The sequence below is a fragment of the Enhydra lutris genome, unplaced genomic scaffold (genome assembly GCF_002288905.1).
Source record: "Enhydra lutris kenyoni isolate GAN:26980312 unplaced genomic scaffold, ASM228890v2 scaffoldscaffold69, whole genome shotgun sequence".
NCBI lineage: Eukaryota > Metazoa > Chordata > Mammalia > Carnivora > Mustelidae > Enhydra > Enhydra lutris.
Genome location: NW_019154153.1, coordinates 6436805 through 6580983, shown reverse-complemented (window position 1 = coordinate 6580983; position 144179 = coordinate 6436805). Strand labels below are relative to the sequence as shown.

The 144179-nt window shown below is 46.9% G+C and overlaps 1 protein-coding gene across 1 annotated transcript; it reads right to left on the bottom strand.

Moving 5' to 3' along the window:
- Positions 1 to 27858: 27858 nt before the first annotated feature.
- On the bottom strand, positions 27859 to 95434 carry LOC111159818 (neurotrophin 3). The gene is made up of 2 exons (XM_022522446.1): positions 95183 to 95434; positions 27859 to 28959 (listed from the first exon to the last, which is right to left on the bottom strand). Exons 1-2 carry the CDS (start codon positions 95432 to 95434, stop codon positions 28165 to 28167), a joined length of 1047 nt encoding a protein of 348 aa, XP_022378154.1. The 3' UTR covers positions 27859 to 28164.
- Positions 95435 to 144179: the final 48745 nt, after the last annotated feature.

Sequence of the window (144179 nt, the reverse complement as noted above, 5' to 3'; positions counted from 1 at the left end):
GAAAAGCATGGTGCCAGGGGTGGAGCCTGGTTACTTCCATTTCCTACGGCTGCTGGGACAAATCCCAGCTCAGGCACTTAAGACGACAGAAATGTATTGCCTCCCAGTTCTGGGCCCAGAGTTCCAGAATCAGCTCCACTGGGCCAAAGTCAGTGTGTCTGCTGGGCCTCCTCCCTCTGGAGACTCTGGGGGAGAACCTGTCCTTGTGTCTTCCAGAGCTCCTTGATTTGCAGGAATGTCCCTCCCGTCTTCGGGGTAAGCGTCTTCTCTCTCTCTCCGCTCACCCTCCCATCACCTTCTCCTTGGTGCGGGGTCAAGTCTCCTTCTGCCTCTCTCTTTTCAGGATACATGCATTTGGGGCCCATCCAGAGAATCCAGGGTCATCTTTTCAATTCAAAATCTTTGCTTTGGTCACTCCTGCAAAGACTCCTCTCCCCACCACGTGTCAGATTGGGTTCACAGGTTCCAGATACCAGGACGTAGGTATCTTCTGGGGGAGGAACATTTTTCAGCCTTTGACAAGCTCTAATTCCTCGTGCTGTTGGAGAAGTTGACTTCCTCTCTCTGTGCCTCAGTTTCCCCATTTGTGAAGGGGGAGGCCTGGCTAAGATGGCCTCTGAAGCCCTTCCATTGTTCTGGTGTCATTAACCTCCCTCCACAAGCCGATCCAGCCGGATGACCCCGGAGGCGGTGTTTCCCGGGCGGTGGGTGAGGGGGGACGCACGCACATTCTCCTCCCCACCAAGGCCATTTCCTGAGGAGTTTCAATTGCCCGAGGTGTTGGAGCAAGTGACTGACAGGTGGCCAGAGCAGCCTGTGCTCTCACGGGGCGCCTGTCAGACCTGTGCCAACACCTGCCACCAAGCTCCGGGCCCAGGACAGGGAGACGGAAACAGGGTAAGGTGGGGAGGGCAGAGGTGTAGGACCCTTCCCTCCCACCCCTGCACCTAGTGCACGCCCATCTGCCCATCCAGTTCCTTTGAACAGGAACACCGAATGGCGGCCAGCCCCTGCCCTGCTGCCCCCTCCCCTCCCCTCCACCCCAGCTGCGTGCTCCCGATAGTAAACACATGACCTCACGTCTGGCTGCCTGGCATTCTGGAAGCTGTCCAAGGAGCCTAGGCAGGTGGGTATGGCAAACCCCTCAGCACGGAGCAGCCACAACCCCAGGCTGCCCCATCAGCTCTGTGCTCTTGGATTTTAAAAACCAATCTCTGCTAACCTGGCCACAAGCCCCATGCTCTGCTCCCTCTCTGTTGTGTAGGGCAGCCCCCAAGCCCTCGTGTGTGGTGTGTGTGATGGTCTCCTGCAGCCTGGGGACCTTGCGTCTATTCCCCCGCAGCATTGCCGCTGTGCCTCCTCTACCCCTGGCCCCAGCTACCAGGAATCTCGGCCCATCAGCAATTACCCAGGCAGAACTCTCTTTCCGGGCCCCTGGCACATGCCGAGGACACTGTTAAATGTTCTCCTCGTGCGATCGAACTTAGTCTTCCAAACCACAATCCCTAGAAGTTTGTGTTATTCCTGACTTCTTTACAGGAGAGCCAGTGGAGACCCGGATAAGTCATGGATTGGCGCGCGTGATGGCCTTGCTGGTCAAGTGGTGGCCTGGGGGTTGAACCTCCCTGCCCTAATTCAGCACAGGCCTACCAGCAGCTGGGAGCCCTCCCACACACCACTCTTGCCCCAACATGACATGTCTCCCGTCTGTCTCTTTGCCAGGCATGTCCTTCTCCACCTCTGAGGCCTTGATCACCTCTCAACAATGTTGTCATGATTGCTCCGTTCCAGAAGACTCCTTGTACCTAGGTTCATTCCAGACCATCCTTGTCTTCACTGTAAAATTCCGTCCAGACACTCGGTTAATGTTGACAGAGGCTAGGTGCTGTCCTGGGCAGCTCTCGGGCCTCAGTTTTCCACCCTGCGGACTGGTGGGGTTGGATGAATCTATTGCCCTCTGTCTTCACCCCTGCTCTGACCTCCGTTCACTCACAGACCTGCCCACCAAGGCTGCTAGAGAGAGAAGAGAGAGAGCCAGTGCCAACCCTGCCCCTCACCCACCCTGCTGAGGGTCTGGAAGGCAGTGGGGATCCAGTGAGCAGTCACATGGTCCTTGCTCACCACACTGACTTTTCTTGGGGGACAGTCCATGGACTGGCCCTGCTGGCCTCCTCTTCCCGGCTTCTGATTGGCCACCTGGCAAAGAGCATAGGCTCAGTAATCACACAGACCCTGGTTAAATACCAGCTCTGCCACCCAACAGCCATATCCTTGAAACTCCGAAGGTCTTAGTTTTCTCCACTGTAAAATGGGGATCAAATGACTTCAGAGTGCCCTAAGATCTGAAGGAATATGGCAGAGTGGCTGGCATAAGGTAGGTCTGGCTATGGGTAGCTCCTCTTACTGGCCTCCCCGCTGTCTCATCCTCCCCTATATTCCTGCCCAGATTTGCAGCCTCGTGTCCAGCCCTTGCCCAAGGCTCCTTGCCCAAGGTGGAACTTCTAGGGCTGCAGACCGCCTAGCACTGCCTGTGGTTTGGAGGTTCTGGCTAGAGCCCAGCGAGTGTGTACCTCAGGGATGCCAGCTCAGTGCCTCTGCGGGATGGTCTGTGGCATCCAGCCCCACTCCAGCTTTAGGCCCGTGGTTGGCCTGCCCTGTAGGGCCATATCTTTGCCATACATCCAGACCCACTCCCTGGGCCTCTGCTTTCCCCTGTGGCACTTGTCACTCTGCCCCATCTCCCGTTGGCTCTTCCACTGCCAGCTCTTACTGTGTCCCCATGATCAGCTGACTGCTCGTTGTGTAGAGATGCAGCCTCTGGTGACAGCTGCTTATCTACGAAACAGCCAGTCTGAGGAAGAACCTAGAACTGGACACAGCGTCTTTCAATTTGTTTTCGGGCCACGGAGGAATCGTCAGCAAAGATCGAGGAGGTAATCATAGCATGTGGGGTGCTGCCCTTATTTCAACCTTCTAAGATCAATGAAGGTTGGATTTTACTGGGGTGATACAGGAAATTATGGTATCTGAAGAGTGGAAACAGTCAAGGTAGTGCCGTGATTTCACATGGTGATAGAGATAAAGCCCAGCCAGGACTCAGAATCGGCTAGTGGAGGTCTGGGACTTGCCACCAACCCTAGCTGCCCCTATTCCGCCCCCACGCCAGAGAAGCTGTTTCCCTCTCGGTCCTTCCATGAAATTCTGCTCCAAACCTGATGTTCCTACAGCTTCTACCCACAGACTGGGAGGGCCAGTGGTACCCAAAGGACCAGCTGGACTCATGGTTCCCAAGTTTGGCTGCTCTCCAAAACCACCATCTAAAAAATTACAGATATGGGCTTGTGCTCCAAGTCCACTGACTCAGAATTTCTAGGGGCAAAAGTCCAAGAAAGTGGGATTTAAAAAAAATTCCCAGGTTATTCTTCCAAACACCCAGACTATAGAGCCCCTGGCTAACCCCTGTTCCCTCATCACACAGCTGAGGAATGAGATTGAGGGGGAAGGCAGCTGGTTCAGGGTCAGAGCTAAGCAAAGCAGGACTAAAGAGACCCTTGGAGGGGGTCCTCTGGCTACCGCATGATCCCATCATATTGGCCGGCAGCATGCCCACCCTAAGCTTGCCAGGGATCCTCTGTCCAGGTATGCCCATGGCCATGGTGTTGGGCTCTGAGGTCACAGGCCAACTGTGAATCCCATCTTTCATCTGCAAACTGGGGTAGGCATGCAGTTTCTACTCTCCTCTGATCCTATCCTGGGAGTCTGGGCTGGGCTCTGCCCATGGGATCCAATTATGTGATCTTTCCAACTCATTTTGCCTCCAGGAAAAGAGGCCATTGAAAATAATCTATGCCATTCCAATTTGGGAACAGGTTAGATGTACCTAGATTCTTCTATATTTTTTAACTCTACTATGGATACATACTCCTCTTGGAATAGGTCACTCAGGCTGACAAAACCTTGCATTGTCAAGGTGACTCTCTCCTTCCTCTTCTCCAAAGCATAAAGCACTTAATTGAGCGTCATTGCCCCTGCTTGGCTTGCAGGGACGTTGAGGAACAATGAGGGGATGTGGATTTACAACATCTCAGCAAAATAGGAGAAAGTTGGTTCTAGAATCTTTTCATTCCTTATTTCTGTATGGTAATATTCTGTCAAACAGGGACCACTCACATGGCATCCTCAAGGAAGGAAAATATTTTCTGCATCTGATTTCATAGTAAAAAGACAATATGTTCACATGGCTTTTATGTGGCTTTCTGTTTTGAGGCTCAAACAAGCACCAGCCCTTCCTCCCCAAGTGAGAAATTAACATGTTTCATAGTTTATAAAATGCTTTTACATGCATTATCTCTCCAGACCCTATGAGATAGGTACTGTTCTATTGCCATCAGAATCCGTACAGACAAGTAAACTGAGGCCGGGTGGTTCAAGTTCCTTCCATCTGACTACTCTGTATCTTTGAAGGCAGAGCTGACCCCCTTGGGGCCAGTCCTGCCACAGTGGTCTCATGTGGCCACAGGATCCTGCCCATCCCTCCCTGATCTCTAAGTCCCCTCCCTGATCTCTAAGTCCCCTGCTCTGCTGCTGGCCATGGATGCTTCCATTTCAGCTGTAAAATTTCAGCTCAAGTTTTGGAGCTGTCGAAACTTGGGCAATTTACAGACATTGCCCTATTTTTCCCATATGAAAGCTTTGCATTTAGGAGCAAATACATGGAGACTGAGGGAATGTCCCGTAGATTTTCCATGCGCCCCTCCAAATCTTTTCTTTCCCCGCTCTGTGCTACAGGGCTGACCCACAGGAGCCCACAAGGACCACACCAATGGACTCCCTTGCCCACCGGCATGCAGTTGGGCCCAGCCCATGCACAACACTGGCAGGAGATGGGAGAAGGAGGAGAATGAGCTCCAGATGCTTTCCCAGCTTTTCCTTGCAGAGGTCCCAGTTCCTGCCAGTCGGTCCTCTCCACTCTGTCTGCGGCTTCCAGGAAGCATCTCCTAACCTTGCCCTCCAGGGCGGGGGCTGGGCATGGCCGTGTCCTGCACAGCCGTATTGGAGTCTGAGGCAACAGGAAAACTGAAGGCCTCTACAGAAATGCTTTTATATCATTTTTAATGATCTCTTTTGTTTTCTGAAACATTAACTGAACAAATATTAAAAATTGAAAACAGGTGTATCAAAGCTCACATTATTTTTATATTTTTAAAAATATTTTATTAATACTCCACACTGAATGTATTATAATTTATTTCCCAGACTTGAATGGAAGTGAGCTCATCGTTAATACTTTCAAAATCGATCTCTTGGCTAAGCTTATTTTCAGTGGAGAGTTGTGAGTTACAACAAATAAGGGGAAATAATTTTGAAAATATTTGATGAATGTCAGATTTTATCAACAGATATAATATACTTCCTGAATTTAAGAAGAAACGAGGGGTGCCTGGGTGGCTCAGTCAGTTATGCATCTGACTCTTGATTTTAGTTCAGGTCCATGATCTCGGGGTGGTGAGATCAAGCACCTCATTGGGCTCCACACTAGGCATGGAGCCTGCTTAAGATTCTCTCCTTCTCCCTCTCCCTCCCCGCTGCGACCCGCCACCCCTCACCCTTTGCTTACACTCTCTCTAAAAAATAAATAAATCTTTAAAAAAAAAAACAACCCACCACAACAAGTAGATCCTGAAAACACTATTGCTGAATTTGCTTTCACTTTAAGCCAGGAAAGTAAAATTATGGTACAATCTAGTTTTGATATAAACAAAATAGTTTAGTTTCAAATAATGCTGAGTTACAGCCACTTACTTTTAATTTTCAGTATTTTAAAAACTATATGTTCTGGAGAAAAATTAACCATTAAAAATATACAGAACTATGTATCTGTAGGGATGACCATTTTTTCCTTTTGCCTCAGGCTCCGACGTGGCTCAGTATGGCAAACCTGGAATTTGTTTTTAGGATTTTGATATTTTGTTCTCTATGGGTTTTTTTTAAAATATTTTTTTATAAAATGTTCTTGCTTAAGTGATACCATTTTTTAAAAAAATTTAAAGACTTTATTTATTTATAAGAGAGAGAGCAAGAGCACCGGCAGGGGAGCGGCAGGCAGGGGGAGAGGCAGGCTCCCCGGCTGAGCAGGGAGCCCGATGCGGGGCTCCATCCCAGGATCCCAGGATCATGACCCGAGCTGAAGGCAGACGCTTAACCAACTGAGCCACCCGGATGCCCTGGGTTTTTTATATTGATTTTAATTTGAAAAAAATATTGCTTTAAGATACTCTTTATCTTGACTGCTGAGTTGTTCAGTGGCCCTTCCCTAGCTCTCCCTCGTCTGGCTCTCCCTGGGTCATGGCGACATGCAGTTCCTAGCCCCAGGGGACTGCACTTCCCCCTTGTGCCTGCATTTTTATAAACAACCCATTACTACAAATCTCTTCAAATTATCCAATTTGACTGTACCTCTGCTTCCTGCTGGAGTCCTGACTAAGACAACATCCAGGACCTTGCCCAAGGTGACAGAGCTAGCAGGTAGCAACCCCCAGGTTCAAATTCAATCTGTATGACTCCAGGGTTCTCATCTACTCCCCCGTGCAGGGGGCCTCCCTCGTAGGAACAAGGACTTGGAAAAAGTGAGGCTGTCCCAGAGACAGCTAACTACTGAGGCACCTGTGCTCTCTTTTCCTGTCTGGAAGGGTGGGACTGCACAGGCTCCTTCCTACCCTGCCCAACCCCCCAACTCCTTCCCAGGGCACACTGCCGGGGCGATTGTCCTCCACCTGAGAGTCCCCATGCCTCTGGCAGGCAGGGTTCAGGAGAGGATTCCATGCTAGACTTCTTCTTCTTTTCCAACTCAGCCTCTAATTGCAAATGACCCCATGCAGCTGTCAGCCTGGAGGCCCCGGGTGTCTGCACCCCAGCCTGTGCCAATTGTGGAGATCCTTGTTGTGATGACATCAAGCGCATACGCCCAGGAAGACATTAACAACTGGTTGTTTGCCCCTGACAGGAAGGCACTGGGGAGCACAGCCTTGGGGCTCCTGAAGCCTGGCAGCGCTCCTAGAAACCGGAGAGCCACACGCGCGGTGCCTGTTCGCAGACACAGCGAGTCCCAGCCTGCCCTGCGAGGGGCGGAGGCAGGTGGACAAAGGAGGTGCCGGGTCAGGGGATTGGAGTGGGGAGGCTTTTCCCCATGTTGCTGGTGTTGAGAACACCAAGGGCAGTGTCTCAGAAGGGAGCCACAGAGTGACTTTCTCTGGCACACAGTTTTAGGACAGAATTTGCCTTCTCGAGGTGGACTGTCTTGTTGAGAAAGCAAAGACTAAGGCTGGCTTACCCTCTCTGAGCCTGTTTCCTCCTTGGCAAAATGGAAGTAACTACAGTACATCTTCTGTTGGGAGGGAGGAAAGCATGATTTGAAGAAAGAAAACAAATGCTTCTCTCTCTCTCTCTCCCTTTTAACAGAGAAGCAACGGGATTTAACTCTGAATTCCAAGTATAATGTTTGCTCTGTGCTGTAGACTGCCCCTTCCTTAATGATTATCTTACAAATCAAAACATTTAGAAATATTAGGAGAATTAATGCGAACACATAGGTTTTTTTTTCCATAAACGCTTATCCTGAAGCTGGGGAAGACAAAGTACTGTTCACTGTGGTAGGTATACGATGGGATGCAAGACAGCTGGGACCATGGTGCAAGGTGGCCCACATTCAGCATCCAATCAGTAAAGAAACAAGTACAGAATACAACAGAAGGTGGTGGTAAGGGGATAGAGAGTGAAGGGCGTTGTAGAAGAGGAGTGGGGTATTGGTGATAGTGGGTGTTTTAGCACTGGGGGTTAAGGAAGTTCTCTCTGAAGAGGTAGGGATCGAAATATCATAAAAATTATTCCATGGGGAGATCTGGGTCAGCCAGATCACAGGCAGAGGCAGAGAGCATAGGTAGTGCAAAGGTCCTGAGGCAGGAATGTTTGGCAGATTTAAGGAAAAGCAATACTGCCCTGTGACTAGAGCAAGATTGGCAAGGGGGAGAGTGATGAAATGTGGTAAGAGATGTAGTCGGGGATGGGTCTTCTGTGGTCTGGTAGGTTCTAAGAAGTTTGGATTTTATTGTAAGTGTGGTAGGAAGTCAATGGAGGTTTTTGAGTTGAGAATGAACATAACCACACTTTTGTTTGAATGGGATCTTTTTGCCCACAAGAATATGTAGGGGGGAAGGATGGAAGTGGGAAGACCAGTTAGATTTGTGCAGAAGTCTGGGGGATAAGTGTTGATGGCCTTTGCTGGGTGGTGATAGAGGCAATGGGATGTGGTTGGCTTTTGTGGACATTGTGAAGGGAGGGTTATAGTGTATATAATGGGTAAGCAGCAGTACAAAAGAGAAAGATAATAGAATATTTACATAAATAGATATGGTTTTGCTTTGTTTTTCATGATGTTCCTCTATTTTTGGTCCGAGTTGCTAGTTAAGCAGAGGAATACACTACAGAGGAATTACTTACCCAAACTTGGGCTAACCCTGTGGGAGAGGGGTTTGGGGAGAGGGCTGGAAATCGAGTTTGCCTCTGCGTATTAATAGTATTTGCACAGAGAGATGCAATTTGAGTAAAATTTGAAGAACGATAAACTCATAAGTCATATAAATATCTTGCTAATTGACCTAATTGCTGATCATTCATGAATCTGGCGTTATCGCCAGACTTTGAGAAGAAATAACCAAATCTGAGCCCAGCAGTATATTGGCTTAGGCTCCTGGGGTTTTTCTGATGATGAACTAGTAAGTTCCTTGAGGGCAAGGACCCTGCCTTATTTATTTTTGTCATTTCCAATGTCTCCCTGCTTTAGGATAGACTTCTAACAAATATTCATTGAACCCAGAAGGGAAATGGAATGCTTCTACCCAAACAGGGTCAATCCTTGGCAAACCTATGAGTGCAGGCATGCCTGCGTGCTCTTGGGGTTTCAGCCTGATTACTTCCCCTGACCTCAGGGAGGCCCCTACTGGGACACTCAGCCAAATCTGGGTCCCCCACGGGGGGTCTACCTACCTGTCTCTGATTCCCATTTCTCCTGCTGGCTCATGCCACCGAGACGGTGGTAGGGTGTGTGTTCGTCTACATGATGTGTATCATCTCAACCGTAATTCAAAAGACTGATTTTTCAGACCACAGTTTCAGATGCCACGGCTGGCTCAAGTGGCTAATACTTTATGCCTCTCAGTTTTGAAGAAACCTTCAAAAATAAAATCATATCACATAGACAATTGTCTGTATGTCTTTATACATAAAGCTGGACTTTTGGGTGGGAGACTTATTTTTAAGAAATAAATTAGTGCAGAGGCAGAAAGACCAGACCCTGTGCATGGATGGTCAAGGGAGCAAGACAGGGGATGGCTGGGCTGTCATGGGGGAAGATTCTGGGTGTATCATCTCTAAGCTATTGCTGTACAATGAACCACCTGCAACGGCCACTTATCATCACTCACATCAGTTCTGCTGGTCGGAATCGGGCTTGGCTCATCTCAGCTGATGTTGGCTGGGCTGGGCTGGGCAATTCTTCTGGTGGTGGTTGGGGGTCATATATGTGTCCCACCCTCCAGTAAGCTAGCCTGGCACATGACAGTTCCAGGAGTCCAAGAATGAGAAAGGTATTGTGTAAGACCTCTTGAAACCTGGGCTCCAAATTTACTCAACAATACTTCTAGTTCATTCTTTTGGCCAAGCAGCCACAAAGTCAGCCCAGGTTTAAAGAATGGGGACATAGTCTCCATCTCCAGATGAGAAAAGTGTGAACTCACATTGCAAAGGACTCCATACAGGGTGGGATGGAGAAGTGGGGCCATTTGTACGGGGTGGGGGGGGGGGCGGTTTCTGCTTTTCATTTCTTGTCAAATAGTGTCCTCATGATGTATCGTGTGGCATATTCCAAAGGAAGGACAGCCTCAGGGGTTGGGAGGTGGAGGCCTGGGCACCAGGAAGGAGGTCCTCTGTTTCTTATAATTCCCAGAGATGCTAGGTTGTAAGGCTTTTCATCAGAGGAGCAGTGACCTTTGTGAACGTTATCTTGGGCTGGACATCAGAAGCTCACCCTTTCTGGCTTCTCCTTCCCTTATAGAAAACTGATGCCCAGAGAGGGAAGTGGTTTGATCAAAGTCACACAGCTATTTCTGGTTCCAGGAGAATCCAGATGAATATGGAGAGAAAGTGTTTTTTGTTGTTATTTTTTATTTATTTATTTTTTTATTTTTATAAGGTAAAATGACACCCTATTCCAAAGCAAGGGAGGGAGTTTGTATGAAAGCATTTGGAAGAGTTAAGAAAGAGATTTCAGGGCCTTATAGGATACGGATGTGATGGACAAAGGGAGAGAAAATTGAGGTCTCAGTGTCCGGAGACCATCCAGTGTGTCTGAGCAGCCTGGCAGGAACCAAAAGGGCTTCAGATCTCAAAGAGCAGGTCATCTTTGAAGAAAAATAATCAGCATTACTTTTCTTTCCTGATTGAGGTCCCTCTTCCTGTCTTCTTTGCTCTACCATGCTCTATTTTCTCCATCTCTTCATAAAAAAAAAAATGCACAAGCTAGGTCTTAAACACTTCTTTATTTATTTTTTTTTTTAAGATTTACTTATTTATTTGAGAGAGAGAGCAATAGCACGAGTGGGAGGGGCAGAAGTCACGGGACAGAGGATCTGAAGCAGACCCCGCACTGAGCTGGGAGTCCGACACGGGGCTCGATCCCACAACCCTGAGATCATGATCTAAGCTGAAAGCAGGAGTCGGATGCTTTACCGACTGAGCCACCCAGGTGCCCCTTAAACACACACCTAACATAATAAAATATGTTTACTATTTTACTATATTACTATAGAGTGCCTGCTATCACCGGTGTTGATAATGCCACAGCAGAAAGAAGAGACAGTGTCTGTTCTTGAGGCGCTTGCATTCTCGTGAGCACAAAAACACCAGATGGAGAAGACAATTCCAGGACGGGATCGGCAGGACAGGGACGGAGTGCAGGGAAGGCATCCTTGGGGAAGCGACCGTTAAAGTTTCCACCTGAAAGACAAGGAGGAGATGGCAGGTGGAAACGTGAGGAACGAGCATTCGGGGTGGACAGAGCAGCTAGCGCTAGACTTCCGTGAGCGGAAGGGAGGGTCCTGTCTGCAGCTGAGACTAACCTGCGGCCCCTAACACCGAGCAGGTTTTGCCCTCCCAACAAAGAGTTGTTTTTGTTTTCCCTTTAAGCTTTTTCCTAGTTGAGAACAGGCTGTCAGTGTTGGCTCAGAAACCATTTGTTCGCCCGACGGGGGCATAAACACACGCCCCCCATGCCTTGATCGCCTTCAGTGGAGCCAGCGCCCTGGTGTGTGGGGCAAGAAAGATTTGAGCCCTGGAACCGCATCCAATTTCCCCCAACCCCAGTCACAAGATCTCATGTGCTTGACAAGCAGGCCCTCTCCCCACTTCCCGCACCATCCCTGCCCCCTGGAATTCCTGGGCAGAACAGCTGTGCCAGGGGCTCAGTTTTCAATGAAACCATAAAATACTCCTGCGTGTCCCAAAGAGGATGGCATTTATGACTGGGGTGGGCCAGATTCCCTGCACAGACACCCCCTCCCCGATTCCCAGGCTCGCCAGCCCAGACGGCCACATGTCCCACAGCCTGTCCTTAAGCCTCTGGGAACTGCTGTAGCATGGGTGCCCCAGAAGGTCCTGGCCCAGAGCACACTGGCGGAGGAGAAAGACACGCAGAGCCAGTAAACAGAAGGACCTTTGCCAAGAAGGACCAAGCACACATTTGCAGCCTGGGCCGTCCAGCAGGGCACCCTCTTTGGCACCACACCCTCGCCCAGAACCCTACCACCCCGCCCCACGCACACAGCTGTCTCGGGGAGACTGTCTGCTCTCTGGTTCAAGGACAGGAAAGCCCTCCCTGGCTGGGAGAGGGGAGAGGAGAGTGGGTGTGGCCCACATTCCGCCCGCATCGCACACCCCTCCCCCACTCCCCGCCTCTGTCCTGCGCTCTTCTCTACGGAGCAAGAGGTCCTTGACGTTCGTAAATTTCTCTTGTGCTCGGCAGGCTCATTTGGGTCCTGCCTGTGAGTGCCAGATTGGAACTTCCACGCGGAGGGGCCAAACCTTGCAAGCTTCCACGTGGGGGCGCAGCCTGCCAGCCCACCGCTCCCTGCCCGCCAGCACCCTCTGCCTCAGGCTCCGAGTTTGTGCTGTTCTGTTACATTAATTTAATTTTGTCCTTCCTGCTTTATAAAAACAGAGCCATGGAGAGCAGAGGTAGGGGGTTAGGTCTCATAACCAGAGTATAAATGAGACGAAGATAGGCATCATTAGGAATGCTCCAGGAAGAGCAAAGGAGCCACAAGCAGGTGCTCACTAGAATGAAGCTGATGGACTTGGGTTCCAGTGGGTGCCCGACGCCAGCCCGCTGTAGGCCCTCTATCCAGATGTTCTTCCCCTGGGTTTGCACAGTGCTCTCACTCACCAACCTTCCAAGTCCTTGCTCAGAGCTCAGTATTTCAGTGAAGCTTCCTGACTCTCCTGTCTACCCTCCCCTGCCTTCTGGGACCTCTTTACTCTGTTCTGTTTTCTATTCCCCCTTCCCCGCCCCCCACCCCCGCTCCCCCTGGCACTTAATCACCATCTCACAGACTGACTTATTTATTAAGTGTCCTTTTTATTGTCTGTCTCCTTGGCTTGGCTGGGGTCTGGTCCCTAAGACATTTGACATTTCATTCATATTGACATTTCATTATGAATGTTGGATTGTAAAGGAAATAAATTAGCGAACGCGTTCAAACGATGGGGCCTATTGCAAAAAATGCTCAAAACAAGGTGAGGTGTACTCACAACGTTACAATTTCTTTTAGATCCTGGGAAAACACATACCTCGGCCGTGTAAGGCTATGACTCTGCTTTCGGATATTTTACTGTAGTGACCAGTTTCAGAAACACTGTATACACCAGTAGGGATGGCTCTTGAACAAGCTGAGCCCAGAGTTAGAGCAGATACAGGTTATGAGCAAACTCCAAGGAAGGAGAGTGAAACCCAGAAAGACTTCCTGGAAGAAGCAGTGGGAACTGCCTTTAGAGTGGTTGATGTTTGGCACGCAGTGGGTCAGGTTTCGCCGTGGGCTCTTGCTAAGCAGGGACAGACTGGAGACTAGAGCCTGGGCTGGTCTGGAATTTTGCCGACTGGGTATACCTCCTTGTGTACTCCGTCCAATAGGAAATGGGGACAGAACAAGTGGCTGTTCCCCAAGGCAGAGGAGCAGAGGGTGCAGCTTCCAAATGAGCCCTGAGGGAAGGGGACAGGTAGATCCTCTGGAGCTAGGACACGGTTGCTCCCCACTCCCCATTTCCTGTGATTCTCCCAATCACACCTTTAATAAAAAACATCAGCTACCCCATGGTGGGCACCTGTGAAGCGCCGGGTCCTGTACTAAGTGCCGTACCCACAGCAATAACTCACGACCTTCTCACTGTGACAACTATCCTGTGTTCTTTGGTTCCCTTCCTTCCATTTTCCAGATGAGGAAAGGCAGGATCCAAGGGGCTCATTTGCCCCTGTTGCACAGTGAGTATAGGATGGAGTTCGGGTCAGAGCTGCAGCTGCCTGGCTTGGGAGCCTGCACTGTTAATCCCCTCAAGGGCCACAGAGAGAGGGGACACGCTGGGGGACTGGTGGGACCCTCTCTCACCCACCTCCCCCAAGTCCCTCACCCGGGGGGAATGCAGAGGTTCTCTGCGGGATGGATAACAAAAACCAAACCCTTTCGTGCTGCTGAAAAAGACAAACAGAAAAACCTTACACAAGAAACCAGAAAAAATCTTATTTGGGTTGACCAGATGAATGGAGTAGACAATGCCCTCCGAGTCACCTTCGTTTTGGGTTCAGGGAACTGTTTCTCTTTCTATACGCAAACACAGAAAATGTGCATCATTTCCTCCTAACTGCACAGAAATTCACCACAGCCTGGGACTGCAGGTCTGAACATGGGTGTCGCTGGGGCAAGGGGTGGTGACTGGCGGGGGGGTGGGGCGGTGGGGGGCATGTATGTGTTGGTTCAGTTCTTCCGAGCCCCAGCCTTCAACCTTGGCCAGGGCTGGTTTACCAGGAAATTATGAAATTTCGGTTTCCTCATTGGCTCCAGCCCCTTCCAAAGGCTGGGAGGTGCCCTTACAATGTCTTCATGTGTGATATGATTTTTAAAATCTTGTGGTACTAAGATTAAGATTATTCTGACATCAAGAAACAAATTGTAACAAGAAAAATCTCAGATCACACCAACGTCTTAATTCATTGAGGGAAAGACTCACGTTTCAATAGAAATGATACATTTCCAATAGAAGTAATGAGTAGGTCTTGGCTTGTTACATAATCCAGTTAAAGGAAAGAAATGAATTATATGTTCACATGGAAAAAAGACTTCTTTTCTTTTGCTGATGCAACAAAAACTGCTATCATTGACAAATATATAACATAACCCCACAGTGGGAGCGATGATGAATGTTGCCAATTCAGAGAGCAGGTGAGATCAATGACTGCATTAAAAAAAAGAAAAAAAAAGGAAATGTCCTGACATTTTTCAGCTGATATGTGAAAGAACTTTAAAAAGAGGCTTTCCTAAATTTAGTGACCATTCTGAAAATGCACATGATATTACCAAGGATAAGTTGTGAGTCCGGAAGAAACTTTGCCCAAATATCAGTATTGCAAAAAGCACAACATGATCACCCATGTGAAAAGAAAAACTAAAGGTCTCTTCCTCTTCTCTCTATAGAAAAAACACGATGAAACTATTGTCAGGTGTGAAAAATAAGCAGACAAAAAATATGGGAAAGAAAGTATCATAGGCATAAGCCTGGCAATTAATGAAATTAATAGTATTAGTCTTTTCATATTTTCTGATGTTTTAATAGGACCTGTCTCCTTTGACATTTATAATTTGTTGTGGTTTATTTTTCTTCCTTAAGTACCTGTACTGGTTTGTTGGGGCTGCCATAGCAGAGAACTACAGACAGGGGCTTCCACCATGGGAATGGATCGTCTCAAAGTTCGGGAAGTCCAAGATCAAGGTGTCGGTAGGGTTGGTTTCTTCTGAGGGCTGTGAGGGAGGGATCTGTTGGCTGGTAGATGGTGGTCTTGTTCCTGTGTCTTCACATAGTCAGTCTTCCCTGTGTGTGTGCGTGTGTGTGTGTGTGTGTGTGTGTGTGTCCTAACCTCTTCTTCTTCTAAGGACATCTGTCAGATGGGATAAGGGCCCACCCTCATGACTTCCTTTCAACTTCATTACCTCTTTACAGACCCTCCCTCTAAGTACAGTCACATTCTGAGGTACTGGGGATAGGACTTCAACACTTGAATTTGGGGGGTGGGGGAGGCGTGCACAATTACATCTATAATCATACTCAGTCCTTTGTCCCTTGTTTTTGAAGAGGATGTCAGGTTTTTTTTTTTCAAGTTTCCAGCACCAGGAAAGCTGGACCTATGGGTATCTCTTTGTTTCTGAAGTTCATAATCCTTTGCATACAGGAAGTCTTTCCAATTCAGTTATGTTTATTGAGGACCTACTACATGTGGACACCACTCACACTGGGGCTCCAGCGAGGACAGCCATGGGCCCAGCTTGCCCAGTCCCCAGGGGAGGTGAGTGCTGGGAGGAAAGCAAGCACCCAGGATCTGGAGCCCAGAGCAGGAGTAGACAGGCCTCACAGGGGCGCCACCCGGGCAGTCCCCCAGGGCCCTGCCTGTAGAGGGGCTCTGTGTTCGGGGTTCATATTTCCCTGTCACCACTCTGAAGTTATTTATCTGTGTTTGCCTTGAGCATCCAGCCCTGCAGATTCTATCCCCAGTCCCAGGGAGGGAAATTGCAGCAGCTTCTGATGATCCCAGGTTAGTGCTGATGGCTGGCTAGAGTTTTCCCTTCAGAAAAAGTGGAAGATGAGCCCACAAAGGGGGACCAGGGTCTGCAAGACACGTGGGAGCACTGCGTGTGTACTCTGGAACTCTCTCCCTTCTCACGAGTGGGTGGAAATGAGTTTTGTTTGAGGCCTGAGCTCTGGAGACAGAGGATGCAGGATCAAATGCCAGCACTCCCCTTCCCCTACTGCACTTGTGGGCAAGGTACTGACCCTCCTGGCACTCAGGAGCCTCATCTGTCACAGGGCAGAGAGTCCTAAGTTCAAGAGTCAGGACTTCATACCCACAATCCCTCTCCTTTTCTGACATTGCTTTCAAGTTAGAGCAGGCTGGGGGCTGGGACCACTGTGCCTGATGAAGGTTGTGGTTAGAGAAGGATCTGGGGAGGCTGCAAGGGTGGGGTGGCTATGCCAAGGCTGTGTATGCGCATGGCGGGTCTGGGAAATACATCAGCAATCATGGAGGCTGATCTCGGGGTCTGTGTGAAAGAGAGAAATGGACAGAAAAGAGGCTGCACTGCACTGTCAGTGACCCCCGTGCCCAGCCAGGAAGCTTGGACTCTAGCAATCAGAAATCCCCTGGAAGCATTTGGGTGGGGCCTGATGAAAGTGACATTCATGTCTGGGAATAATCTCCTTCAGCTCCTTTACAAGGAGGGAGGAAAGAGAGCACGGCTTCGGGGCTCCTGCAGGAAGGGGGTGAGACCTGCTGCTTCTGATCAGCTGCATAGGACACACCATGCAAAGGACTCTAGGGAGCCGCCAGGAGCCCCATGCTCTGAAGACCACCAGAACTGCGCTCTCTGTCTTCCTACCTCTTAAAGAATTGCAGCCTTGCTGCCCGTTGGGGGAGCAGGGAAGTGTGGGTCGCTAGCCTGGAACGGGGCCTGTGGGTTTCAGAGGCAAAGCGAGGCTCCAAGACGCACGCCAGGGAGGCCGACTCCGCCGGGTGGACTGTCAGGCTGACATGAAGCAGGGTTCATGTCAAAAGTTCAGGAGGAAGCATGACAGGATAAGAGGGAGAGGACGCCAGGTGGACAGTGCGATCATCGCGGGACCGAGACCCAGCATCTGGCCTTCCAGCTGCGGCAGACCAGAAAAGGCCAGAACCAGAGCCTGTCCTTCCACCAGGCCAAGGGGACCAAGGAATGCACAGGGGGATGCCGAGGGAGGGGTCAGAACCAGAAGATGGCATGAGGGATGAAGTGGCTCTTGCTGAGTCCCGCAGCTCCTTTCTCCAAACCCGGTTTCAACCCACCAGGAGGCCTCCCAGTGCTTTCCCTTCCACCTGAAGTTGAGCATGTCCTTCCCCCAGAGAGGATGTAATAGCACAGCCTGAGATGTGCACGGGACCCATCAGACAGCTACCGTGCTGCCACCCAGGCTCCTCCCACTCCAGGCAGGCCTGGGTCTGCTCAGATCCAGCGAAACAGCTGGAGCAGGTGGTCCAGGGGGGTACAGAGCCCCAGGGGATAGAAAGACGAAGCTCAGGGCCCTTCTTGACAGATGAGACTCTTGGACCCATGGTGACCTATCTGCTGAAGGCATTCTTTTGCTTAGCTCCCACAGGATGCAGACTCCCCATTTTCTGCAGGACTCATCCAAGTTCCTTAGCATTAGACAGTCGGCTTCCATGCTGTAGCCCTTGCCATCCTCACTCCCTGCATTCCAACAGCCCAAACTTATTGGTGGGCCTGCGGCAAAAAAACCCTTATCTTTGCCCTAATGATAATCTGTCATGAAACTATTGAAACACTGATGGCATTGCTATCTGTGTCCCTGTCTCCAGGACAACGCGCTGCAGGCTTGGGCCAGATCCTGACACAGAGCTGATGCTGAGAGAAGAGGGCACGGATGTGACCTAGAGATTCTTGCCTCCTCTGCGGTCTTGTGGGGGGACCGGTGCAGTCGGGTTCACATCTGTCGTTCCTAATGCATGCACGAGCTCTCGCCTGTCCGTGTTTCTCCCGCCTCTTGCTAAGCAGAAAGGACCAGGATGGAGCAATGTGGCACCTGGCAGAAGCGGCAGGACCTGAGCCCTGCTGGAGCCACTGTCAGCTATAACACGAAAAGACAGGAGGTAGATGCTGCAAAAGAAATTGGGAGAAATCAGGAATCCTCTGCTCTATGACCACCTTCCCACCCAAATGGTACTGGGCTTTCGGAACCTAAGGGTATTTTCAGGAGGACCTCAGAAAGCTTTCCAGCTGGCCTGGACTACAACATCAGAAGCACTGGAATTGGCTGAGCTAGAGCATGAGGGATCTGGGCAAGGAAAAGAAGTGAGGGTAGCAGTGGGCGGCAAGAGAGTGCACGCCGCTGTGCAGGTCCTCCAAGCAAGTGCCCACTACCGTTCCTCTGGGCTCCAACACTCTGAAAGAGGGGTCAGTGAGGCCCCTGGGACCCTATCCCAGCCTACAGCCCTCCACTGGCCCCCACCGCCTGTTCCAGCTGTAGACACCTTCACTCTCTCCAGAGAGGCAGCTCTTACATCGTCTCCATTTAAAGAGATCAAATGAAATCAGGGAACTTGCCCAAGATCTGTGATTATGAGTGACCAGGACAGGGGTCAAGTGTAGGTCAGCTGGACTTGGGTCCGCACATCACACCACAAACCTGAGGGGCAGTGTCTGGAGGGTCTGAGAGCCACAGATGGAAGATTCCTGGTGGAAAAATCCAGTCTCTGGGAAGTCCCTGGAAACAGTAGACACATTTGCTGGCAGGTCAGATGCTGGGCTGACATCTGCAAGGTCCTTGCGAAAACACTTCTGTGGGTCTAGTAGAAGCATCTAGATGGCTCCTGTCCCCCACCCTGTAGCTCGGTCATGAAGGAGGCATTGTGGAGGGTTTCTGGACAGAAGATCCCGTTCTCATCCTAGCTCTGCCCCGCCTATTAGCTGTGTGACCTTGGCTGGTTTGCCTGAACTCTCTGGAGTCCAGCTGGCTTAGTAGGTTGGGGTGGGAAGTAGTCCTGGTGGCCTTTCTGGAGCTTCTCAGAGGCCACCCTGCCTGCCTCTCCTTTGTGCAGTCTCAAATCTTTTACCCCAGCCACTCATTTTTAAGGTAGGCTGGTAGAACACCCATGATACTTTGTAACTGAAGGAGAAATGTTTTATTTATTTATTTATTTATTTATTTAACAGAGAGAGAGAGAGAGAGAGAGAGAGAAATCACAAGTAGGCAGAGAGGCGGGCAGAGAGAAAGGGGGAAACAGGCTCCCCGCTGAGCAGAGAGCCTGATGCGGGGCTCGATCCCAGGACCCTGGGATCATGACCTGAGCTGAAGGCAGAGGCTTTAATCCACTGAGCCACCCAGGCACCCCAGGACAAATGTTTTTGTACCCATTTTTCAGGAAGGAAAACCGAGGGCTGCAAAATAGAAACCACTCCACTATGGTCTCAAGAGAAGTCACTGTGATAGGGCCACAGGCCTAGTTTTCTTGACATATGACTTAGATGAAAAGAAAGTTCCCTTGGGCACCTGAGCCAGAAACGTAGCCTTGGGGGGGTGCAAACTTCTCCACTGACCCAGTTGGGGAGCTGCTCCCAGGAGCCAGAGAGAGTGGCCCTGCCCACCACCTGTTTCCCTCACCCCAGGGCTTTCAGCATCTGGAGGGGGACCAGAGGGCCCTCCCTAATGGGAGGGAGTGGCTGAGTCCTGTTTCTCTGGAACGGAACAGGTTTGACAGGCTAAAAAGTCCCTCAGAGGGAAGGAAGGCTGGAGAAGACCCTCTGGGAAAGAGCAAACTATGCGGAAGAGAGAGAGGGGGTGCCTGAGGTCTCCGGTAAACAGCTTTGCCCAGAGATGATTCATTCATCGGCCCTGTTTGCACTTCCCACTGCTGAAGCCTGACTTTTGGTAGCAGATCCTGTGCCTCAGTTAGGGTCATTAATGGCTCAGAGTACATGCAGTGCGTTTGGCCTCCCTTAGGGGTACCGCTGTGTCTGCCTTGAACTTCACAGCATTTCAGTCATGAGGATACCTAGCCGGTAACAGCACCACCCCACCCGGCCGCCCCAACCTGCTCCCTGCTCATTCCTATTCTTTGTCTGTTGCAGATTTCTTCTTAGCGGAGACCACTGCCTGCCTGAGGTTTCTTCCTTTATCTTTTTGACGTGTAGCACACTCCAGATGGGAAGTCCCACTAGGGCATGGGCATCATCGCCTTGTCATTACACTAGTCAATGCCCAGGAGGAAAGCCAGCACGTAGCTGTGTCTCTATGGAAGTCTATTGAACGAGGGTGTGCTCACTCGAATGTTTGAATGACCGCTCCACCGGTACATGAAAGGCTTTACTGAAGAGGTGTAAACACAGCCCTGTTTCACGGCCTCATGTTGTGTTTCCTTTAACTTAAGTTTAAAAGTTGTTTCCTTCCGGGGCCCCAGGTGGCTCAGTGGGTTAAAGCCTCTGCCTTCGGCTCCAGTCATGATCTCAGGGTCCTGGGATTAAGCCCCGTATTGGTCTCTCTGCTCAGCAGGGAGCCTGCTCCCCGCCCCCCCCACCCTGTCTGCCTGCCTCTCTGCCAACTTGGGATCTCTGTCAAATAAATAAATAAATAAAATCTTAAAAAAAAAAAAAAGTTTCCTTCCAACTCGTGTTCTTGTCCCCACATTTCCACCAATAGAATAACAAGAGGCTTGAAGCCTAGGACCGAGAAGGACATTAGGATTGTAGACTATTGGATGTTACAGATTTTGGAACTTTTTGCCTCGAAAACATATTCCTCTAACTCTTCATCAACATCTAAATAACTGAAGAAGAGTGGTACAATCTTCCACACTAATCTGTTCTCCTTTAGGTTGAACCCAAATCCTTCCTTTAGTTTAGTAAGGGGCCTCATTCATTTGTTTGTGCTATAAATACCGATTGAAGTCCTCCTGAGAGTGGGGTGCCGAGCATTCGGGATACGGTTCTAAAACCCTTTCTGCTTACAGAGATTACAGCCAAATGGGGCAACATATCCAGCAAAGGATCACACAAACTCCTAGAGGAGTAACTTCGGTTGTGTTCTGTGGCAGGAGATGAAATTCTGGGTGCTGCGGGAACATGTAGGGGAGGGGAAGACTGCGTGATGAACTCAGGAGGAGGTTTCAGGAGAGGTTCCCCCCAGGGAAATGGAAATTATAAGCTGAGATCTGAAGACTGAGCAGGAGTGAGTCTGACCAGGGGAGTGGAGGACAGAGGAAGAATATTCCAGGCAGAGGGGCATGGCTTGTCTGTGCCTCCCGGGTGGAGGGTGTTGGCTCCTTCCGGGATTTTTCTAGTAGAGGAATCTTTCATTTTCCTGATTGACCAAGGGGCTTTCAAGGAGACACGTTAACCTTGGTAAAGGTCCTAGGCCCAAAATAGAACACAGTAAGTCCTTCCTTGCCAGAATCTTTAGATTTTAGCTCCCCAACATTTGACTTTTCCCTTTACAAAGGAGCCTGAATTGTCCTTGATCGGAGTGTCCTCAAGCCAGCTGCCGACTCTGTGCTGGGCCTCAGAATGTTCATCTGCTTCTCCTCGGTCATCTCCAAGCTGTCTGCCTGGCTTTCAAAGTGATACAGAAGGAGGGTGGACGAGACAGGCAGTGGAGGCCGGGCCACAGTCCCCCACAGGGGTCCAGACACCACACCCTGATTTACAGATGAGATCCGACCCGCCCGCTGAGCTCTAACGACACCCATTTGCAAATGGCTTATCTACCCTGGGTTATTCCTAAATAAGTAAAAACTGTTCTTTCATAACCCCGAGCATAAAGCTATCTTAATAACTAACCGTCTGTTGGGTCTGTGTACCTGGATGTCCCACGGCCTCCTTAAACCAATCGTCTATCATTCCTGCCTTCAAACCCACTTGTCTCGCTGTCCTCTTGAATTTGGTTTGGAACCAGCATGCCTCGAGAACGTTGTGGTCATCTTCCTTGACACCTTCCTCTCTCGCCTTCTGCATCCAGTGGTGACCAAGTCTTCCTGACACCATTTCCCAAATGCTTCTCCCAAGCCGATGGGTCTCCCCACCCCCACTGGCTTCTCCTTAACCTGTGCCCTCTCTGGTGTTTTATGTACTGGCGTTCTTCCAGCAATCAGCCTAGCTCCAGTCTGTCTGTCTGTTACACTGTCCCCCAAATTATCTTCTTTAAAAAAAAAAAAAGGCTGAAAAAACTCTATTGACTCCTCATTGCTTAGTAGACCAGTAATTCTAAAAGGGTGCAGCACCGTCACCTGGGAACTTGCTAGAAATGTGAATTCTCAGGCTTGACCCCAGACTTAAGGAATCAGGAACTCAGGACGGGGCCTGGCAATCAATTTTAACAAGGCTTCTCAGTGATTATTCTGATGCTAAGGTTGGGAGTAGCCAAATAATCACATACAAATGTCATAGCCTTTCATACATGGCTTTGCATTAGTTGGTCCCCGATGCTCACTCCAGCTTCCTATAATCATGAAATTCCTGTTACCCTGAACCTTTTACTTTCCTCTATGTATGTCAGACCTTTTCACCCTTAAGCGCTTTTGTAGGCTATTCTTCTGTCTGGGATACCCTTCCTCTCATTCTTCCCTGTCACAAGTTACCTCCTCCATGAAGCCTTCCTTGACTGTCCCAAGCAGCATTTAGTGGCTTATTTTCTAGGTTCCTGTAGCCCGTTTGTTGATAATTTAGTTATAGCTGTTGTATCTGTGGATGTGGCTTCAATATGGGAAATGGATTTCTAGCAGATAATTAGTCATTTTACAACAGAACCAGCTCTCCGGGAAGAGGCGCTTAGAGAGAAGGTGTGGAGATTATGAAGGCCCCTGTAAGCTGCTATCCCCTACGGTCCCAGCCTTTCTCCAGTCTCCTGGGAGAGATGACCTGTCTTGTGCTGAATGTGTATGCTTGGACAAGGTGCACAACATGTTACAGGCATTCCGTAAATTAAAAAGAAAAGGATTGAATGAATAAAAGATTTCTGCTTTGTAAGGGAGGATGAAAGTTTCTATCCAAATTTGAAATTCCTGTCTTCTACCTCCTTGCAAAGGCCCCAGAGAAATAATACAGCAATGCTGGTCCGTACATTTCAGGGACAAGCCACGGGCCCCCTCCCCTTGCACTGTGGTTGCCCTGCTGCTGGGCTGGGGGAGGGAAGGTGCAGCCACTGCACAGTCTGGCAGCCTCCTCAGGTGGAACGATCATTGGGCATTTCTGCTGCACTGACCCTTCAATCTCCCCTGTGTGCCAAGAGCCCGCCATCCTCCTCGCTCCCCTTACTCCATCACGATCCAGCCAGCAGGTCCCCTGAAGCACTTGGCATCTTCTTCATCACTGTGTCACTCACCCAGCTAAGAGCATCGTGCCTCCAAACCACACAGACCTCTGGGGCTCCGATCTGGGCCCTTTCCTTTACCAGCTGCTCAGCCTTGGGCATGGGACGACTTTTTTTTTTTTTTTTTTTTTTTTTAAACCAGTGTTCCCAACTGCAGAAAGAAGTGAAAACCAGGTGCACACAGGGCTTTACATGGAGGGATCAGTCAGGAAATGATCACCATTACTATTATTTACTCTTTGGTCCAGACTTACCTTCTACCCCTTAAGCCCAGCACCAGCTTCCAGTGCTTTCCTACCAAATCAGAAAGCCCATGAATCCAGCTCCTTCTGTTTTGGCTGGTAGAGTCTCCCCCATGTCTTTTGTGTCTGTAAATCCTTAACCCTGATCAGCCTGTTTTCTCATCCCAAGAATGTTCATTTTCCATATGCTTGCCAGCTGGCTACCAGCTCCGTCTCCTAAAGGTTAAACTTCTGTTCTGGAGCATTCTTTTTGAGCATTACCTTTTCTTAAAAAAATGCAATACATCAGTGGTTAGGAAATCAAAGCAGCTACACACACACACACACACACACACACACACGTGCAAACACACGCATGCCCACCCACCTCCAAACATCTCCACATGAAAAACCATCTAATTCTGAAGAGCGTGTCACAATTTTCCAATGAACTTTTATGTCTTCTTGCCACCGAGACTTCTGTAATTGACAGGCGATGCCATTAACTGAGCTCTATAAACTCAGCCAGACTCATCAGTGGTAGGCAGCTTCTAGAAACGGCTTCTAATATTTCTGGGCCATGGCGTTCCACCTCCTTGCTCCTCTGCACGCCCGGCTCTCGCTGCAGGGAAATCTGTGCTTGTTTCCTTGGCCTTCCGTATACTGTAACCAAAGACAGGCCAACCGTGAAGGAAACAAACCCACTGCCTATCAGGGGCCTTCCGACCTGCTCTGTGGTTCCGCTTTGCCCAGCTGGGCCAGCCTCCATCTGGAACCAAACAAGGACCCAGGGGCTCCAGTCAACACAGAGGAGCTTGCGTTGCAGCCTGTGGTGAACACGTGGGCCTTTTGAGGCATCCACTCGCCCAGTGTAAATTGAGAAGGCCTGTGTAAAGAGTATGGCTCTCCTTAGATGCAGGGTTGGGCTGAAGAAGGTTCCAGGGAGAGAATCAGCCTTCCGTGGCGGTGGCTCTTCCTCGGTCTGCGGAAGAAAGCAATTCAAGGACCTTGGGCCAGGGGTGAGGACGGTGGTGGAGCGGGTGGGTGGAGGTGGGGTGTGGTTGGAGTGGGAGGAGGGGCTGCTATAGGCTGTTGGCTATTCTCCCTGCTTCAGAGTGCCCTCAGCTGAGCTCTGGGAGGAAGAGCCACACCTAACCGAGGACCTGACATTGGCTTTGCACACCCAAAGCCATCTGAGCTTGAGGTCTGGGGGATGCGTCTTCCTGGTGAAGCCGAACGAATCTCTAGGTAGCCATAAACTGGCTACACAGATTCATTTCTGAACACATGTTTAAAGGGGGTAAAATGAAAGCAGGAGGCTTCTCCAAGCCTCAGCGGAGGGTTTTCAAGTGGACTGACTAAAGCAAAAAGCACACACGGACACCCATACAGGAAAGGGAACAGCAAAGAAAGCTTCACAAATGCCAACCCAAAGAACCCAAAGAACCAAATGAACCAAAGATCAACCTGGAGAAAGCCTGGTGGGACATAACCGAGATGGAGAGTAGCAAGAACAAGGCTGTGTCATGCATTTGCAAGAAGGAACAAAAGACACACGCACGCATGTCAGAAAATCACAGTAAAGGAGGCTTAGACGTACCTTTCCTGGTGTGTCAACTGAGGAGTCAAGGCCTGTTGATGAGAGGGGCTGGGGGACGGGGCAAATGCTCCCCTGGGGACTGCATCCCATGGGGTTGGTGATGGATACACTTCAGTCAGGAATAATTCACCCGGAAGTTTGGAAGTTTCTACCAGAATTCCAGAATGAGGACCCGTGCAAATCCCCCGATAGCTACTCATCACCACCATCATCGGTAACACTCAACGGAACTTATGAGCCAAGCACAGGATGATTTCATTACATTGCCAAACACTCTGACTGCATGGCACTGCCCTCAGTTTACAGACTAGGAGAGAAAAGCTCAGAGAGGTTAAGTCACATGCGTAAGTCCACACAGCTTGTAGATGGAGGCAGCTGGGAGACTTAAGGGAGGGCAGAGAGAATCCCCGCCGATGGCCCACAGGGCTTCTCACGGCAGCCGTCATGAAGGAAGTGAGGACCACCTAGTCTGGCCACCGGCCCTCTGCGCAGCAGAAACTCATGGTGCGGGAAAGTCCCCATCAGGACAGGTGAGTCATCTGAGGACACGGGGCTGCTGTTGGCAAGAAGCCGGGGCTGCAGCCTGTTTCCTCCTGTCCGGTGAAGGTCTTCACGCCGCAGCACACCTGCCTGTGTCCTGAAGCTCCAGCAGGAAACCAGGCAGAAAGGAAACATGAAGGCAAATGTGGCGTTCTCCCGGAGTCAGACTCCAGCCTGCCAAGTCTCCTCTAGGGCGGAGAAGAGCTTAATCATGGATCTAAAGCAGTGGCAAGTGCACACACTAGACAGAAAGGGGCCCCCTGTGAATCTTGAGGAAGGCTCTGCTCCGGGCCCATAAGCCCGACATGTTGACTTTGGCAACACTTGAATGCCCTTTTCTGCTAATAAAGCTACTCACATGGAACTGGGTAATGCGTTGCTGTTCTGCCACCCAGCACGGGGTGGGGAGGGGAGGGCAGAGCCGTCCCAATGGCCCGAAGGCTGGAATTCCTTTCTGGAAGGTCTTCATCTCATCCCCAGGCTCACTTTGTTGCCCTGTTGTTTAGGGACGGTGCCTTCCCAGGCCAGACCCTCTAGACAACCCCTACACCTGCTTGGAATAGCAAGTCCAGACGAGGAACATTAATTCTAGTCCAAGAAGAGGGCTTGGGCTTGACCATCAGGCAGCTGTCCCTCTATCAGCGGGTACATTGTGTTCTCGCTCTTGAAGCAGGAGCCACAAAAGGTTTCTGTGCAGGTGACTACACTTTCCACGTCCCTCGGACTGTAATGTTCATTCTGCAATGCGAAGTGTCGCACAGAAGGGGGGATGAGGGGGCCTAGTGAAGAAGAAACGAGACTGTGTCCTTTTTCAAGCACGGATGTAACTCTTCGATCTGCCTCCTGCCGCTCAATGAGCACGGGTGAAGGAAGTCCTCAGCCACGTCTCCTCACCTGTAAACTAGAGAGATAATGCCTACCTCAATGGGCTTGTGACAGGGACGGGGGGCCGTGTTTGCAGGTGCCCCGCAGAAGTGGGTGCGAGGCAAATTCCTCCTGTCCTGTCTCCGGAGTTGAGGCGTCCGGAATCGAGCGCTGCATTATGGTGGTCCTAACCCAAGCCACAGCGATCGGCAGAGGCTGCTTCAAGAGGTTCATGCCACATAAAGAACACACATTTTCTTAGGCATGGGTTACATCTCCGGGGCATGGGCTGCTCTAGACAGAGAACACTCGGACCTTGAAGGCAGGGCAATTCAGGGAAGACCCAGGACAGGGATCCCAGGCAGAACACGGGGTACACGTGCCTCCGACAAGACGGGAGATGAGAGTCTACGGGCTCTAGGACCAGGGGGAGAGTCTGCCTCCCAGTGGGGTAGGGCTTGTAGGAGCCACTGTGTCCTGCCTCTGTGGAGGTGTGTCCCTCACCACAGGGATCCCTCTGGGACTCAGGATCACCTTCCTTCCATTTGAACTTCTACCTCTCAGGATGGTGAACCCACCAAAAATGATACAGAGGAATACGATAGCTAAGAAAGAAGAGGAAGGAAGGAAGAAGGATCGATCTCGAACGCCTCCCCTATGCTAGGAAGTCCACAGTGACAATTTAGCTGAGACCTCATGACAGCTCTCTGACTTAGCAAAATCCCCAAGTGACTTTCCAGCCCTAGGAACCCCAGTCTCGGAGAGCCTTCAAAGCCTTGCCCCCAGTCACAAGGAAGGGAGGACCCGGGATTTGAACCCAGGTCTGACTCCGAAGTACGAGCATTTTCCAATTCCTCATGCAGCTCTGGGAGGGGTCCCCAGAGAAGGGAGGAGGCCATGTGCCCAGAGGATCTCAAATGAGGAAGTTCTCTTCTGTCTGTAGATTTTTCATGATCCGTTTCAGCTGGCTTCTGGGTAACCATACAATTATTCTGTTACAAATAGTTAAAACATTTTTTTCCTATATGCCTAAACAGATCAAAACCACTTTTAGAAAGCAAAACAAAAACCATAGCCCCCCCGCCCAATCCAACCCTTAACCCCAAACCCAAAACAACAAATGTGCTGAAAAGAGACTTCCAAAACTTAAAATTGCCAGGTTTGTTGTTACTGTTCCGGAACCATAACCTTGGAGCATCAGGGTTCTAACTGGCAAAAGCAACAGCCAAGAGAGGAGAGCAAGTCCCTGACAGTGAACTTGCTGGCCAGAATAAAGCGTGGAGCTCAAAGCTACTGTGTGTCATTCCAGGGGACGTGCCAACAGGGCATTTAGTGAATTGATCAAACATGAAGTAGACCAGAAAGGGGGTGGGCATCACTGTGTCTACACACAACTCTGACAGCATCTGATTTTAACAAGTTTACTAAAACGACAGTCATGGCCTTGACAAATACTGAATGCAGAATACTGGTGTACATAGATTTTACAGAGCGGCTCCCGAGAGCCGGGTCACAAAATAAGGTTTAACAGATGGGAGAGGCCTGAGGGAAGGCAAGCACACGGATTTTATTGAGAAAAAAGCTTATATACTGTAGGGTTGCTGAAGTTTAATAAATAAAGGTCAACTTATAATATATAAAAACAATATAAACATTTATATGCTACATGCATATCATATAATTTAAAGTAATAATTTATATATGGGGAGAGATGCCAATTTATGTTCTTCCGATTTTTCTCGACAAGGCACACACACAGGAGGTGTCTATCCGTATCCATCGCCAGCCCACAAGTTTATTGTTTTCTGACGTCAGTGCTCGGACGTAGGTCTGGGACGTTTTGCACTGAGAGTTCCAGTGTTTATCGTCAATGCCCCTGCAACCGTTTTTGACAGGCCTGGCTTCTTTACATCGTGTCTCATAAAAATATTGTTTGACAGGAGAGTTGCCGGTTTTGATCTCCCCCAGCACTGTCACCTGGTGTCCCCGAATGTCGATGGCCGATGACTTGTCGGTCACCCATAGACTCTCGCTGTCACATACGGAGTACTCCCCTCGGTGACTCTTGTGCTCCGCGTACCTCTTCCTCCGTGACGTTCTGTTCGCGGCCATGGGGTTGCCCACGTAATCCTCCATGAGATACAAGGGAGGGGGCTGCAGGGGGGTGCTGTCACTCAGCAGGACCCGGGGCGAGCTGTAGCGCCTCTGCTGCCGCAGCAGTTCCGTGTCCGTTGCAATCACGGGCTGGAATTCCGACTTGGCGGGCTCTCGCTGCTCCGGCTTGCGGGGGGCCTCTGCTTTGGGCAGGGTGCTCTGGTAATTCTCCTTAACGTCCACCATCTGCTTGGAGAGCTTGTTCTTCAGAATATCTGCCTGGATCAGCTTAATTATCAGGGAATTTAGCGAGTCTTCGGGCAAACTCCTTTGATCCATGTTGTTACCTTGGATGCCACGGAGATACGCGAGAAATATCACATAAAACAAGATGGACATCACCTTGTTCACCTGTAAGATCTGAAAAGGAAACACAGGGGTTAATGGGAGCCCGTGGCAGCTCAGTCCATGTCATTGTGGGTTGAGTAACCCTGTGAGAGCGACCAGGCTCCTCTCTGATGTCGGGAGACCAGGGTTGTCGATGTCTCTCCTTGGGAAATACTGCCTTTGAATATCTAATAGTACCTTTTCCCCCCTAGAATTTCACCTGCCTCTCCCCCAGTAATCTTTCCTGTAGCGTGGCAGCCGTGTGCTAGGGAAAGAGGGGTGCGTGCGCGCACATGTCATTGTGTGTCTTGTGCCCCTGAGCCGACAGAAGCAAGATCATTTTTTTTTTTTTAAATTAAATAAACCAAAAACATGAGCGGCGAGGTCTTCGGTGTGGAAGAGTTAGGGTTTTCCCCAGGACCTGGGTCCCCAAGAGTCTCCTCTCCAAAGCAGAGGGAGGAGCAGACTCACACTTAGAACTTCCACCTCCTCCCTCTTTCCTAGACAGAAGACCCCCAACGGCATCTGCATTTGAGGTCTGCGCTTATCTGCAGACTTCTGTTGTGTGCAGATGTTGTCTGGCTGCTTCTTTAAATATCATCTGAGCCTGAGAAGACCACAGTCCACTCCAACTTGGCAAATTGTGAAGCTGTACCTGAAAACTATGAAGGCATATTTGCATTCTTTTAGCAACAGGAACAGACTTGCGAATGGTCTTAAGGAACATAGCTCTCCCGCCCTCCCCTACACCTGATGCAGCTTCTGGGTCTCTGGAAGGAATACCCTGAGGCTGGGGACGGGTCACCTGCCTGTGCACTGCAACATCTGCAGGGCTCATCTCTGGCCAGGCCACGTCTGGGGAAGCTGGTCCCCCGCCCTGGTCATGAACACGGGGGCTGCCCTGCACTCTGGGAGAGGGCCCGGCTGAGCTCGCTGAAGGACATGCCTCACCAGGGCACCCAATGGCTTCCCAGAGACCCCTCCCCAGCAGAGCACTACCTGAAGGACTCGGAGGCATAGCAACAGCCAGCTCAGGTTAATGGGCTGGACAGCAAGATTCCTTGTGGATTCATTTTTTTTCCCCCTTTGTACACAATGTTTCCTTTGGGGGTTACATTTTCATTTTGCTATCTCCTTGTTTAAATGGAACCTGAACTCGTCCGCACTCTACTTCTGTTGCTAGAGCAGAACCTCAGCACGGGGTTTCCGTTGGGTCCTTATGGGATTATAGGGCTGATCTCCAGATACCTTTCTGGCTGGTTTCTCCCTCCCTAGAGCAAAGCCCAGCTTTTCCGAAGGTTGGCGCTGGAAGGAGACTCTTCAGGCTGGGAGGGCTGGCAGCAGGAGTGATCTCCACCTGCTCTGATCCACACCACCCCCATGAGGTAGCCAAACCTTAGTTACCATTGCTATCACTTCACCGGCCCCCAGGGCCTCGCGGTTTCCTCTTTAAGGCCCTAAGCGTGGAAAATAAAAGCCCTTCCCTCGGTTCACCTTTGGTATTTGCCGAGACACTTTAGTAAATCCAGGGGGAACGTAGAAGGGAAATAAGAGAGACACAGGAATCAGAGAAGCAACCCTGCTTACCAGGTACCCATGTCTGAGCTTGCCCACGCTAACTTGCTCCCGGGACGCGGCCTCTTTCCCCATCTTGTCTGAAGTACTGCTCTCTTGTCCCCAAAGGCCAGCAATGCTGTGAGCACTTTGCTCCAACTTCCTCCTCCTGGCTCGTGGCCCACCTCTTTGATAAGGGGATCATCTTCCTTCCATGGGAACCACTCTTGCGGACAACAGACTCCTTCAAGGTCAAAGCCAAGAGAAGGATTCTAGATTCACTGCCCACCCCTAGAGACTGTTCTAAGAATCCCATTATCCTAAGAAAGTGGTTCCCACAGGATAACTACTCTCCCTCCCACTCTGCATATAATTGACATTTCCTTCAATGTTGCAGGCCCAACAAAACGAACCTTGAACACAAAGTGTACAGCATGCATGCAACTAGAATTGCATGCCCTTTCTCCCCTGTCCAAACGGAATACAGCTGCAATAAAGCAATTTGGGACGAAGAGTCTATCAGAAAACAATTTATTAAATCCTCCTAAAGCCCAGCCACTGTAAGCAAAGAATACACAGGGTACCTGCTCATAGGGAAAGAGATCAAAGACGGTCAGTGAGGGGAGGTCCCAGAGAGAATGAGAGTCGATGTACTGACTAGCCAGGGAGTGACAAGGTTGGCACGGACAGGAAGATAGACGGATGGGGCCGGTGGACTGGGGACGCAAAGGGGAGAGTCTTTATGGCTGGGGCTTGAACTCGGAACCAAAGGGTTTCAGGCATAGAAGAGCTGTATAAAGAAAGCATTGAATCTAGCTCCTTCATTGCATAGATGATGAAAACCTAACTGTGGTTGAAGAAGGAAGAGAAATGCACAGGGTAGAGGGGTCCTCTGCCCTCCTGGCCTAGTGGCCCTTTCTGTCAGGTTATGGCTGGGTGTGCACACCCGGGCCCCAGCCCATTTGCTCTTCCAAAGCTGCCTAAACAAGCTTTAGGAGCCGTGTGCACGTGCTGTTCCCTTCTGCTGGCATTCTTTCCTCAGCTCTCCTGCTGAAATTACACTAATTCTTCAGTGCTGGGTTGGAAAGTGAACTTTTCTATGAAGCCCCCTAAAAAGCAACAAGCCTCCCAAAGCGGCAACCATCACTTCCTTTGCATTCCTGCAGTATATTTCCGATCGGCTGTGGTGGCAGGTATGACCAGCCTCAGGGGTCTCCCTGCTCTACTCATTAGATTCCCTCTCCTCTAAGGCCAGGAGACCCTTCCTGCCTGTGCCTCCCCCCTGCGTCCACGCCACGGTGAACACATGGTGGAGGTGGAGGTTTGGGTGTAAAGAGGTAGGGACAGAAGAGGGGGGTGCTGAAGGCAGAAGAGTGACCTGATTTGGAGGGCCTCGTGAGGAGAGGCAGGGTGGTGGCAGGAGGGGTGACTGCCTTTGAGCCAACTCTCCAAGCCCCCCACGTACATGCTCCATTGTCCCACCAGACCTCACTTACAAAACACAGATTTGAAGATAAAATTTTTAAAGAATTTCCAAATGACCACCACAGGGCATTAAGCCCTGAGTGTGGGGTCCCCTTCTGGGGTGCAGGGCCTTGGACGATGGGCACTGGTGGCACACCCATGAAGCCAGCCCTGGCTGCAGGAGTTAGAATGTTCCATTTTGGTAGAAATCCATTTTGGGTTGGGAGGGATGGGCAAAACCCAATGAGCGTTTCATGGGAGGGGACACCTTCGGAATTGTGGGCAGAAGCCATAACTTCAGCAGCACTCTGGGGGGTGGGGAGAGCCCACTGGGGATGCACAATTTGAAAAGTCTCTTGTGACTACCTGCTTTCCTCCTCTGGGCAGTGGCAACCAGGAACTATGGGAACCAGGGGCGCCAGGGTATATCAGTCGGTTAAGTGTCTGTCTTTGGCTCAGGTCATGATCCCAGGGTTCTGGGATCGAGCCTGGCATCGGGCTCCCTGCTCAGCGGGGAGCCTGCTTCTCCCTCTGCCCCTCACCCCACTTATGCTTTCTTTCTCTCAAATAAATAAAAAATCTTTTAAAAAAATGGAAATGTGGGAACTAAATGGGGCAGTGGGAGAAGTCAGGATTGTCAGGCAGAAACGTTATGTCATGGAAATGGCCCCAAATTGCCAGAGTATGCTGATCCTAAAAAGCAGAATGATTTGTAGTTGATTTTATTACCGTTTTTAGCTTCTGCCCGGACAACACTCAATGCTGTCCCTGCGTGGACGGCTCCTACTACCCCACCTTACTGTGCCCTGCCTCCGGGAGCCCAAGGCATTGTGTGGATTAGAACCCAGGTCTCCTGACTCTTTTAGACAACTCAGCTCCTCTCGGGTCCCAAGCACAGAAACTCAACACAAAGAAATCAGGTCACCACTGTGGGCGGGGTTGAGACACACACGAAAAATTAATAATGAAGAAAATTTCCAAATGCCTCTTAGCATTGGTTCTACTTATTTCTGGAGCTCTGCTGTTTCTTACCATTGAATCCAAAACCTTACCATGATACTTGAGAATAAGTTAGGGGAATAAATCAAGTGCAGACTGGTAGAGGTTTCTAACCCACTTGTAAGGCTGCATTAAAACCCAGCAGGGGTGCCTATGGCTGTCCCCTTGATCATCTGCTTGTAGCTTTTTCACAGTGAGCAAGTCCAGGAATGCTGCTACTAGACCTCTCCAAAACACAGATGTTTGAAGCTGGAAAGGACCCCATGTAAACCCCTCATTTTTTAAGTAAGAAAACTGAGGTCCAAGGTGGCGATGGAGGGAGTTGTCTGAGATTAGTCTCCTCAGTAATGGCAGAGAATGACAGAGGACACCTGGTTCTAAAGCTCAGTGAATAGACGTGCCTTGTGCAAAAGCAACATTATCATGGGGGATAACGATGAAATCTATGTGAGAGCTCCCAGCACAGTCTCTGGCATGGAGCGGTACCCTGGGAATGTTCGTTGAATGTGAATTTGAGTTCTCTGTGGCTGCAGAGTCACTGTACACCTGTCCTCCACACTCACGTACGGGGTACCAAGCAGCGGGAGTCAGGAATTCCTTTTCCACATACAGCCACAGCAATCTGCTCCGACACAGAGCATTCTCCCAAATGCCACTGCTAGCAAGTGCTTGGATCTCAGAGCAGCTACACGAATTGTGGGAGAAGAAAAGATTATTGCCTATTGGAAGCACAGAGAAAAGGAAAATTGCAAAAGCAAACACGCATGGGAAACTGTGAAGTGGTGTTTCTGAATATGGCCAGGGGCAAGAACCTAGATCTGATCTCTGGGTCCTTCTGGTCACCAAAGCCTGCAACTTCCTCCCCATCTTTTGGGATGGGTTTTCTCCAGAAGGCTAGTTCCCTCGAGTGGGGAGAGAAGAAAGGAAGGCAGTTCTGGCTTGATTGCCGTGACCCAGGCAAGGCACGTCGGTGAATTTTTCAATTTAGAAGGACCTCTATGCTCCTTCTCTTTTGGTCGCTGTCAGTAAGGACTCCATCCAAGCATTCTGTTGTGTTATCATTGGCCTTACATCTTCTTTTGGCTGGGGGGGCGGGGTGCCAAGCCTTCTTCATCCACACGTGCCCTCTGCTTAGCATGGAGCTGGTCCATTGAAGAGTCTCAAGGTCTACTTGGTGAATGAGTGCCTACCACAATCGAGACCTGCCCAAGACATTGCTCACTGGCCTGAGATCCCGTATGGGCTTCTGCCAAGCCTGGTCTGGAAGCCACTCAACCCTGCTTTCTTTTTCCCAAAGAAAATACAAGGCCTGGCTCTGAAGTAGGCCATGGTCCCCAGGCTCTTCTTGGCTATAATTGGAAAAAGACCTGTTAAAGACCTCAGTAAAACCCCCTTCCTACACTCTCCCCAGTGCCCATTTCCCCTGCTCGGAGTTTTCCAAGATCCTGACCAACTAGCAGATGCTATTTTCCTCACTTAGAAATGCTTTCCCACATATGGTGTTTTCTCAGTCCCTGGAGCAACATTCCTACAAGGTTTCACCATCCCTCAAAATACTCAAAAGAGAGCAATTTCTGATTTCTCCTTTCTGGCTCAGTTTACAACACACACACACACACACACACACACACACACACACAGAGGGTTTTTGGGCAAAGCGGCTGAAACGGAAAAGAAAGCTGGGTGGGGAGTGAGGTGGGACGGGACCTGGCCCACAGCCACCCTTGTCTGTCCTGTCACACACGAACACCTGGGGTGTTCTCCTTTGAGTTCTAATTTACCTCTCCACAACTAGCTTCCCAGCACATGTGACTCCTCCTGACCATGGATCTGGAACCCTTGCTTGCTCAACTTGTGGAGTGAAGGTTTAGCCTGGTTGGAGTGGGAACATCAGCCAGGGACCGACATACATTAAATCTCTAATCTCTGTAGGTACTAACATTTCCCATTTCAGATGGGGAGACTGAGGCAGGAGACGGTTACTAACCAGCTAACAAGCAGCAGAGTCAGGATTTGATCACAGTTTGGCTCGGGAATTGATGCCCTTATGGACTATGCTATGAGGTCTGGTCTGTCCCTGCTCTGGAACATTCCAAAGAGAATTATTTCCAGAGAAAGTTCAAGTTCTGAGGCTGGAACCAGGGAGCTCGAGCACCTCCCCCAGGAATCCCCAGCTCTGGGCAGAGCTTCTAGGGTTTGAGGCCACCACTCCTGTTTCTTCCTGCCCGTATTCCCTGTGAGAGTGTTTGCCATGGAAGTAAACAAACTCCTGTCCCCCTTTGGCCCCGTTCCTCTGCAGGTCACCCATCCTTGCAGAGGCCATGTGTTGTAGTGGACAGAGCACCAGATGCCCCATCTCAAGGCCTGGCGTTGGTGCCAGCGCTGTAAATCAGGGTGACTTACAAATAAGGCACAGGGGCTGAGCTCTAGCTGTCCTCAGGGAGGAGGCATGAGATCAAAGAGAAGCACTTTTTAATGTGCCAAGTTTTTAATACGCAAATTCAAGAGATTTCATTATTTCTGGTGCGGCCATATCTGGAGGCAAATGCATTTCTCTGGCTGGGTTAACAAGGACACTGTCCAGCTGTATCCAGAGGGCCTAATTCTTTGGAGAATTCCTGCAGCTATGACATGGTCACTGACTAATGTCAAGGGCTCAAAAGACTACATCCTGCCAGATAACCCTAATATCTTATTCAGGGACGGGAAAGGGGGAGAGGTGGGAAAGCGATAGATTTAAAGTAGAATGACAAAAAGGAAAGGAATGTGGTGGAAATATTAAACTCAGGCTATACAGAAGACTGGCTAAGCGTGTTCCCCATATCTTAATTGCAAAATTAATTCAAATTGGCTTTGTTCTGAACCCAGGTCCTGAGGCCTGAAAATTAGTCAGTGGGGCCATATGAAGATGTTCTGACCCATGACAAGGCTGGTCGCCGGGAGAGAGAGATCCCGGCGGAGCCTCCACTGGGGATTGGTCTGGTTTTGGTTAATCTCTTTATTAATGATCCGGAAGCAGGAGAGAGGAAAAAGTGGCAGATTAATTAAAATGCACAGATGACGCTCAAAGGGAAGGTGCTACAAACACCGGCGAGGACAGACCAATTATTCCCCAGCACCCGTGGGGGTTGGCAGCCTGGAAATAGCACGATGAGATTCAAACTGGAAACATGTAGGTTAACTCACTGGGGGCAAGATGAATCCAAAACCAACAAGGGAGGGAAATGCTTGTAAAGGGATGAAGGGAAAGAGCGACTTGGAAGGGCTACAAGGAGTAAATGAGAAATGAACTCACATGACAAGGGCAGTGTGGGTTTCCACGGCCCCGTCTTCTTCTCCTATAGCCCTACGGTCTTTCCTAAATCCCACTCATTCACTCTGAGCACGCCTTTGGGGTGGAGGCAACTCTTAGGTTCCCTGTCTTATAAAGCAGAAAAGTACGTAAGTTGAGTTTCAGAGACGGCAAGAAACAGAGCCAGGACTGGAGAGCAAGTGGATGGCTATCCCCGGAGGATGCCGACCAGCATGCTCTGCGTTCCCTCGGACCGGAAGTGGGCGGTGATTGGAGGAAGCGCCTCCTCTGCGTGCTTCACTTGGTGACGCTTCATTCGAGAGCCCTGATTCCTGGGCAGAGACCGCTCCTGCACAGTCCAAACCAGCGAGAGCAGAGGCAGGGAGATGGACTGCTCTCCTGTTCCTCTTGTTAAAATACTTAACGAAAAGTTGGGACAGGGACAACACGTGGCCCAAGATCTGGGATAGGACAAGGTCCTCAACTTTCAGGGGCTGCTGGCTTCCCAGGGGCAACGAGGCACACAGTCAACAGGGAAGGCCTATTCTAGAATGAAATGAAACAAATCAGAGCACCTCAGAAGGTTTCCTCACCTCCCTCAGAAAGGAACTTCTGAAACTGGTCCCTCTTGGGAGCCCGAAAATGAGGAAGGCAGATTCCAGAATGGACAAGGAGCCTGTATTCAAAAACCAAGCTCGATGCCCTTAGATGGAAGTTGAAAGCTGTGAGTTTGCTTTGTGCAGCTGTTGGAAGAGGAATTTTTCTTTTTTCCCCCCAGAACTTTTAGGTTTTTTTTTTTTAAATTTTATTTTTTTATAAACATATAATATATTTTTATCCCCAGGGGTACAGGTCTGTGAATCGCCAGGTTTACACACTTCACAGTGGAAGAGGAATTTTACATTGTTCAAAGCTTAGCCTCCACTCTGGCCTCAAGGCAGTGAAAGACGAAAGGTATGGCATACGTCAAAACAGTGTTCCTCAGCAGCTCCAAGAGCAAGGTAGCACAGTTGTTCCCCAGGCCACGGAGGCCTCTGGCGTGGCCCTGTCTTGGCAAAGAGATCTGAAAGGAGCTTCGTATGCCAACACAAGCCCCAGGAAATCCAGATTTACTTTATCCTTTGCATACTAAACTCTCCTTTCATGGCCAGAGGCTGGACAAGGAAGGTTCTGCAGAGAAAATCTGAGTCAATCATCTACTGGCCATAATGTATTGTTACATTTAGTTTTCTTTGTTCTGGGCCCTAACACTCATCCGCCACTGCGCATAAAAGTGCATGCATGGGCTTGTGTGTGTGTACGTGCACACGTGCACACATGGGGGCACCAACGCGTGTGCACACACACGCACACACACACACACACACACACACACACACACACTGTAGCCCCCAAGACATTACAGCCAGGCTATTTCTAAATTATTGCATCATGAAATATCCTAAGACATTCTGATTATGGTTTTGTTTTCTGCAGTGGGGGAGACCCCGTTTTCCAAGTGTGAAAACACACAAGAGAAGGTTGCTTCCATTGTATAGACAGCTGGGGGGTGCAGCTGACATGAAAATCCCAGCATCAGAGAATAGCTGTCCAAGTCAACCTTCTGCTTTATGTTTGTGCCTCGTGTTGGGGTTGGGTTCATGAGTTGGACATCAGCACTACCTGCAGAGTTCTTTACAGCTGTAAGTTAGTATTATTACAAGGTAGGGGCTGCTGAGTAATTGCTCTTTAATAAATATAATAAATACAATTACATATAATTATATATATAAATAAATATATAATATATATTTATAAAATAAATATGTATTATAATAAATATAATAAATGATGATGATAAGTTATTTATTTTGTCCACCCAGCCAAGAATGGGTCTCAAAATGGCAGGAAAAGAAGTTGGTTTCACCTTGAGAGCTGGAAGCCCAGGGAAATCCCGAAGTGCGACTTCCATCCACGCTCTGGATGCCTCTTCCAAACCAAGACCGCAGCTGTCTTGGCAACGCCCAAACCCCTGTGCATCAACCAGAGCAGCAGCAGGGAGAACAGGATCAACCCAAACCATAATGGTTTGGCCCCATGAGGACTTGGCTGTGGTGTGGTCAGATGGCAGCCTTTCTCTTCCAGGCTTGGCGATCAGGCCTGTCAAATACAGCCTCTGTCTTCCCCTCAGGCTTCCCGCTGGCCCCGCAGCCAACCTCCTTTCATGAGGATGAGGGATTGGCAAATGGTCTGGGCTTTCTTTGGTCTGGACCACCTCTCCAGGAAACCGTGAGGTCTGGAGACTCCGAGAACCACGGCTTCCTTCTACTCTTCTGGGCGTCTCTCCCCTCTGCTCACCCTGGCCACCGTCATTCATCTGAACACCCTGACAGACCAGGAAACCGAGGCAGGAGAGATGTCTCTGTGATTCCCTGAGCCTGTTCTCGCCTGCTTGTGAAGTGATGCTGGGATATGCACGCAGGAAGAAAATCAATCTTCCACCCAAACCAGAGTGTGCAGTGGGCATTTCATAAACATTATGACTCTGCTCTCCCAAACAGTTTACGGCTCTCTTTCTGGGCAGCTGGGTGAGACAGAAAACCAACCCAGAGCTTGTCCTCTGAAAGTAATTTTGGCACCAACACTCCGAGCCCAAAGCTGTCTTTAATCACAGACACAGTCATAATAATAGCTTGTAATAAAGGCTAGCTAGCATTTACTGAGCCGTGCCATATGCTTGGGACTTTGTGGGACACTTTACACGGATTATCTCAATTAATCCTCACCGATACCATTATTATCCCCACTTCTCAGTTGAGGAAACTGAGGCTCAGAGGGATTAAGGCATGTTGTCTGAGATCACACATCAATGGAGGGGTAGAGCCAGGGTCTCAACCCGTCTGGACGACCCCGTGGGCCTTACTTCTAGCCAACACTGCCTCACACCTCCAAGTTCATTCCGAAGAATCTAAGTTACCTGCCACTTGCTTGCAGTGAACTAGGCAGTGAGTGCCATGCTGGTGTATTAATGCTTCTTCCCTTTTTAGAGAAAGGGACATGCAGGACAGGGGATCTGAAGTGTCAAGAGTACGTTTCACAGTCTAAGCCTGGTGTCACCAATTTGCCGTGACTGAAAGATAAACTGACACCACTTAGGGCTGTCAGGCTCCTTGATGTACCCCCTGGCTTCCCAAGAGGTAAAATGCTTCTTTCCTCCCTCCTTATTTGATGGTGAAGAAGACCAAAAACCCAGGGGTTCCTTTTAAAAATTGCTGGATATTTTGAAGGTGAGGCAGATTTCTGATTCTTTGGTTTTCTTTGTAGTGTATCTGCAGTTGGCAAGGAGAAATGAAATATTGTGGACTCCTGGCACGTCTCCTGCTCTGATTTATGAATAAAACCCAATTCTGCCACCAATGAGTTTTGTGGCAAAGGGAGAATCATTGCTTGTCTTAGGGTCTCAATTCCCGATATTTCACCACAGGGTGCCGCTGGTCTTCAGGCAGGGTAGTTCTTCACCGCTCGGCCTTGTCCCCCACACACGAAGCTCTGGTCGCCATCTACTGCACGCCAGCCATGTCTCCCCAGTCCCCGTGACCACGGGAAATATGCACTTGAGCCTTCCAAATGCCACCTCACCTGGGCACGCTTTATCCCTCCCAGTTAGGAATCACATTACATAACACTGGTGGAATAAAGCAGGGGTTTTTAACCATTTCTGGATCATTGACCCTATCTAGAATGTGATAGAAGCTAAAGTGTCTTTCCCCTAAGTAGCATACACGTGCGCACAAAAGAAAACTTTTCAGAAAACTTACAAGGCTGTGCAGACTCCCTGAAACCTCACCCAGAGGCCCACAGATCCCAGGTGAAGAATTCTTGAATGAAAGAATATTTAATTCAGGCTTATTTATTCATTTGAGAGAGTGAGGGGGAGCAGGGACAGAGGAAGAGGACCTCAAGCAGACTCCCACTGAGCGCGGAGCCCAACTTGATCTCAAGACCAAGCTTTATCTCAAGACCTGAGCCCAAACCAAGGATTGGATGCTTCAACAGATGGAGCCACCCAGGTGCCCCTCAAACTGAAATGTTTTAAAGACTCCTTCGAGCAGGAATACTCTATTTTTCTATTATCCTCTGTCAACCTTGAGCCACTCCTTCGTCGGACTAAGTGATTCTCATTACGGGTCTCATTTTTTGGTCCTCCCCATTTTGTCTGCATCTCTCTGAAGCTATGGAGTCAGGCACCCACATCCTAATCCACTCGGATTCTCGTAGCCTGGGAAGGTTATGGCAGGAAAGTGACCTGCCCCGAATGAAGCAACGAGTTAGTGGGAGAGCCAGAAATAGAAGCCAGCTCTCCAGAGGACCAGCCCCATGCTGCTCATTTGGAACCAACACAGGACACTATATTTAAGAACACCAGGAGGGAAACCTGTCTACAAGGCTCACTGCCTATAGGGCTTCCCTAAGAGGCAGAAGGGTCCCAAGTGAGCCGGGCCAACATGGCACTTCAACATTACAGGGTGAGAGGGCTGGAGTGCTCAGAGCCTGACCCAGCCAGAGAGGTAGCCTATAGAAGCAGAATCCTTCCCTGCTTCCTTGTGCAAATATCTGTGTCACATCAACACCATCCCTCAGTGATACTCACATTCCTCAAGGGCTTTGGGATTTTGTGCATTTTCCTTTCCATGTCTGATTCTGCCATCATGTTGGATGGCCTCATGTCCACCCTGATGACTTTTTCCTCCCTTTGGTCTCCCTGTGCCTCAACACTCCCAAGACCATCATGTTGGAAAACCTCATTGTTTCTGAAGAGCTTCTCTGAATTCCAACTGTTGTTATGATTCTGGGGATTCCAAGCCTTGAGTGTGGCTGCACATGCTCTCAGAGGAAAGCTGGTCACATGTGGAATGCTAGAAAGTTGGGAGAGCTTTAAGCATATTTAGAGGCTCTCTTGATAAAACATATCAAAAATGGGTCAGTCTACAAGACAGTACAGCCAGAAAATACACTGGGGCCAGATATCACACACAAGCAAGTTGCTAGTTTGAAAACAGCTTCTCATTGCTGCCACTCCTGCCTAGAGGTGCTGTCCATGTGCCCACCCTTTATATGGGGGTAGCCGGTGTGGCCACTATATGGTGGCCCCTATGACTTCCAGTATAGTGGAAGTCATGCTAGATGACTTTTAAGGCTCAACCCTAAGAGGGCATGAATCTTGCACCTGTTGTTGGAGACCTGAGCTACCGTGTGAGGCACGTGACCGTTCCAAGGCCACCATGCCGGAGAGGCTCCCCCTGATGGTCTTCTAGCTGACCCTGCCAAGGCGCTAATCTTACAAGTAAAACTGACCCAAATCATCCAGACCAGCCCATCAGCCAACTGAATACTACCGCATAACTTCCGGTAAGGCCCCACGGCACAGAAAAATCACCAGACCCAGCAGTCCCCGAATTCCTGACCCACAAAATCATGAGAAATGTGAAAATGGTTGCATTCTATGCCATTAAGCTTGGGGTGGTTTGCTACATAGTCAAAATAAGCAAACACCCAAAGCTGGAAAAAAACTATACAGATTAAATGTGTCATTTGTTAGTTTCAATGATGACATTTCATGAAATCTGCCCAGAAGCGTCTGAGTAAATTCCTGGAGGACAGATCTAAAATGGACCTCTAGGACCACTGCCAGCACACTGCTGACGACTTGAGGCTGGAACTGTGAAGGGGAGGGGTCCCCAGCAGCTGCCAGTCACCGGAGGGTGTGCTCCAGCTGGGGTGCTGCAGTCCCCATGGGCCTGACTGCGAAGTGGCAAAGCGGGGGTGTGAAGCCACCCTCTACCCTTCGAGGCTTCAGGGTGTGTGCGCGCGAGCACGTGTGCTTGTGTATGTGAGAGAGAAGGAGGGAGAGAGAGAGGGAAGGAGGGTGGCAGGAAGAGAGAGGCGGAGAAGGTTTTCCTGAACAGGGTTTTTCAGCTGACTCAAAGGACCCTGGCCTGGGGCACTTTTTCCTGACTAGGGAAAAACAGGGGGCCTGGGAGTCAATGTCCCCTCTCAAGGTATCACCACAGTAGCCCCAGAGCTGGGTGCACCTCAATCTATGTTAGAAACCGTTCTGCCCTGATGTTATTCCCCAGATCTGCGCCATAGCTCCATTTTCTTCCCACCCACCAGAGAAGTGATCAAGCTGGTGATGCAGGTAACCAGAGATCAGGGACCCTAGGAAAGCCTGACAGCAGGAGCACTCAGGTTCCCAAGGAGCTTCTGGGAATGCTGTCGAGGCCCACAGAACTGGCCTGATCATTTGGGCCATTTGTGGCTCGTTCTAAGAGTGGGTGGGTGGGGGCAGTGCCAGTGACCCTTGGTCTTCAGAGATGGGGAGAGCGGGAATTCCAGCCAATGCATGTGTTGTTGGGAAACAGGCCAGGCAGTGTGTGTGTGGGTGTTTGTGTGTGTGTGAGAGTATGCCGAGAGTATGTGGGTGGGTGTTTGTGTGTGACGATCTCTGTGTATATGTCCGTGTTTGTGAACACACACATGTATGTATGAATGTATGTGTCTGTGTGTATATGTCTATGTACATCTGTGAGTGTGTATGTCCATGTGTGAGTCTGCGCATGAATGTGTGTGTCCATGTGACTATTTGTGTGTGTTGTGTGTGCATCTGCATGTGAGTGTGTAATGTGTGTGTCTGTATGTGTGAACATCTGTGTGTATGTGTGTGTGGTGTGTCTATGTGTACATGTCTGTGTAAATATTTGTGTGTGTGATGTGCGTCTGTTAATATCTGTGAGGGTGTCTGTGCGGGTGTGTGGTGTGCAAGTCTGTGTGGATATCTGTGTGCGAGTGATAAGTGTGTGCACACATGTGGTGTGTCTCTGCGTCTGAATGGATATCTGTGTGTGGTGTGTGTGTCCATACATCTGCATGTGAGTGTATGGTGCGTGTGTGTGTGCCTATGTGAGTACCTGTGTGAGCGTGTGTATGGTGTGATTGTGTGGAGTATGTGACTGTGTGCGTGTGCAGTATGCTGGGAGAGGGATGCTGACGAGGGGAGAAAACCCAAGGGTTAAGAGGACTCCAAAGATGGGGGGCCCCTCCCAGCTTGTAGTCACTGTGAGACCTTGGACAAGCCTTTTTTTCCCCGAGCCTTCCAGGTATCAGTTTGCTCTTCTAGAGTGAGGGGATCAGAATAAATCATCCTCTGATCATTCCAGAGCTATCCGTGTGCCCCCCACAGGGGGTCTAAGGCAAGGCTCTGGGCTGAGGCTCTGTTTCTGGCCCCTTGCACACAGAGGATTGAGAGATGGCTCTGGGGCTCCTCCTTACCCCCCCACCCCCACCACACACACACCACGCCAGCTCTGCTCATCTGAAGAGTAAGGCACATGGCTCCAGTGGCCTTGCTTGGTCCCTGTGAATTGGAAACATGTAAGGACAGGCAGGGGAGAAGCCCAGGAGATAGAAAGAGAAACTCTGGGTCAAGTTTGCATTTCTCATTATTTCTCCAACCCTTCTCAAATTCCTTTTGTTTAGAAACCTTCTTGAGTTTCTGAAGGCTCCCCCCTCCCCCATCCCACCCTTGAAAAACTCTAGAAGCTCCTCCAGCCTGTAACCCTTCCCGATAACACGTTCCATATGTCGGTCACTCTGTGCATGAAACGTTTGCACTCACTTTTCTGGTCATATCATCTGTGGGCTCCCCACACCGCCCCTCCCTAGAACAGCCCATCCAGCCCCTCTCAGGCCCTCTGCTCAAGCAGCGTGGGTTTGGGTCTTGCTGGAGCGCTCCGTGCGTTCCGTCCCAGGAAATTCCCACTTAGGATTCTGGCAGGTCTGCCTCCTGCGTGCCTCTGCCCCAGCCCGTCGTGCCTGCCGCCACCGCCCCTGCAGGGAGACCCTCCTTTAGGCACTGGGGCTAATTGAGCAGTGCTCTGACTGAGCTTGCCACATTATTTGCTTAAGAGCGTGTTTTTATAGGAAGGCAACACAGCATTCTATTGTCTTCCTCTTCCCAGCCCGGCTCCCCCCTCCTCCCGTGGCTAGCCACCATGGTAAATAAAGGCTGAAGAGATTTTTCCAACATAACTTCCAATACTCCTCAGGAGGATACAAACAGACCTTCCGTCCCTCCTCACCCACCCCTACCCCATCCACCACACCTCCTCGCCCCACCACCCCTTGTGACTTTCTGATGTATCTTTGGATGATTGGGCTTGACTCTTGAAAAATACAAGGCATGGCTTCGCACTAGTTTTTGTGTGTTTCCACTGCTCTGGAGGGGTTGCACTGGACGGGCTAAAGACCTCAGACTGGTCCAGGGAGCCCGAGGACTGCATGTAGTTTCTCTTCCTCAAAAGCATACTTGCATTTAATGGCTTCATCCCTACAGGTACTCTGGAGAGCAAAGAGAGTACCTTGAGACAGGAAGTGAGGCCCCCCATTAACCTAATGGATACAGCCAGGGGCAAGTGGAGAAAACACGAGGGCCCAGGGGCTAGAGCGAGGGCTCAGGGCCTTACAGAATAGACACGTGGTTCCCCAGCAGAGAAACACATCTGGGGACATGACAGAAACATCAACTCTCTTACAGGAAGGAAGGGATATAACTCAGGCACCTGCTCTATGCCAAGGACGGTAAAACTTACATCCTACTGCCTTTAGGTTTTTTGGTCTAGATGGAGTTAGGAAAAATAAAAGAGGCTATTTCTGAGGGTGCCTGGGGGGGCTCAGTGGGTTAAGCATCTGCCTTCGGCTCAGGTCATGATTCCAGGGTCCTGGGATCGAAGCCCGCATCGGGCTCCCTGCTCTGTGAAGAGTCTGCTTCTCCTTCTCCCACTGTCCCTGCCCTCCCAACTCCTGCGCTTTCTCTCTCTCACTCGCACTCTCTCAAATAAATAAAATCTTTAAAACAGATAAAAGAGGATATTCCTATTTTAAGGCTGAGAAATTTAGGGCATAGAGGTGAGTGATAAGGCTCGGTGTTGTCACAGCTGGAGGTAAAGCTAGAATCCGAATCCCTGCTGCCTGACTCCTGGTCCTACACTCTTCCTCCAGGACAACCCTCTCTACCACCAAAGTCCTGAAGAGTCCAGAGGGCAGACCACATGCCCGTGATGCCCCGGGAAGCAGAGATCCTTCAGCTGTCTGTGAACTCTGGGGCAGGCCCCACAGTACAAAATGCACACTGCAGGGGCACCTGGGTGGCTCAGTTGTTGAGCATCTGCCTTCGGCTCAGGTCATGATCCAAGGACCCTGGGATCGAGCCCCACATCGGGCTCCCTGCTTCGCGGGAAGCCTGCTTCTACCTTTCCCTCTCCTACTCCCCTGCTTGTGTTCCCTCTCTCACTGTCTCTCTCTCTCTGTCAAATAAATAAACAAAATCTTTAAAAAAAAAAAAGCACACTGCACTTTCCTCTAGGCTCACCTGATCTTTGATGCTCCAGTTTATATAAAGTGGGTCATTTCCGGAGCTGTGCTACCTCGGGCTGCAAGAGTGTCCCCCTGTCCAGGCAGATGGATGGGGCCTGCCATCAGCCCAAGTTCTGCACCTACTCCTTTATAAACCACCCCTACCTCAGCCCTCAATCAACCGGCCTCCCTGTAGGGTACAGCTTTCCTGCATTCTGGAGATCAAACAACAGGTTAAGCAAAAGTGCGCGTTAAAAATGATCTTTCTCCACAATACCTGCGTTAAGAAAATGACAACAGTCATGAAGGGAAACACGTCTGACGATGGGTTGGGATGACGCGTGGTGGCTAATGAGACAGCTGAACTAATGTAATTGGGGGATCCGACTTCAGAAGCTCCAATTATGCTTGACGGGCTTGGCGAGGCACGCTGCAATTTGGTGCTAATGAATGGATTAATCCGGAGAAGCTGGAACCCAGGAATGTGCAGGAATATGTCCTGACACACCGTGCTGGGCATGCCATGGTGGGGCCAACGAGGACCTGACAGATCCAGTTGGAAAAGCTTGTAGGCTCATGGCAGGGCCGCCATTCCCGGCCAGCCGACCAGCTCTTCCGCCTCTGGACTGACTCACAGAGCACTAGAGCCGTCTCTGTGAGGGAGGTCTACTCCAGCTTACTAGAAAGCACGCAGTAGGGAGTCTCCAGGCCTGCAAGCTAAATGACCAGATTAACTGGATTTAATAGAGGCGACTGCAAAAAAGTTGCTTGCAGACCCGAGGCTCTGGGACAGTATGTTGATGTTGTGAAGGCAGAAACTCCACCGCAGGGAAGCCAATGAGGCCACAGAGATGTGTGGGAGCCACGAGTAACTTCCACCCCAGGGTGGGTGAGTCATGGGGTTGGAGGGAGGGGATCACTGCAGGCTGTGGTCACACGGAAGGGTCTGGAAATACACTGACATTGATTCAGAACGTGGAACTTTTGATCCTATAAACATGATACAGTCTAATTCCCCTTGGTGATGTTAATAATGTAGTTGGCTAATGCCACACCAACAGAATTTATGAAGTGCCATTCATCCAGGAAAAGGAAGAAGTAATGACCTCAGTGTGTACCCTACTCATGCTTCTGAAAAGGTTGAGTGCAAATCAAAGTTTTGTGAACTGAATTGTATTCGAAAGAATACTAGAAGGGCTTACAACAACAAAAAATCTGACTGTGGATTCCTATGGAAAGCAGTGAAAGATCTTTCTTCAATTAAAAACACTACATATAAGACTAGTTTTAGCTAGAAACATAATGGAGAGCAACCATGCTATAATTATATCACAATAGCACAGTAAACACATATGCTTTGAGATTAAACTCTTGACATCAGCCTTATTTGTCCTTTGATGAGCTCTTCAACTATCTGGGTGCTCTATGAACGTGCATTATCCCTTATGGGTTATTCTCCAGGAAACTGGAAATCCGGAAGAAGGAAAGAGGCAGGAGAACTTCCTGCTGCAAATTCCCATTTTTTCCCACTCTTGTGTCTTAAACCATGTCGGCCTATGTTCCCAGAGTAAACCACACATCAGTCTTCTCACAGGTCCCAATAAGGAAAGGAACAGAAGGAAAAGAGGGCAAGCAGAAATCATACAATCTACTTAGTGAAGGTTCAAGACTAATTAGAAGGTCGGTAATGATGCTAGCTAACCTTACTAAGCATGACTCCACGTCAGGAACTGTGCTGGGAACTCTACAATCATAACTGATTTAGTTCTATAGTAACCTTCCCAGGAAGGTCCCCCAGTTCATAGTCTCTTCTCTGAAACCCTGTATGAATATAACCTAATACTCTCAATGGGCCTGGGGCAGTACCCCATGATGAAAAGAGCTCCTATTTCTGCTGCAAAATTACCAACGCTCACCGAAGGGAGGGAGATTCAGGTCGTATTTTGCAGCCAAATGGATCTGCTGTAACTTCAAGAAATGACACCAGAGTTTCAGGGGTTTGGGAATTATAAAGATGAGACTGGGGGCATTTACTGCTCTCCCTCTTTCATAAATCAAGAAACCATACCCAAGGGGTACCTGGGTGGCTCAGTGGGTTATAGCCTCTGCCTTCGGCTCAGGTCATGATTTCAGGGTCCTGGGATCAAGCCCCGCATCAGGCTCTCTGCTCAGCAGGGAGCCTGCTTCTCTCTCTCTGCCTGCCTCTCTGCCAACTTGTGATCTTTGTCTATCAAATAAATAAATAAAATCTTAAAAAAAAAAAAAGAAAGAAAGAAAGAAACCACACCCAAGAGAAAGTAGCTTGCCCGAGATCGCACCATGGCCATCCCATACAGTGAGCTGCTAATGAAGATTAGTAGCAGAGCTGGGATTCAAACCCAGGTATGTCTCACCCCAAAATCCATGTTCTCAGACACCAGGCCAGGCTGGTGGTGTTCCTCGGGTGAGTCCTGAGGGAATTAAAAAACTCCCTACAATGGTTTTCCAAGGAGACAAATTTAAACTGTGATTTCATACACCCTTTCTTATGTTTAAAGAATTTTTCCTTAAATAAATTTCTCTAGAGAGTCTTTTTCCTTATAAAATAAGAGCATATTGAAGAATATTCTAAAAATGTACAAGTATATAAAGAAATCTATCAGCTCCCACAAGTATCAGTATGGAATATTTGTGTCCAGCCTTTTTTAAACACATGCGAAGTTTTTCTCTGCATTCCATAGTTGAGAATGGTTAATATATGGTGTTCTGTGACATTCTTCATCTCATAATTGAAGCATTCTCCCATCATATTAAAATTTTGATGGCTACATAATATTCCATCCTAGGAATAGGCTGTAATTTGCTGGATTACACCCCTTTGTAGGAAATTTATTATTTCCAGTTCTCCGCTCTCGTAAATAAAGCTGCAGTCAACGTCTTTGTGCACAGAGCTGACTGCTGGTATGAGTTACGGCCTGGAGCGTGGGTTCACCCCATCCGCCTGCTGTGGGCATGTCTGCCTCGGGTGTCAGGTACCCTGGAGCCTCTGCCCTCCCTCCTGACTGCTGGGCTGCTCAGAGGCAGGGACAGCACAGACACACTATTTGCTGCCCAGCAAATTCACGCTCTCAGGTTCAGCTCAGCCCCAGCTATGGACCAACAGCGCCTGCTGGTGTTTCCGGCTCCTCAGAGGACACTTGTTTCAAAATGACACTTGTCTCCTGAGGTCTCCTCAGATAGGAACTCCTTAACTCCTTACCTGCTGGAACCCACTGGAATGCGTATGGTTGGAGGAACGGATCCTGCAAGCCCCAAACCCATACACTCCCGAAAGTGAAAGGGGGTGCGGCTGATCACGTGGTCGGGGGAAAAGCAGCATTGCCAGCCTGCCCTGGGTCAGCCTTCATTTCCTCTGAGTGGCCAGGTGTCCCTGTCCCAGCCCTCTCTAGGACCTACGGTGACACGCTGGTCCCACTCCCTCCCATTTGCTCAGATGTCTCATTCCGTCCGGGCCTCCATCCTGGCTCTAATCCTCAGCCTTCCCCCCATGGACTTCCTCCCTTTGGTTCATAGTGTCCATCTCTTGCCAACCTTAGAAGCAGAAAATATTTGTTCTCCTCTAAGGATGACTACCTGTCCTAGCCCAGGCTTGTACAGCAGCACATGTCACTCCGTCCATTTCCTCAGCCCCTTGCAAAACAGGATCCCCACCTTCCGTCACCAGGGTGCCAGGTGACTCACAAGGCAGCATTACCAGGACACCCCTGAGCACCTCGTGTCAATCAGACAGACGCCTGCAGTCCTTCCATCAGCTGCTGTGACAGCACTCTCACGGTTTTGTCCAACCGCCACCAGCGCGGACCTTCTCACGCATTCAGCGCGGTTCCCCTGATCCTGTTTTCTCATCTCTGCCTGTGACTGCACACTCGTGTGTGCATGTCCCTGTGCGGCTAACTCCCACATCTGACCCCAGCCGATGTCATCACTTTCCTCCAAGCCCTGCTCCTCCTCCGGCCTCCTTGCTTGCTCGAAGGCAAGGGCACGTACGGTGCTCGTGTCTTCGCCCTTCCCTGCCCCCCACATCACACTGATCTTTAATTCCAGGTGATTCTGTGTCTCCTCTGTTGCTGGCCTATCCCCCTTTTCTGCCTAGCCCACCCCTCTATGGTCCATGCGACCTCTCTTGCCAGGTGACATCAGCAGACTCTGAGGTGGTCTCTGAGACCCCACTTTTGTCCTCTCCCAGACTCCCTGGCGTTTCTTCTCCACACTGGAATGGGATGTGCTTTCTCAAGTTGAGCCTTATTGGGTCACTCTCCAACTGTAAAAATGTGTCCTTTTCTACAACCTTCAGCATAAAGCCCAAATTCTTTGGCCACACAGAAGGCCCTTCCCAGCCTGGCTCCGGGGTGCCACTTTCCTTGTTCTCCCCTTACATGCCACAGGGAAGACCAGCCCCTGGGAGGGTCTTCAGTTCTGCAAAGGCCCCCAGTACCTTCTCACCTCTGCATGGACTCCCCACCCCTTTCCTGGCTGATTCCTATATGTCTGTCTGGCCCCGGTCTTATCCCAACCCCCGACTGCTTCCCGCAGCACGTCCCCATTGTTTATAAACATGCATTCACTGTCCGTCTTCCCCAGTAAACTGCAAGCTCTCTTTCCATGTCTGGTGTCACCAGCATCTACAAAAGTGCCAAGCTTGTGATAGAAAAGATTCTAGAAACAAAATCCCTGGGACAAAAGGATGAACCTTTTAAAAAGTATGACCATTTAAATTTTTCCTTGGTAGAGTTATTATTAGGTTCTCCCTTTCAGGCTCACTTTTCTCCAAAGGCTGTTGATATGGGCTACCTGCACCCTGGAAAGATACTTGTTCAGAGTCAAGTGCAAGAAAGTAGCCCAGTGAATCAGCTGAATTTGCTTATGTGAGGGTTGGGTGAGGCGGTTTCTGGGTGTCCTGGGTGATGGTGACTGATGGGGCTGATCGACCTCTCCTACAGAACTCTGTGTCAGCAACCGCCAAGAAAGGATTCAGCTGCCAAAAAGGGAAAATAAAAATTTCAGTTCTCGGGAGCCTGGGTGGCTCAGTGGGTTAAAGCCTCTGCCTTTGACTCAGGTCATGATCCCAGGGTCCTGGAATTGAGTCCCGCATCAGGCTCTCAGCTCAGCTGGGAGCCTGCTTCCCCTCTCTCTCTCTGCCTGCCTCTCTGCCTACTTGCGATCTCTCTCTCTCTCTCTCTCTCTCTGTCAAATAAATAAAATCATTAAAAAAAATTTCAATTCTCGCAACCCTAGCCCACTGCCCAGAAGCAGCACAGTTACCTCTCTTCAGGAAGGAAAAGCAAGGAAGAAGGCAAGTGTATAGAGAAAGGTGGGAAGAAGTGGCCCCGAGGTCTGAAGGCTCTCTGGACCTGAGCCTGCTCCCCTCCCTCCCTCTCTACCGACTAGTAGACCATGATGCCTCCAAGCAAGTCTTCCTGGTCCTGGTTCCTTCCTTCTAGATCTGGCACAGCAACGGTCTCAGACTGGGGATTCCTAGGCATGGGAGAGGATGCAGAAGCCCAGAGAACCTGTAAATGAAAGCAAGTCCAATAGGACTTACAAATGTGAGATTGGGGCTGGGCCAAAATGCCCCCTTAGCCAGTGCTGTGATGGGCTGGTCTGGGCTGGGGCAAGGCCCCAGGAGGGCTTCCTAGCAGGTCAGGGGCTCCTGCAGCTCTAGGAGACCACTGGGCTTCATTGTACCTGAGGCCAGGGCCCACACCACATTCACCTCAGAAACCTCAGTGTCTAATACAGTGCCTGGAACAACGTGAGCTGCACAATTCCATATATGGATCAGAAAACATTTGCTCCCAGGAGCTGTACAGGATCTAGGAAAAGCTTGGCAGGGAAAAGGTAAAGAAAAAAAAAGGCTGCGGGGTGCCTGGGTGGCTCAGTCGGTTAAGTGTCTGACTCTTGAGGTCAGCTCATGAGCTCCATGTTGGGTTCTGTGCTCATTGAGGAGTCTGCTTGAGGTTTTCTCCCTTGCTCTTTGCCCATCCCCCTGCTTGTGCCCTCTTTCTCTAAAATAACAAATAAAAAAAAGAAAAGGAAAAGAAGGCTGAAATCCCTCATGGAATGGTCGGGCTCACTGTTTTTGAAATGAGTAAGATAGGAACTGGGCTAGAATCTCCCCAAAATATATGCATACCTTACAAGTAAACCTCAGAGAGGTGCTCCTCTGGCCCAAAGAAAAATAAAGCTTGAGAATTTTCTTTTTTCCCCTTAAGAAGTTCACTGAATAACAGCTCTTGGGGTAAATTAATACAGTCATGAATAGAGTAATCTGAGGACACTGATTCTCTAGAGCAGAAGCCAAAAGGCTAACTCCGAGACTAGCTCCTGAGTAGAGGTCTCTGACCCTGCCACTTCCCTTAGCATCACCATCCTGGGTGGCCGTAGGAGGTGGGGTAGGAGGGGGAACAGGTGCAGAAGGAAAGAGACCCCCGAAAGTGCAATGAAGGCTTGAAAAACTGCCCAGCTGCTCAGCATCATGGGAGATCAGCACCTGCCCAGCCCCAGGCGAGTTTAAATCATAGCTACAAAAAACTGACCAGAAAGAGGGATCCAGTAAGTAACCACTGAAGGGAAAACAAGGCAAGGATGGTGGCTGTGGTGGATTCCAAATGTCCTAATAATTCCCAACATATATACTGTATATTTTCAAATCGATCGTTAACAGTAGTTCAATGAGATACGAGACCAACAGTCTTTTCATTTTAAACCTAAGCAAAATGAATCAAGGAAGGTGAAATGAACCGTCCGATGGCAAACAGCCAGTAAGTGACAGAGCCAGAACTAGGACCCCCAACCTCTACATGTTCGTGTACACTACATGCCCCATCAGGCTTTCCCTTCCCACTACACAGACCTCCGACGCTCTTTCACCGACACGATCCTAGGATTCTTGCCCGTTCCACAAAGGTAAAGTCTGGGTATAGATTTTTCCAAGTATTCCCATTAGTAAACAAAAACTCGAAACTTCTTGAGAGCCTGTGTATGGATGCAGGCAACCCTATTGTTAGCTAAATAACAAACTTCTTGCCAGGTGATGTTTCCTGACAGGATCTCAGGTATCACATTTATCAAAATGAAACCAGGTGAAAATTGATAGGAGGCAGACAAAGGTCTCAGGGCTCCCGGGTTGGTTTTCTGTCTTGTACATAACACATTCCTGCATCAGACTTCAAGGGATCATGCAAGGCGTGGGGGAGCTCATTCCCTGTCTCCGTGTGCTCCAACCACTGATCAAGACAAAACCTCCAGGATGCCAAACCCGCCTTTCTAACTTCTGCTAGGCAACAGAGACTAAGTCATCTGTCCCCGAATTCTGCAGAGATCTGGACATCTCTCCCCAGTGAACAAATTCAGACCTGTGCAGAGGTCTGACTACCTCCAGTGCCTGCTCATGTAGATTTCTGACCATTCTTCCCCAGCCCCGACCCCGCCCCCCTTGACTCCAACCAGAGCTCCCTCAGAGTATGGCCACCCATCCTGGGCTGTGACTATAATGAGCCCACGCTGAAGCTGACCCTTCTAAAAGGCTTCTGGGAGGGGCCACAGAACCTCTCCGTTGTCTATGCCCCTGCTGTCTACTCAAAAGCTTCTTACAGCAAAACCAGTCCCTTTCCTTTGGGGATGCTTTCAGTGAAAAATGGGGATGTCAACAAGATCCTGTTTCTATACTTTAGCTTAATTTTATAATTTCAATACACTATCGCATTAGAGTTTCCCTAACCCACATAGGGCTTCCATGTGACAGATGAGGAAACTAAGGCCTTATGAGGAAAGTGACGTATTTAAAGTTACTCCCTGGCTGATGACACAAGGCAAAGTAGAATTCAGGTGTGCTGACCCCTTGTGAATTGCTGTTTCCAAAGGCGGTCTGCTCCACATTGATAGCCCATGAAACAGTCTATAAAAGCCAGAGGAATTTTTAGTGTTAGAGAGGACCTTAAAGTCAGCGAGTCCATGTTTCTCAACACAAATTATACTGTGGAAGAATAAACTATTTAACGTGTCTACTGCAAGACCCAGTAACAGGGCAGAAGAGAGGAGAGGAGGTCCTAGAGGAAATGAATTTCAACTTAGTTGCCAAAAGAAAAGGTGGGGAAGGGGAAGGGAAAGAGCTCAGAGCAGGTGTTGACAACATGCCCAGCTTCTGTGAATACCCACAGTTGAGAGACACACACATTTTGTATTTCAAAATGAGCCTTTATCAGCTCTCAGCTAGGGGTCATACTCATCTTACAAGCAGCATGTGTTTTATTGAAAACAAGCCTCAGGGCTGGGGGGCATGTCCTGAGAATGCCTTTGGGCTCTGCAGGTGAGGGAAATATCAGGTCTTTAGGTCTCATAACAATGCTGGCTGGCACAGATGGGTAAAGGCAGGGGAACCCATTGATGGTTCCCCAGCCCCCCTTTCTTCAGCCACAGCCCCAGGACCCAGGAAAAGGCAGGGCACACTTGTTCAGGACAAGAAGTAAAGGGGAGGGCACAGCCCCTGCCCTCTAGCCAAAGGAGGATGAGTGGTGGAGGAAATTTATCAACAGGAACTGCACAAACTGTTCACTCAGGTTACAGCAGACCAAGTGCAATGCCCCTAGAACACGGATGTTCCTTCCATTTCGGCATGCAGACCGTGATACAGGAATCGGGAATAGACTTCAGGGTATGGGGCTGTTTTCCTGCTGCAAAACTTGCACGTGCTAGATACTCCCTCCTGGAGCCTGTGGCAGTTAATCCAGCTTCCTGCTCTCACGGAAAGGGGTCTTGTCTCCACATCAGAGGAGGGGAAGAATCCCAACCATATCATCCCTTCCCATGAAAACCTGTACACCAAAAGCCCCTCTTAAAATGAACTCATGAACAACTAACAATGCAAAAGGGAAATGGAGAGCCTCTCTTTCAGTTGTTGTTTTTTTCTTTTCTTTTTTTTTTTTTTTAAAGAAGGACAGAGTGCATGAGGAGGGGGTCGAGAGGGGCACAGAGAGAGAGAGAGAGAGAATCTTAAGCAGGTCCCATGCTTAGTGTGGAGCTTGCCGTGGGGCTCCATCTCATGACCCCAAGATCACAACCTCAGCTGAAATCAGGGGTCAAGGCACTTAACCAACGGAGCCATTCTCTTTTCTCTCTCTCTCTCTCTCTCTTTTATCAATATAGGGCGTCTCACTAAATCAAGGACAGGGGTAAGTAAAAAAACAATGGAGGCCATGAAATAATAAAAAATTATTTCATAAGAATTAAATGTTGGGACACCTAGAGAGCATAGTCGGTTGAGCTTCCGACTTTTTGTTTCGGTTCTGGTTGTGATCTCAGGATTGTGAGATCTAGCCCCATGTCAGGTTCCACGCTTAGTGCAGAGTCTGCTTAAAACTCTCTCTCCCGCTGCCCCTCCACCTCTCTCGCTCTCTTAAACAAATAAATCTTTTAAAAAATTAAATGTTGGGGCGCCTGGGTGGCTCAGTGGGTTAAAGCCTCTGCCTTCGGCTCAGGTCGTGATCCCAGGGTCCTGGGATCGAGCCCCGCATCGGGCTCTCTGCTCAGTGGGGAGCCTGCTTCCTCCTCTCTCTCTCTCTCTGCCTGCCTCTCCGCCTACTTGTGATCTCTCTCTCTCTGTGTCAAATTAAAAAAAAAAAAATTAAATGTCAAAGAATGCATGGTTCAGGGCGCCTGGGTGGCTCAGTAGGTTAAATGTCTGATGTCACGTCAGGTCATGATATTGGGGTCCTGGGATCAAGCCCTGTGTCAGACTCCCCAGTCTGTGAGGAGACTGCTTATCCCTCTCTCTCTGTCTCACCTCCAGCTCGTGCTCATAAATAAATAAATAAACTTGTAGAAAATGCATGATTTAAAATTATTTTTACATTACTGTGGAACGTGAAAGAGACACATATTCACCAAGATTTGTGACCTTCAAGGAAGGCTTGGCCAGTCTTCCTGCATTTTGCCTTACTGGTCTGGATTAATGATAAAACCCCATCCAATTCCATGCTCATCCATAGCCTTTAGTGAAGCAAAGATGTGGGGCGTCCCCCTTATGCTGTTTACTTGAGATGGTCACTACACCCCTGGCGAATGTATGTGCCCCCTGCCGTGGTGGTACCCCCCGCCCCCGGGCAATTCTCTGCCTATCTCCAGGACTCTGCACCCCCCAGCCCCTCCCTGCCTCCCTCCAAAGACAGTGGATGAGCTTTGTCCCTTCCCCCCGGAACTCTCCTGTCCTTGTCTGTTGTTTGGGAAAGTGGCTCCGTCGTCACTATACTCTGACTCCTCCAGACTCTCGCTCTGAATGTTATAAAGTTAAATTTTCATAATTCACAAAACACTTTTCTCTCTTAAGTGCCTGGCTCTGGAAATTAAAGCCATGACTTGCTAGAATTGATTCTACGATTCAACTGACTTCCCTGTTCTAGATGGTATCCACCCTCCAGATGAGGTGTTGAGTGTTTATGACCTTGCAGGCGGTGGGGGCGGGGGTAGGGGAGCTTCACTATCACTCAGAATACAGTCCGGCTTCACTATATCCACATAACCAGTCCGTGTAATTACGGAGCTGGTACAATTCAGCAAGTGGGGCATGCACCAGGATTCTACCAGGAAGCTGCCATTTCTGAGTTCATTTCAGCGCTGTCTTCTAGGTCCTCCCTGAGTCAGAGCTTCCCCGGGGCCGTCTCATATCCTTTCTTCCAGACGAAAGAAAGGACCTGTAATAAGATGAATGAAGACTGAGAAGGCAGCCCCGGTAGTGAGAAGCACGGAGAAGCCAACCACCCACCTCATTCTTCCCTACCCCGCTACATGGATGAGATTTAGGACTTGGGAGAGAAGAAGCCTGCCCTCCGTTGATAACTTGTTTTTGGCCCAGATTTAGAGAGCTCTTCTTAAAAAATAAAAAAAAGCCCATTAGAGTTCTCGAAATGATTACAATTTAGGTGATATGCATTAAGACACTGATTTGGAGAGAGATGAAAAGAAATTACAGGCATGATGGAAAGTGCATCTCTCTTTCAATCTGTAATATACATACATTACATGTAATATATACACATATATATGTCTTTAAGTGTGTGTATATAAAACAGCCTGAGAAGTGGAGCACACAGCGTGAATTACACGAACAAATCAAGGCAGAGTTGATATCACTGGACAGACTGTGATTATGTTGATTGAAACCAGGTTGAAAGGACCAGGGGAATTTGTTTGGGAACAGAGAACAGGACCAAAATATCCCCTCGGAGAGGAAATCTCATCAGAGGAGAACCATGGGGGTGGGGAGCAGTGGGGAGGAAGGGTGAGTGGGGGTGGGGGAGAGGCAGGGGTGGAGCAGGCACAGTGGCTGAGTTCAGGAAAGTGGGACGGATCTGTCCACTTGCAAGGGTGCATGAGATACACAGCAGGAAAAATCCAGGGGAGAGGGTGGCGGGGTGAAGCGGAATCTGGGCGGGGAAGGAGGAGAGCAGGGAGGGAGGAGGAAGAACGGGCCTGTCTATCCCTCTGTGGCTACGTGCTGGGAAATAAATTCACTCCGATTTGGTAACTTAACAGTGAAACATACCTCATCTCTAATTGTCGGAATTCAAGGATGAACGTTCATCATGTTCAGGTTTGAAGGAAGCAAGATTAATGGACAGGTCTAGCAGGATGAATCAAAAGAATCTTTTTAGGCGCGACCATTGAGGAGGGGTGAGAGGCAGGAGGTACAAGAATCTGGCATTTGGCCAATCTCTTGGAGGAGAAAATGGCAAATTCAGAATTCCTACCTTCTGGGCCAGTCAGAGCCACTCACAGCTGCCGGTGACTGCAGCCTGAATGACAACCGCACACATACGTGACAACACGAGGTCACGCTCCCCTGGCGGATCTCCCCAAAGAGATGCTTTGAAATGACAGTGGCATTTAAAAAACAGTCATCACGGGAGGAGAGGAGGATTTTAGCACTGGGGGGAACATGGAGGTCATCGAACTCTTCAGCCTTTATTTTACAGCTGAAGAAACCAAGGTCCAAAGAGCCAAGGTGAACTGCCCAAGGTCACAGCCAGCTAATGGTCCAGCCTGTATCGGGTTTTGTGAATCCAATTAAATGTCAGTTTCTACCTATTCTTTTTTTTTTTTTAGTTGTTTTTTTTTTCTTTTAAATTTTGTGCTGCTTTTATGACAACATCGTAACCTTCTTTAGATCAATTAAATCCTAGAAGACACTCAAGGGAATCTGGCCTAAGAATAAGTAAGTTAAATACAGAACAGAAGTAAGCACCACACTCAAGCCCTTCCTCCTCCCAGGCACTAGGATGTGAGCATTTTGGGAGAATAAAATTCTGCCTCTTTGAAGGCAGTCACTGAAATAATGGGAAGGGCAGAGTAGAAGGGCTGGTGGAGATCACAGAACCCAGATCCCAGGACCAGCTCTTTCGTCCCAATGCTCCCGAAGTGAGCCTGCTAAGTCCCCACTCTTCAAGGGCATGGAGGAACACTTGGCGGGGAGGGTATGTTCCTGCTGCTCCCTTTCTCCATCTCCCTTCCCTCAACAGAACTAACAAGTACAGGGAGTTCAAGTTCCCTGATTGTCCCAGGGCAGACGGCTGCCAGTCCTCCTGGGAAATCCCAACCTACAGCATTTCTCGCCTATTCATTCTAAAGTGGAGGAATTTTTATTTTCAAGTTCGAACAGGAGACTCTACCCAGGGGGAAAGAAAAAAACCACACACAAAAAAGGCAAATAACATTTCAGTGAATACGCAGTACTTTCTGGATATAGTTCTCTGCTACATTCGAGCAGATCCAAACTTCTCATTTCCCCTCTCCTCCTCTCCCCTGGACTCCCCTCAAGCGCGTATGTGTGCACGCACGTCACTTCTGGATTGACTGAATGCCTAGGAAAGTCCGGATCAAAAGGAGAATTTGTCAGAAGAATTACGAGGGAACAAGAAGTTGTCAAAAAAGACACCCCAGGGGCTGGCAGAACATTCTTCTAGCCTTATCCTTGCAGGCTGGTTTTAGAACTCAGCCACATGGGAAGGGACAGCCCCATTCCGCTGACACACTGGCAGCAGCCGTGTCCCAGACCAGCAGCTTCCCTCACCACGGGGCATCTCAGCCCTGGCCACAGTGGAACAGGACTCTCAGTCCCGGCTCCACCACTCAGAAGCTGGGCAGCCCTGAGTGAATCTTGTCATCTCTCTGAGTCTCGACAAGTTTCCTGTGGCAATGCTTCCTAAGTAGCCACTCCTGGTGCAGGGGCTCTTAGCTAAGCAGGGGTGCTGGTGTGAGAGGAGGGCCAGTCTTTCTGGAGATGTCACTGCTGTGGCACCCTCAACGAACCAGCTCAGTAGGGTCCCCGGCCTGGGACTCAGGAGATGCAGAGACAACAGGTGACTCACGCGGTAGGCGGCTCTGATACAAGAGTGTAGGCTGAGAAGTCAGAAAGACCCAGAAAGGCCGGCTGTTAGCCGTCCATGCTTAGATCACATGGTTTTTCTGGGCCTCAGTTGTCCTAGCTGTAAATCAGGCCAGCTGGGTTCACTGCCGACCTAGCACAGCAGGGAAGAGGAATCAAAGAGACCTTTCATGGTTTATACCCAGTATGCACCCTGCCTGGCACACAGTAGGCATTCAGTAAATGCTAGCTCCATTCATTTAGGAAAAGTACTCCCTTTGACTTGAATTTTCCCACCGGCAAGCTTCTGGATAATAAACTCCTCCTTCTTTCTGCTTCATGGGAATCCTGTGCAGGGGAAACACCGTAGAACACTTCCTCATGGTGCTACCTACCCCTGTAGAAGGCAGACAGGAAAATCCGTCATTCTCAGCACCAGGGGTCATGCCAGATCAGAGCCATGGCAGCTGCTCTGCTCTGGGTGACAGGCTCCAGCCACTTCTCTGCCACCTGGAGTCTGGCTCTGTGTGCAGCTGCCCCCAAGGACCTGAGCCCACAGTGGCCTTTCCCAACTCTGGAATCCAGTGCTCTGAGGAGGAAAAGGATGATTCTCACTTAGCATGGAATGGGGGAGCGGCCCTGAACTGAGGGTAGGAGCCGGGCTCCGAGTGGTGGGCCTTACACTTGCTACTTCTGTGGGCTACATGTACAGATTCCCCTCTCTGAGACTCCATCTCCATATCTGGAAAGAAGAGATAAGGACACCTGACCTGTCCTCTGTAGGGGGCTCTTTCCAGTCTCACTGGATACAATGAAGGCTTAAGGAGATGGTGCAGATGCTAATGAAAACATTTCCCATGGGAGTGATTTGCCTTCTGGAGGTTATAAGCTGTGCAGACACTTAGAAGTGTGGGTTTTACCATATTCTAGCATACATCCTCCATCCCCAGCCCCCACTCTGGGACACAGACGCCTGCATCGAGCACACGGGAGAAAAGAGACAAATACTGAATTCATATAGACTCAAGGGAGGTAGAACATGGTCTTTTTGAGTTGTGATCATTGAGAATCCTCCTTGGGTTGGTGCTCCCTAACTTTGGCCCAGTATCACGATCATGGGGAGAGAGGTTAATGTTACAGACTCCCAGGCCTCATCCTGGCCTTACTGAATCAAGGAAAGGGGCCTAGGAACCCACATTTCAAATAAATGCTCTATAATGACTCTAATAAGCCTCGGGTCAGGGACCTGCTCCTCCCTCCCTGTCTCCCTATCTGCCTCAACGTTAGCAGGAATCTCCACCCCATATGACCCCAGCACAGCACCCCACACAGGAGCTGCTCCAAAAGCACTGACTGAATCGAACTGATGTTCCAAGGCGGTGGCCCGGCAGAACACAGCCCATTGGAACCTCCCAGAGGACAAGGGTGAGCTGAACTGTGTACTGGTGCCAGGACAGAAAACAGACAGAGCAAGGATTTGGTCAAGCCCCGAAGTGGACCCCTGATTTCTACTGTCATGTGGAGACGGGTCCCACTTCGTTCCCACTCCCTTCTCAAAGAGGCACGGTAAATACATAAATTAACTTTCCCATCACCTTTCATCATCACCACAAAATCACAGGTGTCGGACCTGGAATAGCCTAATTCAACCTCCTGGTTCTACAGGTGTGGAAACTGAGGGCCAGGGAGGGAGGCAGGAGCTGACCAAGTTATCCAGCAAGTGAGGGCCCTCGTGCTGTGGGGAAATGGGAAGAGAACCAAGCCAGCTGTCCAGTTACCCAAGCATTCTGCGGACCTGCCAAGATCCCACGCTGGATCTGTTGGAGAACCCATAGGTATCATCAGCCTTCTGTCTCTGAAATCCAACCTCAGCAAAAGAAGGCATCTTATCTCTCAGTCCATGCCCTTTATATAAATCACCATCCTCCTAACAACCTGTATCCGTCGGGGCCCTTTATCTCCACAGCCTCACTCTGGGGGCCCCTTCTGCCTGTGGATCCTACTGTCCCACTCCCACAATCACTGCCCATCCGTCTAGAGCCCTATGTCCAGACTGACCCCAAAAGCTACAATCGCTTACCTCCTCCATGAAGCCTTTTGGGATCTGCCTCCCAAGGCATTTTGATGGTCTGTTTGGTAGATCTTCTATTTTGCCTTGTCCTTTGTATATTTCTTTATCTCCCATGACAGCTTTTAAGCTGTGTGAGGACAGGGACTACATTTTTATGCCTTTCAATAGTCCCTATATCGTCTAGCACACACTCAGGTAATTAATACGTATTTATTCAGTTAAACTGACTTTTGACCTGATGCAGTGGTCTGGGTCCTGCCTCTCTCATTCTAGAAGAAAGAGCAGAATGCCCTTGACCAGGGTTTGGTATGGAGTGCTCACACTTAAGTGGAAAGATTAACAAGGTAAAGTCCTGAGAGAATTTGAAGCCACAGGGAAGAGGTCTATTCAGCTTGTTTTTTTTTTTTTTTCAGTGCAGACCAGTAGGATAGGAAGTAAAATGCATGCACTGCACAGTATATATATATATATATATATATATATATATATATATACACACACACACACACTTATATATGTGTATATATAATTACTTTTATATGAAAATATTTATAAATATAAATACTTATTATATATAAATTATATATAAATATATAAAATGCCTTCTCAATATTTATATATTTCTATATATAAATAATTTATATGTACATATAAACTTGAGAAAGTATCTTGAAAACTATTTATTTATTTATTTTAGGTAGAGAGAGCGCGCAAGCACAAGCAGGAGAGAGCACAAGCAGACCAAGAAGAAGAGAGAATCCCAACCAGACTCCACACTGAGCACAGAGCCCAAAGCGGGGCTCGATCTTACGACCCTGAGATCATGACCTAGGTGGAAACCAAGAGTTGGATGCTCAACCAAGTGCACCACCCAGGCACCCCCAGAAGGTCTTTTAAAGTCATTAATATCTTGGGATATACCAATTTATGATACTAAGGCTTCAGTTTGCTCCAAGAATGGTCCCTGCGCTTGCCGCTTGGCAAACACCTCCTTCCCAGTCAGGAGGCAGGGCTGGATTCCAGTCTGACATCGCCTTATTCCCGGGGATGCCCTGCACACCACTCTGTAGTCTTCTGACCTTGGAATGAGGTCAACTACAGTGAAACCTCTTCCAGCAAATCCTGTCCTACCATCTCTGTGTCAGCCAGTTGTACAAAGATCTCTACCAAGATCTCTTCTGGAGCTTTCTTCAGCCACAGGAAGATGCCCCAGAGAGCCAAGTACTAACGCAGGCCCCGTGTTGGCACAGGGCTACACACTTAACGTGTCTGGTCCTGACACATGGGTATTAACCGTGTCCTCCCAGGGTAACAAGGAGGCGTTATATCAGCTCATGAAAGGAAGATTTCACAGCAGTCTTGAGCATGCGAAGTTGAAGGGAGGTAGGTGGGGAGGGCCCAGCTGTTCCCCATCTGCCTTCACCGAGGACGATAAAGGAAGCAGCAAGGGCGAAAGAAGTACTATTTGTTGTTCCACATGTTGGGGGGAGCACACTGTGCCTGTGCCACTTCAAGTTGTATTTGGTTATCATTTGCTGAGTGCTTACAATATGCCAGGCACTGTTCTAGGCACCCTCACATATGTTATATTTTATATGTTATCCTACTGAATCCTGACCTCAGACCTTGGTGATAAGCTAGTTTTGCCTATCAAAGACGAGGAAGCTGAAGTTAGATGATCATTATTAACAATTAATTATTAAAAAGTAATAGGTCAGGGACTGGGATTCGGGTGTTCTGAATCTGAGCCTAATGTTCTTTCCATTAAAGTAGAGGTTTCAATGGGTTTCCATCTAAGTTCCAAATCCAATCAGCTGACACATAAGGTGACCTGGAGGTCTGTGTAGAGGATTAAAAGACTTGATGAAACAAGTGGGAACAAGGGCTCTGATTGGCTAGTGATGTCTGCTATGGGCAAAGGATCGACAGTAGTAAGGAGGGATGTGATTGATTAGCGATGTCTGCTCTGAGCAAAAGTATAGAGTGTAAACACGTGCGATGAATGTATTTGTTACCCTTGCACCAAAGCGTACTTCAGCGAACAAACAGCTTACCCTTACAAAGTTTAAACACAAATACAATTCCCCACTACATCCTTTAACACTTATGCACACACATACCCCTCCAACGTTTTCAACATTCCCTTGCTTTTCTTTTCCCAAGTCTTCCAAGTTTTCCACATTTTTAAGTCGCCAGCCCCCAAAACAAGTCTTGGATTAGCATGGCTTATGGACACAGATTTTCCCTTCTAAGGGCTTCTTCCTGTAGGCTGCCCCAGTTTGACCTTCCTCATTATCTAGAAGGACCCCTTGGGGATAGGAAACATTCTCAAAACACAGAGGGTGGCATGCTTTACCTGACCCTTGACAGTTGCTCCCTGAAACGAACATTACCAACTGATGGAGCATGAGGAATGGAGTCTGGGAGAGTCGGGAGTGTGAGGACAAGGGAGGAGGGCGGCAAGGAGGCAGGACTGCACATGGGAGTCAGAAGTCAGCACACAGGGAGCTGAGCAGCCCGTTCCAGAGTGCAGACAAAACCGTGCTGCCTGCTTCAGCAGGGACCTGAAGAGTGCAAAGAGCAAGGCCAATGACCAAAACTATTCCGTCTAAAAGTGATTTACCACCTTGTGGAGCCAACCGTTGAAAAAAATAAAATAAAAAGGAGAAGAGAGGGAGGAAACGTCTCTTCTTCATTTTAGCTGCACTGTCTTAATCATCGAAGTCATTTGGACGTCGTGCTGCAGGCAGGACTGACCGCAGCTGAGAGCCTGGAGAAACCGGATCCTACCCTGGGCCCCCTTTAAAGCGATTAAACTTGTATCAGACCAGGCTGGACCCCCTGACAGCAAAGACGTCATACTTGGAGCAGCAACCCAGGGAAATGCTCATTGGGCAAATCAAGACCTTAAAAAATAATTACAGTTCACACATCCTGAAGCAATAATGACTTCAAAACTCCCTTCACATGTGATTTATATATAAGCATATTTCCCCCTTGAACCTTCTCCCCCATTCCCATTCTGCTCACCCCACCCAAATCCAAGTGGTTAGAAAGTCAATATTCTTAGGTCCTGCTAAAAAGTCCAGATGGAAAAACCCTGGTCTGTATCAGGAGGAAAAGAACTGCTAACACCACCTGCCATTAAAATTCTTATACACCCAATTGTGCATGAATGTGAGTATGTGCGTGCATTCCAGTAAGTTCAAAGGGAAAGAGAGAAAAATTAATTAAGCCTTCACCTCTCTGCCAAGGAATCAAATGCTCTCGGGGGCCTGGTTTTTAAGGCAAAGAAATGTACTCCTACAGGGCTGCTGGTTCAGATCCAGTGTATTGCAGAAAGAAGGGAGAATGAGATTAAATCTGGGCCGGGGCACTGGGATTGACCCTGACCTCTTTCGTTGTCTCCAGGAAGGTGTCCCAGGTTGTGAGAGGGAATGACCACTCAAGGTGCACCTATTGTATACTGAGTCTGGCATAGGTAGAGGTAAAAAGCACCATACACAGATGGAGAAATCCCTTGGGTGGTTGGCCTTGTAGTGACTGATTCCACATCCATGAGATCCCAAGGGGGGACTGATAAGTGGGATCAGGAAAAGGGAAATGCAAGAGGATAAGCTGGCCCCTTAGGACAAATTGCAAATTGGAATGAGCATCTGGGATGACGAATCAAATATGCTCTCAATGTCGGTCGTAAAGACATGAACCAACTGCACAGACTGAGCTCACATGTCTATGAAGAAGAAAGAACCAGACACCCCAAAGAGAAAGCAGCTGAAGAAGGGTGTCCCCTCAAAGGCCCTGCTGATGATATCTGCTCTAGGGCTGTAGTTCCTTCTGGAAAACAACTGCCAAGCACCTTGATAACCTGGGTCTGGGACATCAGCTGAGCTCTTTTCTTCCTCACACTGCAACCGCAGGTGTAAAGAAATGGAAATGAAATTTCACAGCCAGGCAAAGATCCAAGACGCATGTTCCTCCCTGAAGATAACTGAAATACGGAAACAGCTTCGAAGAGGATGGAATCACTTATAAGTCCTCTGGGAAATAGCCTCTTGCTGGGGTGTGAAGGGTAGGAGCCAGGGCCAGGTGTCACCCTAGCACAGGAACAACAGCAACATCTTTGAAAGTGAGGGACAGATGTGTCCTTAACTGAGTAGCCTGTGGGGCAGGCGCTGAGCCCTTGAGCATCTCAAAGCCTTCTCCTCCTCCACTAGCAAGAACTGGTTGCCTCCTGAGAGCTGCCACGAAACTTTAGGGGGGTCAAGGAGGAAGGGTGTGGTCAGTCTCCATCCTCTGACTTCATCCCATATGAGAATCCAGAAGAGGAAGAGAAGATGAACTCTAAGCCCAGGAAGGAGAAAACCAGTTGGAGTGGGGGAGCGGGAGATCCGGTGTTTGCTTTGGGAGCAAGCAGAGTGCTCACCGATGAGAAATGGGCACAGGAAGGAAACCAGCAAAGATTATGCTACAGACTTCACTGTTAGAGAGTCAAACCTGCTTCCCCAGATTGAAGGCTGATGGGATTTTCCACGGCACGCCAAGAGCCCAAACTGAAAAGTAAGTTAGCGTTTTGTGTGTTTGGGCATGTCCATGTGAGTGTGATGTCCGTGAGTGTGTGTGTGTGTGTTTATGCTCCTTTTTTTCTACATCACTGCTCACAGAGAAAGAAGGACCAGTTTGTCTACCTGCCAAAATCATTTCAGAGCTTATTCTAAACAACTTTCAAAGAAGGAATAAGCTCCTTGTGAGGAGGGATTACATCTCATTCCACTTTTTACCTGGCTGTGTCGCATGGAGTAACTGTTCGCCAAAGCGAATGAGGGTTAGTCACCTGTTCTGGGAACTCAAGATGCCACTTTCTGAAAGTGGGTTCCTTAATCCCAGGCCGGATCTCAGATCTGAGTCCAGGTTTCTGCTGGATAAGCACCTTCCATTCACTCCTCTACGTATTTGACAACTACTGTAAAGGCAGGCACTGTGCTGGGTGTGTTTGGCGGGAATGGTTCCTACCCTCGAGAAGTCTGGAGTCTAATTAAAAAAAAAAAAAAAGAAAAGAAAAAAGGTGTTGAACCAGTAGTTAGAATACAAAATGTGAGGAAAAACGTGTATGAGAGCATGTGGGAGGGGACCCTAACACAAGGTCGGGTTAGGGACAAACTCCCCAAGGAAGATGTGTTCAAGCTGACACCTGAAGAGTGTTAATCAGACAAGAGGCATTGAGGGCAGAGAGAGATGGTTCTAGGTAGTGGGAACCATTACCTAAGAACTGAGGCTCGGGGGCAGGAAGGCACATTTTTATATTCCGAGAAACAACAACAAAAGCCAGAGAGGGATAGAGGAGAGGGGAGAAAAGGGGGAGAGAGGGGGAAAGAGAGGGAGCAAGGATGTATAAAGAGGAGGGTGATCATGAAAAGTCTTGAGGGTCATGATAAGGACTCAGAACAATGGAGAACCGTTACAAAATTTCAAGTAGAACAATGACCCGATTAGCTTTGCAAAATGTGGAGAACAGCAAGAGATAAAGGTGATTCTGATTAGCGTTATGGCAGTGGAAATGAGGAGATGGGGACAAACTTGAGAAGTATTTTGGAGCTTAGAACTAGGATGACGTGGAGATGGCCTGGTCACGGGGAAGGAGGGTGGAACAAGACGGGGATGACTCCCCAGGCTTCTAACTTGACCAAGTGCGGTAGCAGGTGGCTCCATTTACTAAGCTGCGAAACAATGGAGAACATTCACTGGATGGGGAGCAGGTCTGCAGCACAGAGGGGCCCAGGTTGAGTTCGGGTACACAGAAGACACATGGATGGCATAGCTGCTGGGCAGCTGGATGTATGGGTCTGGAGCCCAAGAGAAAGGACCTGTAGGTTTGGGAGTCAGAATCGTGCAGATAAGGGAGGCCACTGGAATGCCTGACATTGGCTATGGAGAACGTGTGGGGAGAGGAGAGCCCAGGTCAGGCAGAGGAGAAAAAGTCAGCCAAGGAAAGTGTAAGGACACTGTCCCAGAGATGGGATGAAAAGCAGGACAATGTGGTTGATCAGGGGAAGCCAAGAAAGAAGAGAGCACGGAAAATGAGGTTGGCTCTCTTCACTGGTTTAGTGACACAAAGGCCTCAGGCCAGAGAAGGCTCTGGGGCACGTCACTGGTGACAGCCCCACCCAGTGGGTCTGAGCACAGAACAGAAGTTGCAGGAATAGAGACTCCATTGAAGAAGTCAGGTTGTAAAGAGGAGAGAATCAAGGACAGAACTGTAATGGCGCATCCTGGGGTGGCAAGAGGGATAGCAGTGGCTTCTAGTTCGAGGGCCCCAGTACTTCCTGGCAATGGCACCCAATGACTGGATCGGATTAATTTCTAACTTCTGACCACGTGGACCTCAAATCCTAATATGCCATGAATTTATACGGTTCCTGTTCTCTTCGGAATTCAAAACACTTCATAAATATGTCCTCTTTGTTCTCATTCCATACATGTAGCAAAAGCAACGAGATATCCTTTTCTTCTTTTGCAGGTGAGCAAAGCCAGGCCGACACTGCCTTGGCCCCGTAACCCTGTCAGGGGTAAGGGTGGAGATGGGACGGCAGATCAGCAGCCCCTTCTTCCTCCCGCACCCATCTGTCCTGGACCAGTAACTGCAGGAAGCTTGGCGCGCTCTTGCTACTAACACAGCAGTTATTCAAGGGCTCTGATAAACTTGGGCCCCAATCACTTGACCTAAGGGAGCTTGCTCTGTTTCCCTGTCTATTTCAGGAAGCCTGGTGAAAATCTTGGCAAATATCAGAGCTGGGAAACTGAATCTGGTCCTCGTCATCCCATCTGGGCTGAGCTGTGGAGAGGGAATCTTACCCAAACCTCTCCTCCGACAGTCAGACACTTAGCAGACTAATGCCAGAGCTCTGACCCCCGAGTCACGGCTCCAAAGGGGAGGGGTGGAGGTGGGCTCCGCAGGCTCTCAGCCAGGGGGACAGAAAACAGAACGGGGACCACCTCTGCACGGAAAGTCTTCTGCAGAACAAGAGGCAGCCCTGCCTGAGGCAGTTAGGTGCAGTCTGTCCCAGCAGCAGGGGGATGGGTTAAATAATGCTGGCAAGGCTCCACCTGGGGCTGAAGATTCCAAAGCTCCCAGTGTTCAGCACGTGTCGAGAGTAAGAAAAGGAAGCGGAAGTTACGTTGCAAAATCACAAATGCTGGAGATCATTCATTCGCTTTTCACTCATTTAATCAATGTTGATCTATGTGATTCCCTGAAAGGCTGGTATGTCCCCTCCTAAGGGGCATTTGGAAATGTGTGGCGGTGACCTTGGTTGTCATGGTGACCGGAGGAGGGGAAGGTGGTCCTAGTGTTCAATGCTCACAGTTCATCCTGCACCACCAAGCACTGTCCCATGCAAACTGCCCGCAGTGTCCCTCCCACAGAACCCCAGCCCACTCACTGACTGTGGAACTCCTAGGACCCTGGAAGGAAGGAGCCATTGACACGCAAACACCTGGCCTGCTCTGTGGTGGGACCACACCCCTCCCCCCTTTTTTCTCTATTCCCAAAAAGGAGACTTACCCTGTCTGGGGTGGGCCATTATGATCTCTGTGTGCCAGAGTTGGTTCTGTTCCCCTAGATTCTGTGGACCATCTAATGCTTCCCACTGCCCTTCATTCCTGACCCTTGTCCCTGCTTGTCCTTCCCTGTCCCCGCCAATCGTGGAAGGGGGTCTCAACAGAAGGATACCCTGAGCCAGCTTCTTGCATCAGTGTCTGGGAGTCAGTGGCTCATTCTAGTTTATCTGCTGGGTGCCCCCAACCAAGACAGTCACTTCTCCGAGCCATCCCTAACCTCCCCATCATTCATATAAATACGGTGCAGACCTTGGCTTCATATTACCCATGATGCAAGCCGGCTAAATCAGATGGCACGGGCAGGGCTCGGGCCCCTCAGAATACAGGGCAGTGTGGGTGTCTGTGGGTACTGAGGAGAGATGAATAGGCCATCCTGGCCCCGAGATGCATTGAACTATTCGGGCAGCCCCTGTGCAGTCGAAGCTGGAGCCAGGCCCAGGCACTTCTGCCCCAGCCCGGCGTGCAGGCATCTTTCTCTCAGCTCCCAGCGAAAGCACAGGACAGAGCCCAGGCAGTCACAGGCTGTGTGCAAGAACCTTGGCATAGGCTCCCAGAGCTGACAGCGATCCAAGACAGATGTGTGCAGTCAAAGACTAATGGGAATCATGAAAAGGAGTAGCAAACTTACATGTGGAACGAGACAGCAGCTGGTGGGGGAGAGAAGTGGGAGCAGTTTACAGAAGAGCAGGCTGGGCACTAGAGGTACCCTGAGTGACCCTGTGGGCAGGCCAGCGCTGCTGGGGAGATCTTTCTGCAGGAAGAGGGGCTGGACTTTCTGCAGGGGGGCTGGAGCTCCCATTCGCTCTGCGCGTTAGGCTCTAATTGAGAATTCTGTTTCGGCCAGGAAGGGACCCTAGGGAGCAGCCATCCACCTCCCAGTCTTACCCCTGGAGAAACCCAAGGTGCAGAGAAGTTGAGTGCTTAGGCCAAAGGCACACAGCCTAGCAGCAGGGCTGGGACAAGAACTCATGGCTACTAAACTAAACAACCTTGTGGTGCCTCCTTGCCAATCTGGTGCCTCACTCACTGTACTTTCCTGATGTCTCCACTCCTGGCACACCCCTCCACTCCACTCTCTGCTTTCCCAGACCTCCACCCGCGCCCCCCTCCCAACCCGCTGTTCCCTACCAGCTGGCCTCCCACTGCGCTTTCTCTCTGTGGACCCTGGAAACTCCCAAATTGGTAGAAGAGGAAGGCAGGAGTCATGTTGAAAAAAAAAAAAAGTAATGGATTGAGAAGGCAGGCAGGATACCTTCCTCCTTGGCTACCAACTCTTATTGAGACAGAGAGAGGTTCTACTCTAAGGTCTTGCCACTCTTCATCTTAATTCTGCAAAGAACTAGCTGTATTTGCACACGGCCTGCCCTGCACAGTGGGAATGTGTGAGGGACTTGAACCCTTAATGTCTTTCCTTCCTCTTATAGGTTGAATTGTGTCCCCTGGAAAGAGAGAAAATCCGAAATCCCCAGCACCACAGAATATGACTTTATTCGGAAATAGGGTCTTTACGGAGGTAATCCAGTGACAGTGGGGTCTTTGGAATGGGTCCTAACATAATCGGTGTCCTTATAAAATTGGGAAATTGGGACACAGCCAGACATGCACAGCGGGAAGACAGTGTGAAAACACACAGGGAGAATGCCGTGTAAAGATCAAGGATTTGAGTGATGCATCTACAAGCCAAGGGACACATTAGGCTACTAGAAGCTGAGGGAAAGGCGTGGGAAGTTCCTTCCCTGGCATCTCTAGATGGAGCGCAGCCCCACCAACACCTTGAGTTTGGACCTTGAGCCTCCCAAACAGTGAGGCAACACATTCTTGTTGTTTTAAGTGACCTGGGAACTCAAATGGTACTTCCTGGGTAAACTTCCTCGGCAGCCTGCCCTACCCTAGGGCCTCACTCCGTGGTCCACACGGACAATTCAGGCTGAGTTTTTATCAACACGCCACAGAGTACAAGCCCCATCATGGATATCGTGGATCCACAGGGCTCCTAGGACCCGTCTAAGAAACTTCAGCTGACACCCCCCACTCCCTCCTCCCCTAAGAGCAGCCGCTCCAAGGAAATCCTCATCAACATGCCACCTCTGATGTTGCTGAGCAGATGAAAGCTTCAGGACAGATGTCCCTGGTCTGTGGTCAGCTGGGGCAGAGACCCCAAACTAGCTGGGGCACCGGAAGGGGCATGAGGCTAGGCGAACGGGATGAGAAAATCACCCAACTACCCACACATCTGCTGGGAGAACGAAGCCAGTTCGACACGGATCTAAGAGGTTTCCGAGTGATAGCGAGAGTGGTCCTATGGTGCAGCACACGGACAGAGCCAGCTGGAAAAGCTGCCGGCCAGGCTCTGATTCCTCCTCAGTGGAACAAACAAACTGATAAGGAGAGAGAGTCCAAGAGGAAGGAGTAGCATGCACGTGTGGGAGATAGGGAAGCGGCGAGAAGCCCATGCTCTATAAAATAGGGAGTGTCTAAGGGGAGGGGAGAGAGAAGGAAAGAGAAAAACCTGAAAGGGAGGCGGGAACTGGTGTTAGGGACCAGAGAAAGTCGCTGGCAAGTCACAGGCACACAGTGGTGCTCACGCACTTGCAACAGACTCTACGAGTCGAAAAAGTATGGACACAGACATGAGGAGTGACAGTCTGTTACTGATTTATCCATCTTGAGATTTATTTAATAAACTGCCACTTATTAAGGGCTTCCTGTGGGCCAGGCACTGTTTGAAGCATTTTGTGTGGATTCGATCGTCTGGTCCTCACCCCGTCTGATGATGTAGTTCAATCATTAGCCTCGCTTTACAGAAGAGGAAAATGGGCATGACTGGCAGAAAGTAACCTGCTCAAGGTCACCCAGCTAGTGAGAGATGGGGCCAGCCTGGCTCCCGCATCCCAGTTCTTCCCCACTGCGCGGCAGGAGAGGTGCACTTAGCAGAAAGGTGGCGGGTAGGGTGGGGAGAGAAGACAAGAGGAGAACCATCCAAAAATTAGATCAGGAACGCACATATACCAGAAGGAGCAAGCTAATGGCACGAAGGGGAGGGGACAGGCTTTCTCGTGACCCTTCTGCTGCCCTGTGATAACCGTCATCTCAGACTCCCCACTTGGGAGCTGATATACCTTTTAAAAATGACCACCTTAAAAATGTTAATATCTTTAAGCCCAGAAAGTAATTTGTAGAAATCTATTTTAAGAAAATAACCAGATATATGTATAAAAGTCTATATAAAAGGATGGTTAGCTATAATATAAAAACAGTGACCAAAATGAAAATACACAGCAGCAGTGAAATGGTTCAAACATGGTGCATGACGGAGGGATACACAGTGAAATTCGTCTTACACAAGAACCCTTGAAGATATGGGGAGACACATATGATACGTAGAGGTGGGAAATGCCACTTAAATCTGTTTATCAAGTACAATGAGCTCCCTTACTAAGAAAAGGAAACACACACACACAAGGACACATAAAGGTGCACACATGCATACACACACAGAACTGCAGGGGATACGTACTGGAAGCTGTCTTCCTCTTCATTTATCCTAACATCTTCCTAATGGTCTCTTGTGAAATCATGCATTAGAACAGGTACTTGTTTCATCATCAGAAAACAATGTCGTATGTTGTAACTACTTTGGGAGGGTCCCAAAGCTTTGGCTGTCATTTTTGGCTTCTGTCTCATCTACTTTCCAACAATTGGATGCAAGAAGAGGGCATTCGAGCGGCCTCCATCAGCATGATGGTATTTCTTTGGCTCTGATCTTAATTTAGGAAGAACCACAACTTTGAACTAAGGAGAGCACTCTTTTGTGTTTCCAGTTAGATGAAAGAATATAGATATATTATAGATATATTATAGACATATTGTAGATATATTAATATAGATATATTAATAGATACACACACATATATGTATGTATGTATATTAATATGTATATTAATGACACCTGCTGATTTAACAGGAACTTGAGGAAGGATCCTGCTCAGGAGGTCAAGTGGGCTGAGGGTACCCTGTGGCCGGGGACTGTATTTTACTGCATCTAGTAAATGACAGCTGTGCCATTTATGCCGCTAGGGCAAGAAGGGGAAAGGTGCTAGAGAGGTGGACAGAACAGAAGACGGGAAATTGTAAATAAACAGGAAGGCAGCCTGAAGTAGTGGTTAGCAGCACAGACTCTGGAATCAGAAGAGTGATTCCAAGCTTGGTGCCACCACTCCTTAGCCATTTAACCTCAGACGAGTTATGGGGTCGTTCTACAAATATTTACTGAGTTAACTACTCTGTGCCATGTTCTACTCCAGGTCCTGGGGATAGACAATGAAGCCAGGATGCAAAAATGCACTGCCCCCATGGAATTCACTTATATGGAAGGGAGAAAAAGAGCAGTGCCTGGGTGGCTCAGTTGGTTAAGTGTCTGCCTTCGGCTCAGGTCATGATCCCAGGGTCCTGAGATCGAGCCCCATGTCAGGCTCCCTGCTCAGTGGGGAGTCTGCTTCTCCCTTACTCCTCACTGCTCGTGCTTGTTCTCTCTCTTTCTCTCTCAAATAAATAAATAAAATCTTTAAAAAAAAATAGGGACAAAAAGATAATACGTTAGAAAAAAACAAGTAAAATATGTAGTTTCTCAGATGATCTTAGGAGCAATGGAGAAAAATCTGCCCAAGCCCTAGCTGCCTTGTCTGCAAAATGGAATGGGGCTAATAAAATAGCTATTTCATCGAGTACTTGGGAGGATTTGTGAGGTCACACGTAAGGCACTGAGCACGATTCCCACTTCAATAGATATTACCAATTACCATTATTTTGAGATTAAAGGAGTCAGATCCACTCTTGTCTGAGTGACGACACAGGGAATTGTAAGAAAAGGTCGCAACCATTCACAAATTGAAGAGCCAATGGGGCCTCATCCCCAGCAATGAGGAAACATCAACCCGCCAACTCGAGTAGGGTATTCAGCTTCCTACCGACTACGACAAAGAGCAAAAATTTTCTCCCTTGGGGTTTTTCCAACCCCAGAAGAAGTCGGAGGAATCCCTGATCATTTCTGTTATCATTGAACAAGGACAGTATCTACCCCTTGGTTTCTCCCACTTCAGGATTTAACAAAAGGTACCTGATCCAGCGAGCCTCACCTGCGTCCCTGCAGCTCTGCCATCATTTCCTCCCCCATGTCTTTCTAAGGATGGCAGAGGTCAAGAGGAAAGGAGGCCTGTAGCTTGTCTAAGTCTCCACATGCCCAGGGCCATGTGGGAGTCAGGAGATCGGTCAAAGATTCACATGGAGTTCTCCCAAAGCCTGGCGGTCCCAGATTATAGATCCCTGTGCAGATTTCCACATGGACTTTAGGAAAGAGCCCCCAGAATACAGAGGTGCTTCTGACCCATGGCCCAACCACTGGGCCAATGGCCAAGGATTCTCTGAGGGAAGAAGGAAAGAAATTGTGTCCTGGCTAGTCAGAAGGAAAAGCTTTCCAGAAGTCCATTTTACAAGCCTTGGATTCTAGCCTCCTGGAGAGGCGAGAAGTCATGAGAAGTTCGCAAAGGGCACAAAGAGAGAGAGGTGTGTGTTTGTATGTACATAACGCCAGTATATGTGTGTGCAAGAATGTTTTAAGTAATTAAATGCAGAGCTTAAATCAGATGGATTATCCCAGGGTTTCACAGACCAGTAGCTTATTTTTGGTGGACCTCTGAGGAGCCAAATGATTTGTCTGCACTTGACATCAAAGAGGATAGCTTGTTAGTGCTTTTCCTCTTCTCTCTGTAAAGGGAGGTTTGGCAGAGCTCTGGCTCTAACTCAGGACTCAGAAGTGTTAGGATTTTCTGTGAAGTCTGCTGCTACGCTTACGTCCTTCCTTTCCTGGGACTGGGAGGACAACACAGGGCTGAAACAATGGAGCATTCGGGAAAGTCGAATCTCAAAACACTACAAGCTCCAGAGCAGGAACCCGTGAGATGGAGCATTGTGTTAAACTAGGAACAGATGAGAAGACCCCAAGAGGAGTTTCTAGAAAGTTCAAAGAACGCTCCAAGGGGGAAATAATGCAGACCAAAACCAGAAAAAGGGAAGAGAGGGGCCATGAGGGGATGCAATCTGCCCTTTCCTTCAAACTATAGCGCCCAGTTAGTGGAGGAAGGTACCTTGAGACATAGCTTCTCTTATGGCTGTGCATGAGCTCTCTCTTCCTGGCACATCACTCAAGCCCCAAACACTGTGTGCTTTTTCCCCACTGCTGTGTCTCTGACTGTGCTATCCAGATCTACCCCCTTAGAACTCTTTTGCCTGAGCCAGGGGTCTCCTCAATCATCTACCCAATGTCCTTGGAGCTCTAACTGCCCTCCACATAACACACGCCCATTGCCTTAATCCTTTCTCTCTGGTTTTGTTTAGTTGGGGATGTCTCATTTCCAGAGATGTGCTCAACGTTCCTAGAGGTGAGGAACCACACATTTTTGTATTCCCCACAACGCAGGACACAATACCTTACCATATCAGGCACTCAGTAGCTCGTTGCCGAATGAGTGTTTTTTTTTTAAGAACCAGAATTTATGCCCATTAGGTCACTGAGCAGAGTTCATTTTTCAGAGGAGAGAAATGATGCATACTGAACATTCTGACTGCTTTTCTTTCTCTTGGGCTCCTGCTAGGGGCACACACAGTCTCAGGCATGGAAAGCAAGCTTTTTCTGTAGGCCTCCAGAAGTCAACAAGAACCATGGTGCTGGGGATCTGACAGCCCCTTCTTCCATCACAACTTGCTTTCCCTCACCCTCCACAGCTTGTCCATCAGCAAATCCTTCCATCCCTCCTTCCAAAACAGATCCCCAATCTTCTGGCTCCTTCGACCTCACTCATGACCACCCAAGCCCAGGCCACCACCTCTCTCACCCACCATGTTGGCATCTAATGGTCTCACTGCCTCTGCAGCTTGCCCCCCAACAAGGTAGGCAGAGGAAACTTCTAGAATGGTTAACCAGATGACATTATTTCCTGCTCCAAACCCTCCAGTGGGTTTCCATTACACCTGAGAAGGGAAAAAACTCTGGCTTCCCAACATATTTGCCAGGGACACTGGGAGGTCCTGGCTTCTCAATACATGCTTCAACTCATCATACAAATAAACTCTGTAAATGGCCCATGAGGCTCTACATGATCTGGCCGGCCTCTCTTGCTGCTCTCTGTCCCAGCCTTCCTGCTGTGTCTTGAACATACCAATCGAAAATTCCCTCTCCCCCTGCCTCACATCTCCTTGTTTTATTGTCCACCGTGGCCTTGATCCCCATAAGAAAATGTCATTTTTGGATCTACTTAAAGGCTTATTTGTTTCTGCATTTATGGGCTGTCTCCCCTGGAATGTAAATTCCATGAGGGCAGAGGGTTAATTTTTCCCATTCACTGCTCTATCTACTCCATCAGAAACAGTGCCCAGCATACAGAAGGCACTTACTAAATGTGTCTGGATAGAAAAATCTTTTGGGATACTGGTGTAGGAACTACTTGCCAGCAGAGCTCTTTCTAATGTCAATATTAATGCCAAAAGACATTCCTAGAGATCAGAAATCGAAAGCCACGATTTTATAGCTCTTTTTAAAGTTATGTAGTTGAAATTTCTCATGAAGAGAACAGAAGGCTTTTAAAAATGGCCACAAACCTTCCCACAAAGATGTGCTCAACAAAGATAGATCTCGCGGGGCTGAAAAGAGTCTTGCCAATTTCTGTTTACCCATTGTGCTACTTTAGATTTGTTTGCTTGGGGTCCAGTTCAATGAAACCAACGTTTCTTGAACACTGGAATTAGGTCCTGGTGAATATAAAATGATTAGCACAGGGCTCTTACCTGCAAAGATCCTAAGGACGCACGGGGAAGACCGACACATGAGCATCATATTTGTGGGGCGACCCAGGGTAGTAAATGCAGTAAATGATAAAGCAGAGATCTGTCTGGGGTCTCAGGGAACATTTCCTGCATGAGCACACCTCACAGTCAGCAAGGCAAACAAAGGTGGAAAGAAACCCTAAGCTTTGGGAGAAACGCAATGAAAGCATGGCCGTGAGAAACCCCGAAGAGGCAGACAGAGTGTGTCATGGAGGAACAAGCAAGTCACTTTCCAGGAGTCTGGACAGTATTTGGTGCAAGCACGGAGAGAGTCTTCTACTGTACCTTATTTATTCCAACACACAAGTGTTGGGTAGTATGGGATATGTCTACTCTTTTCTTCCATAATCAACAAAGTTGTTCATCACCAAAAAAATCCCACCAAATGTAGGAAATGGAGAGAAGAGTGAGAGGAAAGACAAGGGCTGAGACTTTGGAAGCCCACTCAAAAGTTAATCTAACAATTAGATAAGAGGCTACAATAGAAGAATTTCACATGGAATCCAGTGAAATTGTGTACCACTTACAGAAAGGTATGTGGCTTTACTGAGAGGATGGATGAATGGAAGGAAGCCAGACAGACAACCATGGTCATCCTGACGAGGAGGTGCACAGGTCACTGGGTAGCCTGCGAGGCTGGGAGGCAGACCTTGCTTCCGCTCAAGGCCCCACGGGGCAGGCCTCTTTACTTCTGAGTCTCAGTTTCCCCATCTGTAAAATGGGGGGAATTATGTCTAGGCATCCTGTCTAGTTGCTGTGGGGACTGGGATTGTGCAGGGAAAGCACCTAGCACCATGGGATACTTGGTGCCACGACCCCAAGTGCAAATCAATCCTGAACACAATTATCCCCATTAAAAACTCTCCTTGGGGATCAGAAACTGGTTATCTTATTTGCTGAGGGTTTAAGGATTTGAATCTGCCATTTGAGATATTCTTAAGGCCTTCATTGTTCAATCTCGTATTCAGCTTGGAAAATACAGGGAATTAAAAGGCTCACACAATTGGGAACTCCCTGTATACAGTGAGGCACTGTGCTTTTGAGAAGAGTCAAGGGGATCTTCAGAGGGAAACGCTCAGCTCTGTGGTTGGGAAGGGAAGCTGAGCATCAGGAAGGCAAGCCCCGGGGCTCCCAGGGCTACACAGCATGGGTGAGGGAGAAGGAAGGACCCGCCTAACCGAACCTCGCCAAGCCTTCCTAAACTACAAGCAGAATGCATTTCATGCTTGTCAACTCAGGTAAAGGCCCTGATTGAATGGTTACCCAAAGATAAAGACCAGGGATGGTCTTGAGCATGTGGCCTGAGGCTTGACGGATGTCTTGCAGGAAAATGTGGAGCGGTCTTTTTCCTAACAGGATACTCTGCGTGATCTGCTCATTTGTCATATTTGTCTGCATTTTGCTAACTGTTTCTCTCCTCCCTGGTGTGGACGCTCCTAACTACAGTTCAGCCACAGGCGTGGTGTGCCGTCCCGAAGAGACTGGTCTCTTCCACCTGTCCCCATCCATCGTCACCTGAGAAGCCTCACGCGCCTCATTGCTGTTTTCAGTTCTGACATGATTTATTGACCATTTTAACGGATAATTTGGGGGATAAATGCTCAGTCCACAGGCCTGTGCTCTGAGAACAGCCGCATCTTTGTTGAAAGGCTGGGCTTCTGACGTTATTTATGGACTACATGATATGACCCTGCTCCCCGGTCCGCGGCTCATGAACTCACACAAACCTCTGACTCGAGCTGGGCCAGTCAGGATCTCTCTCTAAGGAATCTGCGATGGGGGCCCTGGGACAGTCCGTTGCTGGGTCTTGAATGATGCGGGGTACGGATGCATGGAGAGTGGAGCCCACATGATCCTACAGAGAATGGCCTCCAGGATTCTTGGTTAACGTCTTAGGAAACCCACTGGCAGTGTCTGCTCTTGGGTCCCTAAGATGGCACTGTGTCTAGTTATTTTTTTCCTTTGGGTTATTTAGCAGCATTCGAGATAAAATCATGATAGTAATAATTAACATTTATTGCACCTTGACTGTGTTCCAGACTCAGAGAGCTACATTCTATGTCTCATTTAGCCCTTCCAACAATGTGATGATATCCTTTATACTTAAGAAAACCAACTCAATCTTATCAATACCGTCAAGACTGCACAGCTAAGAAGTGAAGCTGGGATTTAAAACTGGGCTGATGGTCTACTTTCAAGGACATACACAGCTGAGAGAACAATTCTGCCTGTATAACCCCTTCAGCACCCCGCTGTTGGCGAGCACCCTGCTAAGATGTCTTAGCTGTTAACCCCTATCACTTCCACTGCAGTAATGGGCTTCGATGTTCCTGCTGGCAGAAGCATTCTGAGAACTTTGAGGGGAATCCCTTTCAAGATGGCAGATGGTGTCCCCCCTGAAGACCTCCTCCTCCTGTATCAAATTCATACACATAGGGGCAGCTGGGTGGCTCAGTCTGTCAAACCACTGCCTTTGGCTCAGGTCATGATCTCTGGGGTCCTGGGACTGAGCCCCAAAAGCCAGCACCAGGAAAAGAAAACAGCAAACTGGTACCAGAAAAACTCAAACCCAAGGAAGGCATTAAAAGAGGAATCAGGAAATTGAGTGAGAAGCAGAATTCTTTGGAATATCATTTTTCTATTTTATGTATATACAATCAATCAAGAAAATGAATTATGGACAAAACAAGCAATCAGAAGGGGACTGTGAATATTTTATAATCTTGAAAAAGTAAGGTGCTTCATCCACAAAATGAGAATAGCATGTTTCAAGGGGATTTTCACAATGATAAGAAGATACACCAGAAAGTCGTGTCAACCATGAGCTCTGCAGCCAGATCCATGATGGTGCTGGAAAGGAAGTTCTGTTGGGCAGATACACACGTGTCCTTGAGGAGGGAGTATCAATCACAGAGATTGAGCAGCCGGACACAAACGGGGTGACTGGCCTCATGGAAGGGGTAGGCAACCTACACTGAAATGAACTCAAATTTCCTAGATGACATTTTGACTGCCCTGCTTGTGTCCATTCTTGTTTTTTTTTTTTTTTTTAAGATTTTATTTATTTATTTGACAGAGAGAGAGATCAGAAGTAGGCAGAGAGGCAGGCAGAGAGAGGGGGGGAAGCAGGCTCCCTGCTGAGCAGAGAGACTGACGCGGGGCTCCATCCCAGGACCCTGAGATCATGGCCAGAGCCAAAGGCAGAGGCTTTAACCCATTGAACCACCCAGGTGGCCCTTGTGTCCATTCTTAACATTCTGTCCCACCAGCCATCCCTCATGAATGGCAGGACCCTGAGCTTATACCCCAGGTGGCAGCATCAGAAAGATGTAAATTAATACATTGATTCTTTCAAGCCACACCTGGAATATTCCTTCCCATTTCTCAGGGTGCCCCCCAAGGCTACCTCCCAGACTCTCAAGGTTTGCAGGAACATTCAGGTGCTGCAGGGTCTTTTTTTCTGGGAATTCCCCCAGCCTGACTTGGAGGAGAGCCACCTTTCAATCAGAACAATGTGCTATTAGCATAAGAATATACCAGTTTAACCGTAACATATATTTGTAAAGTCATTTACAGCTTGCAAAACACTTTCCTGTGCATTATCTCATCAGCAACCCTGCATTAATTATCTTAAGTAGGTAGAGTTCATTATTGCAGTTTACAAAAGAGGAAATTAAGGCTCCAAGAGGTTGTGACCATTAGCGATTGACAGAAGTGGAAACAGAACTGGGTCCTCTTGCTTAAATGTTGGTTCTCAATATAATTCACTGTAATGAGGCTTACATCCCTTCACCACTCCCTCTAAGGCAGAAATAGCCCAAGAAGCATTTTCTCTTGAAGCTCCCCTGCATAATCCTACAGGGGGGTGGGTGGGGGGGAGAGACGACTTCACTACTCTTATCTGCTCTTACTGCCAAATGTACTTCATATGCCTCAACACTAGTGTCAACTTTCTACTCAGTTCATGATCTCTTATTTACACAGTCTAGACTGGATATTGGAAAACAAAGTAAATTGCCTCGTGTCCAGAAATAAATGCTTCAGCTCATCTCTCGCCTTTGAAACATTCCTGTCCTTTGACTTTAAAAAAAAAAAAAAAGGCCGCTGTTGAAGGTGATTGCTAGGTTGGGGGCGGGGGGAATGGTGACAACGACACACTGCCAAGAATGACTTCAGTTCCATCCACTTGATACACACAGAGAGAGACAGCCCTGGGCTTCCTGCCTACACTGTTCTTTGCAGGGCTTGTCTCTGGCGGTGGCAGTGCAATCCTTTGGCAGTCCCTCGTGCAGGATGAGGCCTGTCCCCACCTCACTGCCCAGTGCTGCAGACTGCGGTCACGCCAATGTCTGCCCTCCTCCTATGAACCACCTTCCCAGTCTTCACATCTGGTCAGCATGGCTCACTCCACCGCATCATGGCTCCTAAACCATCCTTAGGCCACTCTCCGCCATCTGGAGAACCCCAGGTCCAAAACGCTCATGGAAGCCCGCACTTAACCATGGGTGTTAGACGCCCAGCCCCAGCCTGCCTGACGGCCTACCCGGTAATATCTTCTTGTAAATGAGAAACCCAGAGACTGCGATGATTCCAGATGGTCCACTTTACAATTCAGGACTATGTGGTTGGAAGCATAACTTTTGCAGGCCTTATTCGTGTTTTCAAACCTTGGTTTTTAGCTTCCTTCTCTGACCCTCCGCTCCCTGGCTCTCCTGCGAGCCCGGCTTCCCAACACGAAAATGTCAAGGGAGAGAACAACTGGTGTTGTTCTCTCTCTCTCATAGAGAGCCGCTGGTGAGGGCATGGTCTCAGGCTGTGCCTCCTGGAAGCCCCATCCCAAGATAGGCACTAGGGCTGGATGGCACAAAGTGAGAGGGGAGCGAGGGGCTTCCTTTCCCCCAAGCCATCAGTGCAGAGATCAGCAGCCCCGATCCCCAGCTAAGCCTGAAGGAAGGTCTCTGGTGGGTATGCACATTCCCAGGAAGCAGCAGTGCAAGAAATCTGATCATTCAGAGACCATAAACCATTTTGCATCCAAAATGCACTATGGAAACCTGGTATAGTATCTGCCTCTGAGGGCTACTGGGAAACTAATGAGATGACATTGACAAAAGTGCCTGCACAGCATCCATGTCCTGGGAGTGCTGGTCTCTGCTTCTTTCTCCTGCTCTGCGCCGCTCATCCTCAAAACCTCCTCCTGTAGACGGGGGTCGTGGGGGCTTCACTATCTGCTGATGACCCGTGATCTGCCCTCCTGGTATCCAGTTTCTAAGGCAAATGCAAGGTAGGTAGGGTGTAGGAGAGCTCAGCCCAAACTTGCTAACCATCCTTAACTAGGCGAGGACGTCTTGGAAGGACACCAAGCGTGAGGATGGGCACAGACAGAGCAGCGTGGGATGATACTGTCAGCCAGTGGTTCTCAGACTTGGCCATCTGTTGGAATCACCTGGTGAGCATTCAAAAGTGCAGGTGCCTCTGTCCCAACCCAAGATTTTCAATTTCGGTTGGCCGGAGTATCATCCAGAGCCACCACTGAGCCAAAGCGGAAAGATCAAGTGCAAAATGGGATCAGAACCACAAGAGCATGGGATGGGCTGTCTCAAAGCCCTTTGAGACGATGATACCTGAGGTTCCCTTTGGCTTCACCAAGTGGAGTTCTGGCATTTCCACATCCCAAGTCACTGGGCAGCATGCCAAGTGTCTGTCTGGGTCACTGTCACACAGACTCTCTTCTAATATCCTAAAAACAGTATGACCTTGCAAGGAACTCTGTACAGATTCAATACTGGCAAAGAGGTTCTGTGGATTGGGGTATTTTCAGGAGACTCTGAAACACACATGCACACACATACCCATAAGAATCATCTACAGGTGGATCTGATCTTCAGGAATCCGGGACCTAGAAATCTTAGCATCTGTTCACATTCCACTTTGCGCCTGGGAAAAGGTCTGTACAAGCAACCCCCTCTGGGGTCACAGTTCCATATTTTCAGGGGTGCCACTCCAAAGGCCACTTTCTTTCTTGTCAATGAAATAAAAATCAGATGGAAATGCGTAGAGAAAGAAAACCTGCCAACCATCCTAAATTCTGAGTTATGAGTTCCTAAGTCTAGTTTTTGTTCCCCTGCAGTCAAAGCCACTCTGTCTGTGTATGTCCCCTCCACCTCCCCTGCAACCCTTTCCAGGGCTGGCATTATCTCCCCCAGCCAGCACAAGTCAGAGTAGCCAGAGCCCGCATCAGGCCTGATGCTCCCGCTCTGCCTTTCCTTCATGTGTTCCCTCACTCATTCATTCTTCCATCAATCCAACCAACAGTCATTCTTTCACTGTAGCTATAAATTAGGAGCCAGAGTGATCCTCCTCTTTGGAGCCAAAGCCTAACTGTGGCCTCTCCAGGGCTGACCCCAAGTCTTCAGTAGTGCCCCATCACCCTTGGGGGGAAAAGGGAGCCCCCTGTCGGCTCCTGCCTCCTCCACACCTCTCTGTACCCATCATCCCAGGCTGCCCTGTGCACCACCTACTCGGGCTTCTTTCAGTTCTAACTGCTGTTCTCACCTTGTGGCCTCTTCCCACCTGCTTCCTTACCTGGAACTCTCTTCCCCCTCATCCCCTCCTGCATTCACGGATGCTTACAAATCACATCACACCCCATCAGGAAGCCTCCCCGCTATCTCCTGGAGTTGTTTGGCTTGGAACTGCTCTCAGAGGAAATTTCTTTTCTATCTCTACTGTAGCCCCTGCTCACCGTTTCTCTTTGGACAAGAGTCTCTGACATCCCTGTGCCCCAGGAAAACACATGAAAAACAACCGGAATCCTTTTCCAACCCCCTCATATTTTTTTCCCATTTTAGTAAGAAATCGGACCTTCTCGAATGGCTCTATCCTGGACGGTGCCTCTGTCGAGTGGTCCCCCAAATGACTCAGGAGACTTGCAGCAGACAGACGGTAACTTTATACAGCAGCCCCCAAAAGGAGATGTAAACACCGAAGGGGGCACTGGGAAGACATATCCCCAATTCATACAAGAGCCAAAAAGTAAAAAGGGAACGTCAGAGGATTAGAGTGACAAGCTGAGGTCTCTCTGCCAGTAACCCAACCACATTCAACTTGATTTCCTAGACTTGCTAATAGACCACAATCTAAAATATCTTTCTCTCTTATTCCACACACACACACACACACACACACACTCTGAGACACAAGAACATGAAACGAATTGAACGTTTCCTTGGTGACCATTTAAATGCTAAGACAGAGAGAGAAGAGTATGAGGGTGAAGTGATGAAAACAACTTTTTCCCATTTTAATCCACAACCATGGAAAATGCGCACAGAGTTAGAAACAACAACAACGACAACTTCGTTAAAGCGAAGCCTGGATTCTAGCGTGACGGACTCCCACACTGGACCTGTGACCAAAGCTAGGGGACCAACGCAGGTTTTCGGGTGGGGGGCGCTATCTTTGACTCAGGCACTGGGAGTGGATGGATCTTCAGAAGGAAGGTCCAGGAGAGGGAGGGAGGGAGGGGAGAAACAGGGCAGATGACTCAAGAAGCCATTGACCCCCTGGCCTTTGTGTTCACGCTGCCTCCACGACTCCCCTGGGAAGTTCGGTCTCTCGCACTATGTGGGGGCCCACCAGGACAGGCAGGGCCACATCTCGAGGTGCCCCTCCTTGCACAGGATCCAAGTGGGACTCTGGCGCTGCTGCTTCCCGACAGGCTGGACCCAGGAGCCACCTCCCACTGCATGCAAGAGTGGCATGGGGGGCAGGATTGGGATGGGATGGCCTTCAGACAGCAAGCCCAATAGCCCCAGGGCACATGGTGGCCCTGTAGGTCCCAAAACTTTCAGTCCTGTGCCAGGACACAAGAGGGCTCCCTCAGGATGCTCTCGCTGACCCCTGGAGTGGTTACAGCAGACCCGGTGGGTGGTGCTGCTCCACATTTCTTTCTGATCAGCCCAGCCTACAAGGACTCCTCCTTCCTCCAGACTCTCAAAGCCTCTGAGGTCCCTGCCACTTATGTGCCACTTACCAAACATATCCTGCCCCCCTCAACCACCCCCACCGGTCTATTTGTCTGCAATCTGTCCCAGACTCCCAAACAGACTACAAGGTTCTTGAAAGCAGGGTCCCTGCCTTTCAGACCTTGGCAGTCCCCAGGGTGCCCAGCATGGTGGCTGAGAAGTGTCAGGTGAGGCCAGAGGCCCTCTTAAAGTAACATTTTTGTTTAGTGGTTAAGAGAAACAAACATCCAACAGATGTGTTAGGGTTTTTTTTTTTTTTTTTTTTTTTTAAAGGACCCTTATAAAATCCAAAGAAAGCATTAGTAAGGATCTGCTGTCTAGTGGTATCTGGACCAGTTGAAAACAGGATATGAAAAAAAATGCTGAGGTTCTCACTGAGCAGGAGGGACTCAGCGGACAGAAGTGGACAGTAGATGGCAGTCTGTCCCTGTGTCAGAAGTGGTCACAGTGCCAGGAGCTATGCATGGAGGCTGCCAGGAGAAGCAGTGAGCTTCTCCAATAGATGCACCACCCCTGTCTGTGCGGACCTGAAGCCGGGAGCCAGGAGACTTCTGAAAAGCACACCTGCGAGCACATGCACTTACACATCTACCAAGCCCCAATACCTGGACCACATGCACCTGCCACAAACTCTCCCCATGAAGAATCACGGGCATGTGCATCCCAATGGGCTCTGAGCATCCACGGCCCGAGCTCTGCGAAGCATCAGGAACTTGGGGATGAAGAGAGCCACTGCCCTGCAGAAGGGATGACTGCTCCTGACCAAGAGGATTTCCAATCATCATTCACACTAAAAAACAACACTCTGGGCAGGAGCCCAGCATGTGCTGTTCCGTGCTCACACTGCTCCTCACTGGAGGGCAATGATAGGGCACTTGTCTCCCTCACCAGCTCCTGTATCCTCAAGGTCAGGGGCAAGGCATTCGCCTGCATCTTCTCCAACAGCTAGCACAGAGCCAAATACTAAGCAGCAACCAACATGATGTTTCTCAAATAACCTTTGCACATATATTTTCCAAGTGTCTAGAGAAGGACTGCCTTCATTTGTACGCAGTGACACCCAACTCACCTGTGACCAAGAGCCCAAATTTGCAGATAAGCTTGGCAGAGGAAGACATGGGGTGGGGAGTCTAGGAGGGGAGCAGGAAAAACCTTTCCCAGTGAAGAGGCAGTGAGCACCATGACCTCAGCCTTGGGACAGGCCCAAAGGAGACATAGAGAACACAGCTCTGGACCCTTGGCCAGGCACGTCATTCTCTGAGCCCGGCTCTCAGCATTGCACAGTCTGGCCTCCCGGATGACCTGTCATGCACTTATTCACTGACATATTTCTGTAGCAGACACTGCTCAAGGTGTTGGGGTACACGAAGATGAAAAGTCCAGATCCTTCCTTTGCAGAGCTCGCATTCTAGTGAAAGGTAGGAATGCAAATAAAACTTGGGCTGTTAAGTGCTATAACACAGGGAGGCTGGGGAGGGAGAGGCGGGCTCTTTGGGGAATGCAGGGAGACTTTCCAGAGAAGGTAATGGTGAAGCAAAGATGTGAAGGATAATTTTCTTATCCTTGGTGAAGAAGGAGGGGAGGGCATTCTAAAGACAGAACATATCCTCCAGGGCCATCTCAAATTCAAGAACAGATTTATATTTCTGCCATTCACGACATCTTATAATCAAGGGACATTTCTCTTTACATTTAAGGCACATCCTCTCATGGATCCAGCCATCCAGGTTCTTCTGCTAATCCGGATTCCCACAATAAAGGGTGAAGAAGGAAAGACTTTAGGGATCACCAAAGGTAGTAGTCCTCAGTGATCTCACTTAAAACCTGAGCAAAGTGAAACCTGGTGTGGGGTTCAGGGACCCCCCAAAATTGCACAGTTCATCTCTGCTGGAGTTTAGGGCGGAGTCTGGTCTTCTTCCTCAGAGCTTAGGATCCTTCGGATTTAGCTTACTGAATTCTGCTACCCACAGACAGTTTTATTCCGTATAAACCTCCCCCTACGCTCCCAACTTCCAATCCAAGATCTGCCACAAATCTGGCAAGCTTGCTTCTTCAACACTATAAACATACACTCATCCGTATGTTCAATAACTTATCTAGCATCACATAACTTAATTTCCTCCTCCACCCCCTCCATGTCTCTGCACATAAGTCCTGCAGGCCAGTAGGGATACCTGGAAATCCCAGGCATGGACCACAGTGAGGCTTAGGGAGCGGCAGAATCACAGAAGATGTGAACTGTCTCAACTGGCGGGGGCCCTTGGCCTTCTAGTGAGTCCGGCTCACTCCTTTTCCACAAGGGGAAACAGAGGTCCAAGGAAGGAGAGTGACTTGCTCAAGGTCACGCAGCTAGTTTGAGTTCTTTTGCCAGGAGAGATGGGGCAAGCTGTTCCAGGTAGAAGTTAGGTGTCAGGAGAGCTGGGCTTCTTCCTAACTGTGGGACATGCTTGCTGGCATCCAGGTGATTCCCAGAGCTGCACTTTCCTCCAGAACCCAGTGGAAGCAAGGGACAGGCCCTATGAGCCACCAGGAGCAGCAGGCCTGCTAGACACGGTATGGAAAGAATCCCAGACTACAAACGTGATACATATTCCCTAAGGGATAATTTAGAACCGGGGTGGAGGGGAGAATATTTTTTAATTCTAGGGTCTGGGACCTAGAAACAGAAGGAAGGGGGCAGTACATCACCAGGACCCGGCTATCATAAGTAAATAAATAAATAGGTAGATAATGAAAGGGCTACATTCTCTTATAGAGAAAAAAAGCACCAGCCTACGTAAAAAAGTATTCTAAATAAAATGAACACGTATTTTTAAGCACCTACAATCTCACAGGCCCTTAGGTTAGTGTCCTACAGTTAACTGCCATTGCAAATACCTTCCAGCAACCAAACAAAGTCATTCTCATTAATATCCTTGAAGAGGTAGTGAGAGTGGTGATGGGAAAATCAGTGGAGGGGGAAGGAAGAATAAGAGCTTCCAGTTATGGCTTCAGAGATGGCAACATGCACCCCCAAACACCCCTGTGTTTTCCCTACTTCTGGTACTGCTCAGAGATAGGCATGAGGCAGGCAAGTGCCACGGCTGCGGGGGGGGTCTCCAACTGCTGTGCATCAAACAGAGCCTGGGGATCCCAGGCCTTAGCAGCAACCCTTACCCCAAACTTTCAGCAAGAAATCTACATCCACTTTGACCCCGGTGTAAATGGAAGGAGTTCCCGAGCCTATTAGGAAGGCCGTTTTCCAAATTCTGAAGGACCCACATGTTCTCCATGCAGATTTTCTTTTACTTCAATTCCGTGCAACCCTCATCGCAGGACTAGAGAATGCTGGGACCTACCACCTCTTGTGGGCGTGTGGATCAAAACCAGATGTCCAGCTCCAATCTCATAGAGTTTACAAGGAGGCAACTGTGGCTTAAATCAATACCCCCATTCTGGAAGGGCAGATTCCCTTGTCAACAGAACGGGAAGTGAAGGGGGAGGGCTGATGGGAGCTAAGACAGATCGGACACATGCTTGCCAGCAGGTGGCTAAAAAGCCTCAACATTTGTCTTGCACATGAAGAAAACACAATCTGACTGGCGGATGATGGACTTGGGATGGCCACAGGCTTCAGGATAGAAGGCCTCAACAGCTAGTTGTATAACTGTAACCATATCTCTCAATGTCAGGTAACCTCCATCTTCCCATCTGGAAACGAGATTATCCTGGCCATTGAGATAATGCCATGCGATATTTGTAATCATGCCTGGTACCCAGTAAGTATTCAGATATTAACTATCACCATCATCATCATCATTATCACCATCATCATCATCATCAGTCATCTTAAGGGTGGGTACTTGTCTTAGTCAGAAACACTGACACTAAAAGGCACTCAATGTAGAAGCCGGTTGATAAGCATCAGGCTTACCCGCATGCCAAACCCAACTCCACTCAACTCTGTGTGCACTGGGAAGGGTAAGCCAACTTCACGAGCAATTCTTGGCCAAAACAAAACACTATGGCAAATTCTTTGCATGCCTTTCTGCCTTTGACTAAGCCATTCCCCAAAGATAAGAAGTGGGAGTTCATTAAGGGTATGCCAAGATGCAGACTAAGCAAGGCACAGACTACAGGAGGATGGGGCCACGGCAGAATCCCAGGATGGTGGAATTGCAATGGGACTTAGAGGTTTTCTAAATCAATCTCCTCCTTTACAGATGGGTAAATCAAGGCCCAGTGAGAATGCCGAGGGGCACATAACAACAGCTGGTTAATGACAGAGATCAGTCTCAAGAGTGATCCCCTACCTCCAAGTCAGCAGGCTTTCTGCTGCCCAGTGTTGCCTGATATCACCTCATTGGCCTGAGATCTTTTGAGATCAGTAAGCTACTGTTTACTCCTACAGCTCTGGCCTTAAATGAACAGGAACCTTAAGATTTTCAAAAATCCCTGACTAAACAAATCCATAAAAGATCTGGGTCTTTTCTACAAATGCTGTTAAAAAGTGAGCAATCACAACAGACCACACCAAAGTTCACTTCAAAATCTGTTCTTTCTCCAGCTAAATCAAACTTATATTCAGAGGTATAGAGTTAGGCTGAGAGCCACAGACAGCCTCTGGCAGTTACCAGTTAAGACTGCTTGAGAAGGACCAAGGCATAGATGGGGACATGAAACAGCCAATGCATTTTCATTATCCAGAGGTGCCTGCCCTCTTTAGTCCCTTGGCATTTTTAGGTAGGATGAAAGGCCGAGTTACAGAAAACGATGAACAACAAAAAATGCTTTAATGACCTTGGCCTCTCTACACCGGCTTTCATAGGTTCTGAAGTTGAGTTCTCTGTAGGGTTTATCCGTGCCCAGCCTTGATCTTAATAGCAATCTGTCAAGGATAGAGCAAGATACCATCTCTACTGGCCTCATACTTCTTAGAAGTTCCCACATCTCCATCCTTATATACAAATGATCTGAAAGAAGCTTCTCCCAACTTTTCCCACAAGCTGGCCCTTCAGCAAGAAGCAAGAGTCACCAGCTCCACGTATCATCTAATCTGAGCCAGGCAGCCATGTACCTCCCACCCGTGACAGAGCTCTGCAAACGGCACCTGCCCACCCAGGGCCACTTTAGAGCTCACGTGTCCCCCAGCATGTACACGTGTATCCCGTGCTCCTTTCTCCCCCTGCACACGTCTGTCCATGCACAAAGCACATCCACAGACCTTATCAGCAGCACCACACGGGGCTTACGCTTGTCTCCAGTAGAAGATTTGGTCCCTCTCCAACGGACCCGATTTTAAATAAAACTAAACCTAAAACCCTAGCAACGGTCATTAGTTCACCATCTCCACTGCCAGAAACCGCCTGCCTCATTAAAGAGTAAAACAGCAGCTGGTGAGGTCTCTAGGCAGGGTGGTGGGTTTTAAAGATCTTCTGTGTCGGCCTGACTCCCCTCTCTCACTTCAGCCAACTTGCGGATTTACATTCCCTCCAGTTGGGGCCAGAGCCCTGTAACTGCTCAGGAAAAGGTCTGGAGGAGCCTGGAGCAGAAGCCGCTGCTCTTGAATAGAGGGGAGGTGGAGAGGCCTGAACATCTGATCCATCTGGGAGTGGAATTGCAGGGATGGGAAATGTTATGTAATTAAACTCTGCTGGCCTGTCCCGCCTGGGGAATGTGAGACCCATCAGCAGTGACCTCTTCCAATCAACTTAATTGGCCCAATCTCGCCAAGAAAAGCAACAGAATTGGTTTAGTGCCTCATGGAAATAGCTTAGCTCCTGACTATTTATGGCCACTGAACTCAAGGATGGGAGCCTGACTCTGAGCCAGGAGTTGACAGCGCGTGCTGACTGCTGGGAGGACTTGGAGGCTTCAGTGGATTCCCTTGCCTCTCTGGGCCTCCGTTTCTGTCTCTGGGGGAAGGCGCCGTAACCACGTGCTGTGTCGGGTGCACGGCACTCCACAGACCCAAAGCCTCTTACCAGGCAGGCTCTTGCCTCCAAGGACCCATGGTCTAGAGAAAAACAGACCTTCACAGCAACCCGGGATGGCTGGACTTTGCTCCTCTTTTATTCAAATATGCCAAGGACTGAGGCCATTTCCTCTGTTTCCAAAGTCACGTTTGTTTTCGTGTCATGGTCTACATAGCTCACGTTAAGGAACAGGCAAATGTCTCTGATCATCAAGAACATGGATTTGGGGATCACCTTTCTTTGGAAGCATTCAAGGACCTTTTATGAATACAGATTCCCATCAGCTGCAATCTAGGCTAGGTTGCCTTGGTTTATGGGGTGAGTAAACTGAGGCAGTTATAGAAAGTTCTCTTTGCACAGTGCGGGAGCAGTAGACATGCAGTGGGTGTTAAGACTATTCTGCCAACTTGGGAAGGGGTGCAGATCCCATTTTTATTATGGTTCACGGGCATGCTAACGCCTATGTTCAACGAGACTTCTTCTCTGAGTAAAGCTTTGTATTCCTAAGCACTCAAAACTTAGGGGGAAAAAAAGAGGGAACTTTTCTCCTTATTGAGTCGTTACTGAGATTAGGACACTGTCCCAAAGTCACCCTGCCTCCAAAGAGGCACAGCTGAACTAGAATCAAGGCATTCCCAGCACCTTTGGAAATATGTGCCACCAGATCTTCAGACCGATGGTTCAAGCCTTTATCAATTCTTTCTTACACGGATGAGTTTTACCTAAAATTAAGCTAGGACCTCAAAGTGACAGCTCCAATGTCACAAATTTAAAACTGTTAGGAGTCAACTAAAGTCTCCCCTGTTATATGCCCTCGTGTGATTAGAACCTAATAAATGAGGTTCCCTTTGACCTGGTCCAGGTAAGCTGGTATGTGTAGCCAGAAGCCCACCCTCCTTGTGGTATGAGGAAGTTACCTCACTAGCTGTCCTAAGGTACAAACGCCGCCAGACTTCACCTTTCCTTCACTTCCCAAATGCTCCCGGAAGCCTACAGCTCTTGTTCTATGTATACGTTTTACACTTAAAATACACATCTGAGCATCCAAGACAATTCTCATCTTTCCTCAGGCACAAAGAATTCCTGCAAAAACATATGCCCTACCCCTTGCGAGGGCCGGGACATATATGCCTCCTACCCCCAGTCTCTAGCTTTCTCTCAGTCACTTAACCTCAGCCTCACACTGCGCGCATGCCTGTGCCCAGGCCCACGCACATACACGCACACCGGGTTAGCCGATGCTCACAGCCCAGAAAACATTGAAGTGAACAAACACTCCCAACCCGCATCCTCCCTGATCCCAGCTTCTCCGTCGCCAGCTCCACGTATCAGGTCTCATTCTTGCTAGTGAGACCTGCACATTCCCAGGAACTCAATCCTCCGCTGTATCAGGACCTGCTTTCTGACCTGAATTGTGGCACCTGCTCTGAATCATCGGCCCATACCTCCTACAAGAAATAGTCACACCCCTCAGTCGCCTCCCCAGAGCATAAAACCATACATCATCCCTATCGTTATGCCCCATTTTTACTTAACCACAGATACATTTCAAGTCAGCTTCCCTTTGGCCCCCAAGATCCACAAACATCTCTAGAAACTGAATTACAGTTCTTGAAGAAACCTAGACTAGCATCCAGCTCTCTTCGCTCCTCTTGGCAAAACTGCAGCAAGTCAGCTGAGTCCAAGAAGGAATTTTTCCAGGGCACTGTGCCATGCTCCAGTACCCAGCAATGGACTCAGCATCCCGTAGGCATTCCATAAATTTTAATTAATAATCAATATTAACTGGTGACAATGAATTCCTTTATTAAATAAGCAACCCATCATCCAGCATAATATAACACATGTCTCTGTCCCCAGGCATGCAAAATGTATTCCTCCCCTCACTCCAGTCTTAAGTAGACATTCTCCCTGTTCCTCACCTAGTGCCAACACACAGGACTTTTCCCCTTAAATGTACACCCCTCATGCTAAGCCTTCTCCAATTCCTTCCTGTCTGAGGAGGTACAGAGGGGCAGAAGGCAAAAACCAACCCAGTCTCCTTCTCCGCAAATGCCTTTTTTCTCCATAATGAGTGCCTGAGCCCATTTTCCTATCCCCTGGCTACCCCAGGGCTATCCTAGCCAAATTTCCCCATGCACACTCTTAAAGTTCACACTCTTTTCCCCACAGATAGTCTTCCCCCACCCCACCCCCCCACACACATCCCTTTGGTAATCTTCAGGAGGCCAACTTTCCAGACACGTCCACCTTTCACTCCTCCACACAGCAACCCTCCCATGCCACACCCACTCCATGTGTCTGTGCAGACATGCACAAGCCATCTGTCTTCGACACACTGTACCTCTCCTCCTGCTCTGACACTCTTCACAGGCACAGATTTCTCATTAGCTACACCTATGTTCCCACATGCTCTCATCTCCTGCCAGTCACACATATGCCCATCCAACAGACTCCCCAGAAACATACACCTCCACGGCACATGGAACAGCGTAGAGCTCTGGCTCTCTGACCACCCGCTGCCCTGCTACCTGGACTTTCCAGAAACCTCCTTCCCTGACCACACAGAGTACCCAGCGGACCTGGATCTCCCTCCATAGGAAAGCAGACCCCATTCACACAGAACCCGGTCCTCTACTTCCAGCTACAAGCCAGTCCTTACCAAGGCAAAATCTCACACACTCCTTGCTGCAGGCCCGCAGACTCGGTGTTTTCCTCCCACACTGTTCCCAGAGCCTGCTTTCTCTTCGTCTCCCCCCAGCTCCCAACACCATACCCAGGTCTAAGTGTCTGAGCCCAAGGCAGAGGTGGTTGGATTTTGTCCCCTGAATTCTACCTCTCAACTTTCTTTGTGCAGTATGTCAGGAAGGAATTGGGGGCTGGAGGGGGTAAGCTAATATGCTGGAGAATTTCCGAGTGTAGGGAAAACAGAAGGGATTGCAAAGTTCCCTCTCTTACAACTTTCTCCTCTCCTGATGTTTAGGGCAGAGGGCTTACGTATTTCTCTTGCTCTCTGTTCTGAAGGGTGGGAGAGGGCATCTCTTTATGAAAAAGCAGGTCGTCCAGAATATTCTCTAATAGGTGAATTACAAACAAGAGGCTCCAGGAGTGACACCCACCTCCGTTTAGGCCACCCCTCCCAGCTCCCGCCCTCAGCTCTTCTCACACATAAACAAGTCCCCCCCCAGCTCGGTGTCCCAGCTCTCCAGCTCTGAGCCCAGCGCTCAGGCTGCGTCCAGGCTGCGCCTCCACTGACTCTGAACCTGCCATCCGCCGCCAGAGGTCGAAAGGAGGCGGTCTAGTTTTATGTTTTCCCCCACCTGGAGTACCTCCAGACACGCGGGGTGGGGGGGTGCTCCTTACCGGTTGGCAGCCCTCACCCGGTTCAGCGCGAGGTTCTCAGCTCCATGCATTTGAAGCGCAGCAGAGGAACGAAGCAGCCAGCCCCCCCCCCCCAAAAAACAGCAGCGCCTCCTCGCCGGTCACCCACTTGTGCCCAAAAGCAACAAGCAGAGTCCCCTCCCCCACCCTAACCCCCCCTTTCCCGAACCTTCAACTCCCAGGCGTCCCAGATTTCATTTAGAGTGTGAGCAGCGCTTTGGGGCAATGGGCTAATTTGGTCCACCCGGGATCCTTCTGACTCCAACCTAGCTCTGCCAGTCCCTGGTCTCCCAGCCTTCCCACACCTCCGCCTCAAATTCCTAGAGCTGGCCTGGAGAAATCGAGAGGAATTCCCCAGGGATGTCCTGGCCAGCGTGCCTGCCGCTTCCCCGCGGGGTTCCAAATGCGCGGGCTACGCGCGGAGCTCCAACATCTACGCAGAGACCCAGAGTGGGGTAGCCACAGGGTGGGCGCTGGCCACCACGAACCCGGGGTTCGTGGCCTTTGCCAAGAAAAGCTTTCGGAAGAGGTAGGGTACTCCAGGACAGGTATGCCGCGCAAGGCGAGGAGTTGCAACTCCCCAAACTGGGAAGCCTGCGTCCGGGTCGGTTGTGAGCTCCGAGTCCCCTCCCCCAGCCCACTCCCGGGCCTGGGGAGGGGGAAGCGTGCGGGGAACCCCGAGCTCTGGGGAGCCAGGCACCGAGCGCGTGCTGGGGAACAGCCGCGGCACACTAGCGTTTTTCCCGCGCGGGATGCGTCTGCCACCCCCTTTTGTTACAGGATGCGCGGGGAGCCCTCTCTTGCAGGAGCAGACGGGTGTGTTTGTTGGGGGTTGGGGGGGCGGTTCTGCTGAATCTCTTTGCTGCCCTTCCGTCGTCCCTATTTCCCCTCGCCTCCGCCCCCATTTCCAATCGAGGTCCCTTAAACCTGATCACTTTCCCAGATTCTGGGCGGTTTTTTGGGTAGCCGAGGGACCGGAGAAGAGGTGGGGAGCAGTGTCCGTGTGTGTATGTTTGTGGTGGGGAGAGGGTGGCTGCGGTCGCGCCTCGGCCTGGGCAGATCCCAGCGCAAACTTCGGGGAAGGCACAAGCCCGGGAAAGTGAGTCAGTGAGACACGATGGGGGTGGGGGCGGGGTGCAGTTGGGGTCTCCCCTCGCTTGTCCACAGGAAAATCTCCCCACTTAACGCCCCCACCCTCGAACCTGCCCATCCAACGTGCCCGCCTCCCCTTACCGTGGCAGAAGTAACCATGGCATCCGTGTGACTGTTTCCAGGGACGTCGACATGAAGAGAAAGGTGGACGCGAGCTCGGTCATTCAAAGTCTCCCCCACCCCGCCGCCGCCACTACCCAGCAGGGGAAAAAAAGAGAAGAAGAAAGAAAGAAAGGAAAGGGAAGAAAGTAGTTGCGCCGGGCTCTCTCGCGGGGCCGCGCGCGGAGCTGCTCGGTAGGGAGAGGAGCCTTCAACTCTGAGTCCCGTGAACATAATCTGCGCGGTTATAACCAGCCAACCCGGCCAGATGGCTCCGCGCTCAGCGCCTTAACCCCTTCCGTGCCGCGCCGCCCGCCCCCGCGCCCGGCCGCGCGTTTTGCCCGCTCGCACCCCTAAGCCCCTGCGGCTTGGGGCTCGGGGCCCAAAGGGGCAACGGGGTCATTTCTCCTAGCCTGTCTTAAAACAACAACAACAACAACAACAACAACAACACAACAACAACAAAAACTTCTAAATTAATGGTATACTTCAGTATCCCCTTTTTAGAGACCCAGGGGGAAAATAGAAAACGAAATATTCATTTTTTCACTACATTTTACATGTTCATGTCTTCAGCCTGCCTTATTTGTTCTTTTTCTTGAAAAAATTCTTTTTAATTTTCTTTTTCTTTTCTTTTTATTGAAGATTTTCCTCTCTAGGCAGAAGGGCCTTTCTTGCCCCTTCCCCCTGGCGGCTTGGGTCTAATTGTAAACTCCTCCTCCAAACCTTAGACCCTTCCAGCTCTAGATCTCTCCCCACCTCCTATCAAGCCCACCCGTCACTCCTTCCCCCACCCCACAACACGAACACGCCCAAGGACAATCGTTCCCCAGCGAAATCGCTGCTCCCAGGGACCAGCACCCAAGACGCTGTGCAGGCCGTCAAAGACAACGAGTCAGAGAGGTAGGGGGCGGGGGTCAGGGGGACCAAGGAAGGGGTGGCCCTGTGTGTATGTGTGTGTGTGTTTGCGCGAGCGTGAACGCGAACGTGGAAGAGGGAGGGGGAAGGATCGAAGACTCCCATTTGACCCAGACACCGACTTCTAAGCCCCTTCCTTCCAAACTAGGATGGGGCCCTGCAGCTGAGCACCCATCCAGCACCCACCAGTCTGCACGCGGGGACAGCGCGGGGAAGCAGAAAAGGCAAGCCACAAACAAACCTCTTAGTAGCGCTCCCAAAGTAGTGACGCTCACTCCCCCACCCATAGATTATTCGAGGAAAGGATGGGAGGGAGGGGGCAAAATCTCTTATTTCGCGATAATTTTAGCTGCCCATTAGACCCCACTTGTTCTGAGATCGTTCTCTCTAAATTTACCGAGTTAAGTCATCTTTCTTTCGTCCATTTGCCATCGAGAGAAGTGGCGGGGGTGGGGTGGGGGTGTCGCTTAGGGGTCAAGGAGAAATCTAGAGCCTCTGAGCAGAGTTTTGAGCTCCTGACCCCCCTCCCGGGCAGCTCCCCGGGCGGGCGGACTCCCATCTCCGGGCCCCCCACCACTTCCTCCCTGTAGCCTTTGCCTCCCTTCGCCCCATATCTCGCCAGGACCTTTTGACTCACACGCGCGATTGGGGGAGGGGAGCAAGTATGTATCCGGTCTCGTCCCTGCCCTGCCATTCCAGGTGTCTAAGAAGCAACCCACTCGATGTTTCAGCCGGGGTCCAGGTTCAAAAAAAAAAAAAAAAAAAAAAAATCCAAATTCTTTGGACTTGTTTGAGGATTTGGTCAAACACGGAGAAGCATTGGCAATGTCCTACCAGATCAGGCCAAGGTGGATGCAGAGAGAGGCGGCGGGGTCCGGGAGGAGGTAGGAAGGGATATGGAGCCTGGGGGCTGCGAACTAGATAGATTGTACCTGCCTCATCATTATCCTGGCAGATGGAGGCTGCCACATCGAAAACGGCCGGAATGGCCCACGGAGGCCCAGGGGCGGCGCTCCCGCAGTCCCTGGGAAGAGTGGGGTCCTCCTTCAGTGCCGGCCTCGTGCCAAAATGTCGAGGTCTTCCTCCGGACCAGATTAAGCTGCGGAGTTGTTTCCTCCACTGGGCACACAGCACCATGAAGGTTTGGATTGGGCGTGATCTGCTGGGTTCTGGTTTTCTCCCTCTGCTCCGGCCTGCCTCCCTGCCCTCCCCCACTTTCCGCACTTCACCCCCACCTCCTCTGTCAAACGAGGGATTCAGGCCCAGTTTGAGCTCCACTGGCCAAGGTCTAGGGGCTCTTTTCTGGAGCTCCAGGTTCACCGGTAGCCCAGGGGTTGCAGGGAAAGAGTTGGTTGGCTCCTGCTGCAGTGAGGAAGGGGTTAAAAACATGTGCGGGCTGATCCGCCTGCAGCTCCTCGGTCACTGGCAGTCTGGAGGGAGGAGGGGAAGGGAGGGGGCAAACTTAAATTTGAAAAATCAGAAGGGAAAAAAAAGAAGAAAAGGCAGCAGTGAGCTTAAGACCCGATTTGTTCTGCAGATGCCTTGCACGGACTGGCGGCCACAGTTTGCCAGGACCTAGGCAATCGCTGGAAGAGTTTGTATTGTTTTCTGACTCAGGGCGGAGGGGGGGGCGGGGGTTGTTCTGTGCTGGTGGGTCTGTCTTTGCGTGCAATCAACACGCCTTGTAATATGAGAGGTGACACCTTAATCTTGCCAAATATGTGTGGTGCCTTTGGTGGGGGGGGGGGGGGCTGAGGGAGGGGCTGAGGGAAGGAGAGAAGGAGAGAGAGAGAGAGAAGCAGACAGAAACCAAGGGTAAAAGAGGCATTTTCTTCACTTTTTCCAAATGGAGAGCTACTGGTCCTTTCCTTTGTGAAAGACCTTTTTTAGGCAATCTCCCCCAGCAAGCAAGCTGCCTTTTCCTTCACTGTTTTCCTTTCCATTTCAGAGCTAAAGATTCTCTTCTCTCTAAAGAAGACTTGGGACAGATGCCCAGGTCTCTCTCTTGACTTCCAACAGCATAGCAAGGTGATCAAAGAAGGTGGCCAGAGAGAGGAGTAGAAAGCATATATATTCTTTAAAAGAGTAAAAGATGATTGCGTATAATGTGATGGATTTTGGAACTGCAGAACATTGGGACTTCTAAGCAAATCTGTTTTTTTTTCTAAATAGAGGAAGACCTTAATGGTATAGATAGCTCAAGCAAAGAACAGAACTAGGAAGTAAGCTGATGAGCTCATGCCCCGTCGACAGTGCTGGGTGTGGAAGTCCATCCAGGACTAGGTCTTTTCCGATTCGCCAGGTAATCGCCTCTCTCCAAACTGACTCCTTGGTCATGGCCTTGGCCGTTTGTCCATCTGTTGACTGTATTTTTAGGTCGCTAAACTTTCTTTTTCTCCCTGCTGCTTCTGAGTGTAGGGCCAGACTCCTGAAAGTTGTTTGTGAGGGCAGGAATTAGATCCAGTGATTGAAAGCCCCCTTTCAAACCCTCTCTTAAAGCAGATTTCTAGAGCGTGCCTTCTGCCCACCCTTATCTTTTGCAATAGCACCACTCTGTGGTTGAAACACTGAACAGAAACAAAATGGAAATGTTGGAATGAATTATGCCTTTACCTTTGAAAAACAGTATTGATGTTTCAGTTAAATGGACTGTGTGTTGCGGGGTGGCGGCGGGGGGAGGGTGTGGGGTGGGGGTGGTTGCTTAGCATGTGGCAAAGGAGGGGGTCTTGGGCAGTAACTGGATGTGGTTAATTCATTATGACATGGTGACCCAAAAAATGAGAGTCTTGGGCCTAATGGCCTCCAAGGACCCTTTCCTCTGTGACCACATGAGGAAAAGACAAGCTCAGTTCTTTGCCCCAGCACCGCAAAGCTAGCCTTGAATGTTTGTCCTCTACCCTTGTGGGTTTTTTCTTTCTTTCTTTCTTTTTTTTTTACTGTCTTAGATTGCTAAGCTATACTCCACACCTTAGCTCATCCTAAGGTGTTTGCAAGTTGCCTCTTCTGCTGCTGGAGGGCACTGGGGAGAGGTCTGCAGAATGCTGGCACCTGCTTTCTTCTGCCCTACCCCATCCACCCCCACCCTCACTCACTTAGACATCGGCTTGAGCTCCCGGAGCCAGAAAGTCTATGTTTCTGAAACAATTAAAGTGCCTGCAAAAGGTATTTGCATAGGGACTGGAAATTTAAGGGCCCGGGAAGACTGTGTGTTACCTTGGCATCTGGCATTCAGAAGACTCCTGGCTGCTCACCCATTACTACACACACGGTAACTATAGCATTAGTAACCAACAGCCGCATGAGCTGTCCTGGCAATTAGCAACTCCGCCCAAATGCCCTGAAGAGTCATGGGAACCATTCTTCTTCTTCCTCTCCTACCCCCCACCCCAAAGTGGGTGCAGATTTCTGCAGAAACTGAGTGACTTTATGTTTATTTAGCGAACCCAGATCCTCCCTAAAATGTTCATCATCTCGAGAAAGCCCAGCTTTGCTGCTATCAACATTGATAAATGTTGATAAAACAGAGCAATGAGACGGATCAAATTCTATCAGCCTCTGTGTCCCTTCCCCGCATTTAGTAGTTAAGAAAACTGAGGCTCTGGCTTCTCCATGAATTTCCCCAGGAAAACAAACAAACAAACAACCAAAAAACCCCGCCAAAGCCCTCATAGTAACAGATCAGGAAGTAGAACTCATCGAAAGAGTGGATCTTGGACTTGTACAAACCTGGGTTCTATGTTCCCTCCTTTGCTGGTAACTGTGTGTCTTTGACAGGTCACTGAACTTCTCAGCAGCTGTCCATAATTGGCAAAAACAATGCCAGCCTCATAGGAGTATTATTGGGAGCACACGAATTAATTGATTTAAAACGCCCAGCACAGTGTCAGGCACAATAAACGCACCAGCTCCCAATCTGATAGTCCTCCTATCAGAACATGGCCAGCTATGCTGGGGGGCGGGGGTGGGGGAAATCTCAGCTTCACTCTGGAATATCCTCTTTGTTACTTGTAAGCCGTCTTGAAACATTTCCCTAATGTAGCTTCATAGTTATATATTTTTTCCTTAGACAAAGACAGAAAGAAATTAGCAGACTGACGTGGTGAACATTTTTAGAATTTATATGTTTCCCAGCGTGGACCTCAGAGAGCGTGAAAGGCATAGTTGAAGGATTTCAGAATCTCATCTTATTCATTCTGTCTCTAAGGCAGGACTGCCTCATCATGTAAGAGGAAATTCCACCATGTCCTTCAACTTGTAACAGATTGCCTAGTATATTATTGGTTTGTTGTTACTGCTAATTATGTTCTAGAGCTTACATTGAACAATATGATGAATTACGTTGAATAACAATGGATCAACTCATTTTGTGGAATAGCACACATATTCATAATTATGTTTCAAGAAATTACCCATAATGATAGAGGAAAGGTATGTATTCCTACCACACAGGTGGATATAGAAATCATAATAAAGTCTCCTATTTCACCAGTCATGACATGAATTCCTCACCACTCTATAAATTAACTTTATGCTGCACCTAACTCCACTCATAAAAAAAAAATGACATTAAGGTTTCCTAGGTAACTAATGCACTTCCAAAGGGAATAGGCCTCAGGAGACAAAGAGGGCAGGGAAAGGATGGGGGTGGGGAAGGGAAGAAAAAGAAAAAAAAATTAGCTTAGACGCAAGTGACATAAACAAAATATTTCATGGGGGGAAGAACTCAAAGTTTTATTGCTTGGGCTCGAAATAGATATGGCACTGCCATTAATTCCATCTTCGGACAGTAAAATACTCAATAGGCTAGCCTTCCCATTAGGGATGCCAGTATCTCCTATTTGAGGTTCAGATTAACAAAAGGTGAGAGTCATCAGTCCCTTACATTCATCTGCTAAGCTGTGTCCACTCACCAGCCAGCTGTTTCTTGAGCCTCTATGGTTGTATTTAGACATAACCAAATGTTGAGATGGTTGTGAAAAATTGGATTGCTTTGGATGTTTCAGAATATGCAGATGCTTTTAATCTTACAGACTCTGAGAACCTTGGAGCAGGTATGTTAGCCTCAGGAGAGGGCTGGCACCCCAGGGTTGAAGTGGCAGGGTCCAGGTCCTGTTTCCAACCACCCTACTCCTACCTGGTGGTCTTTTTACCCTGGCTTCCTTCTTTTAGGGAAGGGTCTGGATGCTAATGAACTCTTGAATGCTTAGGAGGAAGTGAAAGATTATAGATGGAGTGTAGGCTTTCATTTATGCTGTAAAAATTTTGAGCAATTCTGAAAGACCATGCAATCCGGAGAAGATCTATGGGCTGGAGACTGGAAGAATGAGAATGTGAGCTAACTTTGGCAATGCTTTGTGAGCTATGGGAAATCGCTGAGCTTTTCAGTGTCTTGGTTTTACTGTGTGTAAAAGGGACTTAACCTCATTTTCTTGTATAACTGGGGATATAAATAAGAAAGCAAAGAAATTTGAATACAGTTGGGAGTTTTGTATTATCTGCTTTGCACCTACAGTAGCCCCAGAGTGACTGATGTCTATGGGTGGAAACTCTAACTGGTTACAAGGCACAGCCAGGTGATTTCTCTGTGTCAAGTATGGTGAGTTTCCCTGGTGATTCCCATAGCAGAAGTGCTCCTGTCCATTACTACTGGGACAGTCAGTGTTGAGATGCAGCCTGCCTTTTGCATGTTCTGTGCCCTGCTGAAGAAAGGACACGAGATGCAGGTTCACGGCTGAAAAGTTGAAAACCAGCACTGTTTGCATCACACAATACCTTCCATTGGGGATTGAAGTCATTTGGGGATTTGCTCTGGCTGCGTTCTTGGTGTGGGATTGAGGAGTAGAAAAATCTCTGCCCATGCCCTCCATTTACTAACTTTGTTGGGTACTAAGGGGTGGGGACACTCTGGGAAGCAAACATGTAGCAATCCAAAGTTGCAGGTTTCCCAAGGATTTAAGGCTAAGTAAGATGGAGACCCAGGTCTTCTTACCCTCATCCAGTCTAGCCATGTTATAATAACATGTCCTGTGAATATTCTCTTCCAACACATCTCTCCCCAGAATTCAAGGCTTGGGTTATCCAACAAATGTCACTTCACCCATCCTCCTGACCCCAAGACCAGTCCTCACTTACCACTGACAAGATAGGTACAAACTATATGGGGTGGCTTGATGGGAAAGGAAGGTTCATTCTATTATCCATGTATCCTTGAGAACATTCTCTCCACTCCAGTGGTCTAGGAAAACTGAGGAAGGAGAATTAATCACACACAGCCTTTTACTTGAAAGACCTTCTGCCCACAGTTCCCATGAAACAGCAAAAACAGGTATTAACAGTTCTTGGGGACCAAAGAAATTTGAGTTCAAGGTAAAATAAGCTTATATACCCCTATTTTCCACAACACACACACACACAGACAGGCAGAAATACCCCTGTAGACAATCCATCTGATGGTTTTCTATATTAATCAGTCAGTTCACTGACATTTCTGCTCCTGTTCTCACTCTCAGAGCAGGCTGTCCTCAGACCTTTGTTCGGAATGCAAATGATGCTCACGCAGGGAAGAACAGCCCAGCTGGGATCTCATAGGAACAAATGCCCAGCTCAGGAAGGAATGTTAGCAGGTGGGAACTTCTTACCAGATCACCATCATCATCATGATCACAACAGGTAGCTTTTATTGAGTGTTTACTTAGTGCTAGGTACTGTTAATAATATCAGCATAATATGCCAGGCACTGTTTCAGGCACTGTGTGTATTTGTGTGTGTGTGTGTGTGTGTGTGTGTGTGTGTGTGTGTGTACTTGTCTTAGTACTGCAGTAGAAACAGTGTTCATGGCTGAGGTCTTCTGTGATCTTAGGCAAGATACCTGTCTCCTTCTAGATCTCATTTTTTAAAAAATCTGTAAAATAGAGATAATAATAGTAGAGATAATCAAGTAGAGATAATAATAGTACCTACTTTGTAGGGTTTCCCCTAAGGATTAAATGATAGCAGGCACTATTTTTTTTTTTAACATTTTATTTATTTATTTGAGAGGGAGAAAGTGTGTGGGTGAGCAGGGCAGTGGGGGGAGTGGGGAGCAGAGGGAGAGGAGAGAGAGAGAATCTCAAGTAGATTCCCCTCTGAGTGGGGAGCCCAACACAGGGCTCCAACCATGACCCTGAGATCATGACCTAAGCTGAAATCAAGAGTCAGATGCTTAACTGACTGAGCCACCCAGACCCCCGGTAGGTGCTATCATTATCTTCACTTTACAGATTTAAAAAATTGAGCCATAAAGAGTTTACATAACTCGCCCAAGTATACATAGGTAGTAAATGAGGGTCTGAACAGAAGTTTGAACTGCCACTGTCTGTTACCTCTACACCATCCAACCCCAAGAGTGTGACATTTTAACAGATGAGGAAACTGAGGTCCAGAAGGGATGAGCAGCTTGCTTAAGCACACTTGGAGGAGCTCTGATGCGAGCTGGCTTTCCTGTCTGTGGTCCAAGGCTGAGAGCAGCAGCAGCTGGGCTGCGGTGTGCATAGAGGCAATTCTTCTGGGTTCAAGGATGTCCTCAAGTGGGGAGGGAAGCAAGGAAGTGGATGATGAAGTCAAGTAGGATCAGGTCCATCTGTGGGCCCTTTGCATACATTTTCAGGTGACTGTAACTCACACTGCAACAGTGACTTGGTACATGGGAAAAAGGACTGGTTTTAGCACTTACCCATCTCTTCAGAAGTTTCCTTTGTCAGGACACACCTGTATAACTACATGACTGCCTTGGGCCAGAGAGCTTCCACAAGCAGCAAGACAAAGCCACATGGTGTCAGGTGGCTTAGAATTCTTCTAAGGGGCCAGGCCATTGGCTTGGCTCCAGTGATTAAAAGCTAATCAAAACGATGTTGCTAGTGTTTGCAACATCGAGATACACAGTAAAAATGTTGAGTCTCAAGTCCCTCATAAGTAATACTTCTGTAAATGCCCACTTAGAAATTAGAGAGCCCTGGAGTAGAACATTATGGCCAATTGATGTTTTGCTACAAATGTTTCACTTAAAGCCTGTCATTTTGCTACAGGTGTTTCAATGTTTGAATTCTGTACAGTCACAAATACATAGTCATACAAATGTCTCTCCCTCTAGCATAGGCATAGACTTAAATGCCACTTAGAGCTCAGTCTGAGCAGGGAAGCCAGTGTTCAAAATCTGCTTTTAATGAATTTTAAATCTGGAGCAGCTGCCAAGATAGTAAGCATGAGGCATCAGATTTGTACTTCACTGCTGCTCCATGTCCACATGAGGATAAGAGAGTTCCACTGGTTCTTCTCCCAAGGCTTAAATGATGCCAGTGATTTTCAACAATGAGCCCAAAAGTTAGAAATTAGCTCCTTCCCAGTGAATAGAAAGAATAACATTGCAAATGATGATAACGATTATCTTTCTACCTGTATTGATCTCCTCCAGTTAACTCTACGGACACCTTAAAAGTGAGGTGAATGGAAGAGGTACACAGCATAGTTGGAAAAAGCCTTCTATGGGTAGAAATGAATAAAACCCCCAAACCATGTCTTTTTCCCCAAGGGTAGGCAGATGAGGATGGACTCATGATTGGCAAGAGACTCACAGTATGAATCACTGGTCCACGCTCTGTATCTCAAATTGGAAAACAGAGACTGGCTGCCATGTAGAATCAAGGAATGAATGACTCCTAATGACTTCTGTTCTTCCGGATGGGAAGGCGCCCGAGACTGCCTTAGCCAAATCCCTCATTTTACAGGAAAGATATTAAGAAGCTCTTCAGTGAGAGCATGTAACTCAAACTCCTAATTCTGGGTGCTCTTTCTTCTATTCTCTTCATGCAATGAAATTTCCCCAGGAAATAGACACATTTTATGCTTTCCTCGTGGAAATGTTTTCTAGTTCCCTCTGATTCCTTCCCTACCTTTTTTTCTTCCCTTTGTTTCATTACTTGTTTCAACTTAGTTTAATATTTCATTTCCTTTATTTTGTTCCCATTGTGCACCACTGGCAAAACAAGAGAAAATTAACTTCACATGCAGAAGGCAAGGTTTAAGTAGGAACTGGAAGAGAGATGTAATCACAGGAGAGGTAAAAGGACAAACTTAAAAGTGAAACGGATACTCTCCTATTGGTTAGTCCCTTCTGAAGAGAGAGGATTAGTTAGATGAATTGTATTTTTCAATTATATTATAGATAACTTTTTTAAGACTTCACAGACATGAATCTTTTTTCCCCAAATTGTCCTTCTTGCTTTTTAAAATCTTTCCTTTGTGTTAAAGATGGCAAAGGATCAGTTTTTCTAGGGAAATATTTCTTTGGTAGATTAAAATTTTTTTCTTGCAATAAAGCAATCAATAAAACCTGGGTCAAATTATTTACTCTCCCGTTTGCCTCCTCATTCCTTCCTTATAAAATTACTGACACCAATATCTGTCCATGGCATTATGGATGTTAGGAGCATAGAAGCACCCAATATATAGGATTTGAAAAGAGTCAGGTATCTACAGGGTTATTATGTAAATGAAAATGTGACTGTTCTGTAAGACTTCAAGGGGTAAAACTAGGATTGATGGGTGGAATTTATAGGGATGCAAATTTCAAGTCAAGACAAGGGTGATGGTTCTGACATAGAGAATTTCCAAAAATAGAACCAATTGCTTCATAGCTAATGAGTTGTTTGCCTGTCACTGGACAAGCTCAGGCATAGGACCACCTTTAAACAGTGTTGTAGGGGGGTTCACATTTGGATGGGTGAGTGAACTATCACATCTCAGTGATCTGGTCACTTTAGCAAGTACGTACTTTCCCAAAGCATTATGTATATATTAAGATTAACAGGGCTTTTTGATGGTACATAGATAAACATTTTAAATTACAGTATTTAGATTTAATTTGTTTTGATGTACCAATTCAAAAATTCCTTTAAAATATATTTATTTGGGACTTTCACTTCTGATTATAGCAGACTAAATTGTAATATACCAATCTTTCCACCAAAATACCTAGAAAACCTGGAAAACATATTTTTAAAAGCCATCTAAATGTTCTACTTATGATATGGTTGTGTAAATCCTTCTACAGGTAACAGATACAGGCTGGGAACAAGAGAATGGAAAAGTAGGCAGATTTTCAAGGGGAGTTGACATTTCAAGAAGAGAACAAAATAGGATGAGTTTTCTGTCTTTTACAATTTTTAACTTGAGAGCAGTCCTCAGTTGGTGTTACATGAAGCAGCAAAAGCTTACAGGGAGAAACAGACAATTCCCAGTGATAGCTTGAGATTTTAATACCCTTGTCTATGCATTAGTAGAACTTAAAATAATCTAAATACCAGTAAAGGCAAAGGAGATACAATCAATCACCTTTACTTAATTGCTATTTATAGAACACTACACCCAATAAATGCAGAATACACATTCTTATCAAGTATATATGGTATGTTTACAAAGATAGTCTCTATGCTTGGTAATAAGACAAGCCTCATTAGATTTAAAGAAAAAAATCATGTAGAACATATTCTTCAACTTCAATGGATTAAACCTAAAAATCAATAAAAATAAGATGTGAGAAACCTCTAAATAGTTAGAAATTAAGCAACACACCTTTAGCTCTTCTATAGATCAAAGAGGAAATCACATGGGAAATTAGAAGGTATTCTGATCTACAATAATGAAAACACAACATATCACAATCTGTGGGATGTGGATAAAACAGTGCTTAGAGGGAAAGTTACAGCTTCAAATGTTTATATTAAAAAGAAGAAAGATCTAAAAATTAATGACCAAATGTTTCACCTTAGATATCTATCTAGAAAGAGAAAAGCAAAATAAGCCAAAACAAATAGGAAGAAGGAAATCATTAAGATAAGAAAAAAAGGAATGAAATAGAAATTTACAGAGCCAAAATTTGAAAAGATCAACAAAATTGGTTACTTCTTAAATTGGAAATGAAAGAGAAGAAAATAACCAATATTGGGAAGGAAGAGGGACTGTCACTCAGATCCTACTAATGTTAAAAGGAGAACAGGAGACTATCATGAAAAATTCCATACAATAGATTTGACAACTTAGAAGAAATAGACAAAATAATTGAGCTAATACATGGTCAAATAGAATAGCTGAATATCTTTTTACCTATTAGAAAAATTGAATTTGTTATCATAAATCTTTCCACCAATAAAACAATAGAAAAAGATGGTTTAAATTTAGGGAATAGTATCATATTTAAAACACTTCATAAGTTGTTATATGTGGTCAGTGTAATGGTAATACTGAAGTTTGACAGGGACATTATTAAGAAAGGAAAAAAAGAAAGAGGAAAGAAAGAAAAAAAGAAAGAGGAGAAAGGAAAATGTGCAAGAAATAAAAAAATAAACAAAATTATAGACCAATATCTCTTATGAACATAAATGCAAAAATTCTTCTTTTTTTAAAGATTTTATTTATTTATTTGATAGACAGAGATCACAAGTAGGCAGAGAGGCAGGCAGAGAGAGAGCAGAGGAAACAGGCTCCCTGCGGAGCAGAGAGCCTGATGCAGGGCTCCATCCCAGGACCCTGGGATCATGACCTGAGCCGAAGGCAGAGGCTTTTAACCCACTGAGCCACCCGGGTGCCCCATAAATGCAAAAATTCTTAACAAAACACATAGAATCCAGCAATATATATTATCACCAAGTAGGATTTATTCTAGTAATGCAAGGTCAGAGAATGAATTATATTGATTGATTGATATATTGAATATATATATTATATATATAGATAGATTTATATATAGTATATATATGATTGATTTATGTATTATATATGTCATATATTATATATGTTTTACATATATTATATAATATATAACATATAAATCAATATATAAATCAAGCAATATAATTGATATATATTATATGTCATATATTTATATAAATGACATATAATATGTATTTATATTTAATATAAAATATATATGATACATATCATATTACATAATATGTATTATATATATTATACAAAATATATATAATAAAGAAGAAAAATCATAGTGTATTTTCAGTAGATTTAGGAAAAGCATATGACAACACTAAATATAGTACTTACCTGTGAATAAACACATACACATGTGTTATTCTAGGATTTAACAAAACACATAGACTCCAGCAATATATATTATCACCAAGTAGGATCTTTTCTAGTAATGCAAGGTCAGAGAACCAATTATATTGATTGATTTATATTTTGTGTGTGTGTATATATATATATATATATATATATATGATTGATTTAGATATTATATATATATAATGCGTCTATATATATATAATGTGTCTAAAGAAAATTGCCTGTAAAGCAGTATTGAACTCAAGTTAATGAGATGCATCCTGATGTTTTTAAGGGAAGTGTCCTGATGGTCTTAATATATTTTAAAATGCTTTTAAAAGAAAGCTGAATTGATGGATGGACAGAAGGATAGATAGAGGGAGAGACATAAAATAAAGCCAATTGTGAAAAATGTAAATTATAGAATCTGGTCAATGGGTATGTGGCTGTTCACTGTAAAATACTTTAATGTTTTGTTTATGTCTGAAAATTCTCATACTAAAATATTGGAGGAAAAGTATATGTTTAAAGTAATTGGAAAGGTACCATAGCAGCATGACCATGAGGGGAAAAGATCTCAGAGAAAAGGAAAACATAGAGAAGTGACACCAATCTTTAGCTGCATTTTTTCTTGAAGCAGATGCTGAGAGAATGAAAAACTGAGGTGAACTTTCAGTAATCTCTCCAGATAACAACTGGAGTTCAAGAATCACTGAGAAGTGCTTTCAATTTTGATTGTTGAAAGGCTACTTCTTAGGATAAGGAGAAGCCAAAAATAGAACCACTTTCCCAATGACAGAAACCCAAGTTTCAATCAGCTCAAAATAGGATTAAGATAATCTTTCCTTAGCCTAAGTGCCTAGCAGAAACAAAAGAAAATCCTTCCTGGAGTACACCATGCTTCAATTATTTGCATAACTGTCCTTACACAGACCAGGAAAGCTGTCCAAATGATTAGGAAACAAGAGAGAAAAATCAGACAATAGGAAGAAAACCCAAGGATATCAATATATTGATATTAGTAGACATAAATTTTAAAACAGATTATCATGTTAAAAATTAAAAGCAAGATGAGAAATATATAAAAGAATCAAATGTAAGTGATAGAACTGAAAGACTACAACAGAAAGTTAAGAATGCAGTTTAAATATAAGGAAGAAGAGATTGGTGTACCAAAAAAGAGATCAGTAGAAAATATCCAGTTAGAAGAGCAGAGTGAAAAAATTTTAAGAAATACATAAAAGAATGTAAGAACATATGATACACAGAGGAGAGGTCAAATACACTTGTAATTGGTACATGAGTAAGGAGAGGAAAAGAGAATGGCATAGAAGCAATATCAGAAAACGTAATGGCTACGAATTTTCTAAAGTTGATTAAAGACATTAAACCATGTATTCAAGAAGTTTGGCATACCTGGAACAAGATAAAACAGAAAGAAAACTGCACTGCACATCACAATAAATCTGCTGAAAACAAAGACAAAAACAAAAATGTGAAAGTGTATACTAGGGAAAAAAGATACATTACCTTCAACTGCAGTAAGACTTACCAAAGACTTTTCAACAGAAACCATGGGAGTAAGAAGACAAGAAAATATCAAAGTATAGAAGAAAATAACCATTAATCTTGAGTTCTTCATCCAATAAAATATCCTTCAAAAGATGCAAAATAAGGTTATTTTCAGATAATTGAACTGAGATAATTTGTTACTGAAAGACCTGTACTGAAGGAAAATATTAAAGAGAGTTATTCTTACATTATGAAAATAATTTCATATAAAAGTAAGGAAATATAGGAAAGAAAATAACAGAAAGCAATGGAATGGTTAAATATGTGACAACTGTGAATGGATACTAACTGTTGAACCATAAAATGTCTTACAGAATTAAATTCGTGATATTGAAAGCACAAAGAACAGTAATTTGTAAATAAGAAAAATATTCAAATATCCTTGCATTCTTTGGGAAGTGATAGTACTAATGTATATTAAACTTTAATAATTCAAGTTTACATATTGTAGTCTCTATGATAATCACAAAATGAGTAATAAAAGGCTTATTTAAGATGTTAATGGGAGGGATACTAGTTCCAAAAAGGCCAGAAAACAGAGAAAGAACATGTTGCAGGTGAGACAAAACTAATAGTAAAGTAGTAGAGAGAGTCGAACTTAAATACATGTTATTTCCAAAAAAGACTATTAGCAAGAAATGATTATAAAATAAAATAAAAAAATACTATTTCAATAGAATAAAAACATATATATTAAGAATTAAACTAGTTAAAAATGTATAACATCTTTACATAGCAAAGTACAAACATTATTTAGAGAAATTAAAGAAGATTTACACGAAAGGATATACCATGTTCATAGATTGGAACACTCAATATTATAAAGATGTCAGTTCTTCTCAAACTGGTTTATTCATTTGATATAATCCCAAATAAAGAATAGGAAAGTATGTGTGCGTGTGTGTGTGTGTGTGTGTGTGTGTGTGTGTGTGTGTTTGTAAATTGATGAGCTGATCCTCAAATTTATATTTTAAGTTTTTCTGAAAACCACCAAGTTGAGTCAAGTCAGGCTTGAAGAACAGCAAAGTTAGTGACTTATACTGCCTAATAACCTGAGTCATTATGAAGCTACATCAATCAAGACTATGTGGCATTTGCATAAGAACATACTAATATATTAATGGAGCAGTATAAGGAATGCAGAAGCAGACCCATAGTATATGGGCACTGATGACACTGAAAGACAAGGAGATAGTTAAAAAATAAATAAATTGTGCTGCATCATTGAGATATTCACATGGAAAAATACACATCTTGCCTCTATTTCATACTAGAAACAAAAATCAATTACAGTTGTATTGTAAACCTAAACATGGAGGGTAAAATAATAAGTTATATAGAATATACCATGAAAAATTTTTCATGGCCCTAAGATAGGAAAAGATTTCTTAAGACATAAAGAAAACATTAATCATAAAAGAAGAGATGGATAACTTGGACTATATTAAACTTAATGTTTCTCTAAAGAAACCATTAAAGAGTAAAAGGGCAAATCAGAGTTAGAGAAGAAATTTACAATACATATTAAGAACAAAGGACTTGTGCCCAGAGCATATAAATAACTACTACAAATAAATTAGAAAAAGTAAGACAATACAATAGAAAAATGGGTGAAAGCTTGAACTTGAAAACACTTCATTGACTAGAATATCTAAATGCAAAGGCACATAAGTGTGGTACATAAACAATGAATCTTGGAACACTTAAAAAATAAAATAAAATTTAAAAATTAATTAATTAATTAAAGTATAAAAAAATAAAAATTAAATGCAAAGGTGTACAACTTCATTAGTCAAAATGGGAATACAAATTAAAAGTACAATGCAATACTACTGCATTCACACCAGAATGGCTAAAAATAATTTAAAAAACCCCCAAAACTCTGACAATAGCAAATATTGGTAAAGATGTAAAGCAACCAGAACTGTCATATACCACTAGTGTGAATATAAACTGGTACAATTATTTTAGAAAACTGTTTTATCACTATTTATTAGAGGTGAATACATACTTAACTTTGGCCCAGCAATTCCACTACAAAATACATACTCAGTAGAAATATGTGGCGCTTCTGTACCAAAAAACATGTGCAAAATGTTTGTATTGCAATATTTTAGAGATAATAGAAATGCTCCTCACCTGTGGAATGAATAAATAAATTGTAGTGTATTCATACAATGGAATACTCTACAGGGAATGAAAATTATGAATTATTGCTGCATGCAACAAATATAGATAAATCTGACTTCTAATATATTGAAGAAAAAGGGCAGACAAAAAGTCTTACATAATATCATAATTTCATTTTTAATGAGTTGCTAAAAGATGGGATGCCTGGGTGGCTCAGTCAGTTAAGCATTTGCCGTCAGCTCAGGTCATGATCCCAAGGTCCTAGGATCGAGTCCAACATCGAGCTCCCTGCTCAGCATGGAACCTACTTCTCCCTCTGTCTGCTGCTCCCCTGCTTGTGCCCTCTTACTCTCTCTCTCTCTGACAAATAAATAAATAACATCTTAAAAAAAATCACTTTCTAAAAGAAACCAAACTAAATTGTGGTTTTTGAAGTTAGGATAGTGATTTCCTTTGAGGATAAAAGTTTAGTGTTTAAGAAAGAGGCAGAATGAGGTCTTCTAGGGTACTGGTGATCATTTCCTGATTTGGATGATGGTTACACAGAGTGTTTGCTTTTCAAAAAATTATATTTTATGTAAAATTATATTTATATAAATAAATATATTATTAAATGTAACAAATTTATTATTATAAATATATGTATATAGAAATATATAAATATAGTATTTATATTATAAATATATTCATAATATTTATAAATTTATATTTATATTTTATGATTGGGGAACTACTCCACATGAATTTATACTTCAATATTTTTGTAATAAAAGAGAACATCTCTCTAAGTAAAACAAATTAATTAAGCAATTTAAAGAAAAATATTGTTTATAATAGGTTTATTGATATGCCTATATGGGGAAAATATTATATGGTTAGCAAAAGATAGACGTTTGGACAATATTGAGCTTGTAGCAACTTATATTCCACATTTCTCATTTTTGGGGTGTCTTTTTGTGTCTCTTTAGTCTGGGGACAAAGGCAGAGGCAGTCTGTCCCAACATTACGTATTTCCTACCTACCCTTCAGCCTTCTGCTGTCTGTAGGGCTGTGTCACACTAAAGAGCATCTTTTTTTTTTTTAATCTTCACATATTTTTATTTATTTTTGTTTTTATTTTTTTGAAACATTTGTATTTATGTTTATTTAATCTTTGTCTGATCTCTTGAACCTCACAAACAAAGGTACCAAACAACAGGGGAAGTTTCAAATGATGTAGCATGTCTCAGCCTCCAAGTGTAATTTAGCATGCTGCTTCTGTGAAATCCCTTCACCAGTACCCCCTTGGATGACTCCAACCTAAAAATGGGCTCCTATAGGTGAGAAAGTATAGGATAATTAAAAAGAGAAAAGAAAGGAAAAGAAAAAAAAAGAAAGGAAGAAAAGAAAAAGAAGATGAATAGGAAAGTAAGGGCTGTAGAACCAAACTTGTTTTGAATCCCAACATTTTAGCCACTTTCTGGCTGGAGAACTTGGGCAAGATCACTAACATGAGGTTGCTTCTCTGAGCCAATGTTTCCTCATCTGTAAAATGAATTGTTGTGACAATTAAAAAGGATAACAGATGGGAGGCCCTTGGTACTGCACCTAAAATAGAAACCCCACAAAATTTTGGGGTCTGCATTGCCTCAGCATTCAACTGCTTCAATAGAGGGATCAAGGGGGAGGAAGTGATCTCAAGGTATTCTGCATCTCAGACACAAGGTATTATCATTGATCACACACCAGGCAGTCTACTTTAACATGTGAGAGGGAGGGCAAGGTTAACCCTCCTGAGAATATCTGTAATAGATGCCTCACGGGGCCTGTACTTGAAGAATGTTGGTTGAACTAAACTCTTACAAAGTCATGGTCTCCCGAAGGCCTCTGTCAAAAAGTGTAAATTGAGAAACAGCTCATTCATGCTCATTAGCACTTATCAGTTTATCAGATCAAATGGATCAGGTAAGGAAGGCACATTCCACTGGGAAGAAGTAGTTAGCCCTATTAGTGGGGGCAGCCTGGTTGGTGTACCCTTACATGCCAAAGTGAATAGGAGAGAGAGTTCTGTCTAATGGCCAAAAACACAAATTCTGGGGACTCCTTGGGTGGCTCAGTTGGTTGAGTTTATGCCTTCAGCTCAGGTCATGATCCAAGAATCCCGGGATCAAGTCCCACATCAGGCTCCCTGCTCAGCAGGAAGCCTGCTTCTCCTTTTGCCCCTTCTCTGCTCATGCTCTCTCTCTCTCTCTCTCTCTGACAAGTAAATAAATAAAATCTTAAAAAAAAAAAACCCACAAACTCTGGAGCCACTCGGTTTAGATTCCAAATCCCTTCATACCTCTAAATTTAGAAAAATCACAAAATTTTTCTGTACCTCAGTTTTCACGTCTTTATAATGGAGATGATGGCTGAGTAGAAGGAATGACAGGGAGCAGGGTATGAGGACCATTCTAAGGAATGTCTACAAGAGTCATTTGCTTCTATTTCAGCCTCCTTACTTGCAGTGCCCTTTCGTAAAGTTACATAAAGTCTTGTTACTGTTTTGCCAAAATCAGTTGCACCATTAATAACTGTATCCTTATCTGATATTCCAGTTAGGGTTTAGAAAAGTGACCCAGCATAATGGAAAGAACACTGGATTAGGAATGTTTTAAACTGGTCTCCATCATGGATATACCACATAATACTCATTAAGCCACTTTCGCCCCGAGAGATTCACTTTTATCTGCAAGATGAGGGGATGCACTAGACAATTTATAAATTCACTCCCAGTGATAATATTTTACAATCCTTTTCAATTTGTTGCAGGATCTGAGCTGATGGACGTGTTTGGCACATGCTGTGACCAGGTGATATTGCCAAGTGACTTCATGAGACGTCTTTTCCCATTCCTTATCCTGTGGGTTTGAGTGAATAACTGGAGTTTTCTGTTCCCCTTGATAGATAATAGGGAAAGTTTCTATGTGCCTATGTATGGGGTAATAGATTCTAAATCTCTTTGCAGCCTCTATGGGAGAAAAAAGGCAAAGAGACAAAAAGTGATTACCCAGTAAATTCTTAAATTCAAATTTCTGACTTCCCTAAACTACACATTAACTTCTGAAATGAATTAGCATTTATAATCCTTGACAATTATTTATAATATTTGAGATATCGTGAAAATGTATCAGACACTGGAAACAGGCAGATATTATTGTTTTCAAAATAGGAGACAAAGATGACTTCAGGACACTATAGTCAGTAGTAGGCAGCATGTAGACACCCTATGTCTTTTCTTCTCTTTTTTAAAAATTTAAATTCAACTAACCAACATATAGTACATCATTAGTTTCATATGTAGAATTCAGTAATTCATCACTTGCATATAACACCCAGTGCTCACGACATCACTTGCCCTCCTTAATGCCCATCATCCAATTACCCCATCCCCCACCCACCTCTCCTCCAGCAACCCTCAGTTTGTTTCCTACAGTTAAGAGTCTCTCATGGTTTTTCTCTCTCTCTGATGACTTCCCATTCAGGTTTTCCTCCCTTCCTCCATGATCCTCTGCACTGTTTCTTATATTCCACATACAAGTGAAACCATATGATACTTGTCTTTCTGATTGACTTATTTTGCTCAGCATAATACCCTCCAGTTCCATCCATGTCAATGTCAATGATAAGTATTCATCCTTTCTGATGGCTCAGTAATATTCCATTGTGTATATGAACCACATCTTCTTTATCCATTCATCTGTCAATGGACATCTTGGCTCTTTCCACAATTTGGCATGTGGACATTGTTGCTATGAACATTGGGGTGCAGGTGCACCTTCAGATCACTACATTTATATCTTTGGGATAAATACCTAGTACTGCATTTGCTGGGTCATAGGGTAGCTCTATTTTCCTAGCTTTCCAGAGTGGGTGTACCAACATGCATTCCCACCAACAGTGTAAGAGGGTTCCACTTTCTCTGCATCCTCTTCAACATCTTTTGTTTCCTGACTTGTTAATTTTAGCCATTCTGACTGGTGTGAGGTTGTATCTTATTGTGGTTTTGGTTTGTATTTCCCTGATGCTGAGTGATGTGGAAGGATACCCTATGTCCTTTGATTGGAATGTTTAGTCCATTTAGAAAAGATCATTAAATAGATGGTTTTGTGTTTTTAGACTAGAAGGTGATAGTCTCTAGAATCTAGGAAGGATTCACTGAAAATTAGTTGCACCGGCTAGACTAGTCAGCAGGGAATCAGGCAGTCTCAGTGGGTTGAGGTCAACCTGTTGTCAAGTCCCAAGAGGCATAAACAGAGAGCTGTGTCTGTGTTCCATACTTTTTGTCAATGACTTGGAAGAAGATGAGTTCAAATTTTGTAAAAATAGAACTACTCTATGATCTAGCAATTATACTTAGGGTGTTTACCCAAAGGATACAAATACACAGATTTGAAGGGATACATGCACCTCATTGCTTATAACAACATTATCTATAATAGCTAAACTGTGGAAAGAGCCCAATGTCCACTGACTGATGAATGAATAAAGATAGTGAAATATCACTCAGCCATCAAAAAGAATGAAATTTTCCATTTGAAAGGATGTGGATGGATCTAGAGTGTATTATGCTAAGTGAAATAAGTCAGCCAGAGAAAGACAAATGCCATATGATTTCACTCATATGTGGAATTTAGGAAACAAAACAGATGAATGTGTGGGAAGGAGAAAAAAAAAAACAAAAAAGAGGAGAGAGGGGGAGGCAAACCATAAGAGACTCTTCACGATAGGGAATAAACTGAGGGTTGATGGTGGAGATGGGTGAGGGATGGGCTCGATGGGTGATGGGTATTAAGAAGAGCACTTGTTATAATAAGCACTGGTATTATAGGTAAGCAAGGAATCACTAAATTCTACTCTTGAAACAAACAAACAAACAAAAAGAATTCCAACTTTCCAAATATATTGGTTACTTCAATCTTGGAAATATTTGTTAATTTGATAAATGGCAGAAAGAACATTCAAAAGAATTTTGAAACTTAAAATTTTGGGTAAAAACTAGCAATATGAAATTAAAAATGAAAGAAAAGGACAAAAGATTCAAGACCTGCATTTAGATGCAACAGCAGTTCTGCCAGCTCAGGAGTTGGGTGATCTGACTTGATACTGAGTAGTTCACATGGAACAGAGCAGGAGGTTCAGTCTACTGGATATTGTAGACTGTGTCTTATATGTCGTATAGGACAAAGAGTAGACTGTGTTTTATATGACCAGAACCAAGATGACCTTTAGTTTCCTCAAAGGACCTAATCCCAGGGACACTTGTCAGACCTTTGGATGTGTAGGGTAAGTTGGACTATCACAGGCCCTTGGCACCCAAAGTCCCTTACAACCAATTAGATTGTCCTTCTGAGTCCCAGCGCATTTTCGCCTTGCGTCTTCTAGCTCTGAGTGTAAGTTATTTCCTTTTTTCTCCACTGGATAGTTTATCTTGTACATGGTTATGTCTAGAGCACCAGCCCATCAGGATGACAAATAAACTCTCCTGAAATCTCCCAGTTTATTGAATAGTTCCTTTTAAAAGCATTCTAGCAGCAACTCAAAAGAGCTTTCAGAGGCAAGGTGCTTGATCACTCAGAGAATGAGTGCAAGGGTCCTTTCCATGCCCACAAGATGAAGCTGTGTTCCTGTAGGAAGTTGTCGTCTGGAGTCTGATAGCATCAAGAAGGGAGAATCACAGTTTATCAAGTAAGTGAGAAAGGCTGATGGTTAGGAGCTGAGCTGTGCAGGTCAAATCTGGGTTCAGGGACAAATCCCTGCTCAAGGACTTACCACTGTGTGACCTTGGGCAAGTTGCTGAGATTTTCCACGCTTCTCTTTTCTTGTCTGAAAAATGGAGAGCATGATGATAACAGTACATACTTAATAGTGGTGCAATGAGTATTCAATGAGCTACTATGTTAAAGAGCTTGGATATGGCTGTGTGATCTTGGGCAAGTTGCTCGATGTTTCTGAGCTCTGGTTTTCTCAGCTCTTAAGTGAGGATGACATTACCCACTTACCATGAATATTACCCGCAGCCATGAAACTCAAGTAAGACTATATACAACGTCCTTTTCATAGTGTGTGACCCCTGGTGGGAGTGTTAACCTTGACAGACATTAACCAGAGGGAATACAATTTCTCTAGTCCTTCAACACATAACCTATTCCAAAATAAGGACCCTGGTCTGTTGCTAAGAAACAAAAATGTCATCATGCCCATACAGAATAGTGACTGCCCTTCTGGTATCCTTTAGCTGAGAATATTCACAATGATAGAGGGATACAAATTCAACAGTTCTTTTATTTTTTTTAAAGATTTTATTTATTTATTTTGACAGAGAGAGATCACAAGGAGGCAGAGAGGCAGGCAGAGAGAGAAGGGGAAGGAGGCTCCCCGCTAAGCAGAGAGCCTGACTCAGGGCTCGATCCCAGGACCCTGAGACCATGACCTAAGCCGAAGGCAGAGGCTTTAACCCACTGAGCCACCCAGGCACCCCATCAACTGTTCTTTTAAATTGATGTTTATTTTGATAATCTTACAATGTACATCCACCTGAAAAATGGTAACACATGTATGTACAGAACACATGCATATTACAGTGGCCCATGCTGCTGACCTAGGAAGACTGCAAATTCAGCAGTGTGTGGACATACTTCCATGTGTGCTTAAATGTGGCCGGGGGTGTGCTCTACTCCTGCAGCTCTGGAAAACTCAGGCCATGGTGGACTCTGCAGTGGGTGTCCCCTCATCCTTGGATACTCATGCCGCTGCTTCAATTCGCATAAGGGATTTTTCCTCTCCCTTCTCTTTCCTTACAAAATGCCTCCCTCCCAGCTCTCTTGCCATCTTACCATGGAATGATGAATTTGTCATGGGTTTTGGCATGGCAATGACCTGCCCTTTGCTGCCTGTAATTCCTATCACCTGCTTCTTATCTATACAATTGAGATTTTCCTATTGCCTTCCTTTCAAAAATAAGTAGTATAATATATGTTACATTCCCAACATCATGGCTGACAATCAGCAGTGGTTAACTGCCTTCCTTGTTTCCCTTCCTCCTCCTTATTGACATTCTATCTTCCTATAATGTCCAAACCCAGTCCACTGTAGATAAGAGGTAATTAATAAATGTTTAGGTGATTAATGGATTGCCTGTCAGTTCTATGTCTTTTCATATTGTTTGGGTGAATGGTTATTTTAAGTGATTAAGATGAGAAATTAGGATATGATTAGAATAAAACATTCTCATATTTAAATAAGCCTTAACCCAAGGAATAATTACTGTAGGAATTTCAGGTACCCATATAGGCCAGTGATCTACATATTTGGACCCAGCATCTTGGTGAGTCATCACACCATGTACATCATTGCAGGCTTTACCTGAGGATAAGCTGTCATGCAGGTGTGGTTCTTCTTCTGTGGTCGGTCCCCTTAGTCCATAGCTTCAATAAAGTGTATGTTATATGGCATTTTATTTCATCTACTTGTAGCTGCCTGGTCTCTATCAGACAGCAGGAAAATTTTCTGGACTGGGTCATATTCACCTTGGTACCACCAGTGTCTATGATTAGTTTGACATATACAAGGTGCTTGACAAATGTTGAATGCAGGAATGAAAAACGAAACAAGAAAAGCCAAATGATATGGCCCTCTTGAAATAGGAAAGTGTCCTACTCTTCTTTCTGTAGAAGGGAGGCTTTCATTTCCCGTGGTGGTGAAGCCTCATCTGACCCAGTGGGAAGGAGCCACCTTGACTCACCTCAGACAAAATGTCTCCAGCACTATTTTCAGGACTTGGCCTTGACATTTAGAATTGGACACACCAGGCAGCCAGCAGAAGGCACACATTTCTCTTCCAAAAATACTATACTGGGAAAGAGGAAATATATCTTACTTTTCTAAGAAGTAATTTAATTATCCAACAGCTAACATGACCGTGGAGACTCCCCACACAGCTTTTGGAAGACTCTGATCTCATTCCTTTCTTCCTTCAGCATGGCTTTGGTTCAAGTACAATGTGAACCAATGGCGCTGTGCCTGGAGGCTTTACAAAGAAGATGCTTACCTTCTCTGGCCAGTGACCTTCCCCTAAATCTGACCTCTTTGGCATTTGCCTCTTCTGAGAGGCTAAAAGGACATTGTCCAGAGTCTTGGGGGGGGGGGCATTCCATTCCTTAGCAACCTCACCTCTGTGACTTCTTCACAAAGGAAACACTGGAAAATGGCCCAAAGCATTGTAGTCTCTTCCTAAACAGGCTCCCTATCAGCATTTCTCCCCATTCTGGGCATTCTCCCTGCTGCCATGTCAGTAATAGCTCCAAAAAAGCAGAGATTCATGTCAGAATATTCTGCCTTGTCCAAGTTACAACTTTATTGTTGAGCCTACAGAATAAAACTGGGATCCATCCATACATGCCCAATCCTTTATCTTCAGGGTCTTTTCTATCTTATTGCCTAACCTCTCCCCACAAGAAACCATCTGATACATCCAACTCTTTCAATAGGAACTTGTCGTGAATCACCTGTTCCCTCTGCCTGGAATTACCTTTGCATATTCAATCTCTACTGGAGTGAGAAAGAGCCTGGAGTTGTGGGGAGTTCCCCACTCCTTAGGAGAGCTCAATCCAGCAAACTTATATGAAGGACCTACTCTGGCCAGAAGACTCATTCAAAAATTGAAACTTTTTTTTTTCTTGTGAGTAGCCTTAAGATATCTGATTTATTATGAGTATAGGGAGCTTCCTTCCTATTCATGGGCTGAATTGTGCCTCCCTCAATTTCATATGTCGAAGTCCCAACTCCCAGGACCTCAGAATGTGACTGAATTTAGAAATAGGGCCTTTAAGAGGTGATTAAGTTACAATGAGGCAATTAGAGTGGGCCCTGGTTCAGTCTGACTGGTGTCCCTCTAAGAAGAGGAAATTTGGATGCACAAAGAGACACCAGGGTTGCATGCATATAAAGGAAAGATCATGTGAGGACACAGTGAGAAAGTAGCCATCTGCAAGCCAAGGAGAGAGGCCTCAGGAAAAACCAAACCTGCTGACACTTGCCGCTTAGACATGTACCTTCCAGAACTAGGAGAAAAAACCATTTCCATTGTTTAAGCCATCAGCTCTGTGATATTTTCTTATGGCAGCCCCAGCAGACTCATACTTGCAACAAGAAGAATTTTCTTATTCAACTTATTCTTTAAATTCTTAGTACTTAGAGCTTCTTGGAAAATAGAAGATAGTAAATGTACATCAAATGACAGGAAGAATCTAGGGTTGGCATCATCCAAGAGGAACTGGATATAGGCACCATGTTCTGAGGGAGAAGGATGCACCCAGCCCCAGAGAGATCTGGGGAATTTTCAGGAGTTTAGGGCATTAATAAAAATGTTAGGGGACTTAGGCTCCGCCTTTCACTCCCACATCACCAGTCAGGCTCATGCTCAGCTACCCTCTGAAGATATCTCTTCCCTCCTAAAGGCCTTTGCATCCCTTTGGGTGATGTTTCAAGATTCTTCACTTAGTTTTTGTTTATTATAAGGAAATAAGAGTAGGTCTCCTTTTTTCCATGTCAAAATTTATTAGTATAACCTCCACCCCACATACTGCCTTTCACCTCTTAAAAATAGGACATTCCTCTTTAGTGAAATAACATGCCAGCAACAAAGACAAATGGAGAGCAGCAAGAAAAAGAACTAGGGAGGCTGTGAATTGCTTTCTTTCTTTCCCATACAAATATAGCAAGAGAATGTCCGAACGCATAATAGTGCTTTGGGGAAAGATCTCAGCCCATTTATAGGGGAATAGTGAGGACTCTGTTTTTTACCGAGCCAACTTCTACTGGAGGGAAAATTGATGTTGGAGCCAAGTTATACCCAGAGTGACCTTTTCCCTCTATTTTTCCTCAAACTACATCTCCAGACTCTCTTCTGGGATTAGCTTTCCTGGGTCAACCTACCTGTTGCAATGTTCCTCTTCCTCTGTGTGCTTATCCCCTTCTCTTGCGCAGTTTATGAGCTTCTCCAATTTATACTTGTTAGTATGCATTTTTAAAAATCAAGTTCATAAGGTTTTTGTTTCAAAGTGTGACTGCCTGGTTTATGTCTTAGCCCATTTGCTCTGCAAATGTTCGCTTACTATCTGAAACAACAGATGAGATTAAGTTTGTCTCCCTACCTCCACCCTAATGCATAAACACACACACACACACACACACACACACACACACACACACACACTTTGTGTTGGTTGACTAGCTATTGCCCTCAGCTAAAGAGATCTGACCTGGCTGAATGTGTAACTCCAAGACATAGGGGAAAACGGTGAACTGAGATGCTCCCAGAGAACTTAGAGAATAATTAGACACTGAAAAATGGAGACATAGAGAAACCAAAGCCAATCACCTGATCCTGCAGAGCCAGAATGGAAGAGCCTCTTGACTTTTAGCTCTGTCCTGGGCCCAGAGTCCTTTATGGCTTCCCAGTTTGGAAGATTGTTTCACCAGCTTGCCCACTAATTCTGAAATCTATCTAATGTACTTTCAAGAAAATCTACATGCAGTTAGGGAGAGAGAAAATAGAGAGGTGGGGTGGATTAGAGGGGAGATAGCAACAATAACTGGTTTTGTTGGGCAACCTTGCAGGGGATCCTCATAGACATCCCCCTTCCCTTTCTTCACACACATGCACACACAGAGGCACACACACACGCAGAGGCACACATACATGCATGCATGTACACAAATAGTTCTCTATTCTATATCTTTTCCTTTTGGCCCACCAGCCTCAATGAGTTGTCAGAATTTCATCTGCCTAACAGGATGTCTTAACCCACATTTGCCTTTAAACAGGGCCTCATGCCCTGGACTGCTAATTCTTCATCAGTCCTATTAGAACTGCCCAGTCTCAGCTCTTGCCATGTCAGTTGTACCTATTCCAGAAAAACATTTATTAGCCCAACACAATTAATGGTGGCATGTCAAGTATTGCCAGAAGGCCAATGGGGAAAGGATTATTTTAAGGGAAAGGGGCCTCCTTAGATTATACCACAAGTGCTCCCTGTTTTTTAAGCTGGCTCTACTTGATGCCTTGGGGCTATAGACAGCCTGCTGCAGAATTTCTACCTTGATAAGAGTTTGGAGAGAGCCTGATTAGACTCCAGTCTTAAATATGGTAAAGGGAATATCTCAACTACTTTGTAAAACATGTTCTCTTATGGCTCTATGCAATTCTTATGTTTAAATATGGGTCAATCTGATCATTTCCTATTCAGTTAGTAACTCATTTCTATTCTGATCTCCAGTTTTTCATTGTGCAACTCTGTAAGGGAGCAACACGGTGTCTCCTCTTCTCCTTCAGGGTGTGGAGACTAATGATCTCAACCCCACAGAAGCCCTCCAGAGTTGGAGACAGCTGGTCCTCTAAAGTAAATTGGACAGTACAGCTGATGAATGAGGCAGTGTTAATTAATGCACCTAGAATAAATGGCTTATGGTAATTCCTTCATTTGGCATATATTTACTCATAAAACAGCTTTGTTTTGATTTTCTCAAGGAGACTCTGACATCTCCTTGGAGGTACAGAAAAGTCAAAATCTGTTATTTTCAGAAATAAAAGGCTACAGAAGAAAGAATAAAATTTAGGCTCCCAGTTTGAAGTCCCCAAGCCAGAGCATGCCATATGTGATAAAACATAGGTATTAATAGTCCACTTCTCCTTCTCATCGCTTTCTTATGTGGGCCCAGGAAGCCCTGTTATTCCCCAGCCCGTCCATTAGCACGGCTAATGCAGTGATTCCTCCAATACTTCCAAATTCGTATTTATCCCAAGCATTTGTATAAAATGGATATTTAAAAATTTAGCATCATGAAGAATTGCAAGGAGAAAGGATTTGATATGCTAAGGAGGTTCTTCCCACTCCAGCAATGTGGGAACCATTGATTTTTTTTTTTTAAAGCTCACATTTCAAAATTAGTAAGAAAGACCGGTATTTGAATTTTCTTGTTTGAGCAAATTAGCTAGCTCAACTCCCTAAGCCCTGCTCTCTTCATCAATGAAGTGGGGATAACTATACCTACCTTAAAGAGTTGTGTGTGCATATGTTTTGGGTTTTGGGTTAAAAAAAGAAGGTGCCTATGGAGTGATCATCCCAGTAGGTGGAACACAGTAGGTTTTCAATAACTATTAACCCCTGTGTCTTTCAAGTTTCAACCCTGAGAACTGAATGAAGCCACATTCACTTCTTTTTTGCATCATGTCTGCCTTTTCAGCTCTGAAGTTTATTCCTTCCTCATGGACCTGAAGTGTGGGTGAGACAGAATTATAGGAGTCCCCAGTCCTCATCCTGTGCCCCGCTTGACACCCTTGTCACCTCAGAGGGCTCCATGGAAGAGATCCTTGTCTCAATTACTTATTTCTCTCTCTCTCTTTACACACACACACACACACACACACACACACACACACACACACACTCATATGCGCACGTATATGCACTCACCCTGGGATGGGTTCACAAAGGCCTTTTCAGATACTCCTATGCAGTCTCTAGCATGCTGTGAATAACTGATCAGGGTCAGCTCAACCTCAAGGTATGTTTCAGATTCACTCCCATAGCCTTATGTAATTAATATACGGTTGTGGAGGGGCACATGTGGGGCTCAGTTGGTTGATCCAACTCTTGATTTTGGCTCAGGTCATGATCTCAGGGTCATGAAATTGAGCCCCGCATTGGGCTCTGCACTGAATGTGGAGTTGGCTTGAGATTCTCTCTTTCCCTCTCTTTTTGCCCCTCTCCTGCCCCCACTCTCTCTCTCTCTGTGTCTCAAGAAAAAAAAATATGGTTGTGGATATATAAAAAATGAAGCAAAGAATCAGTGCACTTCCTTGCATCAAATGGCACAAGAGCCTTAGTTGAGAAGCACTTCTTTTTTTTAAAGAATTTATTTATTTGACAGAGAGTGAGAGAAGGAGAGAGAAAACAAGTAGGGGGAGCAGCAGAGGGAGAGGGGGAAGCAGGCTCTCTGCTGAGCAGGGAGCCCGATGAGGGACTCGATCCCAGGATCCTGAGATCATGACCTGAGCCGAAGGCAGAGGCTTAACCCACTGAGCCACACAGGTGCCCTGAGAAGCATTCTTTATGAAGGAGAGACCCAGGCCTGTTCTTTACATTGCTGAACTTCTCCGCTTCATGCTTAATCACAACTGAGAGAAAACTCGGGAGGACTGCATAATCTAGCCAAGGGCAACTGTGTGCTAAACTCAGAAATCTCCTCCCAATATCCAGCAATTTCCCAGGCTCTCCAGTGAGGGTCTGCTTGGTTCTCACTAATTTAATCAGCCATGCAAAGGAAACAGAGGGGTTGCATTTGGCTCTGGGGAATTTTCATTATGCTGTGTTATTAGAAGGGAATACTACCTTATGGAATAACATCAGGGAGAGGCTCATGTAACATCAGACCTTGGAGACAATCCAGTTCAACCCCAGACTTTAAAGAACAGGAAACCAAGGCTCAGAGCAGGAAAGTGCCTTGCTCAGAGTGACAGATCTCAAGCAACAACCTGGGTTTCTAGGTCATGTTGCTGCCTTATCTGTTTCATTCTGGCCTAACAGTTCTGTGGTCTTTGGAATCCAATATGCGGACGTTTGTATTCACCACTGATTTTTAAACACTGGGGATTCTCCTTATTACTCTTGTTTCAGCTACTACTGCTTGAAGGAAGGGCACATTGAAAAACTGGGACGAGTGAATAGTGAGTGAATGCTGCTCTCAGCCTGCTGTCTGGCTACCTGCACTGGCCTAAATGAACTATATGGTGGAGAGTTATTGGCTTCATCTGGTGCCAGGCAAATTGTGTTCCTTCTCCCAGTACCTAGGAAAGCAGGCAGTCCCTCCTTTCTCATCCTCACAGTGCCTTCTGTACAGTAGGGGCTCAGTGACATCTTGCCAAGAATGAAAGAATGGATCAATGAGCAAGTGAATGAAGTGGATTCCATCTGTTGGAATTCCATTCTTTCTTCCTTGCTTGCTGGAGTCCTTGTTCTTTTTCCTGCAGTATGTGGGATCACAAATTTTTAGAACTGGAATGGTAGGTCTAGATTACCAGATCTAACCCACTTACTTTTCAGAATAACATTTGGAGAGAGTAAATTCATGGGCAAGGCTCACAAAGGGGCTGTCAGGACAGAGATTGGATTCCAGCTTTTGTGACTCCTGGTCTAGGAGCTAAGTTTTTCTTATCACTCTATTCCTTCTCATGTCCTCTCCTCGAACATCCCATACCTTGGTTCTTAACCTGGAAAATGTGTTCCAAGAGCCACCTTAAAAGATCACGATATGATGTGTTCCAGCGTGGTATTCTCATTAAGAAAGAGCCCACGTAGTTGGAATGACGGCAAGTGTGCAAAGCATAGCGAATCCCCTCTACTGAAAGATAAACTTTCTCTTTCCTTCTAATTATAAGGACCAGTCTAGCTCAGCTGAGACTGATTTGTAAAAAATGATGCTCCCCCAGTCTCTCCAAGGGCTGAGGCCAAGGAATGGGTTGACAAGCGTCTTCATCATTCCTCACCATGGCACACTCTGGTTTATTCTTCTCTCATATGATGATCACAGATCTTTGAGGTTTGTCGGAGTAATATAATACCCATCCTTAAAGATGTGGATGTGGAGACTTAGTAATTATAGTGATTTGGCTAAGGTCTTGCAATTACTATAATGGAGTGAGGACTTGGGTGCCTGGTGGCAGAATCGGGGTGAGATATTGAAGTGGGTGGATATTCCTTAGTCTCCAAGGCTGACCTCAGAGAGAACAAACGTTACTTTCCACATCACATTCGGTGGCACCATAGTTCAAGAGAGAGAATTAGATTGACAGAATTGTGAGTCTCAGTACGGAGTTCTCAGTTTTCTCCCTAAGACGCCCAGTGAGAGCTGTGTAAGTTAGGCCATTTGCTAATAACAAGACAACTTGAAAATATGGTCTCGTTAAATAAGAAATTTTCCTCTATTTCATAATTGTCTGAGGTGAGTGGCTCAGACTGGCAAGGAAGTTTTGCTCCTTGAGATCATACAAGGACTTGAGTTTCCCTTGTATTGTGGCTATGCGATTGCCTAGGATGTTGTCTGCCTTTGCACGATAGAAACTGGGTCTTAACCAAGTCTCTCCTCCGGGCTGTGGGAAAGGGAACGAAAAGAAGTATGGACAAGACTTTGCCTTTAAGCAAGTGACATGGAATTTACTTATGCCATTTTTCTTATTGGTAAGAACTTATGTCATGAGGCTACTTCCATCTGTAAAATCCTGAGAAAAATAGTTTGTAAATGAGTAAATGAGTGGGTATGTGTGCAGTTAATTTTGTGCATGTGTGTGTGTTGGGGTGTGGTTCCATTACTAGAAGAAAGAAGGTAAAGTAGATACCAGGGACAGTTAGCAGTCTCTAGCTATGTGGCTGAAAAATCAGGTACCTCTCTGAGATTTACCGATAATAAGAACAATAAGAATAGTGAACCTATATTGAGTATTTACTAAAGGCCAAAGACTAGGCGAAGTAGTTTACGTATGTTGTCTTATTTAATGTCCAGAAGGACCCTGTACTTACTAGGAAAATAACCACTCACCACTGCTCTTCAACTGTTAATTACGCTTACTGTAAAAGCAATCCAAGGTGGCATTTGCAGACAGTTTATTCGTTCATTCATAAAGCATTGAACACTTTCTAGGTAGCAAGTTCTAGGCTTATCATTGCCTATCTGATGCTGAGTAAAGTGGACGTGGTGTCTGTCTGCAACATGTTTATAAACTAAAGAAGGAGATGGACATTAACTACGTAAGAAAAGCAACAACTAAAAATTCCACAACTACAAATTGTGGGTGGGAGGAGGTGCTCACTCTAGGCTGAGTGACCTGGGAGGCTTGGAAGAAGGAACATCTCAGCTGTGCTATGAAATATGGTTATGGAGGCATGACAAGAGTGGGGAGGAAGTCTCCAGGGAGAAGGAACAGCCATGTAAAGACCTTCAGGCAGGAGGGAAGTTGGCCTTTTTAAGGTCCGGGCAGGAGATCACCTTACCTGGAGCTTAGTGAGTGGGGAAGAACCAGTAGGAGATGAGGATGTTCTAGAAGGCCCAGAACAGGCCACACAGGACCTCGAAAGCTGTGCTAAGGTATTGTATTTGGGATGTTTTCAAGGGTGAAAGCATTGATTTATCTTGTACTAAGATCCCTCTTGTGCACTTATGGAGGGTGGAGGGGGGAGAAGCAACATTGGGGAAAGGAGAAAGATTCAGAAGCTATTACAACAGTTCAGCAATGATGGGGGCTTATTTATAAATATATTGACACATACATATCTTTAAAGTATCTATGTACATAGGGTGTGATGATATTAGTATTAAGTTATAACTCAGATTACTTATCAGCAAGTGACATCATTGACCATCCAGGAAGAAGCATCTCATTTACAACATGGTTTCCTATACTGCCTGGCATCAGGTCTGGCATTCTCAAAGGGTATATGCCCCATTTTTGAGGAATATGATTGTCAATGAATGAAAATTAGAATAGAAATGAGTAGATCTGGCTCCAGGATCATCTTCAGTTTCAGGCAAGATGGCTCTCCCCATCCCTGAAATGATGATAATACTGTCCATCTACCCAGGCTTCCGTGCTCAACAGGCTCCAAATTGCCACCTACACCTGGCATATTATTTTTCTGATCATCGGAGCAGGCGTTGTCTGTCCTGACAAGAGGTGCTGTGCCTTTCTGCTCCTAAGCTGTCTGGTATGCGAAGACCAAATTAAGCTGAGCGGTAACAGCAGAACTATGATAATATGCTGTACTTCTGGAACTGACCCAGGGCACACACCACAGACAAACAGACACACACAGCCTTCTTGTTTGAGGAGGAAGTACCTCCCCAGTCCTGGGCTCATTTCACAGAAGTGGGAGTGGGAGGCCTGGCTGGGAGGTGACCTTCATTAGCTCTGAACCTGCACTTCCTCCTCTTTCTTTCTCCCCTTAGAGATTTATTTATTCATTTAGTTTGGCGTAGTTAATGGGGACTTAGGTTGGGAATGGCGGTTGGCCAGTAGACTGCCGCGGATGGAGGATGTTATATATTGCTTCCTGAAAGGTGACATCTGGGGGTGGAAGGGTGACATCTGGGGGCAGGCAGGGCGGGAGGAAGGGAGGGAGTGAGAAGGGAGGAGATGGGCGGTGGAGGTCTGTTCTAATTGAATACCTAGTGCACAAGATGAATGATTCCCCCCGAGGGAGCAATTAGAAAAGAAGTAGCAGGAAGAAAGCAGAGGGAAAAGGCTGGATGGGGAAAGAGAAAAAGAGTCATAGAGAGACAAGGCCCTGTGGGTCCAAGTCTAGGAATAAGGCAGATAAACCAGGCAACCAAGGTGGGGATGGGGAGGGAGGATAGAGCCAGTGGCTGCCTCATATCCAAGGGCAGGCACACCAGAGTGGGGAAGCTGCTGATGTGATTTGAGAGAAGCCATCTTGTCTCCCCTTTGCACCTCACATCTCCACGTTTGATGATGCCTGGAATTCATTATTTAGCTTCAGGGTTTTGAGTCCCTTGACGAAGGCAATATTTTAAGCTGTTGTCATTGTTTTACACCACAGTGTGAATGAGCCCTCTCGTGGTGGTGGTGGGGGGCAATTTTAGGAGCAAGTTAACTCCTGGGGTAGGGAGAAAGCAAAGAAAAGATAGGAGAGGAGGCATAGCGAGGAGTGGATGGGACCCAAGATGCAGACATACCCTTTTTCCTCCCAATCACCTGAATCCTAGTGCTCCACGGCTGAGTCTGGAGGACTCAAGGCCTTGCTGCAGAAACACTGAGAAAGTGACACATGAGGGGTGACAAGGAGGTGGAGAACAGGTGCAGCTGGCTGAGGGTAAGGAGGACAGGAGGGAGCATGTGTAAATATTGGGAGGGCATAGATAGAAACCTGGTTCAGGGACAAGGAAGTGCCCAAAGCAGAGGCTCTTACAAAGAAGCTGATGGAAAAGAGTTTTCAGAAGGACTGTGGGTGGTGGCAGGCAAAATGTGAGGGACCTTAAACATACATGATGGAGCTTGGACTTGATTTTATAGATCACCAGTAAGAACCCCCAGAGCTCTCTGAGCAAGGAGAAGAGAAGAGGAGGTTGTGAGGGAAATAACTCTGACCTTCTCTCCATAACACCCTGGGAAGGGAGGTCTCACCTCTGTTTCTATGGATGAGATGCTGGGGACCCAACAGGCTGTACAATTTGCCCAAGAACCGTGCCCTGAAAAGCAACAGAGCTGAGATTCAGATCTAGGTCTATCTGACTCCCAGAGCTGTGCATTTCCATGACAACATGTTGGAGTGTCTTACTAAGACTGAAATTTTCTGCCAATATGTCATGTTTTCTTAGTGAGTGTATTAGTCCTAGGGCTGCCAAAATGAATGACCACAGACTCAGAGGCTTATGACAACAGAAATTTATTCTTTTTCAGTTCTGGAGCCCAGAAGTGTGAAATCAAGCTTTCTTCTGAAGGCTGCAGAGGAAAATCCTTCCTTGCTTCCTTCAGCTTCTGGCAGCTCGAGGCCTTTCTTAGTGTGGGGCAACTCCACTCCAGTCTCTGCCTCTGTCTTCACACAGCCACACCTACGTATCTCAGCTCCTTCTCATCTCTTGTGAGGACTCTTGTCATTGCGAAGGTCCGTCTTAATCCAGAACGATCTTATTCTCAGATCTTCTACCTGATTACATCTGTGATGACCCTTTTTCCAAATAAGGTCACTCTCAGGTTCTCAGGTTCTCAGTCTTCTGGGGGCCACTACTCAACCCACTGTGTGAGAGTGGTGAGGACTATGGAGACCAGGTCTCTGGGATATGCTTTTTCCCTTTCAGCCCCAGAATCAGTAGTGGTGTGGGTATGGCTTCCTCTAGTTTTACCATTACCGGTACAAAGAAAGGAGAAGGAAGAGATGGTGCTTGTCCTCTATATAGATGGGGAAATGAGGCTCAAACTCTGAAAAGGTGCCCTGTGGGTCCATAGTCAGACAGGAATTTGACTCCCAGCTGGCGGTGGGGCTAGGGAGGGGGCCAATTTCTTTACCAACAGAAACTGCTCCTGGTTCCAGACCATCTGAAATAGTAGTGACATCTCCTCTCTTGCCTGTCCAGACCAATCTCTTGTCACTACAATCTGGGCCTTGTGCCCTGTGCTAAGTAAAGACTCTTAGCTAAAAAGACCCTTAGCAATGGCTGAAAGTGAAGTAAAGTTTTAATCATTTGGGCCAATAAAAAAACAGGTCACTGGGTTTCAGAGAGCCAAGAGGGCACCTTTCCCCCATTTCAGGTGTTCCTTGGCTAGCTGGTGCAATTGTTAATGAATGTGTGGGGCTGATTCTTGCTGGCCACCTTTGGGACTCACCACCAATCCCTGAAGGTAGCGATGGTTACATTTGTGAATGACCTATGTAGGTCCTGAGCTCCAGGATCTGGCGCTGCCCTCCACATGGCTGCAGGGGAGGAGGTGTTCTGAAAGTCCTGGGCAGTGGCCACTGAATGGACCTGGCAGATCAGACAAGAACATGCTTTGACATGAATGTGTTTTATGTGTCAGGAGAGGGATTCCAGGAGTATTTCAGAGGTCCCTAAGTATCCAAGTCAGGTGTCGAGCCAGCCCTGCTCCTCTCAGCTTGGAGAACAGCTTCCCTGTGCTGGGGACCCAGATGTCTGACATGTGCTCAGTGGGAATAGGGATGGGGGAGAAAGGGAAGGGAGAGAACAGAAGAGAGTTTGGTAGAGGAGTAAGGACCGCAGAAAGACAGAGAAAGATAAATAAAAGGAAGAGAAAGGAGAATTTGAAGAGAGAAAAACTTACTGGCTGTTGTGTAAAGGGAAACTGAGGAGTCTTGATGATTTGTTCAAAAGAATGGATAGCCGTTGATCCTCACATGCCATTGTCAGGATACTCTTTGAAGCCTTCAGCACTTAAAAATATTGGAAGCTTCCAGCCATGTCATTTGAAGAAGAAGGAGAAGAAGAAAGTTCATCTAAGTTCTAATTTTTTTCATGATAACTTTTTAAAAATCACAAATATGATTTCATGATATTTTAAAATAGCAAATATTATCTTATTCCAAAATAAATTTTTTTTTTGATGACCTTCCTTTGCTAATGTCCCAAGCATAGGCTTAAGACTATGCTCATCAGGTAGAGCACACCAGACAAGCATCTACAAAATGAAGTGACCTCATCGGGAGGTCACTTATACTATGTGCCTGGGTCCCATGAGGAAAGAGAGAAAACAGGTTTTTATGTTTAACTGGGAGAATGTACAGCTAAAGGAAAACAAATCCAAGAGTCTCACCACCTAAGTCTTCCAACTCCTTACCTTTTTCTCCAGGGAGCTGGTAATTATGCATATGTGAGGATGTTTATATAACACGAGAAAGGACATTCAAGTTCGACGCTGTCCAAGAATTGAAAGACCCTGGATCAGGAAGGAGTGAGTAGCTCTGCAGTAGAGGGTATTGTGATCACTATTGTATTCCCACCCACCCAGGTAAACATATGTCCACCTCCTAACCCCTAGGAGTTGTGAATGTGCCTTATTTGGAAATAGGGTCTTTAGATGAAGTGAAGTTAAAGATCTTGAGATGAGGTCAACCTGGGTTTAGGGAAGGTCCTAGATCCAAAAAGTGGTTTCCTGATAAGAGGAAAGAGAGGAATATTTGAGACCCACACACAGACCAAAGCAGAGACTGGAGTGGTGCTACCATAAAGCCAAGGAAGACTGGAAGCCACCAGAAGCTGGAAGAGTCAAGGAAGGATTCTCTCTGGAGCCTTTAGAGGGAGAATGGACCTGCCTGCAGCCTCTTCGATTTCAGTGCTGTCTTCTAGAGCTGTGAGACAATAAAGCCCTGTTGATTTAAACTATACACTTTGTGATGATTTCAGTGGCAGCCACAGGAAACTAATATATAGGGGCAAAGAGGATGTATGTTCCCTTAGTAAAGATATCTCCCAAGGTTTCTGAGGATCAGAAAATCAGGTTGTTGGCCAGATGACTTTTATCTAAACCTCAGACTTTATGATTCACAGCATCTTTCCTCAACTACATTGTGTCCTTATAATTTAATGTTCTGCTTTTATATTCAGTATAATTTTATATTAATTTTGTTTGCATATAATTTCACATTTTTATCTATAATGGCTATATGCCATCAAATGAGTGTGTCTTAATTAACTCACCCCTCTCTGTTGATGCAAATGGTTTTCATGGTTTTCACTATTATACATAATGCTGCTGCAGACCTGAGTTCTCACGCAGCCATCTTTCTTTTGCTATCCCATGACGGTGCTTCTCTGCTGGGGTGAGGTCTCCCTAGAGACATTCAGCCATATCCGGAGACTTTGGTTGTCACAAGCTGTTAGTGAGAGTTGCTCCTGGCATCTAGTGGGCAGAGGCCTGGGATGCTGGCAAGCATCCTCCAATGCACAAGGTAGAATTCCACAACAAATAGTCCCCAGTCTAAAATGTCGATAGTGATAGATTGAGAAAACATGACTTAGGATAAATCTTGGGAGTGGAACCAATGGGTCCTTGCGTTTGACTCTTGATATATGTTGGGGGAACATAAGCACCATGGCTAGAGCAGAAGTTTGGAGAGATAAAGGGATCGGGGCCACAGCCCATGGCTACTAGCCAGGGTCACAGCCTTGGTGCAGAGTGCAGTCCAGAGCTGTCACCATCCTGGCCCAGCTGCATCTCCTCACAGTCTTATGCCAAGAGAGCTTCCAATGAGCTGTCTCAGGGCCAAGAGCCGATGAAAGATAAACACACCTGGGCCTTTGGGGCTGAGGCTCTTGATGATATCGGGGGATATCCTCTAAACAGAACTCGGATTCACACTGTGTCAGGAAGTCTTCCCGAAACACCCTGGTCACGTTGCCCTGCCATGTTGCCCTCCTGTGCTCGCCTCTCGTTGCCTGCCCTGCTCACGATAGCACTTTAACATATCTGGCCCGTGGTAGGCCCTGAATAGATGCTTGAAAATGTCTGAATGATGATCAGGTTAATAGCTTTCTATGAACCGTCCTGAGTCTGCAATTAGTGGTCTGAAATGGTGACTATGGGAAAGTACATGCTTTTGAAACGTGGAATGGTGGCAGAGCCTCCATGCTCTGCTTCATTTCCCAAGACTCAGTGGCTGCTCCCCGTCAGATGCTGGGGAAGTCCATCCCAGCACTACACTCAGAGCATGATCTGGGAGGGGGTGTCACCTCCACGTCATCTGTGGAGCCCCTTAAGAATGCGGATAGCTGCTTTATAGATTTAAAATCCATCACGTCCCTGGAGCCCGGAGCCATGTTTATCGTGCATAGCTGAAGCGAGGCTCCCCTTCCCCCCCCCACCATCGTGGAAGGAGCTTGGGTGTTCAGGGGAATTGATTTGGGCAAAGCACAACTCCTTGTCAGTGAACGGGATGGAACTGTAATAAAGCACAGGGCAGGGAAGGGGCAAATACTCCTTTAGCATAATAAGGTGAGGATTATTATCTTACAAGAAATAAAATTAAAGTAAAAGGAATACAGATTTCTCATGAAGGCCAGACAAGAGTCTTCAGAGTGACATTAATCCTCATAATGCTATAATGTGCTGGTGCCAGATTCTTAATGGGGAGAAACAGGGATGGTCCAGAGGAAAGCCCCTGCTGCCCTAATTCCTTTCCCCCTGTTCCAAGTGTAGCCCAAGCTCTCTCCCTACTCCACCCCTTCTTGCTGCTTGGAAACCAGAGCATGCTCCTTTGTTTGATTGGGATTAAGTGGAGGTTTTAGGCATAAGAAGACTGAAGAGACGGGGGTCCCATTGGTCTATCAGCCTGGGCCAGGGGAAGGGAAGATACACCAAAAGCCAGGGTCTTGAAGGAACAGAGCACCATAGGTCTGAGAGAAGAGCAGAAGAGGACACAGACATGCATGTGGGGCCCTCTTCCTCAGGTAGGAGGGGACTGGTTAGTAAGACTAGGAGCATCAGCCCCTAGTTTCCCCCTGATTCCCATTTCCCACCCCTTTCCCTCAGGCTGAATGTGACCAGACTCCTTCAGTAGGAGCTGCTTCCTTGGCTGCTCCCCCGCAATGTGTGTTCAGGTGGAAGAAAGCAAGGGAAAGAAAGAAGGAAAATTCCCATGCCCACCCCATCCCTCATAGTCATCTAACAGGTATAAACTACACCCTTTTGATGGATTACTGGGTAGCAGGAAGTATTTTGTGACCCAGCTGGAAGAGGATAAACAAAATTCCCCTTCTTTAGCATCCATCTCTGTGGGACAGTCAACAAGCATCCTCTATGCTGGTTATATTCAGATAAGAAAACTGAGAACCCAAGGGGTCTATTAGCATCGTGGTAAAACAGCATGTTGCTGACAGAGGAGACCCAGCCGTATGACCTCTGGAGGGCCAGTGGTGTCAAGCAGGGGGCACAGCTGTCCACATAGCCAAGGGGGAGGCCATGATGTCCCAACGTACCCACCATATGAGGTTAATGAATCCCAGTGTGTGATTCATGGCACGTAACTTCTCCCTTCCATTCAGCAGCAGGACAGAGTAAGAGGGGCTTTGCTCTCACAAGAGCCTCTGGAGAGTCTCTGAAAGGCATTGATCATTTCAGAGGGCACATGACCTCCTCGAAGGACAGTTTGGCTGCAGTGAGCAGTCAAAGTGTGTAAAGTGTGCTGCAAATAGAAAGTCTCTATTGTCTGATGTGCGGTGGAACAAGTGCGCTGGGCTCCTTCCAGAGAGATCCTTCGTATTTTTAAAGGAGCAAAAATATCCTTCATGCCGCAAAAATCGCAATCCTCTCCTTATCCATCAAAGCCCTATGAAAACTTAACCTCTTTCTTTCTGTTTTATTTATTTTTAAAGAAGTGAACATATTGGTACAGCCTTTTTTTTTTTTTTCCCTCTTTCCTTCTTTCCCTCACTTCTTGCCAATTTTGTTTAAAGTAGTGCAGGCTGAAAGGTGGGTGTGGAGGAGGTGATGACCACGGTGATGAAAGGATAGACCATCAGGAATAGTCAGACATTTAACACGTATGTGGTTAGGCGTGCTCTAAATAATTAAAAATGTTTTTTCTTCATCCAACATATGTTTATTGAACACCTATCATGTTCGTACTATGAAGAATAAGCAAAATGAATGAGTAGGTCTAGCTGATAAGATGAAATATGTATGCTGATGACTGCAGTATGAAAAGTCAGTGCCTTCAGATACACATGTACCTATTAAAATAATAGAGGATTTGAGAGAAAATGTTCAGCTCAAAAGATCGTGAAGGCTTAGTGGAGTCCCAAGGTGACATTTTTGTTGGGCTTAAAGAATACATAGAACCGAGGCATGGGTGGGTGGGAAGTAGTAGGAATTATTGACCAGAGAACCTGCCCAAACAAACAAGATGGCAACACAGAATTATGGGCTAAACACTGGAGATGGTAAATCATACAGGTTGGGTGAAGTTTAGATAAAGTGTATGAGGAAAAGTAGTGGAAACTATGTTTGGAAAGATATGTTGGTATCAGATGGTGGACTATATCGGGTGGATTATGCTGCCTGCATAGGAGTGGAGTATAATGAGAGTGGTACTTCACCCACACTCGTAAACAGGTGCGTGAAACTGAGGCAGGGAGAGCAGTTATGAGGTTACTGCTGTGGCCCAGAAGGGTGATGAAGCCCTGAACTGTAACGACGGGTTGGGATGGAGAGGCTGTTCGATCTCAGAAGTTGAATTGATGGGATTTATAACTGATCATTTTTCAGGTTGAAGGAGTAGGCAAAGTTCGAGATGGCTTGAAGGTTTCCAGATTACTAAGTCCAAATCAGGCTGATCTACTAAAAGGATTGGGAAATAAAGGAAAAGAAGCTGATTCATGAGGGAAAATCAGAAATTCAGTTTTGGAAACCCTGAATGTGTCATTCCACGGGGATACATAGATGGGGATGTGTATCAGCTCTTTTTCTGCAAATGCAAGGTTGCACTTTCAAAGTTGGGAGTTTTCAGAAGAAAGGCTATAATTAGAGCCAAGAGGCTGGCTGACGTTGTCACAAACACATCTAGATGAGGAGAAGAGTGGGCCAGAGAAGAGAGCAGAGTAGAGGTGAGGTCAGATCTTTGGATAAACTGTGCTTTAAAAGGCACGAAAAAGAAAAACGATTTTTTAAAAAAAGACATTGGAGAGATAAGAAAACAAGAGGAAGAGGAAGAGTGATCAAGAGGCATAATAAGGAGCTGGTGGACAAAAAGAACACTACAGTGCACTGGAAGCTGAATCAGACAGTATGAGGTTTGCTGTATGAAATGGAAAACCAAAATAACAGTGGTTTAAAATTTTAGCTATTTGGGGTTTTTTTCCCCCACATAGAATAAATCTGAAGTAATCGATAGACTGCTGTGACTGCTCCATGATGTCATCAGGAACTCTGGCATTCTATGCTTCTGCTCCATGACCTTTTGTACATGTTTTCTTGCTGAAGTTTGCCTTGTGATCCAAATGGCTGCTGGAGCTATAGCCATCACACTCACAATGCAGTAATTGGAAGAAGGGGGAAAAGACAAAAATGCGTGTGTAACCTTTTTGCACTACTTTTTAGATCCTCTCCTATAAATCCCATTGGGCAACTTCTGCATCCCTATTATCAGCTGCATTTAACAGCAGTGAGGCTGGGAAAAGTGCTGTTTGCACAGCTGCCCGGAATAAAGTGAGAGTCCATTCATTTTTTTTTTAAAGATTTAATTTATTTATTTGACAGAGAGAGAGAGAGAGAGATCACAAGTAGGCAAAGGCAGGCAGAGAGAAGGGGGGGAAGCAGGATCCCTGCTGATCAGAGACCCCGACGCGGGGCTCGATCCTAGGACCCTGAGACCATGACCTGAAGGCAGAGGCTTAACCCACTGAGCCACCCAGGCAACCCAGTGAGAGTCCATTCTTAAAAAGGAAACAGGTACTGGATAAGCAATCAGTAAGAATCTCTACTGTAGAAGCCAAAGGTGGAGACTTTTCATGTAGGAAAGAAGAACCAATAGCAGTGGTTTTAAAAGTGTGGTCACCGAATCAGCTGCTTCAACATCACCTGTGAACTTCTTAGAAATGCAGGACCTTGGGGCCCACCTTTGACCTATTGAACCAGAAACTTTGGAGGTGGAACCCAGCAATCCGTGTTTTGACGAGCCCTCCAGGTGATTCTGATGCTCCCTAAAATATGAGAGCCACCAATCAATAGGTTTAAATGCTGCCATTTGTCTCAAATGGTTTGCTTCGATTATCATGTGTCAGGCAGAGTATTAGGTCTCTCTGTTTATGTTGTAGCATTTGACAGATGGTTTAGTTAAGGACCATATGAACAAATAATAATAACTAAAATTACACCAAAATGATTAAATATTTCTTTGATGATTTTAAAAGGTCTTACCGTAATCCATTGAAATTCTTCTGAATATTGCTTTTTATTTTACAGGACTAAGCAAAAGTCTGATTATACAACCATTCTATTTATCTGAATATTAGATTTTTATTAATTTATTTGACAGAGAGACAAGAGAGAGAACAAGCAGGGGGAGCTGCAGGAGAGGGAGAAGCAGGCTCTCTACTGAGCAGGGACGCTGATGTGGGGCTCGATCTCAGGACCCTGGGATCATGGCCTGAGCCGAAGGCAGATGCCTAACAACTGAGCACCCAGGAGCCCCCTATCTGAATTTTTAGGTAGAGTTTTGACTTAAATGACTCCTCAACCTTTTTGGATGTCTGGTCATGTGTACAGAGTGAGGCAGTGTCCCAATGTCACAATTATCTGCTACTCATTGAGGAAGAGAAGAGGCACATTACATGATCTTATAACTGTCAGGTGATATAACCATGGGCATTTACTTCCCCCTTGTAACTGCTAATAAGAGCTGTGAACAGATAGAAGTAGACTGATTACAGCCTTTCTTAGTTCATATTTCCCCTATGAAGAGACAAAGAAATAGGCAAATGATCCCAAAGACTGTTAGAAAATTAAGGTAGAAAAGATCATCGCTCCAGATAGATAGTCTTCTTACCACATGATCCCCCAGAGAGTTAATGATGTCTGTTCACATTCACTCATTCATCCATTCATTTCAGTAACATTTTTAAAATGCTTAGCACATCAGGTTTGGTACTGAGTCTGGGAGACAAAGAGAGGTCAGATCAGTGTCTGCTCTCAGGGAGTGCATGTACACTCCCTAAAGAGGGGTAGTGGGTGGGAGAGACACATATCATTGACAGTTACAGTGGTAGACATGGGGGCAAGCCTCCAAGGGGCACAAGGTCAATTCTTCCTGGGAGAGAAAGGATAGAAAATTTCATTCTTTCATTTGCCTTCTATTCTAGATTGAAGTTTTGTAAAAGTAGGAGCAAATCTATCTTCATTTTACAAAAACCCTTCCTCTCTCTTACTGCTCTTCCATGGGCCTGGTAAACCTTGAATGATGATAGTTTTACGGCTGCTGCAGCCAATGACCTCACATGTAGCAAAGTCTTGAGTATTGAGAGCCTTCTGCTGTTGCATGCTTAGTCTAGTGTGCAGACCCACAGTAGTATTCAGGGGTCAACCCTCAACTGTAACCATTGCTTCGATTAGCTGTGCATGTGTGTGTGTGTGTGTGTGTGTGTGTGTGGGCATGTGTGTGCATACACCACATCTGGATAACATTAAGAAAGAAAAAACCCAACCCCATCATGCTGTAACACACTATTGTTATTGAACCCCAGTACCCTATAAAATTTTGTCTTTGACTCCAGAAAGAAAATATTTGTTCCTACACCTGTTGGCTGTTACCAAGTGCTTGTGTATGGTCTTGGGTCAGATGCATTTATTTCCCCCTATTTTGACATTTTCTTCCCTAAGACATGAATTTCTTCCAGACACTGTTCCTCCACAAAACATGGTGAGACATTCCCCTGACAGTGAGGGGCCGGGCAGACCACTCCCAGGAGTGGCAATCTCCACTGCTTCTTCTACTCCTACTGTGCAAATGTCTACCCTGGGAGCTGAACTGTGATCCAACTCACCATCTTATAAGGGGATGAAAAATAAGGCCTGCAAGGTGACAAAATTATGTTGCTCCTGGGACAGTAAAGAGCATAGCCTGACTGGAATACAGAGTGAACACAGTGTGGGTAAGACAGTGGGAGGATTTTGTATCATAGGCTAAAGAGTCTGGACTTTATACGTCCTAACCAGCCACAGGACCTTCATCAGGTCCCTACTGGGGACCTCTGTTTCTTCTTCTGTAAAATGAATCAGGTTGGGTTAGAGGCCTCTTGTGACAGGTGATAAAGAGGAGGCACTTAAAGCAGTGCAGTGGTGTGTTGGAAGGGTTGTTGGGGAAGATTAATCAGGACTGTAGAATGGATGGCATTGAGGAAGTATTGGATACAGGGAATTTGCCCAAGAAATTATTCCTATGCCAGGCTGCTTCCCAGTCAATCCCCCAAAGAATTCAGCATAACCTCTCCTCCTGGAGGGGTGCAGGGCAGGTCTCAGAGGTGGCAGGTCTGCCATCTTCCCTGCTGATTCTCAAAGAGCCAAGAAGTGCATTCTGCAGAATCTGGCTGCCAATATCAGTGTGGAGGATGGACCGTAGTTTGTCATGGAACTCAGTTTCTCAGGTACACACAAAGCTCTATGAGAGACAAAGAGGAGAGCCAAGAGGTCTGTGCACTCTGTCAGTGCTTCTTGGCTCCTCTATAGCACAAGGGCTAGCATTCCCCTTGGCCTTTGCCACCGGCACTTGCCAGACTTCAAATCACATCTGTGTTTGTGTGGAAATCCCACCCTCCAAGGAGGGACACAGGTTGTTTTATCCATTTTATTTACAAGGAACCTGAGACTAAGTGATGGGGTGATCTACCCAGTTTTCAGAGCTCTGTGTCAGAGCTGGAACTCTCCCTCAGTCTTCCAAATCCATTGGTTGATTCTGGAGGATGGTCTTACAGGGGTCCAGGGAGTCCACCCAACCCTGGAGACACTCAGCTACTGGGGAAGGAATACTCCAACATTTCTCTTCTTGTACTCTAGTCTCTAGCCAAGGACCCCCACTACCAGAACGCCACTGGAAGCTGGTTGGCCAGAGAGTCTGGGCGATGTGGCAAAGAAGGGCAGAATGTGGCTCTGGAGGGGCAAATAGAGGGCCTTCAGCAAATCTGGCATCCCATGTGGGTCTCTATCCCTGTGCTTACACTGGTAGCCGGTTCCCCTAAAATGGACATCCTAAAAGTTGCCAGGATTCGATACCTGGTGTTCTGAGGTAGAAGGTCACAACCTTCTCTGACATAAGTCAGGGGACCCATGAACTTGGGTTGGTAAAATGTCATGTTTGTTCTCACTCAACTCTGACTGAAATTTAGCATTTCCTTCAGTTATGAAATATGTAAAAAAGCTACTGTAGAATCAGCAGTAACTGTGACATTACCATCAATATAATATTTTTTATGTATACTATAGATTTGACAGGTATCTAGAAATAGGTTTTACATTGTTCACTACTTCAAAACTGAAGTGATTATTAGACTTGCCTATAGACAATATTATTTAATGTGTTTGTAAAAAAGAACATCATTGTATCACAGATTAGTTTTTGTATTATTTTTGGCAACTGTATCTCAATATAACTGGTATCTTTTTTAATCCGATGTATTTTAGTTTATACACTTAACCTTTGTTTTTTCTGAGTTCATAGAGTCATCAGATTGCTAAAGAAGTTCACTGGCACAGATAATTTTTAGGAACCCCTACTCTCTTGAGTTATGGCAGATATCTTAGATCAGGGGTCTGATAAAGTCCTGGAGAGACAGAGCCCATTCGGAAAAACTCGCTCAGATCCTATTCCATAATGGAAAGCGGTGACAAGCAGGAGCTAAATTAGTCAGCAGGGACTGTCCAGAGAAGCAGAAATTATCATACTGTGAAGGCCTTTCACTTCCTCTGGGTGTTTGGGTCCAAGGCCTGGGGCATCTGGGAGAGGGAGAGAGGGGAGGAGCTGGAGTGGGGGAGGGGTGTCCCACTTGGGGAGTCACAGCCCGGAAGGGGCATGGCTGCCGCGTGGAAGCCAGTTTAGGTCCTAACCGCCAATGTTGAGTTTTCCTTTCCTGCGCCTCATTTCTCTTGTGCTCTCTTCCACCCTCCACACACGCTGCATGCTGCTTGCCTTCAACTCTTGGGGAATTAAGGACAACGCAGTGAAAGGAAGGGGTAGCAGCCTAGGGAAGTAAGCCAGAGTGGCTGATGGATGGCTGGAGACACCAGGATGGAGATAACAAGCAGGGCCGACCCGCTGGCCTCGCGATTCCCGAGGTGTCCCCCCAAAAGAGAAGATCTAGCAAAGATCAGATTCCAGAAGTCACACACATTGCAGGCTTGGCTGGGTTCCCCTGTGACAGTGGATCCCTAAGGCCAACAGACTCATCCTAGCTTTGCTATAGACATAGCCTAGCTTTGCACACCACTAGGAAAGAAAAAACGCTGTGCGTTGGGGGAGTGAGGACCCATCAACCAGAAGGGGGATCCTGATTTCAGACATGCTAAAATGTGGATAAGTGTGTTCTCAGAATTGATGGAATACAGGAGTTAAATAGTTAATTGAAGGGAGCTCCCCGTCCCAGGGTTGGCAGGCTCAGGGACATTCATGTTTCCTGTGGTCATGGTTGGTGGCCTTGCTCTTCTCCCCATTGTATGAGCTGGTTCAGACCCAGGTCTGTGTCCTAGCCTTCGTGTTTCCTCAGCATCGAGCACAATGTCTTTCTCGCAGTAGACACTCCCAAACTGTTCCTTTTGTTAACACCTGACTGGCTGAATGTACCAATGAAAGGGTGATTGATAGAAGTGTTCCTCAGTGGCTTTTCCAGGTGAGGAGGCAGAAGTGGAGGGAACCGTTCAGCCCAGCCGTAGGATTATTGTATCACTGACATAGTTAGGATTTTTAGCTCACAGTGGTACTAAAAAGCAGATTGACTTTTAATCCAGTTTAATATTGTTTTCAAATCCTTCGCCCACAATGTGTGTCCTTGGTGCTTGCACTCAGGACGGATAGGTCCCTTGGGTATGCCTCACATGAATGTACCAAGTGGAGAAAATGCCAGTTCACCGCACAGGGAGCCCAAGCAGAGTCTGTGACCACATGTCTTTGCTGCTGCTGCTGACTTCTGAGAGAGCCTCTGCTTTTGGTACCATGAATTGGGAAAGGAGAGTGTCCACATGGGGTTACTACCGTTATCACTCTGAATCCCAGTCTGGCATCCCAGGGACTGACCCAGCAAGCTTGGTGTTAGCGGACCAGCCCACATTTCTCCAGAGATGTTGGGAATAGGGAGATGAGGAGGGATGTATTCTCCGCTGCTTATTGGGATGACTGGCCAGGGGTGGGGGTGCTGGGACAGCCCTGGGTTCGTGAGTCACTACAGCTAAGTATAGTGCTGGCTTCTGTGGCAGAACAGATGGACAGTCAGAGCAGACATTCCATCCGGCTCTAGGCCCACACGTCCCCATCCAATGGGTCAGCCTTTGGGCTGAGCCAGAGTGGCCAGGTCTGTGCTGACATGGACATACACATGCAACAGGGCTCCCACGTCCTGGGAATGGCAGGCGGAGACCAGGAATTGGGACTGCCCATCATTTCTTCTCCACTTGATCCCTCAACTTTCACTGAGCACTGGTTACACAAACACAAGCCCTTCCCTCCAAGAACACACAGTCTAAAAGGAGGATGGACCCCAAGTGCACAGGTGTATCAACAGGAGGCAAACAGATGGCAAGTGGATGGGAAATAACAATGGCAGAAACTTGGACAGTGTTTCTTAATTAAGAAATCCTTCTCTCAAATCTATCATGTTATTTGCTTTAAACAGTAGCCATGCGAAGTTGTATTATCATCCCAAAGTTACAGATCAGCTGGCATCCGGGCTTCCTCCCTCAGTTCTCAATTCAGAATCTATTTCACACCACTCTGCCCTTATGTGAGCTTTTGGGGGGCTACTCATTTGCTCAGTTAAGAGACAGTGCGATTTAAGAGTCTTGGCTCATAACAGTATGGATAACCTAATAATCTCAGCATCTCCTGCTTCATCCATCTTTCCCTCAGCCTCTGTTGCCCACTTGGCATTTCACTGGGTCTCCCAAGAAATGGTTGCATGTTTTTCTCTCCTGGGCATGATGTCTTTTTCAAGAAATGTAATTTTGTTGCTTTTATGTTCACAGAATGTC

Bases quoted from the DNA above. Each gene is read 5' to 3' on its own strand.
- LOC111159818 (XM_022522446.1), bottom strand. From the start codon at position 95,434: ATGTTCACGGGACTCAGAGTTGAAGGCTCCTCTCCCTACCGAGCAGCT. The intron at 28,960-95,182 runs GTAAGGGGAGGC...TTTCCTTTTCAG, and splicing joins CCATGGTTACTTCTGCCACG to ATCTTACAGGTGAACAAGGT.